Source organism: Labrus bergylta, chromosome 16 (genome assembly GCF_963930695.1).
Source record: "Labrus bergylta chromosome 16, fLabBer1.1, whole genome shotgun sequence".
NCBI classification, from domain to species: domain Eukaryota; kingdom Metazoa; phylum Chordata; class Actinopteri; order Labriformes; family Labridae; genus Labrus; species Labrus bergylta.
Genome location: NC_089210.1, coordinates 23,627,069 through 23,733,974, shown reverse-complemented (window position 1 = coordinate 23,733,974; position 106,906 = coordinate 23,627,069). Strand labels below are relative to the sequence as shown.

General features: G+C 41.0%; 11 protein-coding genes across 15 annotated transcripts; 5 read left to right on the top strand and 6 right to left on the bottom strand.

The window, feature by feature from the left end:
- Positions 1–16,336: 16,336 nt before the first annotated feature.
- On the bottom strand, positions 16,337–22,259 carry LOC109993889 (inward rectifier potassium channel 2). Of its 2 annotated transcripts, XM_065965044.1 has the most exons (3): positions 21,947–22,259; positions 20,256–20,333; positions 16,337–19,705 (listed from the first exon to the last, which is right to left on the bottom strand). In XM_065965044.1, the coding sequence occupies exon 3, from the start codon at positions 19,461–19,463 to the stop codon at positions 18,147–18,149; it is 1,317 nt and encodes a 438-aa protein (XP_065821116.1). In that variant the 5' UTR covers positions 19,464–19,705; positions 20,256–20,333; positions 21,947–22,259; the 3' UTR covers positions 16,337–18,146. The 2 variants fall into 2 exon arrangements, with proteins under 2 accessions (XP_065821116.1, XP_020502670.1); XM_020647014.3 differs by lacking the exon at positions 20,256–20,333.
- A 1,541-nt stretch (positions 22,260–23,800) lies between these two features.
- LOC109994168 (inward rectifier potassium channel 16-like) lies at positions 23,801–29,768 on the bottom strand. Its single transcript, XM_020647376.3, has 2 exons — positions 29,618–29,768; positions 23,801–25,628 (listed from the first exon to the last, which is right to left on the bottom strand). Exon 2 carries the CDS (start codon positions 25,598–25,600, stop codon positions 24,452–24,454), a length of 1,149 nt encoding a protein of 382 aa, XP_020503032.1. The 5' UTR covers positions 25,601–25,628; positions 29,618–29,768; the 3' UTR covers positions 23,801–24,451.
- LOC109994147 (5-hydroxytryptamine receptor 3A) lies at positions 28,524–36,286 on the top strand. Of its 3 annotated transcripts, none has more exons than XM_020647364.3 (9): positions 28,524–28,912; positions 32,576–32,721; positions 32,872–32,916; positions 32,999–33,105; positions 33,206–33,375; positions 34,555–34,679; positions 34,840–35,050; positions 35,137–35,298; positions 35,427–36,286. In XM_020647364.3, exons 2-9 carry the CDS (start codon positions 32,626–32,628, stop codon positions 35,681–35,683), a joined length of 1,173 nt encoding a protein of 390 aa, XP_020503020.1. In that variant the 5' UTR covers positions 28,524–28,912; positions 32,576–32,625; the 3' UTR covers positions 35,684–36,286. The 3 variants fall into 3 exon arrangements, with proteins under 3 accessions (XP_020503020.1, XP_020503003.1, XP_065820652.1); XM_020647347.3 differs by lacking the exon at positions 28,524–28,912 and adding an exon at positions 30,426–32,474; XM_065964580.1 differs by lacking the exons at positions 28,524–28,912; positions 32,872–32,916 and adding an exon at positions 30,426–32,474.
- Positions 36,287–36,665: 379 nt separating this feature from the next.
- Positions 36,666–39,769, bottom strand: zgc:112148 (uncharacterized protein LOC550424 homolog). The gene is made up of 7 exons (XM_020647388.3): positions 39,707–39,769; positions 39,445–39,512; positions 39,180–39,324; positions 38,449–38,538; positions 37,780–37,905; positions 37,520–37,648; positions 36,666–37,422 (listed from the first exon to the last, which is right to left on the bottom strand). Exons 1-7 carry the CDS (start codon positions 39,716–39,718, stop codon positions 37,396–37,398), a joined length of 597 nt encoding a protein of 198 aa, XP_020503044.1. The 5' UTR covers positions 39,719–39,769; the 3' UTR covers positions 36,666–37,395.
- A 377-nt stretch (positions 39,770–40,146) lies between these two features.
- On the bottom strand, positions 40,147–44,222 carry LOC109995060 (proton channel OTOP2-like). The gene is made up of 6 exons (XM_020648657.3): positions 43,334–44,222; positions 43,107–43,243; positions 42,964–43,022; positions 41,774–41,916; positions 40,817–41,667; positions 40,147–40,722 (listed from the first exon to the last, which is right to left on the bottom strand). Exons 1-6 carry the CDS (start codon positions 43,764–43,766, stop codon positions 40,552–40,554), a joined length of 1,794 nt encoding a protein of 597 aa, XP_020504313.1. The 5' UTR covers positions 43,767–44,222; the 3' UTR covers positions 40,147–40,551.
- Positions 44,223–45,951: 1,729 nt separating this feature from the next.
- ush1ga (Usher syndrome 1Ga (autosomal recessive)) lies at positions 45,952–53,545 on the top strand. The gene is made up of 4 exons (XM_020648498.2): positions 45,952–46,250; positions 50,172–50,625; positions 51,758–52,554; positions 52,659–53,545. Exons 1-4 carry the CDS (start codon positions 46,087–46,089, stop codon positions 52,660–52,662), a joined length of 1,419 nt encoding a protein of 472 aa, XP_020504154.1. The 5' UTR covers positions 45,952–46,086; the 3' UTR covers positions 52,663–53,545.
- A 1,781-nt stretch (positions 53,546–55,326) lies between these two features.
- Positions 55,327–62,933, top strand: LOC109993921 (tripartite motif-containing protein 16-like). The gene is made up of 6 exons (XM_020647079.3): positions 55,327–56,121; positions 56,278–56,373; positions 56,481–56,714; positions 56,887–57,058; positions 58,888–58,962; positions 59,057–62,933. The coding sequence occupies exons 1-6, from the start codon at positions 55,708–55,710 to the stop codon at positions 59,590–59,592; spliced, it is 1,527 nt and encodes a 508-aa protein (XP_020502735.1). The 5' UTR covers positions 55,327–55,707; the 3' UTR covers positions 59,593–62,933.
- amn (amnion associated transmembrane protein) lies at positions 59,857–61,507 on the bottom strand. The gene has a single exon (XM_020648016.3). It carries the CDS (start codon positions 61,505–61,507, stop codon positions 60,032–60,034), a length of 1,476 nt encoding a protein of 491 aa, XP_020503672.3. The 3' UTR covers positions 59,857–60,031.
- Positions 62,934–63,306: 373 nt separating the features above from the next.
- On the top strand, positions 63,307–68,259 carry LOC109994818 (proton channel OTOP2-like). Of its 2 annotated transcripts, XM_020648311.2 has the most exons (7): positions 63,307–63,569; positions 65,718–66,118; positions 66,201–66,337; positions 66,435–66,493; positions 66,874–66,998; positions 67,083–67,876; positions 67,978–68,259. In XM_020648311.2, exons 1-7 carry the CDS (start codon positions 63,517–63,519, stop codon positions 68,146–68,148), a joined length of 1,740 nt encoding a protein of 579 aa, XP_020503967.1. In that variant the 5' UTR covers positions 63,307–63,516; the 3' UTR covers positions 68,149–68,259. The 2 variants fall into 2 exon arrangements, with proteins under 2 accessions (XP_020503967.1, XP_020503975.1); XM_020648319.2 differs by lacking the exon at positions 66,435–66,493 and having other exon boundaries at positions 66,201–66,267.
- Positions 68,260–69,207: 948 nt separating this feature from the next.
- hid1a (HID1 domain containing a) lies at positions 69,208–78,545 on the bottom strand. The gene is made up of 19 exons (XM_020648302.3): positions 78,386–78,545; positions 77,566–77,715; positions 76,618–76,788; positions 76,387–76,503; positions 74,831–74,937; positions 74,571–74,687; positions 73,799–74,006; positions 73,660–73,716; positions 73,446–73,586; positions 73,264–73,354; positions 73,025–73,176; positions 72,854–72,932; positions 72,559–72,723; positions 72,226–72,453; positions 70,817–70,968; positions 70,649–70,735; positions 70,453–70,544; positions 69,999–70,157; positions 69,208–69,910 (listed from the first exon to the last, which is right to left on the bottom strand). Exons 1-19 carry the CDS (start codon positions 78,449–78,451, stop codon positions 69,847–69,849), a joined length of 2,403 nt encoding a protein of 800 aa, XP_020503958.1. The 5' UTR covers positions 78,452–78,545; the 3' UTR covers positions 69,208–69,846.
- A 796-nt stretch (positions 78,546–79,341) lies between these two features.
- On the top strand, positions 79,342–83,832 carry LOC136183020 (protein VCF1). The gene is made up of 3 exons (XM_065964640.1): positions 79,342–79,864; positions 80,857–80,974; positions 81,364–83,832. Exons 1-3 carry the CDS (start codon positions 79,848–79,850, stop codon positions 81,583–81,585), a joined length of 357 nt encoding a protein of 118 aa, XP_065820712.1. The 5' UTR covers positions 79,342–79,847; the 3' UTR covers positions 81,586–83,832.
- The last annotated feature ends 23,074 nt before the right edge of the window (positions 83,833–106,906 follow it).

The following is a 106,906-nucleotide window of genomic DNA, read 5'->3' as shown; positions in this document are numbered from 1 at the left end:
TATTCCTGCAACCTAACGCTGTAATCGAGAAACAGGAACCGACTGATCCAGCTGATAAAAGGAAGTCAGGTCTTTGGTTTCAAGCTGCTGTGGTCTCTAACTCTCACTTTTCCCCTCACACACCTTTCAGCAAGCCTACAATACTGTAAGGAAGAGGTGCCGATCAGCTATAACATTATGATAATGGTGAAGTGACTAACATTGACTATTCCTTTTTAATGGCACATGTCAGTGGGTAGGGTATGCTAGGCAGCAAGTGAACATTTTGTCATCAAAGTTGGAAGCAGGAAAACGCTGCAAGGGTAAGGATGTCAGGGACTTTGCCACGGGTCAAATTGTGATTGCTAGAGAACTGGCTCAGAGCGTCTCCAAAACTGCCGCTCTTGTTGGGTGTTCCCCAGTCTGCAGTGGTCCACCAAAAGTGGTCCAAGGAAGGAAAAATGGTGAACCAGTGACTTGCTCATGGGCTGCAAAGGCAGTGTTTGTTATGTAAAGTGGCCATCAGAAGTAACTAACCCCATTTATACATTTATACACCGCTGACGAAGCAGCAGGAGCATCTTGGTGTGCCTCGCTCTAGGACACACCGGACGTGTGGCTGCAGGAGCTTGGGATCGAACCTCCAACCTTCCGACCGACTCTACCAAGTGAGGCATAGTCGCCCGGTCAGATCCAATAGAAGAGCTACCAGAGCTCAACTGTTGAAAACGTGAATGCTGGCTCTGCTAGAAGGGCGTCAGAACACACAGTTCATTAGAGATTGCTGTATGTGAGCTGTGTAGCCACAGACCAGTCAGGGTGCCCATGCTGAACCCTGTCCACCATCTATAGTACAATGGGTACATAAGTATCAGAACTGGACCACTGAGCATTAGGAAAGACAGCCTGGAGGAACAACACAATGAGTTGAAGTTGTTGACCTGGCCTCTGTATTCCCCAGATTTCAATTCAGTTGAGCATCTGTAGGATGTGCTGGGCAACCGAGTCGGATTCATGGCGGACCCACCTTGCAACCAATGGGGACTAAGTCTTGGTGCTAGATGCCGCAGTACGCTTTTAAAGGTCTAGTGGAGTAGATGTCTCTTCAGGCCCCGCTTTTGCCCCTGGCACCGACATAATTTTTGGCATGTGGTCATAATATTATGGCTGATATGTGTATAATGTAATGAAGAGTGATTGAACCAACCAAAGATTGAAATGGTGCACCTGGAGCTACTATTTGCATACAAAGCCTGAACCGTTAGCTTAAACCTGCCTGTATGAGGCTCAACTCAAGTTACCCAAACACAATTAATTCAGAGACAATACTATACCAACTATAATAATTACAGGGCCAAAGGTCTAACATGTTCCAGCACAGTCTTTCTTCTTATACGATTACAGTTGATATGCTTTTGATATCACAGTATGCCTTTTGCTTGTAATCTCACGGTTTCTGTTCGTGTAAACATTCTTACATAAGCACACAGAAGTCCACACACACTACTTGACAAGTCGTGATAGCTCAGGATGTGTGATGAATAGACAGAAGACTCTCATCTCGATGGCTCTTTCTTGAGTGCATGTCCCGTGAATGTTAACAACAGAGGTTAACAAAAGCTCACTTTGAACAGGCTACTCTGCTTGAGTGTGTCCGTCAAAGACTTCATGGCAGGATGAGAAAGCTCAATGCCAGGAGACTGCAGGCAGTGGTCCAGTGTTGTGCCAAACACTCAAGAAACAAATCAAAGACACTCTTTTTAGGAAGGAGGGCCTTTGATGAGGACTTACATAATGCTGCTCAAAAGATTGTCATGTGAGGGCGAAAAATAGAAGAAAAAACATCTAGTTCAGTTACTGTCACCATGCTGGATTCAGCGTGGACTGTGATGCAGAAGTGAATCACCAACCGTCCCGATGATAAATGGACATTTTAGGAAGTCAGCAGAACAACAGTGAAAATTAAATGTAAAGGCTTGTTGGCACCAAATAAGAGATCGTGTAAAAGCAAGCTGTTAGAAGAGCTGTGGAGTGTTTCTGAACAGTCAATTATTGGCATTATTGGAGAGATGTCGTAATGAGACACAGAGGGACTCGTCTGAGCTTTTGGCAATTATGTGCCTTGCTAATGGGCTGGCATCTCTACAGCAACCATACCATTACTTTGGTCCGTACTAGGACTTGTACCAGCAACACTCCTGTTCTCAACCCAGGTCCCTTAGGACTAAGCTACTTCCTCCCCTAAGCACTGAGAGCTTATCACAGTCAGGACAGAACACTCAAATCTTACGTGGCAATTAAAGAAAAGCTTTAAAATCATCACTGTAAGTTACATTATGTGCTGGTACATAACAAGACAATATTATTAAAGCTCCTGTGAGGAGCTTTTGCTTCAGGTTGACTTTGGCGGCCCCTGCAGTAAAAGCTTCACATCTTATCTTTGTGCCTAAGTTGGGTTTATTTAAGCTCCTCAAAGCAGCTTTATATCGTGTAAAAATAAATATAATTGCTGAATATCTGCTACATATCAATGACAACTTCTTTTCCAAAGTTCTATCCATGAAATAAGCCATCTCTTGATGACTGTTTCCAGGAAAGTTATCATTTCATTGGTCGTTATACTTCAGTAATTTATATCATTTGTCAAGAGAGTACAGTGCGATACCAGCTGCTCCTGGTCTTTTTCAACAGGTGCATAAGCGACGGAGAGATGATACTGTGACTAGTCATCACACACTTCTGACTTTTAGCAGCTCCCTTGATTTATAGTAAGCTGCTAGTGAAGCAAGTCGCAGCCCTGTGCTATTTAGTTTCCACTTCCACACTCTGCTCAGCCTAACAAACAAGACCAAGTTATTAAATTCATGCCTATTTTTGCTGTTGCCCCAAGGGGACGTACTGATCGAGGAGCACCCAACTAGACATTGCATACTATGCAAGCTCCTTTTTGGAAGCATTTCCTAAATCTTCTGCCAGATCTCACGATCTCTTGACCCGTCCACGTCCTGGAAATGGAACTCCAGTGGCATAGTTTGCACGCCACCAAACTACTCATACACACACAATGATCTATACAGTCATCCAGCTGCTCACTGGGGCGTGCCAATTTAAGTAATTACGCACTGTGTTTTTTAATGTACAGATTTTGTTGTGGGAGAACTCATCCCTTGTTGACCCTCCATGAATCTGTACCCCCCACCCACCGACCCCACCACCTCTCTCCTTCCTGCCAAGGAAAACGAGGACACAATCGTGCCCTTAGATGGCAGACCTTAAAGCAAAGTTTCTCTTCTCTAGACATGAGGGGTTGGCCTGGGGTCCCTTTTATGAGGAGGGTAAAAGGAGGCTTTATGGAATCAGATCTTCTTAGACTCTGGGCTGACACTTCACAACCTTAAGCAACATGCTCGACGGGCTCCTAGGATGGTGCTCCTATTGCACTGTAAGTCTAGGTCTGAATGGTGGGGAGGGAGGGGTTGTGAGTGTTGACATGGACTTGGAAAGACATGAAAAGTTGAGTAGCCCCGAGTAGTCTCATTACAGTCCAAACTAAAGGGTGTCTGATCTCTGCTCATGCGCGCCAACATGGACTTTTTGTTTGACCAACAAATGCTAACATTTTATCTTAGAATCCTATGTAACACTTTCCATAAATGCAAAAGGACTTCAAAAGAATGACACCACCTGCAATATAATTAGACCCAATTATTCCATTCTACCTTTGAGATAACCCAGAAAATGTTTCTTGGCTAATTAATTTTGTGAATATATTTTTGTCACCGAGAGTAATCAGAGAGCATGACAATAATTTTATAATGCTAATGCTAAAAATAAAGTACATCTGTAATGTTGATAAGTAAACTTCCTTCCTTCTACTGTAAACCTTAAGGGCAGTGCTGTGCTCTCTGGATTCAAAGGATTTGGTGACAAAGCAGGGCCTAGTCCAGGAATACATCTCCTGCAGAAAAGAACATGTCTTAGAAGGACTCAAACTGGATGAGGCAATTACGTAATAACATTTTGTTGATGTCTTGGGAATTTAAAAAAAAAAGGGGCCTAGGGGCTTGGGAATCTACTACTGTACTGTATAACATTAAACTTCCTGAGTTCTTAACCCAGTTGGCAAAGATATGATGACAGCTCTCACATGCCTCTCAGATATCAGATCTGCGTATCAAAAATAAGGCAAAGCTGGATTGAAGATTCAATTAACTTAACCTTGGTAACTTGAGAGGAAGAAGTGCTTCAAATGTGTATCCCAAAACTGGAGCTACCTTTAGTAGTGCTGTGCAGAGTACGAGGAATTCACTGTAAATACAAGGCTGTGAACTTAATGTCCAATACGGCAGCTCAACTTTATTGGTTTGCCCTGAAACAACTCCTCCATTTAAAGTTAGCTATGATGTTGTGTTTTAAAGGTCTTACTGCACAGATTTGTTGAGTCTGAATTAATCCATGACTGCACAGATTTGTTGAGTCTGAATTAATCCATGTCGTGAGAAATCATGAAACTTTGGTGCCAAGTGTCAGCTCAAATAACAACACTAAAGCAAAGCCTATGAGGAGATCGGTCCGATCTTATGCTGTTTCACACCTGCAGACTAGGAAAGTGTGTGTGTGTGTGTGCATGTGCATGTTTGTGTGTGTCAGCAAGCAGATACCACCAAATTAAAGTCAATATTTGTGATAAGCACACATCCAAAAAAGCAGATGATGGAATTAACAAAATGACCACTGGTGACTGATGTTCTGTGCACTAGTTCCTGTCATAGATACAGTACAACTCTTAACAGAGAGGCTTCCTTTCTATCATATTTTAGCCCTGTTTGGTGTATTGTTTCACTTTATGGCACTGGTAAAACAAACCAACTCGCAAGATCCAAATTTAGAGTGAGTAGCAACAGTCTGCACTGCTTAGCATTTAAAACCCTCCTGACTTGTTTTGTCAAGTGATCAAGAAATTACTCAATGTGGGAATAAGATATACTTAAGCCTCCATATACAGTGTGAAACATGAATAGAGACCATTAATAGTTCTCAATAATAGCCTGCAAGATGGCTGCTATGACGGTTTCAACATTCAGGAGATACTGCCGGCTGAACGAGCTGGGTGTGTGTTGTTTACTGCATGATTCGGAACATTTGGACTATTTTAAAACATGGGAAAGCCAAAGAAGGTGAAATGTAATATCTCCAACAGTCAATGCTGCAGAAGAATTGCTGTGGCTCCGTGTCAGTGAGAGCAACAGCTGCAGCCAAATCAGCCTGTCTACTGTCAAACCCCAGCATTGGGGCAGAGGCCTCGCCAACAGTATAGTCTGATATTACCACTGATGAATAAAGTACTCTGGACCAGACAGTTAGTTTGATTCTCACATCCTGGACATAAATGTATTCATTTTATGCTCTTTGTCTTGTTTTAGTTTTTTACTAAATCTAAAGAAGAACAGTGTTGTTTGTTTTTGTTGACCTCACATCTCCCTTGCCTGATTACATAAATGTGTTTCCGTGCTTCCATTCATGACCTCCAGCATTAGCGACAAGCGTCTATTGATCATGCTAGCTTTGTTGTGGTAGACAGCTCTGCAAATGAGCAGACAGAATTATTTAGATTAACGTGCAGAAGTTTTTAGGAGCTTGCAGCTAGACTATAGCTTTTTTTTTTTTTTTTTTACATGTGATGAGTGCAATGGCAGACATAACCAAATTAGTGTTGGTCTTAATGTTGCAATGTGGACATTTAAGATGATCGCACATACACGGTTGCTCTCCCACTATGTTGCCAAACAGAGCGGCCTGAATGGAGTACGGAGGTAACATCTGCTTGACACAACACTCCGACACCCGCTGCCAACGTTGATGGTTTTTTACGAGACCCCGGTCGACTTGAAATGGTCTTTTCAGAGGGATTGCAAGAAAATGTTTGCATGTTTAGGATATCGTTGTTGTCCCTGAGTGAGCTGCTTCGCCCCCACATTGAAGGACATACTGTAATGAGATTGCCTGTAAATGTTGTCACAAAAGTTGTTAGTTAGTTTTTGTGTTTTCATTTGGACATAGTTGTTTAAGTGTGTGGATGGAGGAGGAAAACCTCTGTTTAGAAAAATACCCACCTACATGTGGACTAAGCCTGACTAAAAAGTAATGTCAGTTGTTAGCAGTTGGCTAACTCTGGAACATTCTGCAGAAGCACTTATATTAATTATAGAGAGCATTTCTACACCGTATTATTGACTCTTGAGTGACGTCAGCCGATTAATGTTTTCTTAACTGCCATCACATGACTCCTGGTTTCTCATGGTTGGGAGGGAAGTTTGCAGCAGGGGACAGAAGAAGTAAAGCGAGAAGCCCCCTTAACCAGGTCTGTTTTTCCGAAGTAGAGTCGATGCATTTAGAGCCCAGCTGGTCGAATGGAAACATGCTCATCCCCAGTGAGGCTGAGTGTAGAGAGACACTTCTCATCAAGCCTGTTTCGCTGCAAGTCTGTGCCTGTTAATACAAAACAACCTGGCCTGAAAAAAGAACCAGACCACAGAGACTTCATTTTAAATATAATCCTCTTCTCGTCTTCTAACTGTGATGAAGCCTGATCTGGTCATGAAGCTATCCCGGCGGTGTCCCCCTGTGGATTGTGTCTTTTTATATAGCCACTATTACCATACCTTTGCATCATACTGTGGCAGAAGATGCTGAAAAGATCCTGTCAGGTCATATGGTCAACTACTTTGTTTTCAAAAACAAGAAAAGTTCAGCTTTTTAAAGCTTTGGGAAACTTTTTAAATTGGCCAGGAAGCAGGTGTTGCTGTAGGTGTACAGTTTGTTGAAGTGCCCAACTGTGAAAGTGGAAGGTCTTTCTTTCCAATCACAAGAATTCACTTGCAGGGAGAAAAAGCCAACCAAATATGTCTGCTCCCAAGGTCTTACAACATCCACTGGGGAATAATCAGTCTCCATATCCACCAACCAGCCCCATTCACTTCTTTTGAATTAGTGATGGAAAGTAATCATCCCTCATGAATGGGATGATGTATGTTTCCTAAAAAAGACTTGGCAAATCGTTTGTCTTTTTTGTCAGGATTATTTCCAAGTCCACCAATACTTAAATATCACAAATAATCCGGCTTCCGGGAAAGGGCTGATGTCATATGTTGCGTTTCAGAGCACGGGTTAAACTGGGATATTGGCTCTACACCAACTTACATCAGCGCAATCCGACCCATCTTGACGTTTTAATTGTGAAGTCCACACACCGCTTGTTTGGATTGTAAGTATTAAAGAAAGTCAACAGATTGGAACACAACATTGATTACCTGAGCTGACAGGTGTAACATTGAGCCCTCTCTTTGGCCCAAAGACGTCTTTGAGTGGCGCACAGCTCCTCTCCTGTTACCTGTTCCTCTCATTGGACATGTAAAACTTGCCCTCTTTTCAATGCTCCGCTAGCGTAGAGGTGGCTTCCATTACACTTGCGGTTCTTGTACATTGCATTAATTAAAACACTCAAGAAACCAGAACTTCCTCTGGCACCACGCTTTTGGTTTTCCAAAAGTGTACAAAAATGAGTCTGTAGACTTGTTTTACAATATTTGCTATAGTTTATGCAGATATTAAGTAGTGCATTGAAAAGCAATTTGGTTGACTCTAGTTTTTAGTTAATCAGGAGTGTCATCTTCTGCAGGGTTTCTGCTGCATTGTCTCCTTACTTTGGACCTGTTTAAGCCGAGCATAAATCACCTCTGTAATCTCAGGACAGACGGGTCAGAAAAGAAAATTGTGTTGTGACGTAAGGAATAATCTTCCTGTTGGGGGAAAATGCAATCCAAGCAGAATTGTTATTTTTAGAACAGAGTTGCTGATTGCTTGATAGCAATTAAATAGAGTCATTTGATAGAAATTTGCCCTTAAAATTTAGGGGTTTTTTAACAAAAAGTACGATGATAGTATGATATTCTATTATGAAATATAATATAATGTATCTGGTTAGTTTGCATCATGTAGTCAGCGTTCCTGTAAATTGGGTCATATACTCAGCACAGGGCATGATGTTATGTTCATTGCACCAAAATAAGGCGTCATTTGCCTGTATGTTTTGGGGTTCAGGTAGCTTGACACCATGTGAAACTCAGCATCAGCATCCTGCAGCCGGATGGCAGAAAGGCCACTGCCACCGTGCCAAAGAGATAATCTCAACCAGAAAAGGGAGAAGTTGATATCGACCATCTGCTTCGTCTGGAGGGGATTTGATTGGCTTGCCACAGCAGAGTGGAGCAGTGGGGATGATTAGGCCTCCCTGGTGTCCTATTCAACTGGGTGCCCGGCTCAATGTCACCACTGATTGGATCCTCTAATCTTGTTCTGGGTGAATTAAATCTGAAGTGAGGAGGAGGTTGATCGCATTCACTTTGCCTTGTGCTCAGATTCTGTGTGTGAGTGAGTGAGTGAGTGAGTGAGTGAGTGTGTATTGCTGTAAGTCTTACTTCTCTTATAATTAACGGTTACAGTAGGAGATAGTTCTCCTGGCTCTTGACAGGGATCTGTATCTTACACCATTCGAACCTGACGTTAATCATCATCAATTAAAATAAATTTAACACATTTGCAAGAAGATAAATACTAAAAAAAAAGTGCATGAATTCATGTATTACTACATTCTGGCAAGCATACACACAAACATACATGGCATCACATTTTACAAATCATGTTTTTAGCAATACAGAGATAGGCAAGAGTGGTTATTTCTTTAGGACATTCCTTTACATACTTTCCCAATATTATAATATGCAATATTTTGTACGCAACATAATATTTACAATACTTTTTAATCCTCTAATTTGATTTGGTGAACAGTAAGATCACATTGGAATCACATTTGTTTTCATTGTAGAAAGTTGTTAGCCATCCCTGCTCTAAAATCATCTTGCCATTTAGCCAAGGTAGTGGGACCAATCTGGTTATTGGGTTGAATCAAGAAATAAAAGTGAATCTGCCTAACATCGACATAAGATATTGTGATTCTTAAATGTTTTTCCTGGTCTAGAAGCATGTTAGATAAGAATGGGCCCAAGGACTGAGCCTTGAGGGACACCGGTGAGATATACAGGTATGTGCAGGTTGAGGGTGAATTGTTAACATTTAAAGAGTCCTGTGAGTAATACAAAAGTGGGGCCAGTCCGGAGCCAAAGAGAACCTCCAATCCAAAGACACACGTGATGAACAAGTATTGCATGACATCATTTACTGTTTCAAAAACAACTCCAAGCTAAAATAACTAATACTTAGAGACCACTATCATCTGCAGCAAGGATATCATTTGTAACCCTTAAAAGTGTGGGCTGTGGTGTACATCAGGATTGTATGTTTGGAAAAGTTGCTGTGCTTAAATTAAAATAAATCAATAGTTTTGTATTGCAAATATATAGCATTTATTTTTACCCCTTGCAATTTCTTTAAAAAATTGCCTAAAACTCCAAAGAATGGAATACCAAAAAAACCCTCCAACAGTCCAGGCCATCAGAACTGAACTGAAAAACCGGAACCAAAAAAACTGAATTACGCATTGAATTGCGGGCTGACTGTATTGATGCATCTCTAATATCAAGCAAAAAAATGATTTCCCATAACTCATTCATCTTCCTAATCTGTCATCAAGCACTGACAAAACAACCACAGTTAGATTCCAAGTTTCTTTCTCTCTCTGCCTATCCTCTTGAGGGATCCTCACTAGAGCTGGTGTTGCTAGTTGCCAAGATATTGTCATAGTAACCTTGGCTGAAGGCCTTTCTTGGCTCTTTTAGGTGCGGAAGCTGCTGCATCCTGTGGGGGCTGTTGTGCCACACACTTAGTGGAAAGACGTCAGTTCCATTCACAAAAACAGGTTAAGAACAACAAGAGAGAAGTTTTGTTTGTTCAATGTGAAGCAAGGCCTGAGAAATTGGGAAGCAGGTGTGTTTCTCCTCCCACCTGTCAAAACTATTGCAGACATTGCAACAGGCATTATGATGATCTATTTCAAATAACCATTATCCAGAAGGTCTCCATTTATTTTCTCCTTTCAAATCCAAATGATTGCTAGGCAAATCTTGATATTACTTAAGGTTAATTGCTTTTCTAGTTCTATGCTAACACCCACCTCCATAACTTTTAATATGGTCTTTTTTTTTTTTTTTAAAGAAAAACCATTTTAGCATTGCTAAGCCAGCTGATTTCAAGCTAATAAAATAATACAGAGTGACCAATTTAGGGCTAACCAAAGCATACCTAATCTGATATATTTGCTGTCTATAAGTTTAATTAAGCTAGCGAGCCACTTATTAGAAGGTAAGTGAAAAATTGCATTACAGCTGCTAGCAACTGAGCTTTATATTTCAGCTAAAAACAAATAGTAAGTTACAAAGACATCCATTTCGTCCTGCTGAGAAGACATGGCAGTTAGCAGTTTATTTTTCAAAATGAATTTCACATGCCAGTTTGAGATCTTGAAGGACAAGATTTGGTTGTGGGTTTTCACTTTTTTAACACCAACCAACACATTATTAAAAAAACAAATATGTGGTTGGTAATAGGCTAGCTTAAAAACCAACAGCATAGGCCCACAGTTCATCAGAATAAAGTTTGACTAAAGAATGTGTCGCATGGCATGTTTCTAACATTGAATGGTACCATGTTATGCCTATTGTGTTTTATATCCAAGTAATGAAACGTCAGGGACTTGCAGTGGCAGCTGCTGTTCCCTGGTGTATGTACTAGGGGGAAGATCTGTTGGGTGGTAATCTTTATCGCTGAAGGATTGGACACAGTTCAGAAGTATTCAGCTCCCCCCGAGCTGCCCTCATAAACAAGCCCTTCTTGTCCCCTTAACCTTCAATTCTCCATTCTGGAAATCGTTCATGCTTAATAAAATGCATTATTACTTTTTGGGCTGTACTCACTAGTTCGAAAAGAGGACCAAGCAGGATAAGAATGGAAAAAAAGGTAAAATTACAAAACTCAGAAACAAATTGAGAAGTGAAAAAAGAAGAGACAGAAAGAGTCTTCCGTATGTTATATGATTAGATATGTCACTTTCACTCATCATAAATTCTAATGGTTTTCTGCAGGTGGATCCACATTGCCAACAGGGCTTGTTATGATGGAAGCAGGCATCATAAATGGTGGTTGGTGTTTATTTTTTTGGCTCATCCGCTTATACGACTCCTTTATAGGCAACATACTGCGACACCACACAGAGCCAAGTCCTCTTAGCACAAGGGGCTACTGGTCAAGAGCCAACATTCAGCATAGAATAGGTATCACTTTTGTTTCCTGGCTCTGGATGTGCTTGTCAAGGTCAGAAGAGCGTTAGCCAGAAGAATAAAGGTCAGCAGCATGAATAGAAAGGCACTTTACTAACATACATACAGCAGTTGTAGGAACGTAGTGTGTTCTGCCTGAAACAATGTTCTCAAAGAATGACACAAGCAGAGATACATTTTGCATGAAAACAGAAATAAACACATTAAAGTGTAAGTGTGCAGACTCTTACATGCTGCTGCATTAGGAATCATTTTGTGTTGGTACTCGTTGGTCCAGACACACCCTCAGTAATAAATATACATATTGTCTTTCAGCATGTTGGAGGAATTGAAAATGTCTGAATCTCATCCAACATATTGTACCTGTCAGATACTCCTATTCCTCCCCTGAGTGTCATGAGACACTCAGCTGTCGGAGATAGAGCCAAAATGAGTGTTAGCAGGTGTGTGTTAGAGAGTGTGTATTTGTTTTTGTGCATGTGTTAGGTTATTCAAGTTCAGACATCGGAAATAATTAATACGTTTTAGAAGGGTGAAAAGTGTAAATATGTAACAACGTTTAAAAGAGGTTAAAACTGGGATCAGATATGGGATGAAAAATCTGTGTTACCTTCAGCCATCAAATGTATTACTATTCAAAGTAAGCCCATTGACGGATACTACTACTAAATAGCAACAGTTTAAAAATAGAAAGTGCCATATGACGCTAAAAAGAGTCAGAATAAAAGCGATGAGAGGAGACAGATCGCAGGGGTTTCACTGTCGCTAGTCAGGAATCCCATTTACACACACTTACTCACAAACAGCAGCAGCAGAAGGTTCTGGCAACTGTGTCAGCTGTTGGCTGTTTGGTTAAACCCATTCATCTGTGATCTGACACTTCAGTCCTGTTTAGAGTTGACTGTAAACCTTTATAGGTCTGACCCAAATGTCTGGGTGTATTCTAATATCTCACATCAGTCTCCATCTGCTCATTTAAATGAGTTGATTTTATCAATCAGGCAGCTTTAAAACAAATTAAAGCTCACTGTAACTCTCAAATGCTTATGCTAATCCGTTACTTGAACATACCCTGATCACTACTGTACTAAAGCTATGTATGCTAACATCATACCACTAGCTACTTGAAGCACTTCTTTGCTTATTGGGTCACTTTGTTTGCAGATAGATAGCACCTGACCATCATTGTTGCTAGCTAGCTTAGTTAGCAAGGTGCATCCATCATTCTTGTTAGCTGTGAGGCTAGTTGGGATGCTTGCACAAAAACATAGAATATACTGTATATATTTTAATTAAAAGGAAGGAGTCTTTGGGCGCTGGTGGCGCAGTGGCTAGTGCGCACGCCCCATGTATGGGGGCTCCTTCGGGCGGGCGGACTCAGTTCGAAGCCGTCCTGTGGCTCCTTTCCAACATGTCATTCCCCATTCTCTCTCCCTGGGCCCAATCTGTTGTACTCCAAGTAGGACAATGATGCTTGAGACCAAACATTTATTAGGTAACTGTTTTCTGAATGAAATGTGTTGTGTTTGTTTTGTATGTTTTTTTAAACTCTTCTATTCAATCTAACTTCTTTTTCAACTTGCTGAGTTACCCGAAGCTCCGGTTCAGAACATTTGTGCTTTGCTCTCTTTTTAAACCTAAAGGCTACATTCACTTTTTTTTTTATGCAGTCCATGCAGTCAACACACTGCCACCATTGACTGACCAGCTGGCTGCATGAGACAGCTATTCTCTGCTGCACCAGCAGACCCACCACAGCCCTTACGCAATTGCCATGTCATCAGAATTATATAATTGCCCAAATGAATCCAATTGTACTCTATGCGTCATGGTGATTTTTTTTTTTTCATTGTGTTCGGGGGCAAGGGTTGAAATAAGGCTCGGGATGCCACCAACGAAATTCTGTAACAACCAACGATGGCGTTAAAGGTTTATTTTTATGCCTTCATTTTAGAGACAGGACAGTGGATAGAGTCAGAAATCAGGAGGAGAGAGAGAGTAGGGAATGATGTGTGAAGAAGCCACAGGTTTGATTCAAACATATACAGTATTTGTATAGCATCACTATTTCTGTATTTCTTTAAGTCTAATGCCTCTGTTTTTCCATGGGCCGTTAATTACTACCCAGCTCTGAAGAGAACATGTTGCACGACTTATTTGATTGTGGAAAGCAGGGTAAGCACACACTCGTATTAGCTTTCATGCTCTGAGAAAAGTTTGCCGTCTGCAGTACCTGTCCCACTTCCTAGCTTGTTGAGGCAATAATTCATTTTGACTGAATGGTAACAAGTTGTGAATATCACTACCTGGTCTGCTTCTTTGCTCGGCGCCACACACACACTCACACTTATCACAGCTTGACTTATCTGTCAGTATAAGCGTACAGCCTTCTCGGAAATTGCTCAAAAAAATGGAGTGGCCGAGTGGGAGAGAGACGTCACGATCTGTCGGATGGAAACAAAATGTGTTATGATGGGCTGGACCTGCTCGTGCTGAAGTTAAGCCATGTACCAACGTTGTATTCCTTCTTGTTTTTCAAACTTTGCACTGCAGATAGAACATTGCCATCATCTGCAAAGTTTTGCTTACCTTGCTTTATCCACAAATTAGAGTCACCATGACTGACTAAAACTCATGAGTGGAATGTACCAGTATACAGTATATACTCAAATACTGTATTGTATTTCACTACCCTATGGCCACTATTTAAATGTTCTTATTTTCTTGTAGCTGAGGTTTTTTTTCAGGGACAGCTTCTTTCAATCTTTTAAAGGACATAAGTAAGTAATTTTGGATTTAACTTTCTTTTGTCTGATATATGTTGTTTTTGAAAGAATGGCGTGGTGTAGTACTCCAGCCCAGAACTTGGACTCAAATCTGACTCGACTGTTTGTCTGAAGCCCTCTATCTATCTATTTATCTATCTATCTATCTATCTATCTATCTATCTATCTATCTATCTATCTGTCCATCTGTCTATCCATCCATCCATCTCTATTCTTACTTTCTGTCTTTCTTTCTATCTATCTTTTTCTCTTTCTTTGAGATGGACATTAATCTTAGTTGCAACATCCAGGATTCGCCGAATGGGCATTAGTTTATGTGAAACCATAAGACAGGATTTACGACGTGCAAACCTAATTAAATGAGATCAGGTTTTTGTTATCTTTACAGAACATACATTTTTGGGATTTTGACACTTTTTCTTTACGAAACGTAAAAAAGAAACGTCTCTCTCCTTTTCAAATACGATTTTAAGTCAGTAATGCCGATGACCTCAGCAGCTCTGATGAAAAGCTCATTTAGGCCAGACACATACAGTTATGCAGCTATTTATAAAATTGCAGCAGTGTCCTACATAAGTTCAGAGTCAGATGATTTTTTCCTGATATACCGTTATATCCTCTCTTAATATGTTCAGGACAGACTGTATCCACTGCACACACTTCCTCCTGGGTGATAAATATGCCTGTGATTGTAACACTCTCAAAAGTTATGTCTCTAAGTGACAGTCGCTGAGATAAAGCAGAAAGGTTTCTGAGCTTTTTACGAGAGAACAAATGCCACATTTCAACTGGTCATAGTTTTTATGTTTTATCGGTTCGTGCTGAGGTCCGGAGCGTTGTCTCCTGGCCTATAAGTGATTTTCCATCCAAATGCTGGAACTATCACCTTATTAGGCTCAAAACAGATAAATCAGGTGCTTAACTCTGCACATGAATAACTCCTGTTTATATTCTACCATCTAATCTGAAGGTCAGTCTGATCAGCCTGTTGTTAATAAGCCAGCTCAGGGGAGTCAGCGACGAGAGACGTCATCAGCACCATCGATAGGCGCTCTCTGGCCAACAATGGCTGTCGATTTCTCTCAGTCCAGCCCCACGGATTGAACAGCCACCAATTTTACCCAGTTAAACGTCATCTCAGAGTTGTCAGGAGTTAAGGTATGACATCACTGAGATGATCACTTTGGAAAGAAAGCTGGAACTAAATGAGCCAAACAGTTCATACAGCAAACCACCGAGCAGAACTCAGAGAAAGTTCATCTTGTTATGTAATTCATGCTTTGATAAACTGATTTAATGAGTATTAATTCAAATGTAGTTTCTGGGAGGACAAGTGACAGTACCCATTTTTAGTCCAAGCCTGAGCTTTGTGGCAGTTTCATTGGCTAATGTGGAAAAAGCCCCGCGGCAGCAGCCACTTCCTATGTAGAACCCAATCAAACCGGCTCACTGCCTTCCTCTGGACGTGTCGGATCAATAGATCCCCGACTACGTCTCATGCTGTCAGAATGCAGCTCTGGATGGAAACTAACTCTGTTTATGACAGATGTATCATACTGCAAACCTTGATTCACCTCAGATACAACAGTATTGATCCCATCTGATGCATAATGGGGCTGTATTTATGTTTTGGCTGGATAAGAGTAGTTGGTCGGCGATCTCACTACCCTGGCTCCGTCCTCCGTAGAGTATCGGTGTGTTATGTAATCTGTGTGTCAAGAGATCACACTGACAGAATTGAGTTTTTTCTATTTAAAAATCTCTGAAAAAAAGTGAAAAAGATATCAGCCAATCACACTCAAATTCAAACTGTGTGACCTTTGGGTAATAGGAAGTTTAAAAGTAGTCCCCCTGTGTATTCTACACAAGTTGCTCTGTATGCACTTATTGTCAGTTTCATAATAGAGACCAGGAAAAGTGGATGGCATGTTCTTTCCACCGCTGTCATTGGAAATGACTTCCAGCAGAGCCGGCTGATATATGGCATGGGGTCTCTTTGGACCTTCGCAGCACTGGAGTGAGTGACTTTAGTGGGTTAGAGTAATTGATGTTTTGAGCTCTGACAGCTAGCAGCCTGAAATTTGGGCCACAGCTCCAGAAACAGGAGCAGCATGTCCAGATGTTCCACAGTATGGGTCAAAATGCAAATTAAAAAAAAATCTTGCACAGTACGCTGCAGAAGCACGGCTGAGCTCACGTGACCACAGAAAGGTGGCTAACAGTCCAAAGCTAATATAGACGCAGTATCACTTGTTCACAATCATTGTGTCAACCTCATAATGATTTTGTTGCATTTTTATTGAAAAAAAAAAGACATAAACAGTTTTCAACAACTGCAATATCAATATACAGTATTTGCCTTATAATTTACAAAAGATAAAAAAAAATCTGTACAGTCTGTGGTTTGTGCAGGAAGGTGGGAAGACCCTGGTAGAAAAATAAAGACCTAAGACAGGAGAGTTGTCAATGAATGATCAGATAAAGCATTTTTTATGAAGTTTTTCTTAACCAGAGATGCAGAGAAGAGTTCTGGTTCCCACTGACAAAATGTGAATGTGCCACAATAAAACCTTCTAAAAAAAAAATAAAAAAATAAAAATTAAAGCTCAATCTTCCATAAGACTGGAGTCAAGAAATCGTACTCAACAAACCTGCTCTTTATAAAGACAAAGCGAGGGCCCATTCAGAAACGACAAATTAACTTCACAAGACCTGCAGTGGTGAAGTGTGAGGGTTACCTGGGATGTTTCCGAATTCTGCACGTCAACACTGATGTTAATATTAAGCAGACTAAGTCAAAAGCAAATGATTGAACGTTTCAAGAGCCAACCTGTGCTAGATGAGGACAAGTTCAAACCAACATAAACTCACAGATAGTTGAGTCTTATATTTACACATTTGGCTTTTGTGGGGGGCAGGGTTGGGGGGCTTTTTGGTGAGGAAAAAGTGCACTAAAGCTTTGGAAAACACACTGACAGAATCATGCTCGTCTACATCTACAAATCACATCGTAGGCTGCAACTGCAATCTTCAAAACGGATACTTGTAAAGACAAATAATACATTTTGGCTCCTAGATTTCCCTCTAAACATACAATATGTAACTTAGCAGCACTTTATCGTCAACATTCAGAACCTCGGCTCAGGGGCTGAACTTCCTGTCACATTCTCCCATCGACCTGTATTGCACATTAGAACATGAAGACCTTCAAGAAAGGGCATGAGCATACTGCACAGAGAATCACCTTTTAATGTTTGTTTCTATTTGTTTTTCTGCGACAACTATTGCAGTGTGTGCTTACTGGAAGCCAAACCTTCCCACCAGGACTGACTCTTTTTTTTAAGGCACACACATTGCAAAAAGAGGCCGTACTTAGACAAGATGATAGTTTGATGAGCATAGAGTACTTGAGCTCGCCATTTGTGAAAGATATCTTTGTCCTGCGTTGCATCATGAGAACACAAAGACCACCACAATGAACAGAACCATCAACGCTATTTGCTATGAGACCAGCTCATTAACAAACCTTTACACCGCAGGTGTTGTGACATTTTACGTACCTTTTGAATACGAGTTTTGAATTAAAAATAAATCACATATAGGTTGGCATTTAAATAAAATCTCTTACTATTTAAATGAGATATACTGAAGTCATTTTAGGAGTCACAACCTTTAGTGACATTAAGGCCAAAAATCAGCTAATGTACCGAAGATGCTTGTTGACAAATTTCAAGTTGGGAACTTGCAATTCAATAAATAATACATCACAGTTTTTTTAGCAAACATTTTGTTTTGCTTCTTTTTCCAATTTGGATATCTTTCTAATATTTAAAGACAGACTTCACAGTGTGTAAGGGATGGCATGTAACCCATCTCATACCTCAAGCTTCATGCAACCCTTTAATGTATTACCCACTTTCACCATAAACAACCAGTATGTCAGGTTTTCCCATGGTGTCTTATGGCTAATCTTTTGCATAGAGGACTTCATACTCAAATCACAGTCTTGCATTAAACAGCATTCAGGACCAAATTCAAGCTAGTTTTAACACACCCTGCAGTATTGTTTAACTCTTCTTTATCTCAGTAGTCATATCTCTGATTCTGCCGTTAAAGGCCTTGTTTCCAAAGGCAAAGAGTCTGGATTGCTTTCAGAGTCCGACACCACATCTGTGTTGGTGTCCTCAAGTGCAAAGACCTCAACACCCTTCATCTCCTTGTTGTCCTCCTCCTCAAACTCCTCCTCCAACTCCACTTTTTCCAGAGCCACCTCATTCTCGTAACAAAAGGAGTTCCTCTGACTGGAGGCATTGGAATTCCTCTCGGCTAGTTCCCTGGCACTGCAGTCAGGTGTGCTGGGCACCTCGTATGTGTTTTCAAAGCGTGAGTAGTCCACTTTGTAGTAGTTCTTCTCCTCAAAGAGCACGGGCTCGAAGCGGTGGCCCCAGAGGATCTCACTGGCCACGTAGGAGCTCCGACATTGCGTTGTCATTGCTGTAGCCTCGACCATGCCCTCCAGGATCACGACGATCTCAAACTCTGATGTCTCCAACTCCTGTTTGCTCATCTCATAGAACGGGCTGTCCTCATCAATCTCATGAACGATGGTGATTGGTGACACCAGGAAGATTCTGTCAATGCCACTGTCGAAGCCCACGTCAATGTCCACCTGATCCAGAGGGATGTACTCGCCCTCAGCGGTGGTGCGGGACTTGAGTAGCTGGGCCCTGACGTGGGCTTCCACCAGGTGACTCTTCCTCAGGTTCCCCACGCGCCACATGAGGCAAAGTTTACCGTCCCTCATGGCCACAGTAGCATAATGGCTGAACACCAGGGTCTCGTTCCTCTTTTTGGGCTTGGCCATCTTGGCCATGACTGCACCGATGATGAAAGCATCGATGATGCAGCCCACAATGCTTTGGAAGACAACCATGAAGACCGCAACAGGGCATTCCTCTGTTACATATCTATAGCCGTAGCCAATAGTGGTTTGGGTCTCCACGGAGAACAAAAAGGCAGCCGTGAAGCTGTCCACGTTGGAAACGCACATTTGAGTCTCGTTGTCTAAGTCCCCGTAAGAGAGGGCCACTAACCAGAAGACAAAGCCAAAAAACAACCAAGAAAGCAGGAAAGAAAGGCAGAACACGAGCAGCATCCATCGCCAGCGGATGTCCACACAGGTGGTGAAGATATCTGCCAGGTACCGCTGGCCTTTCTCGCTCATATTGATAAACTGCACGTTGCAGTGGCCATCCTTCCTGACAAAGCGGCTCTGATGTTGGTGCTCCGTGTGCACCTTGTTGACATTGCCATTTCCGTAGCCATTTGGGACGGCAATGGCGGCCAGCTTCATGCCATCTTCCTCAGAGGACACAATGCTGTAACGGTGGCTTCGCACACTCCCCATTGCTGCCGCCTGGGGGGGCTGGGCCGAATCTGCTTTGGAAAACAGTCTAAGTTTTTGGTAGAAGCGTTGGAGAAACAGTTTTGAATGATCCAAGGGCCAAACTCAGCTGGAAATAGGGAACTAGATCCTGCGGGGAAACGAGGGCGGCTTGGGCCTGTGCTTCTGCAGGCGTGCTGTGCACCTTTGATGAGGACGGGTCACTCCTCACTGACGGCTGCTTTGAACCTCATCAGTGAAGTGAGCTGTGGAAATAACGGGCAGAGAGAAAAACAGGTTTAAAGTAATTGGCAGGAACCAGAGCATAGATCAGTGTGTGTGGGTGTGTGGTTCCCTTCTGTCTAAATAATGCATTGCACACTCAAAGTTAGCTGCGCACTGCCAGCATCCACAGATAATGTTTAAGCGATGTATGCAGTGTGGTTTTAAAAGCATAGGAAATATATTGTTGAGCATTAAGAGTAGTAGATAAGACATATAATTCAAGCACTAAGAAAGCTGACAAAGTGGGAGAGGATGTTTACCCTGCTTAATGCAAGTATTAATTAGGCATGTTAGTCACTGGGGAGCTGAGTCGAATTAAAGATCGTGTTCATGTGAATCCAGCGAGCTGCTAGTACAAAGTAGCAGCTTTGTAGGAGTGTACCCACACGCTGCACACACATAAGTGAGACGGCAATGCATTACATGTTGCTTGTGTTTAAAAGCTTGTTTAAAAACTCTCAGATGTTATTAAATTCCATGCTATTGAGAGTAAAGTCAGGTCGCACATGCATGACCAAAACTAATTCTCACCACCAGCGGGGTTGCATGAGGGTTTCCAGCTTTTCCTAGAGGATGGCTGTCTTTCTCTGAAAACGGTAACCTTGCACCCTATGTAACAGAGTCACAAGGACAGCTAAATTAGAAAAGCTATCGACTCGGTGTGTGGCCTGAAAGGTCCAATAAAATGCAGCACCACAGGCTACAACAGGCCACGGTCAGCCGGGCATGTTCTGTTCTTGCCAAAATAACTCCCCACCTCCAGGTTTGACATCTCTCACATCTGAAACTCAAATAATCCAAAAAGAGACAAACTATGACATGAAGTCGAATGGCCTACTTTTGTTTTTAGAAAGTATTCAAATTTCACTTTTGAAAGCACTTTGCAATATCAGAACATTTTTCATATTCCATCATGCTGTTGCGTTTAAATGAAACTGAACTGAAAGTGATTGAATTTCATGTGGGTTGAGTTGTGCAGGACACGATCCTAAATCCCCCCACATCTTCTTTGTTTTTCTAAACTCATGATGTCACTGCTGGGTCGACTACAAATAGCAACCTGTCACGCATACTATTGGGAATATGGGGCCCAGTCCATTCACAGATCAATGCGTGCCAAATCATTTGCTTTATGGCATTCCAGTGATTTTACATCATGTTTAAAACAGTGAATTCATCTTCAACACATTTTTTGCATCAAGCAAATTACATTAATACACAAATATTAAATGAGAAATTCACAGGGTTTAGACCAGGTCAACTACCTTATTTCAAGCAAATAATCCAGTTTTTCATTCTTTCACAAGTTTTGTTTTTTGACTGCACTGAAGCATAGAATGTACATATGTATAATGCATGATGAGAGAAGTGAAGTTGAAGAGGGCTGCTAAATGGACATTTGTGTGGTACTTTCTAACTTTAGCAGCCTACACTTCACAGACCATACAGTGAGAATCAAATCTCAGACTTTTTTTTATGGTGTTGATGCTCTGACACTGAGCACATTTCAAACAGAGGTCTCTCCCTCTCGCTGCCTCACGATGGATCTGTCACACAGTTTTATTGAGTTTCTCCTCGCTGGAGTTTCATCTGCTCACTATATCACAGCTCTCATTGTTGCTGGATGGTAAAAAAAAAAATGGTGACAGAGGGCTGCACAAACTGTGATTGTTTGTTTTGCATGTGTTCTCCTTTAGAGCCGACAGCTGAGGCAGATGGAAACTGGTTACATAAAGCTGCTCTATTTATTATTACACAAATCAATAACTTTGGCCAATCACCCCGCAGATTGTTGTAAGCTTCTGCAGATTGTATTCGTGATTTCAAATTATTAACTTCAGTTATTTCCATTTCATCAGTTTCATTCTACAGGATCGTTGAAGTATTTGAGAGTTCAGATGCACTGAGCTTCATGAGCTAAATAGTTATGACGTAATAGTGTTTAAAACGAGCACAGATTTGGACCGGATACGAGCTGAAACATCAATTAGCAGGTGTATAAAATACGCAGCCAATAATATAATTAATTATAATTATAATAAATTTAAAGATGATGTTCTTATTACAGATCATCAGTATGGACATGAGATCACATCAGTTATTGCAGACAGCATGTAGTCTATATTACTGACTCATATCTATCTACCATTTGATAAAAGTCTTTCTCCCGAGCTACATCACAGTCGTAACAGGTATTATTATGTCCAGCTTATTACACCTACCTGTTGGTCCTCTCTGTGCATATCTGCCGTCTTCTTGTCGTGATAATTCCCATATGTGCCAGTTTTGCACACTGCACTCTCCCTTTTCTTCGTACTGCTCTTTTGTTATGTTCACTAAGCTTCACGTCTGGCGCGGAAAATCCTGCCATAACCCTCTCCAGTAATACTGAGGAAGATGTTTGAGGATGCAAAGACAGACTTTTTAAACACGTGTGCCTATCCCCGCCTCCATCCGGCCAGCGGCCAATAGGATGCTGCAGCGCCTGTTCGAGGGAGTACAGGCCTACTTTGATGGTGAAATCGGTGATCACCATCACTGATGAGTGATATTAAGTGTGTTGAGTGAACACAAGGTGGCAGTGTAGAGCCACACAAGCTAATTCACCTGGAACATGCGTCACATCAAGTCATGTCGTGTTTTAGAGTTGTACAAGGAAAACCTTTACTTAATTTGAATGTGGACATGAGTTTTAACTTTATAAACTGCGAAGAACGCCATATTGCTTGTTGTATATTTTGATGAAAAAAAGGCTGAGCACAGTGGATCCCACATGGGGGTCTTGAGATTCCTATATTAATAATACAATTTTAAAATTAAAATAGCATATTTTACACATTAATGTCAAAATATAAAAAAAGTAGTTTCCTTTTTGTAATAAAACCACTGTCATGAAGTGAGATTTAAGCTTGAATGAAAGTAATGTGTATAAAATAAATCCTTAAAATTTAAGTTTGCACATGACTGCAACAATTCAGTCGATTTAAATATTTATTGCAGCAGAATATATTGTAGTTTGTGTTTGGCTCCGACCTAATCACTCCTCACAGCTTGCATTTACATGCAGAAATTTGAGAAGTTATATAGAAAGTATATCTTCACCCCCACCACAGTCGGAGTCTACAGGTGGATGCTGAGCAAGAGTGCAGTAACTGGTGCAGGGCAGAGCTGGCAATGGAAGAGCAGAGGGAGAGACTGGAAATATTGCAGCTTAAATAGACCGCTAATTGGAAGGAGGTGGTGTCAGGTGATTGTTGATACTGTCGCATGTCAAGTGTGAAATCAGAGCAGCTCGAGTTTACTGCCTGAACCAGCTGTCAGGCGTCGCCTCATTGTAGGTGTCTGCTGCTCTTTACACAAAATATGCACACATGTATTCTTTAAAGAATTAGGCTCATCCACTGACAAATATAAAACCTCTACCACTACACACAAATAATGACATTTTAACATACATGGGTCTGATATGCTTTATGTGAAACAGGTGATGGTTTCTGATGATGATGCAGATACCACAGGTTAACAGGTAAGAACAGGAAATGCCAGTAATGAGTCCAGTCTGACACTCACTCTCTTTGAGATGCCACTCATTTATTGAACTTTAGCTCTATGTGTATGTATATGGGTGTGTGTGGCTAAAATTATAAACAAGCAGTCCAGAGAACTGAGGCACAGGGTATTGTTTGATTGACAGGATGGACAAGGGTCTCAGGTCAGTGATAGGTACAGGAGGGGGTCGTTGTTAATGTGCATATGGTTTAAGTGAATAAGGAGTTATGCAAAGGGGGTGTGCACACTTTAAAAAACAAAAATGACAAAAAAAAACATCTGTATTTGATGAGTACTTTGAGTTTTTTATTCAGCCCAAATGTTTACATGGCAGGTGTAACATTCAAGACCTTTACAGTGCCTATACAGAAACTTGCCACCAGGTGGTGATCAAAATGTTTTGGCTTCAGTTTGTGTATAACTTTGAATTTGGGTTAGAACCCCTTGAAAATGAGACGCTGTACCCCAGAGGGCTATCTTTTAAAAACTTCACATTCAGTATAACTGACAGGAATAATATGGTGAGCTCACTTTTACCAAAACAGATTTTTATTAAAACACAGTGCTGCATAAAAAGTGTTAAAAAAAATATTCAAGTATAATACTCTAACCTTCCCAACAGTATCAGTGCTTGATGCTCTTTGTTTGCCTGTTTACATCTGTTGAGAAACTCCAACATCTATGACAAAATAAGCAAAACTTCCCACATTTTGGGTGCTAACAAATATTAAAATTACAAAAGGTTTACATGCCAAAAAAAGGTCATTTCACATATAGTCATTTTTCTTCAGTGATTATTGAATGGGAATTTGAAAGGATGCGCGGCACTACAATGCAACATAAACCTAAAGGCTTCACACTAAAAACATACTTGCCCTTCTGAATTTCATTTAAGCCAACCAGTAGGCTACTTATATCAAGCAATTTATTTTATGCTGCTTATGATTTAGGCTAAGGCTTGCCTGTTCTTATATGAAAGCTTCTGCTGCGTCATGCTAGCCGGTAGCCTGCTGCCTTACTAATGTTAAGCAAAGAATTGCTGCTTATGCATAAAAAAGCTGTAAAGACACATAAATATATTTACAGGAGTACATTGTATCACATTGTTACATTCATAAAACCTGTAGGAGTCCACTGGTTATTACAATTTAGAAAAAGTATATTTCTGGTTGTTTAAGCTACAAACTAGTTTGGTGCATCACCTCCTCAGTGATGTCATTATTCACATGGTAAGTGTGTCCATTTGTCTTTTCTGATGTAAAGAGAGGGCGGTGGTACTGATTCCCCACTGCAGGACGTCTCCCCCTGTGAAACTCTTCCGCGCTAACCTGAGGAACCTGGACCCACGTGGTCTCATTGAAGCGAGCGTAGTCCACCGTGTAATGCTTCTTCCCTACTTTAAGCATGTCCTGGAAGCGCTGACTCCAGCGGATGTCGGTGGGTTTGTAGCAGGTTCTCGTCTGGTGGAGCATTCCTGTAGTGTCCCCGGTGTAGGTGAAAGACACCACCAGCTCAAAGTCCTCCTCCTGCAGGGCATCAGGGCCCAGACTGTAGAAAGGACTCTCAGGCTCCAGCTTGTGGATAATGGTGGCCGGTGTGGCGAGGACAATGTCTCGATTCTGGATGTCCAGGTCCTGGTATGACATCACAATGGACCCCTGTGACTTTTTCACATATCGGACTACCATAGCCCGGGCGACACCGTCCAGGATGTGATTCCCTCTGAAGTCTCCAAGTCGCCATGACAGACACATAACCCCGTCTCGCAGGTTGACCACGGCACAGCTGCTAAAACCCACCGTCTGAGCTCTCTTGCGAGCAGATGCCATTTTAGCAACAGCAATACCAATGATAATGGTGTCAAGGAGGCAGCTGAACACATCCTGAACCGTCACAACGATAATGGCCACGATACAGTTCTCAGTCATCCCCCTGAAGCCGTAGCCAATAGTCGCCTGCGTCTCCATGGAGAACAGAAAGGCTCCGGTGAAGCCCCGCACGTTTTCCACGCACGGTGCATTATCCAGATCATCTACATCTCCGTGTATGTATGCAATGAGCCAATAGCAGAGGCCGAAAAAGATCCAAGAGAGGATGTAAGAGAGGGAGAAGATGAGGAACATCACCCTCCAGCGGATTTCAACAAGCGTTGTGAAGATGTCCATAAAGTACGGGCTCCAGTCTCCAGGGGCCTTCTGGAAAACGACCGGGAAGCGGCCGTCTTTCTGCATGTAGCGGAGCCGCTTGCCGTCATTTTCCTTGCCAAGTGTGTGGACTGTGGTGTAGTAGGTATCGACGACAACCTGCTCGCCTCTTTCTGAGCTCATTTTGACCAGGCTTTAACCTTTCAGGCTCCTGCAGAAAGACAGAAATGAATCAGAATCAGAATCAGATTTATTGTCCAGGTATGCTTACACAACACAAGGAATTTAACTTTGGTGAACTGTGCTCTCTTATGTGCAGGTACAACATTAAATATCAACAATAAACATAATAAGAAAGGACTAATATTTACAAGACTAAACATGAAACAGTGCAGTGGTGAATAGTGCAAAAGATGCTGAAGTAACATGATGAGTAAAATGCAGTTATGTGACAGATGGTCAATTAAGATGTCAATTACAGTATTTACATAAATAAGTGTGTGTATATTGATCATTTAAATTAAATAATATATATATACATATATGTATATTCACAGTGACGGTTGATGATATAATGACATTGACATGAGAATAGTTAAACAGGTCATTCAGGGAATTGCAAAACCACTAACGCACATCTGTAACTTATCATTTAAAACTGGTAAATTCCCAAGAAAAATGAAAATTGCTTAAGTTATACCGCCGTACAAAACTGGAGACAAACACCACTTCACAAACTACAGGCCTGTTTCACTGCTTCCTCAATTTTCAAAAATCTTTGAAAAACTCTTTGCTGACAGACTAAACAAATTTATCAAAAAACACAACTTACTAACTGACAGCCAATATGGATTCAGACCCAACAGATCCACTTCTCTACTGTTCAATGATCTTACCTTATTTAAATTACTGTGTGGCGGTCTGGGGGACCACTTACAAAAGCTCACTGCTACTACTAGTCACACTTTGTATATAAATATAAACAAATTGTATATAGATAGATTGTATATAGAGAGAGATTATAAGGAACATAGGAATTTAATTTAATAAATATTAATTGTTGAGCTGTGGAAAAGGGGTAAGATTAAATAAGTTTTATACTTCTTCCTATTCCTTTTCAGGCATATCAATTGAATATATGTAATTTGCTTTTTCTTTTTTTTTTTTGTGAAATAATTTGAACATAGTTTTTTGTTTATTGTATTTTCATGCTTTTCATTTTGTTTTGTATTTTTGATATGTTTGATTTTATTTGATATGTCTAAAATAAATTTAATCAATCAAAAAAAAAGTGTAATCAATCAATCAATGATTAGTTATATTGTCAAGTTTATGTCGAAAAAGTGGACTCATGCATAGGCGAAAAGGACAGCATCTTCCTCATTACATGTGGCTAAAGTGTAAAAGGCCCCCGGACTTGTTTGTAAAGCTGAACCCTTCATGTTTGAGCAAGCAGCGTAGGTCACTTTGTGCCTCAGGCTATCAGCAGTGAATGACTTGAGCAATGTCTGCTGCTCAGGGTGTGAAAAATGTAGGCGACTTCAAGAGCACAAGTTTCTAACCTGTTGATAATTTACCAGACGTTCACTTAGTCTGGACACGGTGCAAAACAGTTTTTCTACTAAGCTTACCATTAACACTTTAATGCATACAATATAGCTGTGTAAAGAGACAGACGTTTTTTAATTAAGCTAAGTAAAAAAAAAAAAAAAAAATTGCAGCTTTTAAAAAAAACGCAGCGTCTGGAAAGTATTAAGACAAGCAGAATCTATGTTGTAGAATATAGTTCTTCGGTTTAACTCACTTTTATTCCTCGTCTAAAACCAGAAGTGATTAAATTTTACTGCCAAACATACCAGACATATAAAGGCGCTATGATCCTTGTGACCTGTTGAAGGAAAACCGGTGAAAATTGGCGTATCAAACTGTTACACATCGACAACCTGACCTGTTAAACTGGCTGTTTTGTTCTAAAACCTATAAAATCTTGTTGATGAAAATCCAGGTCTAGGATGTGAAGGTGGCTCCCCAGGCTGGACTATGTCCTCAATCCAAGCCTTAGTGTTGGCTAATGTGTGTTTCTTTTACTGTTTACTTTTATTACTATAGGTTTAGATAATTAAGACATTATCAAGAAACATGGAGGAAAGGTTGATCCTTGGTGACATCACAAGTTGAGCAAATTTGAAAATGAGCATTTTTCTCTGTGTTTCTAAGACTTATGCAGACTACAAACAAAGGACTGGATTGATTTATTTCATATTTTGTGGGTTGGTAGACACTCAGGTTACCCAAATATATGTTAAAAAAACAAAAATTAAAATGTGACCCACGACAACACAATGGCACTCCTAAACTGACTTGTTAGAGAGAAACGAGAAATGAAAGTGTGCCTCTTTTTTAGATGCTCATAAACAATCTACCCTATGATCTGAAAGTGTCTCATGGTTAATTAAGCAAAACCTGAATTTATGTTTGTCCTCATGAGGGTTAATGATTACCCTCTAACCACCTCTAACAGTTTTCACCTCCAAATTTTTCCTCAAATGTCAAACTTTAACCACATCCCCTTCTATCCAGTGAAACAATCCAGAGTCAGGACATTTTGTTATCTGTGTGTTATACAGCACTTCATTATTCTGACGGCTCCTTGTGACTGATAAAAGGCACCTTATCAAGTTCTTGTTTGAGTGTTGAGTAAGCACAGTCACTGATCGATACATTTCTTACGCCGTGTACTTCCTTGCAATGTGTCAATCAGGCTTTTATAGAGTTTTTATTGCTTAAATAAATCCCCAGACAGCACGTAACTGATGTTAATCTGAGTTTATGACAATCAGCTTCACAAAAGTTTAATTTCACACCTCCTGTGGTGTGACTGTGGAGCCAAACAATCTTATCCATAAACTTGTTGTTTGTGCAAAAGTGCCGGACAAAATACAGTGTTCCCGTCAGTGAGGTCAATGTCAATCAAAATAAGATTTTATTGTAGCTTGGCTTCTATTGTCTGGTACAAAGTCAATCAACACATGGCACCCATGCATGAGACCTTCAACTGAAGCTCAGACTCTTGTTGTGCAAGTTTTGTGGGTCAATTGCGGCTGAAAGAGTCATAAAACTGACATTTTCAGTGATGCCAAAAAACGAGAAAGCAGTTAAAATTCCAGCATAACATGTTGTCCCATCTCTTATCACTATTTATTCTGCATTGATTCAGAATGTTTCCTTAGATAGAATCGAAGAGAGCGTGCAAGGATAGCAAGTTATCAAGTAACCATGCATTTATAAGTAGGCAAATGCTTGACTCGTAAGCTGCAGTGTCCCAGGTTTCAGACTGCTGCAGCTTGATTTTTTATACAGCAGGCAGTGAGTGCATGGACAGGGAACAGGCTAAAGGACTGTAGATGATCTTAAAAAATGTCACTGGGGCCTATCTGCCCACCCTCCAGTACTCTTTGCACAGGGAGCCAGCAAGGAAAACTACCAAAACTTGAGGTACGTGGCTGACATATCATGGCAACTTTGCATGTGTGGTAAATTCGTCCTGTTTCGACCTATATGCACTTCCTTCTCTTGACTTCATGTCCACCTTTAAGACACACTGTTAATCCTCTGAGATCTTCTGACATAGCAGTCTTTGCTTTATACTGCAGTTTGGATCAATATTCCTCAGATAGAATTGTAAAATAGATGTTTTGACTTTTTTCTTGCAACACCTTTTTTTTTGTTGGACTCTTTGACATGCTCAAAATATCTTAATCATGATTTTCTAATGCAAAATAAATGCACTTTCTGTGCTAAATCATAGCAATGATTTCCCATATTCTATATAAATGCACAACAAAGCACATTATGGAAACATTAGACATAAAGGAAATGAAAAAGTTCTTTGTTTTGATGGCGTATTGTCATCTTTAATGAGGTCTCTTCTGTTCATGGTGATAATTCAGAAGCGCTGTTACGTTCTTTAATAAGCAGAAGATTTAGAATATTTCATTGTTACATCTCATGGTCAGTTTATTCCCCCCTTGCTCGCTGAACCCTTTTACTTTCTTAAGAGTTGGGCTGAATAGATATTTGTACCTACTCAGCTGTTTTTGGATTAATTTAGCTACTTAAGATGTCTTGAAAAATGTTTGACACACTCTTCTTACCTCAAACATTCTGAATATTTTGTGTGTATTTAAGTATTCAACTTACTTGCAGAGTAGGATTTAAAGTTGTCAGGTGTCACATCAGCCCATCAGAACCTGCCAAGCATTGAGCGATATATGTTGCCACAGTTCAAGTCACCTCTGTGTTCAGCCTGCTGCAGAGTGTTGGGGGGGCCGGCCTGGTCCTGAGGCAAAGTCTCAGTTTCTTCTAATATCGCACTTCCCACTGTAATCTTATTGGACAATGTGGAAGAATTTATGACCCATGGAATATTTTCCTTTCATGCACAAACCTTGAAGGTCCTCATTACGTGGTAACTTTTTCTGGATGATGAAATAAAACGTGTGTAATCTGAACAGTCATTAATGATAAGGGCAGATAAATACTGATGATTTGTAGGTTGTTAAGCTATTTAGCAGCGTATATAAAAGTCATTTGTCTTTGTATTTTCTGTGAGTCATTAGACAAAAAAGTTAACCTTTACTCCATCAGGTAGAGATCCCAGCCATTGGCACAGGGACTTTCTTTGTCTCGCTCGTCCTCAACTTGATTCTGATAAGACCGCAGAGATCACTGAGGAACCGCCGGTACACGCTGACTTTTAAAGCACATTTACGGCAGTCATAAGAGCACCACTGGCTGTAAGGAAGAGGATCGACAACATCAAAACAGTCTTGTGGTGTTTTTTTAAAAATAGAACAGGACCCTCTGACGTCTACCTGAATCATCCTGTATTGGGTTTCTTCAGGATGATGTGTGAAGACACAGATAAGAGACATTCCTCTGAGAGATAACCTAGAAATAACAGGCCTGTCATTTACAGGCAGAAGCTGAAAAAATGAATGAGTGCAAGCGTCGGCTGGAAGAAAATAGTGTCACTTCCTTTACAACAGTACATAATAAAACCTATAAACTGCATAACTACATGACTATTTATTGATTTATTGATTGGAGTGTCATGCACCACGTGAGGCCAGCACTTCAGGCTAACAAGACAACAACATCTGTAATCTGAAATATAAAGGAAACATGCCGAAGCTACCATCCTTTCTTTTGATCTGAGTAAAGCAGCCATGAATTTAATGGCACATAATATGTGACAAGCACAGAGACATACATGGACATTAACAGGCTCTGTTCATTGGAGAAAGACTTAGCTGAGTGAATTTTATTTAGGTGATGTTTCTGTAGTTGCTTTTTGGCTCTTTGGGTTTTTTTGGTCTCATTTTGGTTTTTGTGTTCTTCTATATGGAGTCGTTTTTAATGGCTTTATTATATTTGTTTTATTGTATTGTTTAGTACCTCATCCTCAATATTTCTTTGTTTTTCCCCTTTCACTATCTATCGCTTGATATTTTTGTGGTAATTTAAGATACCCATGGGTTTGCACCTGCAGCCACTCCCCCCGCTTTCCTGACACGCTCTTTGCTTGTCATAATAATGATATCAAATAGGTGTGATCATATATTAGGGGGGGAAAGACTTGGGGAGTTTTATTCATAGTGGGCTTTATTAGGAGTGATTTTTAATTGAGGATATGAGACAAGGTTGTAGATATTACAGGTACTCAATGGGAAAACAGTTCCCATCTGTTTTCCCAGTGAGTAAAAGAAAGAAATCAAGGAAGACGGGAAGCAGGTCGAGGGACCGGCATAAGAGACAGCCTGAACAACCTCGAGAGCAGTGAAGTGTGCTGTTTGTCTGACATATTTTAGACCACATGGTGATAACCTCTGCTCTGACAGACAAAGGTCAATCAGGTATGAAACACATTTCAGATAAAAGAACCAGTTACGCAATGGTCCAGTAGTCCGGAAAAAGCCCATTTATGTAGCTGAAAAGTATGTAGCACACACTATCACGGGGTATGAAGGGTTCAAAATAATTTTGCTACCCCTAAAAAATGGAAATGAGACGTAAAGTGCTATCATGGTGACTATGTTTCCATTCCAAATTGGTTTCCTAGTCTTTTTGTGACATATGAATAAAGTTATGGTTATACCAATAAAACATGTTCATTCATTCAAGGACAATAAAGAAAAGATGTACAACATATTAATTTGAACCGTAAATAAATTACTTTTGTTCAAGATTACAACCCCAGACTGTGTCATTCTGTGAGTTATTCTTATAATTTAGTACAAGTAGCCTATGTCAAATGTTAAAGCTCACACCTCCACCAGGCTGTAATAACTCTAAAATATAAACATAAATGCAGTGGCAGTGCAGCCCAAGTTATATCACAGCTCTAGTTTGCTTTATATAACTTAATCACCATTTGAGTCATAAAGTCTGATGATAATATGAAATGATCCTTCAGCTTTCAGAACAACAGAGTGTTTTTAATGGCCATACTGTAAGAAGACACGCAGACTTTACTCTGAAGCCACAACACAAATACAAGTCTTTGTCTTTGAGACGAACTCCTGCCGACCATTGTTGGCAGCTTAAGGTCACTGTCCCGTCTTACAACCACAGTGTCATTGTAATGTAGAGCAGCATGGCCGGCTGTAATGAAAAATGACAGGTGGAGCCACCTGTACCTGCTCAAAGGTACACAGAGATTAAGAGTAATTGCATTTCTATCTGGACTGTTTACACAGGATCAATGACGGGTAAGCTGCAAAAAACTTAGCGTGATTAATAAAACAATGTCTTCTTACACACAATTGTGGACCGGTGGTATTGTCTTGCGATGTTCCTGAATGGACTATGTGTGATTAAACGTCACAGACAGGACTATTTAAGTATCAAGTCTGGCCGATACCTAGAGAAAGCGGATGATAAAAAAAGCTAGCACTGTGATAGCCTCATTCCTGCAAGGAAGCAGTCAAAAAAATGTTGAGTTTTTGCACCAGCAGCGTGTGGAAGGCAGTACTCTTACTGATTCTTCAAACAACAGGTAAGTGTCTCTCACTTACTGTATATCTGTGAAAAATAGAGAAAAGAGCATTCTAGTGAAACTGTTCAGATCTTTAGCTCACATTTGATCTCTTATTTCAGGGTGTTGGCATGCTGAATCTACCTGCAAAACCCGCAGATGTCTGGCTGAAATGTTGATGAAGAGAGGCTACTTATCTCAACCACAGAGTGAAAACTGCTCCCTTGTTATTGAAGTGCCTTTCCTTGAGTACCAAACTCTGTCCGTTGTAAGTATTGTGCTTGTAGATGCTTTTGTGGTAAAGTTGTTAACCCTTTTCACCAGTGCAATCATTTGAAGCCCAACTTGAATGTGATAAGATTTCCATCTGAACTTTAATAGTTTTCGTACTAACAACATGTGCTGTCTCTTTTAATAGAACACTAAGGAACTCATGCTGATAAGTCAAATTCGAGCTGATCTCGTAAGCATCAAAGTTTTTCCAAATTGACTGAAATACATTTAGAGTCTGTTTCATAAACATTCATTTTGATCTTGAACCACAGCTGTGGAGGGATGAAGAGTTGGCGTGGAACCGATCTGATTACCTGTTTGATAAAGTCACCCTTCCAGTAAAAAATGTCTGGACTCCAGAGATCCTTGTAACAAATGGGTCAGTCAGTTACAGAGCATAAAATCATCAAACTCTAAATAAAGAATTCATGATTGTTTTTTTGATGTTAGTCTGACTCATCTGTGTCTCACCTGTGTAGAATATCATCCACCATGAAGCACAGCTCCAGTGATCTGTTGTTATTCTGGAACGGCACAGTGGTGCACTCTGTCATTATAAATGCCAAGATCAACTGCGAAATCAACTTGTTCAACTTCCCCTTCGCTGGTGATAGTTGCCCTGTTGCCATCCAAACCTGGAGCGATGGCGGTGAGCCAAGATACTTCATTATACTTTTTAAAAAATGTTTTTACAATTGTATTATTAAACTTACTCAGTGGTACAATTTAATTAAAGGGGACATATTATGAAAAATCCACTTTTACAGTGTTTTTGAACATATGAGTGTCTATACTGACCCACAAAATGTGAACTAAATCCATCCAGTCTTTTGTTTGTAGTCTGCATAAGTCTTACAACACAGAGAAAAGTGCTCCGTTTCAAATTTTCTCAGTTTGTTATGTCACAAGCTGGATATCTCCACCCATGGACTCCATCCCCAGCCTAGAACAAACCTTTTGCGCATAGAGTAGAAGGATGTCTACTGGGAAAACTCAGGGGGGATCATTGCATCTAAAGAGACACACACACCAAAACGGAATGTTCTGAGAGAGCTGGTTTATACAGGGTCACAAACCTCCTCTGGTGCTTGATTCATGTTATATTTTGACCAAAGCACACCACAGATGTTTTATTTAGACCCCAGGGGACTGTTTGAAAATAGAGCTTCACCTGGTGTCGTTTCGTCTTGCAGCCGTCTGTGTCAGAGCTCGTGCTGCCAAGGACTTCACATTTTTTGCTGGTTTCTCCTCTGTCCTCCAAATTAACATTTTCCGGTCGCCCACAGATCTATCGATGCCCCTTTAACACGAACACATCCACTGGTTCAAAGTCAGTTATGGGATTTAGAAACGAAGTCATAGCATCCTGGCAAACAGCTACAATGCGCCCACCTAATAGTCAAATCAGCCACGCCCCCAATTATGCCAAATTATGCATAACTCTTAGCCTTAATATAACTGAAAATGGATGAGTCATTTGGCAAAAGTAACCTATCGTACATTTAATCTCTAGAATCAACATGTTTATTTCTGCTGACAAATTGGCATTTTGATCCAGACTCTGATGGGGATTCTGCAGCTTGGTTGATACACAGCCTCAGTAGTTGATTTTGCAGTCCCAGTTCTGACAAGGCAAATAGCTAATCACAGTTTAGGATTTGGGGGGTTGCACCTGGGGTGGCCAATAAGATCCAATTGAGGGGGGCCCGTGATACCCATGACCACCCCTGTGAATCTGCCCCTGCCCATTATGAGTCTGTCATATTTGAGAGAGGGCTATGAGTAATTCTGTGAAGAGCCCTACTAAAGAAGACTTTTCTTCTTCCAGAATGTGGTACAAAACTGAACTTCCACTCAAACCAGGTGATGATTGATGGTAGCCATGGAGATTGGCAAACAGATGGCATATCCCTCCTACAACAAGAACATAGAGATGACCGCAATTACATCTTGGTAAGATGGTTAACATACAGGATTTATTTATGCAGTATGTATTAAAAGTATTGGTATCATAATGGAAACACCATTACATGTTTAAATAGTAAATATTTACCACTTTCTTCAACCACAGTCTAGTTCTGCAAATTGAATTTGTGTCTGTTTTTCTCCTCAGGTTGAGTTATCAGTCAAATATCTCAACCCATTCATAACTTTAATGCTGCCTAGTATTCTCCTCGTCTTGGCTGATGTGGTCAGCTTCGCTCTGCCGCTGGGAGGCGGAGAACGCTGTTCTTTCAAGGTCACTCTGGTCCTCAGCTTCACCATGTTCCTTATCATCCTCAACGATGAGCTCCCTGGAGACAGCACGTGCGGCCCAATCATCAGTCAGTCAGACACAAATCAACTCATTCACTTACTAAATTAACGAACAACATAATACCAACCGTCTGTCTCTCTGTCTGTGCCGCAGGAACCCACTTCTGTATTTGTCTAGTCCTCTTGGTGTTGAGCATGTTGGTGTCTATGATGCTGACAGGGTTGGCCAACAATGGTAGTCTTATTTTTTCCTGCTGGTCCAAAAAAGGTTCAAGGCAAGAAAACACAGGAAACAAGGCAGAAACCGAGGATGAAGGTGAGAAAGAGTCTTGCATTACTTGGGGAAAAGCTTTTGACATAGAGCATTTCTGGACTTGACCAAGTCTTGCATTTATGCTTAAACCATTGCGTTACCTGCTCTGACTGCTTCTTCATTCCTTGCAGAAGTCAAAGCTGACATTAGCGTGATCAAGCTGAATGCCTCTGAGGGAGACAGTGGAATGCTCAAGACGTTGGTCGACTTCGTGGAAGATCTCAAAGCACAGAAGGCGGAGAGTGAGCAGTATCAGAAGATTGCCCAAAAAGCGGACAAGATATTTTTCTGGTTCTATTTGTTTTTTGGCACCGCGTATTTTATTGCCATGTTTTGTGTGATGACTTTGTACAAATGTACTGTCAATCACTTTGAATTCTGGTACTGATAGAACAAGCTGAATGTGAATTAATGCATGCCAAAACTTGCTTGAAATACTATAATAATACTTTCATTAGACTTCACATATTTGAAATTCCAATGCAAATATAAGAAGACTGATACACATTACAGCATACACTTTTTACATTTGATTGACTTCAAATTAATTTGTATATGCCTAATATAGTGTGCCAATTTGTACCTGAAGTTTGTCTCTGATGTCAGATTGTGTTAGCCTTTCTCTGGTAAAACAAATAAAATAAATGTAGTTTTCACTCTTAATTTAATTTTATCCCTAATTGAATCATATCAACCTAAATTAAACCTCTGAGTCAAAATGTTTGGCAGTGATTATCATAATCAATTTGTAATTTCATATTCAAGAAAAGCAATGAATGGTACGCAGAAACTGCCTAGCACTGACTGTCCTTTGGTGCCCTCTAGTGGTTAACCCGCTGCACTTGTTTCTCCACTGACTCCAAGGTGATGATGTTGAAGGCAGTTATTTTGAGCTACATGTTTCAAAATACTGTTTACTTTATGTCCACTATTCATTCAAAGTTAATAAAAGGTAATTAATTAAACATTAAAAGTGATCTTTAAAACGTAATTGTGTGTGTTGGATGATCTGCATGGATTGTGTTGGTTTTCTTGGTTGCCATTGTTGCCTTTATGAGGTAGGACAGCTGTATAGAGACATAAAATGCTGGGGGGAGAGTATGGGGGACGACATGCGACAAAGGGCCGAGGTCGGATTCAAACCCACGGCAGCTGCTATAAGGACTAGACTATGTACTGTACATGGGGCGCAAAACATTACCGATATAGGCTATTGGCACCCTGTGGTGGAATTCTTTGACATTCATTCGAGTCCAGCAGCACATCTCTGGTTCATAAGTAATGTAAAGTTCAAAGTTTATTTTACAGGAAGTGTATCTCTGTAATTAGCTCGTAATATGTTGTCAAGAGAAATAAACACACATTTGTAATTCACTGTTTTCTTTTTTATTCATAGAATACAATTCCAAAGAGTTGGAGGTAACCGGCCAAAAATGACCTTCATGTAGATCTGATCTCCAACATCGTAAGCCTGATTAATTAGCACCTCTCCCTTACCTATACACATCATTTTCATCAACCAAAAGAAGTTTGATTCAAACAACATTCATGAACTTGTGTAAAATGTAAAGTCCACAGTCCAGGATTGTAAAGTAGGCATACAATTTATGGGGCCAAATGTATCCACCCAACAAATGATTTCCCATTACCTAATTATAAAAGTACATATAGATGCTTAGTGCAGGTCGCAAAGTGTCCTTTAAACGTCAGCTAGATAGATTTGATTTGTCAATTTTAGAGAAATTCTTCCCTTATTCAAGGCACTGTATTTCACCCGAATCCCCCTCCTTGAAAACAAATTAAAGCTTATCGACCACTATAACTGTATTTACAGCGACACTCTCCACTTACCAATAAGTGCTTGGTCACTGCCAAAAGGTGAAATATATTCTAAAATCCAACTACACTGAATTTAAATTGATTTATTTGAACAATTTGAAATTACTTCTTTAATCATTTGACAAGAAATAAGCAGGAATCAACACGCACAAAACCAATTAAACCAGAGATGTAAATGAATTTCAAACACCAATATCCCCTCAGAAAAGAGCCGCCTGCTCCCAAAAAAAAATCTATGAAATATAATGAACTCCATCAACTTCAAGGTTCCTCTGTTTTTGTCATTGCCTTTAGTGGAAAAGAACGGAAAGGGAGAAGTTAATATATCCTGTCATTGAGAGAAAAAAAACATAATGGAAGGGGGCATGATCGTTGTCCTTTATACCTGTTTAAAAACCTGGGCACTCAGATAGTTCTTTGCCATGTTTCCCAGATTGGACTTCCCGCCCACCTTGCACCTGACATATCCATAGAGGTTGGCCCATTGCAAAACCAAGCCCATCATCACTACAGCCTGTGGGGGGGTGGAAAGGGGGGGGGGGGGGGGGAGGGGGACACCAGAATAAAAGAGAGATAAACCATCAATTACAAGATAATTAGACAGAAAATGTAACTTCAAGTTCATCTTATAACCACTCAACTGACCAGCCATTTGAGCTTGAAAGAGAAGATGGTGCTGAAAACAAAAATGAGCCAGAAGATGGGGCACACGATGAGTCCGAGCCAAAAGATCCGGGACTCCGCACTGGATGTTGCGTTTACACTTTGTGTCTGTTTAGAAAAGAAAACAAGGTTTCATTTCATTTTATTCAATAATAATCCAAGAAAAAAAACCAATATCGTTTATGGAAACTCATATCCAATGTCCCCATTGTGTCAAATGTTATGTGTCAGAGAGGACAATGCAGCTTTCACACTCCATCCAACTGTCCAATAAGGTCATGCAGCTATATTATACTCTACAAATTTGAGGTAAATGTAAAGTTGGCATTTGCAAAATTGCTGCAAGCTCTACTTTGTCTGAGAAATTGTAGATGCATGTTTTTCTGGAATGCAGTCGCCTCATGCTGCTTTGAATATTCCTGTTTTTACAAAGATCTCTATCACTCTCCCGTGAGCCAGCAGCTTGCTGCCAAGGTCACGTTTATTTGCAAAGAGGAAACATGATGAGGCTGTTTAGCCTAGAAACCATGTTGCATTCTATCTTGTTTTTCCTCCACGTGAGACCCTTCCTTTGTTCCTTTTCTTAGAGCGACCTTTTGTAAATACCGCCAGCTAGAGATTTTTGGATGCACCTTTTTAAATTCTGCTTACCTTCTTTGACTCAAATACCCAGTGGCTGTTTCCATTTTCATCCACCTGATTCCACCACCGAAGACCCACTAACAGTCTGCCAGATACATTCTGGAGGGAAACAAAGTTATTGAAGGTCTGCTGCATTCATTGGTTTTCATTTAGGGCTGCACAATTCAAATTTCACAACTGCACCATAGGCAAGTGTGATATACGGATTAAAGGGGCAGACATTTTTAAATGAAAGTAAAATGAAACATTGTTATGTGCTATACAAATGCCTGGACCTACAAAGTTGTGGAGCAAAAGGAATCATTCCCACTAATCATGAATCTAATTGCAATTGTTATAAATGTCAAATAATTGCAATGGGATTTTTTTTCCCATATTGTGCACACAGACTAGATTGTACATGTTCAGATCTTATGTAAGCAAAGCAAACCAATCGGTTTAACAAAGACCAGATCAATTCAAGTGACAAAAATTGATATAAAAAGGGGAAGTAATGGTTTCTTAACAAATTAGAAAATAAACTAAATGTCATGAAACATGGTTAAGAATACCTCAATTGTTTTCTTTCTTTGTTGTGTACAGTTTTGTATCCGCTTATTCAATTTGAGCATTTATATGCACCAGTTAAACTTTGCTGTTTTTTTGGCAATTCAAAATTAAATGTTAAGCACGAAGTGGCATAAAGTGGGATTTATTTCCATATTTGTTTCTTGTGGTCAACCGTTCCCTGACCTGCTCACCTTGACAGTCCAGAAGTCACAGGACAGCAGGAGGATGATGGTGACCATACAGGCGATGAAACGACCACTGAGGATGTCACACAGGAGGTACACCACGATGGCACTTGCTCGGAAGAAGAGGTGGAAGAATGAGGCCAGTGGGTGCCTGAAACATAGATTGTCGTCTTAAGTTTCATAGGATAATAATAAATAGCCTACATATTTGCTCTGAAGAAGAAGAAGAAAAAAGCCCATTTAACCAGAATCAAAAATAAGACACTTGCACCTTAGTTTGGACTTTGTTTGACCGATGTTATCGTCCTCCTCACCGAAAAGGAGAGCATCTTGGGAATCCTTTAAAGAAAAAATATGAGCAGGGTTACGTTAATTCTGCAGACGCGCTTTGTGCAATTTCGTTTTTTAACTCGTAATTTCATCTGAAAAGACATCGAAACGCATCACAAACGTTGATCTGGACGAATTAAACTATTATTAAATAACAAGCAGTGGGTTAATTTATTCACAAAACCAAGTTTAGGATGGTTTACCTGTCCTTGCATTTTGACACTCCGGGATGCATTTCCGGGTGACGTGGTTGTAAACAAACCCGTGTGCTAAGGACCCCAGCCAGGTGTAGCCCCGACGGTGCCTGACGCAGGTAAGTTTTACCAAAGTGTTTAACACAACTGTTGTCCTTTCTTGATGAATGCTTTTGTTATAATTTTTTTGAAGCGTTTTACTCAGGGGTCAAACGATGAAAGAATAAATTAAAATACTTTAATTTTCTGTAAAGCTTCTGCTTCTTTCCACAATAAAATGTAGGCCTATTGATAAATGCTTATCATAAAACAAATGCTTACAGGACGTGTCTCTGATGCTCAAATTACAGTAGGCTAACAAAAGAGAAAACTAAATCAGAATTTTAGCTCAGCCTTCTAAATAAGTGTATTTAATGTTGTGTTTGCATTAGTCCAAGTACTACATCCACTGAGGCGACATTCTTTTAATAATTGTATAATAACAATGATCATAACAATTAGTGACACAATCAACAGTTCATTTGTGCAGAGTAATGCATTGCTTTCATTTCTTATGTGCATAGAGAGGCTAAACCGTGAACTAGTTATTCAAGGTTAGCCTCAGACTTATTTATATATGAAATTAACATTTTGAATATGTTTTATATTTTCACATTTACAGGCTATATTGAGAGAGGTGATCAAATAGTCAGTCAATATCTACTTCACAAAATGTATAGTATACAACAAAGCATCATCAAACAGACTAATAATTTATACAAAACAGCTAAATAATATTGAAAAAGTTGGCTGTACACAACATTTGGATCGGGGAGCAAGGATTTCTTCGTTGCTCTTGTTGTTTTCACGAGGAGCTATGAGGTTTGGAAAACCTCAAACAGGCTGGCGACTGAATGCATCCGGTAAAAGATGCCAAAAGGTAGTCCAACGTTCACAATCACAGACCACATGTTGAACTGGTAGAATTCTGTTTCAGTGTCATGGTCAAACTGGGGGCGAGCTCCGAATGCTGGCATGATCCACAGCTGCGGAAAGGAATAAACAGGAGAGGATTGAGTGTTTGGAGATTTTTTTTTGAAGCAGTGAATTGGAGAGTTTAAGGGAGAATGGTATACTTACTATGACGTTTCCCAGCAGCAGAAACACACAGACCTCCTTCAGCACTCGTCTCTTCCATAACAGTTTGGGTCGGTGTTCATCTGCGTGGTTGTGCAGGCTGTGCGATATGGGTATTGGGCTCAGTTTTGATTCCATTTTTGATGCCTCGAGGCAGTTCAGCTCTTTGCCTATTTGCAGCACATACGGATTTTCAACCACAGTGACCACTGGCTGCACCTCATGGAAGGGCTCCCGGTGTAGACCCTCAATGATGAAAAAGTTCTGCAGGGCGAGTTGGATCACCATCAGGATAGCCCAGGTTAGGTTGAGCCTGTTTAGGTAGCCTTTGGCTCCAGTTGCAGCCATGGCAACGATAGTAAAGTAGCTGATGACGAACTGCCCCAGTGACGCCCCAACCAGTAGCCCCACATCCAGGCTGCGTGTGGGGTTTTTATCTGACACGTGCTCCCTGTGGTCCACTTTGTAGACGGCAAGGCCGATCACACTGCTCAAAGACATCATGGTCACTATAACTATATTCATAACAAAGTGAATCATCACTGCTTCTTCTTTGCCCTCATCATCAATGTCATCTTGCTGTATTTGCATCTCGTACGCGATGAAGGTTGCCAGGCCTGCAACCACTAAGAGAATTCCTATCAGAGGACCAAAGAACACGCCCCTCAGAGTGAACTTGATCTTGTGGTGGCTGTGATCGTCTATGACTCGACCCACATTTTTCCACAAGACGTAGGCCATGGCGGACGCAAAGAGGCAGTACTCGATGTTGAAGGGGTACAAGTAGTAATATGCTTCTTTGAAGACGCTGCATGAGGAGTGGCTGCATTTGCACTTATCGTCTCCATAACCAGCTGTAAAACATGACAGGGCACAAGAAGACAACAGTATTATATTCTGATGTTTTTTTTTTTTTTGTATTCTAACATCATCTTTTGGTTTCTTTATATGTTTAATTACCTCTATTAATGTACATCTTTCGTCCGGAGTCTTTCGTAGTGTTACTTGGATATTCTGGCAATTCGGTGTGGTGAAGAGACTCCTCAGTGACCGCAGTCATCCATAAAACTAGATTTGTGGAGAGGGTGAGCATCAACCCACAACTGAATAAGGAGAAAAGAGAGAAGCACAAGGAAATCATGATCAGAGACCGAAACAGGAGCAAAAGATTGAGTATGATATGCTTCAGGTGAGTCACCAAGTCAAGGAAGTATCACAGTTTATAGCTACCACAGCTAGCAGGAGAAATAACAGTGATATTTAGCAGGTATCAATTACACTGTTTTGATGAATATAATGTAAACATTTGAGTCATCCTTTCTTTAAACTGATAAATGTTATGTTTTTGGACTGTTAAACCACAAATTATGATTAGCATTTTGCCCTAGTGCTGATTCATACAAACCAAACAATGAATTGTCTGATCAAGAAAATAAGCTCTAGGGGGCACGCCCCATGTACAGAGTAGGGCAGGGAATCTTTTGGTGTCTCAAGATTCAACTCGATTACAATTCAATTGAGAATGGTTTTTGGATTCAAACAGATTCTGGGTTCATTGATCCATGGATTCAAAGTCTATTTATGAATTAATACATACTCCAGGATTTACTCCAGTCATCTGTGAGACTGGCTGAATTTCTTGTTGCTCAATTTGGCATTCTACTGAGTTAAAGAGCTAGCCTTAGCAGGGAGTGACTGATTAGCTCAAAAACAACAAATTTTTTTTTTCAATTTTCAATCAATTTTAAAACTTAGAAGACAAGAATCTTGATTATCACATAATTACATTTTTCCCCCACCCCTAATCCGACTTGTGGCTCCTTTCGCACATGATATTCTCCACTCTCTCTGTCCCTGTTTTCTGACTCTGTCTCTCCAATAAATGCCCCAAAAGCCCCAAAATAAATCTTAAAAGAAAATATTTGATGGTGGCTGCTTAATGACAGTTTAAAGAAATGGAATTATAAACTAAAACTAAAACCTATTAAACCTTAAAGGGTTGCAAGTGTAGAAGCAATTCTAAATTTTCCATTAAATCAGAACTGTGTCAGCAGCTCAGGTATAAAAATATCCCCGGTAATATCAGGTTTCGAAATAAATACCCTCAGGGTAAGCATGCTCACAAAGACTAAAATCCAGTAATCACCTACCGTGTAATGTTCCTGTGTAACTGCACACAGTCCTTGGCGTGGATCCACAAAAAGTAAGTCTGCAAAGAGAGCCTTTATGTCAATACTTTCCAATAATACAGAGTTGATTCAATGTTGAATTTTTTTGTAGTTGGCTTTTTTACCTGCACAATAATGAAGACAAGTTGCACTACAGGGAAGACAACCTTTACAGCAGAATCGCAGTGGAGGTAGCCCACATAGCCGGCTATCTTGAAAATGTCCATGATGATACTGAGAATTCCAAAAAGCACAAGACCTCCTGAAAGATAGAACAATTGGGACACAATTATTTAACTCAAATATGGAGAAAAGACGACAAAGACAATTCTAAAGCAGGTCATCAACCTACCCCTGAGCCATACAGGTCCGGCGTGTCCATCCTTGTAAACTACAGCGTTTTCTTTCCTGGCAGTGTAGACGACGTAATAAATCATCCAGATGGTGGTGAGGAGAAGCAGGATGATGAGGAAAATCTGCAGGTCAGGCATGCTGATGTTTACACTGCTGAAGGCAGTGCCGCTGACCAGGGCACAGCCTAGGATCAGAATGTTCACACAGATGATCCCAGACAGCATCCATCCCCAGTTTCGACCCCGCTCCTTCACAACGCCATCGGAGGAGTCACTCAGGTCTGGTTCACATGTGCTCCCCGCTGCGCCCGCTACATTGAAGTTGGAGAGGTGGGTCTCCTCTGTCTGCCTGTCTTTGGCCGTCATCCTGCATGGTTCACATGGGTTTCCATCGGTCAGACAGTTGCACGGATAGCCAGTGTTCAGGCACATGATTCCTCTAGCTCAGACCTATTCACAAATGAGCTCTTAGTTGCATCTGGTCCCATGTGAGACATTACAGGTTTAACAGCTACACCCACTCATTGGCTCACTGTAAAGACAGTTCCCGCCCGCCCAATTGAAACCTTACCATTGGCACAAAATCCGCATAATTGTCACCCTGTTAGATCTACACAAAAGAACAGTTTCATATCATCAAATGGGATTTAATTTTTTTTTTTTTTTTTTTTTTTAGCTCTCACATGCTAACAGTATTGAGTGAGAATCCACAAACAGGTTTATATGAGAGTTATCTACACTATCCCAGATAAAATCAGGAATAACATAAAGACAGGTGAAACAGCCCATAAGCATGTTGGAAAATAAAAAAGCTCTTCATTACCAAAATTGAGCTCTTATGACAATTAAACAAAGCAGTGACCTTTGAGAAATGAAAGAAAAAGGTTTCAGGATACCGGTAAGCCTACCTGATGCGTAGTGTGAAGCGAGAAGCGGTCTGAGCCGTCGAGGCTTTTATAAGCCATCAGAAAGACGGTGGGTTGACTACAAAGAGTCATAAATGTCAATAAATCTGTCATGAACAACACCATATTATTACCAAACACAGCATGTTTTGCACAAAATATTCATGCAAAGTTCAAAAGGTGTTTCCAGGAAAAAAATGTTTTCGTCTCACTTACTAAATAGAAGAAACCGGTTCCATTTTTGATTAGCAGCAAAACTTTTGATATCACATCAGTCAGAGAATAAAACGTGTACAACATGCACACAAAAACATCAGAGCAGGGGGAAAGAAAATTGCAAATGGCAAGAATTACTAAATCATAAAATTTTTTTTTTTTTTTTTTTTTTTTACTATTTAGTGGCTTTATGAATTGTGCTTTCATTGTCTGTTTCAACTTGATCCCCCCCTTTCTGCTGCAGCTGACCAAATGCAGCCTCACAATCTAAATGTGATCTAAATTCCCCAAACAGGCGTAGCATGCTTACTTCGACCTTTGATTTAGTGCTGGAAGGGAATACTTTCACGACTTCAATGCTTTTCATGGCTCAGTAAAGAGATGTGCCTCTGTTTCTTGTCTCTGCAGAGCGCCCGGGGTGCATTACATGAATAACCTGGCCACTAATTCCGGCCATTGTTATGGAAGTTTAAAATTGGGTAGTGTGTCGGAGAATTCAAGTCTGAGTCGTCATCACAACTATGTTCGGTTGAAATCAGTAATTAAGCTCATTAATATGCTTTTCATCAGGGTGTGGCTGAGAGCAGAGGTACTTTTTTTTATTGCAACACTCCATCTTTGTGTCACACAATGTTTCTGTTCAACCCTGTAAGGGGAAGTTAAGTGAGAACAATGGTTTATTGAAAGTAACATGGAAAAACAGTGAGAGCTGAGTCTTTCCAGTGTATGCCAGGCACAAAGTGACATCTGCAGAGAAATACTTCTACATTCTCAAAGTCTGCAAGTCATTTCCTGTTTGTACAACATATTTGTTGTAAGCAATGATTTCTTTGACCTTTATTTACAAGTAATGCACCAGTTTAAAAGGGTTATTTAAAGTTTTAGTAATGTTTTGCTACTGTAAGTATTCTGCCAGAAAACAATTACAAAGTATCAGTTTTCTCATAAATTTAAGTGTACAATAACTAAATACCTAAAATATTTGAGTTTGATTCATCTGAGAGTATATCAGAGCAAGTCCACCAGCGCCTGCAGACGATTTTGAATATGCTTGCCTTGCAAAAATCTAATCCAGCTAAACAGCAGTCCTGCAATAAATAATGACCTACTTCCATGAAAGAGTTTTTCAGAAGTTTTTGATTAATATCAAAAGCAACAAGACTTTATTTTTTACAGAGCTAACTGTATTATTTTTGTTTGTATTTATCAAATTATAATGCACCTTTAAAAAAGGATAAGGGATTCCCTGACTCGTTGATTGTGCACAAAAAATTCTGAAATCCCATTATTTTTGCAGGAATAGGAACAAGTGGGCTAAATGGTCAGTTTTCAATAGCGTGGATTTTAACTGTCTATTTTCGGGGGACTGCTTTAGTTAGCCTCGGCCACCGGGAGCACTATTACCCACAGGGTGAGCATCTTGGCGTCCCTGGATACCACGGTCGCGCTCTGCCTGCTGCTCCTCTCAGGGGCGACCGTTTGAGAAGGGGGGGGGGGGGGGAGAGAGAGAGAGACAGCGGGACAAATTGTCTCTTCATCCGGTCTTTCTCCCGCTGCATTGACAATGACGATGGTGGTGTTTTCGTTGATGAATCGGAATGGAGTCGCGCAGGGTGGATTAATTGTGCATCATGAATGACAGGTACCACAAGGCGGCCCGGGACGGCTACCTGGACCTGCTAAAGGAGGCGACTCGGAAGGATCTGAACGCGCCGGATGAGGATGGCATGACACCGACGTTATGGGCTGCTTATCACGGAAACCTGGAGGCTCTGCGGCTGATCGTGGCGAGGGGGTGGGTATTGTACATGACTTAACAGGGCGTGTGCGTAAATGCGCGTGTGCTACATGTCCATCTTCAGGTAGTGCACTAAACAGCGTAAGGGAACTATTTGACCTTTTTGCATTGTTTTCCTCTCATCAAGTTGACCAATACTACAATTATAAATAATGAAAAAAGTGAAAAGAATATCTCAATCTTTAAACAGGCTAATTCCGTAGAACGTTTTGCAGTTTGACCATACTGTGACCAAGATACAATAGCCTACACCACAAAAATGTAGGTCAGTCTTTGCAAGGTGCATTAGCCTAATTATTAGGCAGTAGCCTACCTATCTAGTAGACCCTGCTCCAGGCTAAGAAGAGCACTTTTAACAATACAACTAGTTTGGTAGCTAATTAAGGTTGGACTTGCATGTTGGGAAATTCCAAATATGTACTGAAAATATGTAATAAAGCTGCACACAAATGAAATCCATATAAAAGCAGACAGTTCATCCCCCTTGTTACTGACAGTGTTTAGTTTATCGTGATATATGCTACATTTCAGAGGCGGGTGGAGACTGCTGAGTGAAAATCATAGTGTAAGCTTTTAAATGAATGACACATTTTTTACCCAGCATTCTCATGACTGTGTGGCTTCATAGTTGTTCTCAGAAAACCCAACTATGGTAATACCAAACATGGGATATGTGACTTATTCAAACAAGCTGACTGTTGAAATGCCGTTCAACAATGACTGAATTGTATGAGGCCCGTCTATGGAAATAGAGCTTCTACAAGGGGATAGAAGAGAGTAATCAAGGGGGGAATGGGGGGACAAAAGGGGGATAGGGCAATTAAATAAAAACAATTAAATAAAATCTAAAACCTTTGGGGCGGATCTCGCTTCCTAGATCTACTGCTCAGTGTATCATGTAACCGTTGACTGTTTGTCTGTAGTGTGCCTTAGTGCCTCTCTTTCATTGTCTTTACTTTTTCTCCTGTCATATCATCACCAAATAACAAAAAGAGGAAAAGTAATCAAATAACACTTTTGTTCTGCAGTCTTGAGAAGCATCTATCTTAGGCCATAAAAAGACTCTCAAGGCATGAAGTATAAATCATTCCTAAATCATTGTTTATATGGTCAAATGGAACCTTTCATTATCCTGTGTTGATAGTTTTGACGAATAGGCTCCACAGCCTAGTATTACATAATCAACCAGCCGGTTACATCACAAATATTTGATAGTCAACTTTACAGTTAAGAACATTGTGAAAGCGGTCTGCATCGTGGTGTCAATGCTGGCTTTCTTCAGTAAAGAGAGCAAATGTGTGATTGTTACTCAGGGGTAGTTGGGGGGCAGGGGGGGGGGGGGACACACACACAACAGCCCATTCCTCATCTTCTCTGCCTGACCTGGTTTGCATGTCAGGCAGAAAAATGGGCCCATTATGAAGCTGCTTAATCGAGTTTAGTTTGTGAGAGACTTACTGTCTTACTGTAAAGAATGACACGGCATCATTCATCCGTGTGCCCAATTGCAGGCCAAAGTTAAGGACGTCTGATTTTTAAAGTTTTGCTAAAACACACAGCAAGGATGGCTTCCAGTCCTACGAGATAAACTCCTTATTTCCCACGAAGCAAATGCAAACAGGGCTCAGCTGCCCAGGACAAAGTATTCCCCCTAGCAATAGCAGAAAACATCAACTCCTGATTGACATCTGGTGGTGGTGCTGACATTTGAAATTAATAGCTGCCATAATGTTTCACAGTAGGCACACAAACTTATGAGAGCAGAGGACATTATAATGAAGATAAGATATCGCTCGAAGATTTCATGGGAAAGATGCCCCGCAGCGCTATGTTTGGCAGGTATATTGCACAGGGCAGCCTGCAGTAACATCAAGCTGTCATAGGAAGTGAAGGAGCAAACAGCCCATAATGTGGTAATGAACAGGGGAGGGACAAGTGGGCAGACCTATCACCGCTGCGGTCAGCCTTTTACTAGGACAGACGTAAATTACGACACATAAAGCTATCACGTCTCTATCTGTTACAAGCGTATTATGTAATGTGAGTTCATCTGGTTGTAAATATTTCATCTCAAAATATAAATGAAACCAATCTAATTGCTGTTTATCTTATTTGACAGCATTATATTATTTAATATCTGTATAGGGTGATGTCTTTGTTTGAACATTTTATTGTCGTCATAAAGTGTCCAACAATAAGAGCCAAATCCCTCCATTTGAGCTCAAAGAATACCTGAACTCCTAAACCCCTCGTTGTGAATCGACGTGAACCTGAACAGACTGAAAAAGCGGGGGGGGGGGGGGGTCGAAATCAGTAAGAGACTTTGCTAAAACTGCCGCCTTAGGTTGGATTTGGCAGATCAGACCCAGCATTCCCTGTGAAAACATCACAATGCAATCCATCAATAATACATTCGCAGTTTGACAGTAGCTTCATGTCCATCGTATCAAATATTCAGCAGTCTGTACGTGGCCACACTTTCAGACGGGCAATAGACACAAGACGGCTGAGTGAATGATGTGAAGTCAACTGCAAAGCTAAAGAATGAAAATAAATTAAATGCTGAAATTGCAACCAATATTTTGTTAAAGAGACGACTAGGGTTGTGACAATACCAGAATTTTAAACTTCAATACAAGTTGGGAAAAGGTCAAACATGAATGACACCTGTTTCAATACACGGCAGCAAATATAGTCGAAGTCACCCGATTATAATGTCTTTACTTTTAGATTACCAAAACTTACAAGCAGACCCCTGCACACTGCATATGCACAAAAACATATGCAATGTTTTGGTACCGAAATGTTGCCAATGTGTTTGTGCAATTTAGACATTGACCTCCTCTTTTCTGAGTATGTGTCAGAGACATGGAAGTATCTAATTGAAATAGCTGAGACTGAGACTTGTCAGTATTTGAGTATTTTCCACCCTTTAAATATGTCGACCTGTCGCTACTTTCTTCTTCTTGCTGCGACTTTAAGTAAAAAATATGACCAATGATCTGCAGGTATTTTTTACAGCTTCATTTGTGGATTGATCATTCAAATATCAGAGAATGTATCACTTTAAAACTTTGAAAAGTGTACCAAGTATCAAATATTTTGTCAAACTTAGCGACCAAGATCAAGCCCCTTTCTTTGTTTGGAATAAGTTCTGTTTTTTTGTTAATGTTAGAGATGATGAGAGTGATTCTTATTGAAATAAATTGTTGGAACCAAAGTTTAATAGTAAAAAAACTAATTTGCTTCCACATATGAGGTGAAAAGAAGAGAAATAAAGCTCCAAAGACATCTGTCCTTCCCATCAACAGCTGGATGATAGTGTACTGTATGTCTGGCCCTGAGGAATTAAGCATGACATCACCAGCCAAGCACAACTGTGCTTTTTCGAGTCGGGCACAACCTAGTCGGCTCTCCCCTGAAACTGGATACAGGTAGTGAAGCAGTGGTGCTGGCAAGCCTGTGGTCATATTACAGACAGACAGCAACAGTGCAGCACAGGTAGAGGTAACATTGAGGTCGAGGATCGCCCTCCGAGACTAAATGTTGCTTTTATCGTTAGTTGTGCTCTAACTGCATGAGTGTCGACATAATTTGGTGGATCATTTTATAAGAACATTCTGTTTTCACATTTGGTAACCGCATTTAAAAACATATAATATGCTAACACAAGATATATGTTTGTTTTCTGTAAGGGTAATGGGGTGTTTCAACTATAAATTATAAATAGAGGCCTCATTAAATACCCACGCATGGCAGGTCAGTGCTAAAAACACGATCAAAATATCAGCTGCTTACTCATGAGTGAGTCATCTCAACAAGTGTCTAAGGAGGCGACCTGTATGATCGCAGTAGTCAAAACAAGAAATGTAAATATCAGAGTTGGGTTGTTTCTTACATGTTTTTCATGTCCCACAGAGGAGACCCTGACAAATGTGACATATGGGGGAACACACCACTCCACCTGGCATCTGCCAACGGTCACCACAACTGCCTTTTCTTCCTGGTGTCTTTCGGTGCCAACATATGGTGCCTGGACAACGACTACCACACGCCGTTGGACATGGCTGCCACCAAGAATCACATGGATTGCGTACGCTACCTGGACTCCGTCGCCGTCAAGCAGACAGGCCTCAACACCAAACTGGTCAGCAAGCTGAAGGACCGGGCATTTCGCGAGGCCGAGCGGCGGATCAAAGAGTGCGTGAAGATGCAGAAGAAACACCACAAGCGCATGGAGCGCAAGTTTCACAAGGACACTTCTGAGGCTTCTGCGTCAGACGCCATGAGCTTTTCTAGTTACACCAGCAGCTCTCTAAGCCACAAGCTGCGCAACTTGAACGCAGCCACTGTCAGTGTGCCATATTCTCAGGTCAGTATTTTGTATAGTCGTCTATTATTGAAAGCATAGTTTGGGTGTTTACACAAGTACAGTAAACAGTTGAAAATATCCTGAAATTTTTTGGGGTGAGCTGCATGAGTGAACCAGATTCTTGGTAAAGTCAGTTTTTCTGCTAGCCCCCCAAGTTAGATTAACGTATATAAAAGTCAAGATTTGTTTTTCTAATTAAAATTAAAACATTTTTTTTAGTATTCTGGAGAAGTCTCTGCAAGCAAGCGTGCAGGGGTGATGACGTTTATATCACATACAGTGAGCGACCGGTGCAATCGTAGTGCTTCTAGTGAAGCTGCTTTATTTCTGCTTGCAAGTCAGTTCTTTACCACTCATTCGTTGATGCTGTAAATGCATCCAATCACACTGATATAAAATGAAAAACTGTTGTAGCATCAGACTCTGTAGCTTCATCCTCTTTTTAAGTTTTTCCCATAAACTGTACATTTTATGGACAAAGCCTGAGTGACGTCACACATCTGTTACTGCAGGGGGCTCCGGAGGCTCATCAGCCACCTCCATGCTGTAAATCCCGTCTCAGCTTGATTTTCATTCAGCCTAACGACAGGCTGAGAGCTGGAGCTGGGGCAGGTTTTGAGCCTCCTGACAAATGGTTACATTGTGCCCACCTGTCAATCAGGTCAGCTACGTGCCTAACTATGGATAACACGTATTGGTCATAAAATGAATGGGATGTGTTGGGAGAAAAAATATCCCACCTGTACAGTGTATGCCATTGATGGCAATAACTAATCGGACCAATATTGTTTTTTTGTACCAGGCTGTAAACATGTTATTTTCTGTTGTAAAACTGTCTTTTTTGAATGGGGTGTTAATGTGACTTCCGGGGCTCCTAGAGTCAGCCTCAATCAGACCTTGGTTGCAAGATTTTGCACTTCCACACTGGCTTCATTTTTCAACACAGAAGGTTGCTTCTTAGTGTTTCTGTGTCAACCTTTCCACATCATATCCCGCCTCCTGAGAGTTTACAAAACCAAACATAAGCAGAAACCAGTGGGCCTGTGAACGATATCAAAAGGAATGTTGTGTAAATCTAATCTGTTGATTTTGTGATTTTTGGCCTCATGCCATGTTATTCCTGTCCTGTTAGGCTACTCTTCATGCCACGAACCGAGGGAAGACGAAGATTCAGAAGAAGCTGGAGAAGAAGAAACAGGGAGACGGGACTTTCAAGATATACGAGGACGGGAGGAAGAGTGTGCGCTCCCTCTCTGGACTTCAGCTTGGGAACGATGTCATGTTTGTCAAACAGGGGACGTATGTCAACCCCAAAGACAGAGGCCGCCGCAACGTCCGCGACATGTTCCCAAGAGACAATTACGATGCCATATCACGTGCCATGAGCGAGCCGGACCTTCACGGGCCCGACGTGGACTACTCTGAGATCAGCACTGACTCAGGACATGACTCGCTGTTCAACCGGCCTGGTCTGGGCACTATGGTCTTCAGGAGGAACTATGTGAGTGGGGGGATGTTTGACCTGGGCAGTCGAGAGGAGGCCAGCATGGACCGCCCGGGGAACAACGTGCAAATGCGCAGTCGGCTGCAGCAGTACCCAGGTCTTGATGCAGACAGCATCGGCAGTGCACACAGCCTGCAGGAGAGGAACGTGGAGGAGCTACCCTGGGAAGACATCGAGCTAGGGCTGGACGACGACGATGAAGCTGACACAAGCCCTTTGGAGGTCTTCCTCGCCGCACAGAGCATGAGCGAGTTCTTCTCCATCTTCAGGAGGGAGAAGATTGACCTTGAAGCGCTGTTGCTGTGTTCGGACCACGACCTTAAGAGTATCCACATCCCCTTAGGGCCGCGGAAAAAGATCTTAGACGCCTGTAAGACACGCCTGGAGACCATAGACGAGCCGGACTGTATCGAGGACACAGAACTGTAAGTGTTCACACAGATTTCAGCGTGTTTTTGTTTTTTTTCATGTTATATTCTGTACTCCAGCTACAAACAGTTTCCTCTCTTGTCTCCATTCTGACGTGCAGATAATAAAAAGTTGTTGAGGACGGACCTCCTGCTGTGTGCTCAGCCAGCCTTTAAGGTCAGTGCATCATTGTGGAGTGAATGTCACGTACGGACCGAGAGGACGGGATGATTTACCTCTCCTGGTACCTCAGCGTTAACAAAGCAGAAAGGACACTGTCAAGATGAATATGTCGAGCAAGAAGAGACGAGTGTGACATGAATTCTTAACAGGATTCTGTTACAGTGTATTGTAAGCCTCGGGAGGATCACTGAAAACATCTCTATATGCCGCTTGGTTGGACTCCCCTGCACTGCATGGTTAAACAAACTGAAAGACAATCAGTGCTGCATCAGTATTATGCCATGTGGCATAGTCAACAGAGACTTGAGTGTAGGGTCTGTGTCCCCTGAAATGTGTTTGCCCCTGTGGGGTAACTCCTAACACTACATGTGCCTGTATTGCATGTGCCTGTGCATCTGCTTAAAGTTGAATTAAACTCACAAATCTTTGAAATCCACCTTATCAGAGCTGTATTACTAACTGTTTGAATTACAGCATTTTAGTAACATTTTCACCCGGAGCCACTCAAATGTTTCCCTGCTCATATTTTATGTCTACATGTTTACATACAGCAAGCCATGTCAGTCCAAGTGTCGCTCGCTGGTAATGTGGGCCAACTGTTCCTTAAGATTGCTGTAGAGTTGTAAACTATCTTTATATTTCATAGCACACAGCGTAACATTGTTCATATAAGTGTGTTATGTTGCAAGTTCAGACCACACACCAGGAAGTGTGTAACTCTTTGTATATCACTTGTGTTTCCTTGTATCTTGAGTAGTTTTGCACAGGGATATTTAATTGTGTCCACATTTTAGCTGGATTAAATAAAGATACTAATGTTTTCAATGTTGTTAATTACTGACCCGACTTATCACACTTGTCATATTTCATTGTTAGAATCGCTAAAGGTGTTTTCACACAAGCACAAAACTCCCCAATTTTGGGAATGAGCTGCATCTGTGAACGCAACAAGAAACATTTTTAGAAAATTCACAGTAAGCAAATGGGAGGGGGTGATGACAGTTATATAACGCGACTGGCACGTGAACGGTGTGTTCACCATGCATGTAATGAAGCTGCTTCTCACTCTTTCCTGCTCGCCAGTTTGTTATTTTCCACTGGTTCACTGATGCTGTCAATATGTCCAGTCGCATGCATGAATGACATAAAAGCAACAAAAAAATGTCATTAGAGTTTTGGACTCTTTGCTTCTTCTGCCACCTTGGATTTCAACCATGCATGTCCTTAACCACAATCTCCTATCTAACCGGAAAAACTTCATGCTGAGGGACGTGTGTGAACAAGAAACACAGGACAATTTCATGGGCAGGCTGTTCTGAAATTTTCAAGACATTTTCAAGAGTTCTTAAAGGCTTTATTTGTGATTTTCCACACTTAAATATAATAGAAATCAAGTATATCCTCTGAAAATAACTCTGTGAGTCATGACTGTCTACAATGGGTGTAACACCCGAGTCCCACTGTCTGTGATGTTTCCATAGTTTTCCGAGTCCTATCTTCAGTTTGTTTACATCGCCCGGACAGCCGGCTGACTCCTCCCCTCATGTATAAAAGTTGTTTAATTGAGGGACTAGAGAAAAGAAGAATAACATACTGTACTCACTGCTTAACTGTGTTTCTAGATCACGCTCATTTCAGGTAAATTTAGCATGCTAACACAACAATGCACCGCGAGTTGTTTTGGTTTCATGCTGGTGCTCAAGGGCGACATCTGCTGGATCAGAAAAATCACATATAAAGCCTTTAAGTGACACAGCCTGAGATTTAAGATGTGCCCTTTAAAAAGTAATCCCATAACTACCATTTAATTCATGGCTTCAGTCATATTTCTGGTATTATAAGAATAACCACTTACTGGCAAGTTAAGTGCACACATTCATTTTAATGTAATTATTTTTCATGGAAGATTTTGATATTCTACAATAAAGTATTTAAATGAATTTTGTTAAATTCAAATAAAAGGGGATTCATTAATTTCCACTAAAATCACAACCATGCTTCAGAACAGTTGGGACTGATCTATTTTATATGAAATTAAATTAAAAATGTGATAGTTTGGATTCCACTGGGGAAATGTAGCCTCAGTGTAAAGTAAATGAATGCTTGGTGCATTACATATCAGCTGAGGTCCTACTGAGGTTGAGTGTTACTAGTTGTATAGTATTTATAAGTGGATTTTACAGGTCAATGAAACTCCTGTCTTATTTCTTGTTTACACAGACATCATCTGTTCCCTCTGCCAATACTTTGACGCGTGTGCATCTGTCTGTTAGAGAAACTAACGCACAGTGGAAAATACTTGTTTTGGCATTACGATAATCCTCGCAGGTTGCTTGCACACAAAAGACGAGCGTCACTCCTTCCTCTGCACTGCCTGGCATGAAGTCAGGAAGTTGTGTTTCAGATAAATGCTGCTGTCTTATGCAACACTGTTATCAGAAGGAAGCGCTTACTGACTCTCCCACGAAGTTCCTGTAGCTCCACTAAAGTGTCCGCATGCTCTCATGATGACACAGTACAGCCTCTGTAATGTTTGTAGTCATGCATTGGCCTTGGTGGAAAAACAACAACTTTTATTGTTAAAATAAACCTCTTAGCCAGACTTTTCCCTGAGATTATCAAATCAGTAAACAAGGCAGGCCATTTATAAGACGGATTGGGAATGGGGATGTTCTTTGGCTTGTTCCACTTGTTACACTCGTCATTTCCTCCTCACTTCCGTGTGATCTGCTGCGTGTGAAGCCCTCCGAGGCCCAGCACAGAGAAGGCAAACAAGAGAAGGGCTGAACAGGGGTGTGGTGAAAATGCTTTAGCTGGCTGAGTACAAAATACCTTGGGCGTGGCTTTTTTAATTCTTTCCTTATGCTCCCAAAGGATCACAGAAAAAGCAGGAAAAGGCAGCGGTAAGAGAGGAGCAGGCTTTGTTACAGTCAAGAATCTCCACCGTCTCATGTGTAGAAGGCACAAGAAGGTGGACACTCTCAGACATGGCGACTCTCAGCAGTACTAATGAGGAGACTTTGAAGGAGGGTCAGCACAGTGCAGATGTAGAGGAGGAACCGAGGGATCCTACCATTGAAGTGTCTGAGACCCTGCAACCCCAAGATGTGTTGTGTGACTCCTGCATGGACAGCCCCAGCAAGGCCTTCAAATCCTGCCTGACATGTCTGGTGTCGTACTGCGAGGCACATCTGAGGCCACATCTGGAGAATGCCAAATTTCAAAACCATCGTCTGGTTGACCCCCTCCACGACATCGACTGCAGGACATGCGAGGTTCATCATCTTCCGGTCGAACGCTTTTGTCTGACGGACGGCTGCTGTGTGTGTCCAGATTGCGAGACACAGGAGCATCAGGGTCACACGGCTGCATCTGTAGGGGAGGCACGCACGCAGATTGAGGTCTTTTAGTTACTTATTTTACGGCTTTAACTGTGTCATATTTTTCAATTTTCACAACACAAAATATGCATGTAAGAAATGTCCCTGATGGTTTTTGCATCTTTGCAAGTTTGAGACAGCAACTTTTGCAGTGTGTTTGTGTTGATTGTTTTGCAGGCGGAGTTGCAGAAGAAGCAAGAAGAGATCACTCAGGGTGCTGAAGCAGCTGAGAAAGCCATTGAAAAGCTGCAAAGCAACAACGACCTGATTAAAGTATGTTCCAGTATGTTGATGCAAAGTATGGTGCGTTTATTAAAGCAACAACTGTCTCCTTTAATTGTGTATGTCCTCGTTTTTCTCTGTCCTGTTTGGCCCGTCAGTCTTCAGTGCAGGAGGTTTGTGTTATTGTTGAGGAGCAGTTCAAAAAGCTGCAGACGACCGTGGATGAGGCCAGAAAGGGGGCGGTGGAGGTGCTGGACGGAGAGAAGAGAAAGGCACTCAAGCAGGCGGAGGGCATCCAGGCACATCTGGAGCAGAGGAGAACAGAGCTGATGAAAACTGTCGCTCAAATGAACAAACTGTCCAAGTGCAAGTCTGATGTTGACTTCCTGCAGGTAATACTGAGATTAACACAAGATGTTCTCTGAGACGGTTTATTTTTGGACGCCATGTCTGTTGATGATGTACACAAAGCAAGAGTTAAGGTATTCAGGACACCACAGGAAGAGAAATGCATGGATCAGAGAAGAAGAGTTGCATGTTTTGTTTGTGATCTGCTTGTTCTAGGAGTACTCGGAGTGGAAGAAAGGAGTGGCAGATGTATGTCTTCCAACGACATACATCAACCGCATGGACCATTTGACCACTTATACTCAAGTAGTGACTGATGTAACACAGGAGTTATGTGACCTGATTCTGTCGTCCTACAAGGAAAAACTGAACCTGGTGTGGAAAAGTTGTAAGTGTAAATTTAATCGTGTTAACCTTATCCGACACCTTCCTGCTCGTGTAGAATTTTGCTTCCTTCAGTGACATTTGCTCTTTTAGTCCATATCTACTAATCTGACAGATTGGTAGATATGGACTGATCAGATGATTCACACTTCAGCAAAGAAAATGTAAAAACTATACAATAGATAGCCTTAAAATTCTGTACAGACATGGGCCCCAGAAGAAGAAGAAAATGTAATGACGTTTGTTGATCTTACTCACACCAACTCTTAAAAACGACTAAACTCAGTGAAGTCATCTCCAAAGGGGGTCCGAGGTTATGACGGAGGAATGCGGCAAGGCTATAAATAAAAACAATGCACACTATTTTGCACTGCCAACAAAGCAAGTCACATCTTCTCAGAGGACTGCAGGTAAACGTAAAGCTAACAATGAACCTACACCAGATGTCACATCTACAAAAACAAAGACAAGAAAATATGTCATATCTTACCCTCGGCTTCACCTCTACAGTGGGTAATGTATAGAGCCACAAGCCTCCCTTTTTGCCACATCGTACCGGTGTGTTAGGTTTTTTTTGCAGTTTCCTCAATCAACACAAAATACAGATAAAGTTGGACATTGACAATGAAGAGTGGCAGTCTCACAGCTGCAACCAAGAATTCAGAACATATGTAGCACAAGACACATCCACAGTAGTCAATGAATTTATTGCAGGACAGAAAGTATCAATTTTAGGATTTTCATGATTTTTTTTTTTACTTTTAGGGAGCTGTTAGTCTGCAGATGGTCAGGTTTTAAAAAATAGAGCTATAATTGTTGTTACATCTTAATAATTGTGAAATTTCATGTCGCAGTATCGCTTGTATTTTTCACTTTGTTGTCAGAAACTGAAGTTGCATTTTTGTAGTTTTGATTGAGATAAATTCTTAAAATATAGGATTTCAATAGCAAAGGGCATGACTGACAGTGTGTTTAGTGAATGTCGATATACAGTATGTTTATGAGACGATGTGTATGGTCAGCCCAGAGGCGCTGCTTGTCAACAGGCAAGGAAGGCAACTGCTTGGGGCCCCAGGCCAGTAGGGGGGGCCCTCAACGGCTGACAAACTTTGAAACCTAAGCATTGCCTCAAATTGTACAAATTTAGCAACGACAGTGGGGAGTGCTGTCAGATGCCTTGCAAAGCGTCACACCATGATTCCTGTGAAAACTAAAATTTGTCAATGAAGGACAATAAAGAGGAGTTATCCATCTGGGGGTGGAAAAAGAAAGAGGAAAATTAATTGGAAGGGGCCCCCATTGAACCTTTGCCTAGGGCCCCAACAGACCCTAGAATCGCCCCTGGATCAGCCTTTGATGGGGGCCTTGAAAATATTTTCACGGTGCCAAAAAAGAACCTTCTTTTTACTGATGGGTAAAACATTATGAACATTGATTGTTCCCATACATGATTTTCTATTGACTCTGATGTTCCCCTTATATTTCCTTTAGCACCACTACAAGATTCACATTTGTGATTTTGATATGGCCGAGATGTCTGTGTAGGTTCTCAGTCATCCAGGTCATGGTAAATCAAAGCTTCATCCAAAGGCAACTGGACTTAAGTCAATTCCTTTTGGAATAAGTTCCATAAATTGTCATTAAATCTTGTTTATTTCAGCATGGCCATTAAGAACATGTTGGCACCTCGGTCCCTTTGTGGAGCCAATCAGAACTGTTGGCAGAGACTTTTAAAAAAAAAAATTCAATCTATTTGCCCTTCTCCATTATTTTCAGTACAATGTGGAAATGTCTAACTGAAATATGAAATATTCTCTCTCCAAAATGAACTAGGTGCTAAATCCCAGATGCCAGAACCTCCAGCTTCATCCCTGCCCGATCCTGAGACACGTGATGACTTTTTAAAATGTTGGTACTAATGTTTTTTCCTTTATGGCAAATCCTACCTGCTCATCCGACAACATCCACATTTTCCAAAAATCATATTTCCCTTTCATTTTAGACACAAGGAGTTTGACCTTTGATCCAGACACCACTCATAACTTCCTTCGCGTAAAGGAAGACAACAGGAAGCTGACCAACTCCAGCCCCTGGCAGCACAGCTACCCTGATCACCCTTCTCGCTTCGAGTACTGGCGACAGGCGATGACTGTGGAGAGCCTTTACCTGGGGAGGCACTACATCGAAGCAGAGCTGAGCGGGGAAGGCGCACACCTAGGGGTCACATATAAGAGCATCGATCGTAAGGGAGAGCAAAGCACGAGCTGCATCACCGGGAATTACTTTTCCTGGTGTGTTGGAAGGAACAGCAGAGGTTTCTTCGCCTGGCATGATGGCGTGGAGACTGGCTTGAAAGTCTCTAATCTCACCAAAGTTGGTTTATACATTGATTTTCCCAAAGGCACCATGTCTTTCTATGATGTCACTGGTCCTATGAGGCTTCTCCACAAGTGCGTGGCTAACTTCATCGAGCCTTTATATGTCGTCACCTGGCTGTCAAAAAAAGACAACGTGGTTTCTCTGCTTGATGCAAAATGATACCTTTGTTACATTTTTCTTACATATCCGTAATACAATCTGTTCTCTCTGGTGATCTTGTAAAAAAAATGGTTATAGTTAAATAATAAGGTAGAAAAGTAAAGGCACATATGCAGAATTTTTTTAACATGCATGTTAAATGTACTACCATCGAGTGGTAACTCTGCAGTATAAACCATGTGTAGCTGCAGGTGTTTACTGCAGCTTTATTGCAACTTTATAGTTCTTGAATGGGATGTGAATGAGGAAAAAGGTACACAAATGTCAGCTGGTAATACTTTTATTTGTCTAAAGTCCATTAGGTTGTAAAGGTTTATTTGCATTGCTGAACTATTATACAACTACAGGAGGAGGGCTTGTTGTTTTACAGGGTCCATAGAATCTTTGAGTTGAAATTTTAGGAATCATTTTTAAAAAAAACATTAAAATCACATTCATTTCAGGCATTAAAATCAGTTTCATTATCATCATAAACTGGATTCACAAAGTGCACACCTGTCTGGCTCATCGAGATTGAAGAATTGGTTTCATTGCCATACAGAGCAGGGATATCAGGCATCATGTTAGGCCTGTCAAACATGGGATTGTCATAGCCATGGTCAAGAGTCCTGCCAAGGTCCCCAATGTCACTGTGTCTTTTAAATCTGCTCAGAGATGGCAGTGAAGGCATTGAAGGCATCGAAGGCATTGAAGGCATTGAAGGCATTGAAGGCATTGATGGCATTTGAACAAAACCTTTACGAACAAGGACTACCAATGTACCAACCAGGGAGATCAAAATTAAAACTCCAATCACAGCTCCAACAATAACCCCAGCATTGCTTCCAGACTGATCACTGCTGCCCCCAGAGGAGGCTTGAAATTCAGCCTCAGTGATTCCCAAGTTAGAACCATGAGAACGAGCATCTTTCACTATGTCCCAGGCCAAATTTTCTGCCTGTGTTCCCTTCTCTCCATCCAGGATAACTACCTGGATCTCAGGGGTGGTACCAAAAGGGACAATCCCCATCAATCGCTGTGGTTTGGCGACTTTAGACATGCCCAGCTGGATGGATTTGTATTTTGGCAGCATAAGAAAAAGGTGATGGATCCGTTGCCTGTAGGTCTGCAGGTTAAAATCAGCGGAGAACTTGATTGTGACAATAGCACCACAAACTTTACAGCAGTGTCCGACAGGGGAAAGAGGCGTCTTACAAGTCAAAGAGTCACATGTGACAGTGCCACAGATCCGCTTATGGTTTACAGAATTTCCACAGTCACAGCCGGAAGGATCCCCACAAGCTGGTTTTCCAACAGTGACAGCAGAAGATCCGTGGAACTGCAGCCTCCCTGAGCGCGTGCTCAGATATTGGGAGAACTCTGAACCCGTTTCAAACATCTTCCCAAGCACGGACACAGATTTGACAGGAATGCTTGACTGACTAGAGCTGGTGTCTACCCTGAAAGAGGAGCGGGCTTTGAAAACCACATCATCATACTCGCATGGGACGCTCTCCTCGTGTACTGAGAACAGGACGTTTCCATGCTGCAGGTCGTCCAGAGTTGCCGCCGCCTGCCACAGAGCTGGGTTGAACCACTGTAGACCCTCTGAATCTTTGAACTTCGTTGTGACACCCGCCCCACAGCCTGGCTCTTCTCCGCTAACAACAAAAAATCCAGCTCCAGAATTCAGGATGAACTCCCCATCCAATGGGAGCCTCATCTCCCGCACAGCGTGTGTTGTCTCCACGAACACAGACACTTTTCTCTGAGCTGGAAACTGAACTGTGTCACTGCCACATGGGACAGCATCTTTGTCCCAGTTGGTCTTATTCTCATAGTTGGTATCTGGAATCCACTGTTTGTACAGGGCACTCCCTGCCCCGACGAGACAGAAGAGAAGGAGCAGGTGCAATGTTTTCAGCATCTTGAACATTTCTGACGAACTGGGAGAGAATTTGGTGACCTTTGTTTTCAACCATGTGACTAACACATGAGTGCACACAGCTAGTAAAAATTGCTGGACAACAACAACCTGCTCGAGCGCATGACTTGTAAAATATTTACATGTTCTTAATAAGAAACCTGAAAGTTCTATTCTCTTAATGCTTTTCCACCTTTTAATTTATCATCAAAATATCTAGAGCATCTAAAGTGATTCTTCTAAATGTTCTTCTCACTTTCTCCCATTCTTCTAGTCATAGATATTTTACAGACATAACTGACCTAAACAAAGGGCAAAATGCTGAAGGTTTTGTAGATGATTCTAAGCTAAGGATCAGGAACTTTGATTCTTGACATTTGCAGAGACAACATATTTGAAAAGCACTATTGTGGACACTTTACAGTCAGTCTAGAGACTGGGAAGTTTCTACCATGACCTTTTATCTAAGACATTACATAAGGTTAACTGTTACTGTGTGATGGTTGGGGTTAAATGTTTTAGTACAATGACATGGAGGTGTGCGTGTACAGGAAGAAATTTAATACTTCAGCTCTTTCCTTCTTAGAAACATATTACTATCAATTGCAGATGTAAAAAATAATTAAATGTGGAAAAATTATAGAGGTTAAAAATGTATACAGCATAGTATCGCAATATTTTGTGTGGTGATATTATATCATCTCATGGCTGCATATATGGATATTTGTATTATATTAACAGTAAATGTGCTTTTTTAATTGCTGAAGGGGTTGCAGAGTTCATTTTGAACAAGTTGCATTGTTAAAAACGTATGTTGAAGTTCAACTAGACTGAAACACTAACAGTTCCACTTGTGAGGTGCATGCAGCCTTTTACAGGGTTTGACTTGTATCACAGTGTCAGTCAGTCTGTGGGCTGGACTCCCCTTGTGTAGAAATAAAAAGACTGAAGTGTGATGAATAGAGTTTTTTCTTATTTGACAAAACACTTCTTGATTTTTAATTTTGTGATCTTAATATGCAGTTGAAAAAGTTAAATTGCAATATATTGTCTTGCAATTCTCAGCATATCCCAAAATGTTTAAAATCGTAATAATATCATATCATGGCTCAAGTATCGTGATAATATCGTATCGTGGGGTTTCACTTCTATAGGACCAGAGAGCTCTCCGTTTTGACCAGTCGGCACTCCCCACACACACTCAAAGAGAAGTGCATTAAAGAGCATGCAAAGAAATACTCTTCTGCATGGTACTCCCACACCTTACTGTCATTAAATGATCCTTTATGTCTTCTTGAAGTTTATTCTGTAGACCTAATGTAATTAACATTTTCATCATTTATCATCATTCAAGTTTCTTTTTACTGCTATTTTTATCCAGCTTGGATGAAGTCCAAAATGCGTCTGTCTAATTTGTTAATAAAGTTGATCTAAGTACTTCAAGTGTTGCAGGACTAATTTGACCTCTTCTTTTTTTTTACAGCCTACTTGGCAAGAAAATAGCTTGCAGTTGAATTAGTCAAAGGTCAGCAGAAACAAGTTTCTTTCTGAGTAATGGTGGTTATCCTGCTCCATGACACAGATAAGAAGGATATGCATAACAAAGAAACCCCCATGCCTCAACTGAAGCTCACTTTCCCCCTGAGGCAGTCTGTCGCCTGCATGTTTGCATGCTTTAAGAGATAACTTTGTTGTTGACATGGAATCACAAGTCACGAGGAAGTGCGGGTCGAGGCTGCCCCCTTAAGCTATTACAATAGAGAGAGGGGAGGAGTGAAGGGCGAGACATCAGCAGAACTGATCAGCTGAAACTCATTAACACCTGATTAGGCTTCCTCAGGTGCGCCAGCGTCCTAAGCAGTCCGACCGGCAGAATGAGGGATGCTGGTCCGCTCTCTTGTATCTCTTTGCATCAAATACACATCTGATAGAGTAATAGCCTAAAAAGTTCCACTACGTCCTGCGCAATTTTCTTTTCTGACGTTCAGTAGGCATCCCGTTTGGTCGGAGGGAGGGGCACCATGAGAACTGTAGCTCAAAAGATGCTCCGGACCTGCAACAAACTTTTCAATAGGTAAATTTGTGGTGCGACATTTTCACTCTTCAAAATGGAATTGTTTATAAAACTGTCACTCTCTTACTCAACTGTGCCGAGCTTTTTTGCTATGTAGGGGCTGAATTAGGGTCACTGGAGATCTGGGGCTTAGCCCAGAATCCTGATATGCTCAATATGAATATGTGCAACGTGAATAATGACGTCAGCCAGCCCTTTAAAACTTCAGTGGACTCCCCCGACACTTATGGTAACCCCTGGGATGATAGGTGTGAAAAGGCAAGCTCCCTTTTTTTTATTTTTTTTTACAGATTCATTTTTGGGCTTTTCACCTGATCTGATATGACAGTGGAGAGAGAGTGGGAAATGACATGCGGAAAATAAGCAACTGGCCAGACTTGAACCTGGGCTGCCCGCTCAGAGGACCAAAGCCTCCTACATGGGGCGTGACCTTACCTCTAGGCGATTTGGGCCTTACCCTCCCTTTCTTACAATAAAGGCGGTTTCTTCAAATACCTTGGACAACAATGTATTGTTTAAATTTTTAGTGGTACCTGTAGAAGCAACTGAACTAAAGAGTTTCAAGAACACACTTGAGATCTCTAAATTGGCACATTTTTAACATCCTGAGCATTGTAGCATCCTCTTCATTCACTTCAGATGTATAAATTCCACAGCATGCTCCTTTGACTTGCTCATCATTAGAGCTAAATCAACCAATGGGCCACCCTCGTTTGACCGATGATGCAACAGTAGTGCTAGACTGTAGAGATGCTAAGAGACTAAATTAGTGTTTCTTAACTTAGGAAACAGTATTTTACTTCACATTGTTAAGAAAAGTGTAACATTGTTGAGCAAGGACAATGTTGTGAGTGAAGCCCTTCAATGGCAATTTCCATAATGTGTTAGCATCAAACTTAAACTGAATCAATGCCAACTGCCTCCAGTATTTAATCCAGTACAACAAATGTGTCCCAAATCCTGTGGGTATAATTATCATTGAGCTTAACCATTGTAGAGCAATTATTCAGATACATTCTTATAATTGGGTCTTGGTAGAAATTTGCGATTACATTATGTTTCTCATATTTATTCAAACGCTGCTTATAAGTAAATCCTGAATTATAACCATTGTTAGCCTCTGACACGGTCAATACAAGTCTTAACATCTGTGTAAAGGTTTGTTTATGGTTGAGCTGTTTATTTGACTTCCATTAGCCTACATGTTAAATGCATACTAAATAATGATAGCATTTCTTTAATGAAAGGCATGTGTCATGCATGATTCTCTGTTTTGAGCTTGTATATGTGAAGTTGTACTTACATTTACAAGACTCGGTTTTTGGCATCACAACTAAGGTGGAGTTCACACAGCAAGCCTCAATGCTCAATTCTGATTTCTTTTGCTAAGATCTGATTTTCATTTTATTAACAGGGGACATTGCTTAATATGTAGAATACAAAATAAATGCCATGCATACAGGTTTCTAGGTTTCATGGCTAATTTGCAACCCCCATCCCTGGCTAGGCTTTAAGGGTTAAAACCAAAGCATTAGACTTAATACGGACTAAATACATACCTAGTGTATACTAGTACACATAAACTCAATACATTAAGAGACTAAATAAGGACAAACAGTAACATGGGGATTATAAAAGTAAACAGTCAGTCACAGACTTGTTCATGTTTCAGCCACTGTTTTACTCGTGTCTTTAAAACCTTGAACTGTCAAGTTTTTAATTTCAGATGGTAATTCATTCCAGAGGTGTGTTCCTCTTACTTTGGACATTTATCTATTCACACTGCTTTTTAAATGTGACCCTGATCAGACTCCTTTGGGAATCCACATATGAAAGTGGCCCAAATCTGATTTGAAAAACTCCAAACTCCATGTGACTTATGCTGTTCACACTGTCGTAAAAAAAGGTCAGATTCAGGTCGTTTTGGCCTGCAGTGAGAGCGCTGCCTATGGCCAGGCCTGGTCTCTTATACAATCTCAACGTATGCAAGTCTTTTTGTGAAAGTAAGACATATGTGGTTTGGTGATATTTGCATATTTGTAGATTCAGGATTTTACAACAAGAAATAAATATTCTAGCGTGTGTGTTAATAAATAATTGGTGATGTGATTTTCAAAGACAAACCTTTTTGAATTGTGTTCTCTGCAGAAAAACACGTAACGATGTCGTGGAGGGACATCTGTCTAACATTGAGACTGCAGCACATATGGACAACATCCAACATTTGGCCAGTCCTTCACATCAACCCAATCTGGAGGCAGCTAGAGAGGACGTTCACCATGTGGAGGCAGTATTGGAGAGGGCGCATCATGGGGGTGGATGGCTTCTGTCTGGCATCATCTGCATCAACATCCTGATCCTGGGCTGTGCTCTGGTCAGCGGCAGTGCCTTCAACAGTGTGGCCATTACTGCTGTGCACAGGCAAATCTTCCTCATCGTTCTCCTCGTCCTCACAATGCTGTGGATGCTGTTTTACACGGCCGTCACCTCTCGGATGGACCAAGCCATCGTGTTCAAAGATAGCCATGCTGGCCCCGTGTGGCTCCGAGGTGAGAACTCTAACTTGTTGTTTCTTTGTTTAGGACAATTTTCATTTATTTTATCCACTTTTTTTAATGTTTTCTGTTGCAGGTGGATTTTTGGTGTTTGGGCTTCTCAGTCTCCTAATGGACATCTTCAAGATTGCCACCTATGCGGGGTACCTTCACTGTGACTCTGCTGTGAAAGTGGCCTTCCCTGTTGTGCAAGCAGTGTTTTTGATTGTGCAGGTTGTTGCAGTTAAAAGCATGTCATTGCAAGAAAATGCAGTCTTTGGATTATTTAGAAAACCATTTAAAAAAAACAAAAAAAACATGTATTTTTTAGACCTTCTTCTTGTGGACTCATGCAAAGGACTGTGTACAGCTGCACACCAATTTCACGAGGTAATTGATTCTATTTCCACTCATGGGCCACTCATTCATCGGTTGGAAAATTATGTTTGTCAGGTCCTTTAGCCATCTCACAAAGATGCAACAGCCACGTTCGTTTCTTAGTTGCTCATTTAAAGAACAGAAGAAGAAAAATATTTGCTACATCTTTTTATGTAACATGGCAAGCAAACTCCTGCACACTGTCTGAATAGCACAACTACATTGGCAGTGTTTCCAATACTGAAATGTATTTTTGCAATTTTGAAAGTTAACCTGCATCCGATATTGTGCGAGTAGGACTACTATTTTTGTTGCTGTGGTATTGAAAAGGTTCTTTTTACAAGTATATATCTAAGATCAAAAACCTGTTATCTCGACAATCCTACTTGCAGGTGTGGACTCACTCTTACACTTTCAACAAACCTGGTGGTGTGGATGGCAGCCGTGACGGAGGAATCACTTCACCAAACAGAGATTCCTGACCTGTATGTAAATGTCTCACACAAGATGTACAGAGGTATTTAATGATTGAATGTTTCTAATTCTAATCCCATTCATTCATGGATGGAAGAGTAACTCAAACTGTTCTTTCTTTAAATAGCCAACTATGGTGACAAGTGTAAATGCAGCCACTCTGCGTGTGACACCTTCAAAGAGGCCTTCTACTACCTGTACCCCTTCAACATAGAGTACAGCCTCTTTGCTTCGGCGTTGGCCTACGTCATGTGGAAAAACGTCGGCCGACTTGTTGAGGACCACAGCCACCCTCATGTCAAATTTCGTCCCAAGGAGGTGTGTTTCGGGCCTTTGACGGGAATCCTCCTGGTGGTCGCAGGACTTGCAACATTCATAATGTATGAGGTGGACATCTTAACAGAGGATGAGGAGAAAAGAAACTTGGCTCTTCTCATTCATTTTGTCATGAATATAGTGATAGTGAGTCTGATGTCCCTCGCCACCGTGATCGGCTGCATCGTCTACAGGCTGGACCACAGGGAGCACGTGTCGGAGAAGAACCCCACTCGCAGTCTGGACGTGGGGCTGCTGGTCGGGTCCTCTATCGGCCAGTTCATCATCAGCTACTTCAGCATCGTGGCCCTTTTGGCGACGGGGGCCAGAGGCTACCTGAACGCCCTCAACCTGTCCTGGGCGCTGCTCACGGTGCTCCAGCTCGGCCTGCAGAACTACTTCATCATCGAAGGCCTCAATCGGGAGCCCTTTCACGTGATGCAGGAAGCAGCTCTGCACACCAATGCCCACGCCTACACAGAGATGAGCACCGTTATAGAGAGTAACAGATCCACCTACCAACTGACTTCAACTAAAAATAAGCTAAACTGGAAGAGGAGAATACTGAAGGAGGTCTCTGCCTTCCTGCTGCTCGCTAACATCATTGTAAGTTGTATTTATGCTTTTTATCTTTGGTTGTAACAAACCAATGATCCATGAGTTTTACTCCACAAATGACTGTTTATTCACTCATCCTGTTTTGACAGCTGTGGATCATGCCTGCCTTCGGTGCCCGTCCCCAGTTTGATCATCCCACCGAGATAAAGTTCTACAAATTCACCATGTGGGCTGCTATCGTCAATATTGGACTTCCTTTTGGAATCTTCTACCGCATGCACTCTGTCGCCAGTCTCTTTGAGGTGTACTTGTTTTCTTAGATGGACTTCAATTGTTAGATTTTAGCATACAGATCAATCCAGTACAGAGTTATTTTTGTATTAAATTTTGTAATTTAACTTGTTCTATTAAAAAGAAAATCATGTTGTGTATGTTTTTGTTGTTGCTTTGGCTCTCCTCACACTGAAATTTCGAGGTCATGCAACACAACCATGCAGTTCCAGTGGTCATTGAAATACTTGATGTCAACCATAAAACTTTTTTCCATTACAACTTTCTTTTAAAATAGGAGTAAAAAAAAAGAAGGCTTGTGTTTGAACAAATGGTTTAAAGCATTGCATTTCAAACCTTTGCCACATGACCCCTTAAACCGAAGCCATATACTTCATGCTTGTGACCCACTAAATAGTATTTAATTACAGTGTGGATTAACACATTTTCCTTGCCAAATCTATTAGTTTTAATGAGTTTGAAGTGTTAAAAAGGTACACACTCTTGCCTATAATAAATTTGTAGTTGAATCTTTTATATCTTTGTCTGTTAACCATCTTGAGGGTCTTGTATAGATGGACTTTAGACAATCACTGGACGATTGTTCAGACAGACCTGTACCTGATCGCTGGAGTGACACAGTGACATCTAGTGACCATGGTGCATAACAACAGCTTTTACTTGGCATAGCATGTTGTGGCTGGGTTATAGATTGGGAAGTGTTAAACCATTATAAAAGCTATTTCAAATCATTCAGTGCTGATTTAATTTGACTCTTGTGTTTTTTTTTTAATCTGGAGCTCCACTTTGTTTACTTAAGGTGACCTGGTAGTCGCCTGCTCTATGGGGTTTGGTGTGGAGCAAAAGGTTTGAGTCCATGTTGGACCAGTTTGTATGGAGTGATGGAGGTGTCCTTTGAAGCAGCTCGACCATCTCTCCATATATTATGCATGTTATTAAGTCCTGCTTCTGCATTTGTGTGTATTTCAGACTTGTGGTTGTGCTTAAAATAACTGGAAAGTTGGGGTAAGAAAACTGTTGGCTTTTTCTATGTATAATTCATGAAAGAGTTTCACAGGATTTTTTTTTTAGTAACTTGACAAACAGAATTCACAGATACATATCAATATATTTTTCAGGATAATTTAAGGAAAATACACTTTTTAACATTTAGCATTGAAAGCAAAAGCCAGTCAGGACAAAACTTTCACCTGGCCTGATGCATTAAAAACATACAATCTGTATTATTGTCTCCAAAATCCAGTAGAGTTACATCGCCACAAACTACAACCATAATAACAGACGACTCAAGAAAGAGTGCAAGTTCACTTTAAAGCATGGCAAGTATACGACTAATAACGTGAAACACCGAAACGTGCCGTCCAAGATACGTCACAAGCCTCTGCTGGAAAGCATCGCATCATCTTTGATAATTCCCACTGATAAGTTGAACAATATTTCCCTTCTTTGCTGCCAAGTCGAGAGCCTCAGCCTTCAGGAGATGCTCATCTCAGTGCACCGACGAACATTCTATGGTCTTGAGGTGAAAATAAATGTACAAACATAGTTGTGTACGGACAGTGTTGATAATTCAGTCATCTTCCATCCTATCTCATTTCACTTATATAATTCAAAGGTGATGATAACGGGGGCAAGTCAAACACAGTGAAGTGTACTGGACAACCCAGCAGACACTGAAGAGAAAGAGGAACTTTGGAGTTGACCATTCCCAGTTTCAGTCGTCTGTTTTACATCCTCTGAATCTCGAAAAGGCGGACGTCAGTGTCGTACCAGATAGGAGGGTCCACATTGCTAGACAATCAGGAAAAAAAAGGTAAGTCTTTGGTAAATTTAGAAAGACAGCTGTGTGCAAAATACTCAGCTTTTATTGCTGACTCACCGCAAATACACAACACCCCACATGTAGGTACGGAACCACATGGCAGTGCCTGCGTTGGCTTGATACTTTCTGATGAGGATGGGGTGAGGAACTGGCAGCAGGCCCACTAATGTGCCGTGCTGCAGAAACTTCAGGATCTCTGATTCATCCGTCAGACCCCTGTGGAGAAACAAAACATATTCAGAGTTTAAAAAAAAAATCGGAATTAATATTTCACAGCCGTGGCTCAGTTGGTAGAGTCAGTCCTCTCCTAACCGGAAGGCCGGGGGGTCGATCCCACATGTATGATGTGTCCTTGGCAAGACCCTTAACCCCAAGTTTCTCCTACTGCTTCGTCGGTGGTGTATGAATGTTTACCAGTGAGTAGTCAGAAGGATAGAAAAGCGCTATACAAGCTCAAGTCCATTAACCGTTTTACATGCAGACGAAAATGGGATCAGGCATGTTTACATACTTGTCGATGCAGATCTTCTCCACCTGGGGGACTAGCACTTGCAGAAGTCGCATGATAGTCTGCAGGGGGAGTTTACACTTCCAGGAGTGGACCTGGGACAAAAAAATGGAAAATCAAAATCAGTTAAAAAGGTTGTCCAAATGTTCAATATGTTTGAAAGCTGAAGGACAAACTGAGGGTAAAAGAAGTTGCTGACCCATTCTGGTGTGGGAGCCCAAAACGATGTTGAAGACGCACTTGACAAACGTCTTCTCTCCATTTCTGCTTCAGTGTAGAAAACGTCCTGAGAATGTCAAGAAATAGATTGAAAAATGTGAATATTTTGAGAAAAAACATGTGCACACATCATCACACGGACACTCACTTCATTGTCTCTGCCTGAGTTTGACTCGGTGTCACTGGTCCCAGCAGCTGCACTCTGGTCTGGGTGGGCTGCCTGTAGGGAGTCTATCTTTGGAACTGACACCATGGTGCCATCTTCTGATACCTGGGACTTCTCAGTCAGTTTGTCTATAGCTGAAAAAAACAAAATCAAGAACCAACTATTTCATTTCAACCATAAAAATGCCAAACCCACGAGTGAGTTGATTGTATTTCTCTAAATCTGACAAAGCTTATTCCTCAAAGGCAACAGTGAAAACCTATTTAAAAGACATCAGTGTGCACTATCCAATATGGCTGCTCTTTGCCATAAATGTAGTGACTGTAGTTTATTTCGATTTAATTCTAGCTGCCACTGATTGGCACTTCCCAATCGAATCTGCCACAGAAGTTTTGGCATTGTGTCATACATACATTAACATGCCCTGCCTGCATGGGCTTACATTCAAACATGAATTTAAACTGTCCAGGATCAGAGTGCATAGCAGGTCTATTCATTGTCATGGATCAGAAGACAAAAATGACAACAGAGTAAACACTAATTAAACAAACTACCTCGTCTTCTTCTCCAGGCTTTTGAGACAAATGAGCAAGATTAAACATGTCAAATTTAAACAGACGTTCCACTTTTGGCTCATTTGACCACCACAATATTTCAGTTTTTTTTGTCAACATGCTGTTTCGTGAAACAGTTACTCGCTCAGGTTATTATATTTTACACAGTGCAAAATAGTCCCAAAACAAAGTACTCGATTTATATCTGTAGCAGAAATATTCAAATAAACCTTATCAATCCCAGGGTATAGTCTTGACCTGACTTTTAATAATATATTCTTATGTGGTTCTATTTCTGCCTTTTGTAGAATTTGAAGACAGAAAATAGAAAAGCAAGTTAGAAAATATTAAGAGATGAAGTCTGAGATTTTTCTACAATTTTCTACCTCCATTCACTCGGGTTCTTTCAACAGACTTTCTTAAATAAATGCCACTGTTAAATAAATAACAGTGGTTAGTGCGTGCGCCCCATGTATGGAGGCTGTCGTCCTCCAAAGGGGGCAGCCCAGGTTCAAATCCGACCTGTGGCTCCTTTCCCACATGTCATTCCCTACTCTCTCTCTCTCCCTGATTTCCAATTCTATCCACTCTCCTTTCTCTCCAATAAAGGCCCAAAACGCCCAAAAAGAAATCTTAAAAAAAAATAAAAAAAAATCCATCTTATGGTTCACTACCTTTTTCAACCCATCTCATATTCCAATATAATGAATAAAGCAAATATGCCAGCTGTGAATTGTACAAGTTAATCTTTAAAGTTAAACAGTCAAGTATTGAATATGAAGAGCACAGTAAGTTGACAAGCGAGCCTCTACACAGTACATATACCGGAGCCAGTACCTGGTATAGCGACCAGACTGGTCTTCAGTGTCCCAGGCTCTGCCGGCACAGCAGGGTGAGAACCCTCCATGGACACGGTCTCCTGGGAGCTGGTGCGAGAAATCACATCTGGAGACTTCCTCTTTCTCTGTAAGGCCTTCTGGATGGAACCCGGATCGGACGGCAGGTTTGCCAACTGGTGGAAAACGTTGCGTTTGCGGATGATGGCATACACTAAGTTGCAGTTTCCTTGAAGTGAGAGAATGAGAAGCAGATTTAGTTGTTACACCTAGACAGCAACACAAACAGAGAAAGCTTTCTGATTGACTCTGTTAGGAATCAGCTGTGTCTTACCGTCAAACTGGTACTGGATAATATTGTTGAACGCTTCAAGAAGGAAGAATACAAGGTGATGATTCTGGGCTGCAGAGAACAGGAACCAGCTGGTGGAGAAGGCTTCCAGCAGGTGGAGCAGTTTATTGGCTGCCACCATGGAGAGGCTCTTTAAATATGGAGAGACTGCAGAAGGTAGAGGATATATTTAGAAAAAGAAAACTGGCTTTGTTCTTCGATTAAGTGGCATATATTTCTGAAGCGAAAACGTATTCCATGTAGGATACAGACAGGCAGGTAGCATAAAGATATTCACCATTTACAATGATTGTGAGCAGGCAGTCAAACAGAGGCTGCAGCCGCTGGTGGCCTGTGGTGACGATCTTGTGAAACACCTGGAAAACAAATACAAGCGACTGCTATGAGAATTATATGCGTGGAAGCAATACAGGACTTTTCAAATAACATGATGCGGTGGAGATCTCACCACTATAAGCAGGTCAGCATGAGTGCCTGTGAACACTGGGATGTCCATGGGCACATGGACGGAGTAGGGTTTATTCAAACGGACGCCAAAGTTCCTCTCGCCGCTCAGCAGCAGCAAAATAAACACACCGATATGCATGAGTCCTACACGGGCTGCAACCAAGGATAAAGCACGTCATAAGTCAGGGGATGCATTTGCCTCAAGGAAGCATATTTAGAGCGAGGAAGCGAGAGACTCACACTGATCAGCTCTGGCATCATTCAGGTAGAAGAGTATAGGAACCAGAATATCCAGCACATCGCTACTTTTCAGGACAAAAAATAGGAACTTCTGTCATGGGAACACAAATAGGATCTTGTTGAGTCACAGCACGCACTCTTAAATCTACATCCTGAATTTTTTTTTAGTCCTTCCTTCCAACCTTGTTGAAGTCACAAAGCTTCCAGAAGAGCACCAACAGCTCTTGGTGAAACTGGATCTTCTTGGTAGAGTTGGGCAGGTAGGTCTGGGTCAGAGGGTTGGTCAGCAGACGAGCAAGGCCTTTCAATATGAAGTCAAAGTCCTGGCAAAGGAAGAGATGAAGTCAGGCTTTGGACATCCGATAGTGAAGATCTTCATAGAAATAAGAAGCTTACCTCCTCCCTGTGAATCCTTGACAAGTAATTCACAAATAGGTTTTCAGGGCCTGTAGACTGCACAAAGATAGAAACATTTATATGATTGACACTAATAACATCCTCTATAGTCAACATACAAATAATCATTGTGTTGTACCTCTTGTTCCTCCATGCTGGACGGGGATGGAGGGCGGTGGGGAACCCCTCCGTCGTGCTCCAGCGTCACAATGAGGATCTGTACAGCCTGCTCCACCAGCTGCTCCCGGTAGTCTGAGAAGAGCAGGTGGTTGTACGGGATGCCGTAGCCCACCGGATCATAGGCACACACCACATTGAGCAGTGAGGTAAACAGAGGCAGAGCATGTCTAGAGAGAAAGACATGAAGACTATGTTAGTTTATCATCTGCACATGTGTCGCCTTTTCAACTCTTGTATTCATTTCATGGAAAGATGATATTTATAACCCTTGTACGCGATTGTTGACCCACTTCATTACAGAAATTATAACTGGAGTACACAAGGAGGAATCAAATGCATTCATGCGTTCTATCGATAAACAATAAAAGTGAAGAGAATTGTTGACTCTGGACATTGTAGTTTGACAAAAAGAAGAAAAGTAAGATCCACCTACATGCTTTACCTCCGAAAAACACATCCCACTAACAGCTAAGCCATAACCCATCTCCATGACAACTGAGCAAACACCCTCTGTGATGGAGACTATGAAATGGCAGAGAGCTTATCAGGTGGTGGTTGGAACAGATCTTTTCTGTTTTGTTTGTGAACGAATAACTCCATGTGTCCCTTGGTGTGCTCCTGTTATCCTATTATTCATTTAATTTACAAGCTTATTGTGAGTTTACAGTTCTATTGGTGATTGCATTTGTTTCGACAATACATTTATGAGTGTGTCTACGTTTACACATTACCTATTCTCTGTGGAGCAGAAGAATGTCACCCAAGGGTTGAGGACGCCTGTGTCCGTTGTAGGGGGCAGGTACATGGCCTCAGAGAAGCAGGTTAGTAACAACCTCAGCAACTCTGTCCTGCAGAGCACCAATGGGAAAAAGATGAGGAAGATGATGATGTGGTGGATTGACAGAAAAGTAAGTCCAATGTAAGAAAAAAAAAGAGCAAGAACAGAAAGCATCGTTTGTGATACAGATCTTGAAGAGCATGGCGGCCTCACCTATTCAGATCATGGATGTAGTTTAGAGGTGGAGACTGTGCAAAGCCTACACCTGCCTCCCAGATGTACTCACAGCTGTCTATAGACTGCATGTTCTCCACTGAGTCCTAGAAGTATCCACAAAAACATCCAATAATAATGCAATCATTATATTTAAAGTACAAAAACAAGATTTCTCTAAATGTTTTAGAAAGATATAACAACTCATATTTCTTTCCTGTCTCTATTATCATCTTCGTAATTGTAAATGCTGATCTGTCTATTATCAATACTTCCTGCTACTTGCTGTTATTGCTCATGTGACGCATACTTTCGTCATTATTATTGGCATTATAGCTTTAAGTCTGTATTAGTTGTTGTTGCTGCTCTGTTGGTTTGTTTGTTTGATCCGATCTATCTTTGTCTTCCTGCGTCTCTCTCTCTGTTTCACTTTTTAAGGTCAGCACAGTCGCAGCAGACGGCTGTTCAACATGAGTCTGGTTCTGCTCGAAGTTTCTGCCTGGTAAAAAGAAGTCTTGCTTTGCCACTGTAACTTTGCTTAATGTTTTTCAGTGTTTTGCTCGTGCTGGATTAATGTGAGGTCCATGTAAATAATATAACAGAGTATCGCCTACATCGGCTCTTTTTAGAAATAGAATAGAATAGAATACTTGTATTCAAAAAGTTACAGATAGAGGTGGATAAAAAAAGAAAAGTATATATTTTCTTTTAATCTGGTGCATTCAGTGCATTCAGTGTTGCCAGATGTATGATAACTATCATAATTGTGCCATACTTTTTGCCCTCTGTACGATCAGTAATTGCAGAAAAGGCCAAATGTATGATAATTATAATGTCCCCTCAACTAAACATTCTTTGTGATTTCAGAGCAACCAATCACGTCAGCAGGACTGAGATGGCCATCACATCAGCAGCACCACTCAGCACCTGACCGGCATCGCTCTGCTGCCAGCCTCAACCTGCCAATGAAATCATCACCTGATGATGCCCTGCTCACGCCTGTCATTCGTTATGCCAGACAGACTGTAGGAAAACACATGTCTCAAAAACGCTCTCCTTACACACTTCTTCCTGCTCGGTCACTGTCGTTAATAATACTTTACTTTGAGCATCAATTTTCAGAAGATAACACTCTCACCTTTTCTGAACCTTCCTTTGGAGGAACTCATTTTCCATAATGTTCTCAAATGAAATTATGAAGAAGGACTGAAGTTAAAACCTGTTCAGAACACTGCCTGAAAGCTGAAAAGTTAGATTCTGTAATGCAGCATTCCTTTCTAGCTCATAGGAGACAAGGAATTCTTCCTGGTGAGACTGACAGTGTCATCAATCATGATCTCTTACTAGGCTCTTTCACAAAAAACTTGACAGGTAAGTTAGGCAACTTTAGACCAGGAAGAAGGAAACCATGCCCTAAAAAAAATGCCTTTAAAACAACCATAACAGATTTATGTAAGTATGCTTCAGCTATTGTCGTAATGTGTCAGCAGTTATCTTTTGTTCTGTGTGGTAATAAGGTGACAAAGATGCACATTTATGGGACACGGGGTACTTACAGGGCCTCTCCTATGACTGTGCACTGTGAAGTCAGGGCAGAAGAACAGGTCAGCGATAGCCAGAAGCAGCGACTCAGCCAGCGGACGAGCTCCATCGTCGTCGTCCATCTCATCTGTCTGGAATGGACGGATCATGATAGTTGATAAGAAAATGATGAAATGGATAAAGTGGTTATTGCTGTTTTATATGGATCCGTCTTGATGCTTTTTATGTCCCGTTCCAAAACTCACCCCAGCCCGCCCAGCTCCAGGCACAGTGGACCAGAAGAATCCCCTCCAGTCCTGGTCCTCAAAGATGTAAGGAAGGATGCGGGTAAGGATACGAGTGCTGTTCAGGATCACCTGCTTCTCCCTCTCGGTTGGGCAACCGGACTCTGCACCCTGTACAAGCTTCTCGACAGCCTATAGGGAGACGAGAAATTTGATTTGGAAGTACACAAGAGTGAGGAAATCACACTGTGAATGCAAATCTTGTTGTTTTTTTTTTTTTAAATAATTTTTGATAGCCCAGTCTGTTTCACAAGTGGTTCTTTATTCTTACCATTTTTTCTCAGTCATTTAATAAGGCATAAGTCAAACATCTTGCTTTGAAACACTTATTGTTCGACTACAATTATGCTAAAACTCTCTTTGAGTCTATGACTAGACAGTAAGGATTTTGTTTTTGGAAAATGAAAATCCAACAGTAATCACTGATGTGAATGTACTCCTCATTGTTTTATTTGACAATCAGTATATTTTGACAATGACAACCAGAGAGCTGTATTTGATTTACTGTGTCTAAAATGGTTACCCCCCCCCACCCTTCTGAATCTGCTCAGCTTAAAGGGCTCTTGTCTCTCCCTCTTTATTTGATTATGCCGTAAGTACACAGCATGTCTGTTTTTTTTCTGATAGGCAGCTTCAAACGGAAGCTGGGACCAAGAGAAGGGAAGTGAAGGGAAAGGAAGGGGTGTTGACTCACTTATTCCCTCATCTGCGAGCATGGAGCAATGCCATGCTAATAACAGACAGACACTTGTGCTGGGCTCTAGCTGTCAATCTAAAATCTAAATAATGCAGCATTTTAAAAAAACATGTCCTTCTAATGCAATCACAAAACAATATGTTCCCATGTAAAATCTTCTTATAAACATAAAGTTTGTGTTGCATGATTGCACCGACCGTTCAAACATGTACCTTATAGCAGAGGGTTGCTAAATTTGAGGGAGACTCCTCTCGAACAGCTCTTATCTCTGCAGCTGGCACCAATGCAAAAACATCCTGGACCGTAGTGGTGGTGTCTGCCCAGAACTGGTCCCAGAAGGCATCGTCTGTGGCTTCCACTGGCTGGAGAAAACATGTTTTCTTGTCATTTCTCATCTATCTGAGGCCAATTGGAGCAATTAACATCAGGGGAACTTGAGATACAAAAGCCTTATTGATCTTGCAGAGCATTAAAATATCATTTTACACCTGACATCATACTATAGGCTATCCATGATTGTTTATTCCAGGTCTGCCCTAATGCCAATGTAAACACAAGCTCTATTCTAGCATCAGTGAGGAAGCATTATCTGGCACAATGATCTGAGCACAGTGCACCTGCCGCATCTGCAAATGTGGTCATTTTCAGACCTACGTCATCAGTTTTTGATTTAACAACGCCGTAATTTTTCTTCAACACGTCAACACTATTACCAAATGCGGTTGACTAAATGTTTTTGGTAATCTGTATTACGAAATCCGTCATCTTTTAATCCAGCAGTTTAAATGACAAATACGACACGCAGCCATACGGTGCATGCAGTCATCTTTATTCTACCTTAAACATTTCCATCATGCAAAATAAATACATTTGTATTATAATCCCCCCCCATGCAACAAGAAACAGATTGTTTTTCTTCTACCACATCATACACGTAGTCACATCTCGGTGATGCTCTCCAGTGCGCTCGTTATCATTACTATCTTTCTATGCACTCCCATAATAACCCGTTTATTTAAACACATAGGCTACCTGTGTTTTGGTTGTCAGTTGAATCACTGCTTTCCTGAAGTTCAGTTTTGAGTCGGTGCTGCCCATTGTGGATATTTCCCTTTATCCCAACAGGACCGCTGCTGCTGCTCAGAATCCCTGTTAATCTCACCTCCTTCCTTCGCTTGAGTCATTGGCGGAGGCGTTTTTTTCACTATTGGCTGGCTGGAAATACTGCACTACAGGGTGTAACTTCCGGGTTGTGAACATGTCAACAATTCGGTCGGATTGGACGCTTCACATAGGCCTTTATATTTTCCTCTGCTGTATAAATAACATTTATTGCACGTATGGTCCTGGAAATTATGTTGTAGCCTACTTTGTTCTTAAATAGCTACAATCGTCTCTAAATGAAACGACCTGCACCCACTACTGGTTAAAATATAAATGTGTTATACTGAAGGCAAAGTTCGGTATTTTAAATCCTTGGATCAATAACATCTAGTTAAAATATGTCGAATAAAACGTTGCAAAGTGAACAGCAACATATTTTGGTGTAATTAAAATCATAACTAAAAGACAATATCTGCCCATAAGGACCCAGACATGTTTTGAAGCACAAACTACAAAATAAAGGTAATGTTGATGTGCAACCATCCAACAAATGAGTTACTGAATTGCTTTCTTTTATTACATAAACGTAGAATGTGCGCCTGTGCTGTTATATATGTTGCCTTTAAGTGTTACTCGTACACCCTAGCTTTCACTCTCAAACTAGCTATATATTTATACAACAGACTTGATGTAGCCTGCATAAAAGTAGGTTCTCACTTCAGTCATTAACACGTGTCACTATGAAAATGACTACTATCTATGAGTTGCATATAAAGTGCAACATAAAAGTACTCCAAATCTCTAACGAGCATAAAGGTCTAACACTTTTTCCGAAGGCCATTAAACGCACCGTAGGAGGTCTTCGCGCAGTCGCAGAGCCATGTAAACATAACTGCCGCGGATGCTCGCTGTGTGAAGCTTTTACAGAGATAGCTAGCTAAGATAAACCAAACAGGTGTAATTTCGCTCAGCGTCTAGCTCGGAGGCTTTCAGATTTTTATCAGAGAAACTAAGCATGATATGATATGTTCTGTTGACAAATCCTTCAGATAATTAGCCGGAAGGTTATCTGGCATGACGTTAGCTTGTAACTTAGCCTGTTCACTGACTGATAGCTAGCGTTAGCTCGTCGACGCCCAGTCTGTAAGCAGTTTAAAAGCCAATTACACAGACTGCCTTTGTAGCTAATTATATCAGGTTGTTATGTTAGCATTGCCTGGATGAATATAGGTATCATACAAATGTTTAGCATAATGAGCTAGTAAGCATAGCCGGTTTGCAGTGATAGGCCGTCGAGTGACAGGAGAGAATCAACTTTGACAAGTCAAGACCTCCAGTCCGGTTCAACAAATACAACATTTACCCATCGAGATCGATTAACTGTCATCATATGTTGACTGAAAACAGGTAAGCAAGGCCTGCAATAGATGATGTATTAAATTGCCGGCGTGTAAATCCAGCGACGTTAGTGTGGCCTTTGTTGACTGTCTGCAGCCTGCAGTACAGAATAGAATATAGACTAGAATAGAATAGAATTACTTTATTGATCCCAAACTGGGAAATTGTGGCGCTACAGCAGCAGGTTATCCATCACACAATATGAGTAAAAAACACAATATTAGCAATCTATACACAATATAATATTAAATACAAAGTAAATAAGTACTAAAAATATCAAACCTGAGAATGTGAATATATACAACCAGGATTTAACTTAGCATTACTAGTCTTAAATAGAAAGATTAAATGTAAATCTGCAAAAAACAGTAGTAAATGGACAGTATTGACATAAGTTAAAGTGCATGAGTGTAGACATGTTATCAGCAGAAACTATACAATATAACGGCGAGTAGACAGCCAAATGAAGTGAACATGAGTGCAGGGATAATTTGTAAATGTAACATGTGCAGAACAGATTACAGTATGGAGAGACAGATATTATCATGATGACAGGTCTCTGCTCGCATGAGGTGAGCTGTTGTACAGAGTTATGGCCTTCAGTAAGAAAGATTTCTTGTATCTGTCCTTGTGACAGCGGAGTTGGATCAGTCTGTTGGAGAATCTGCTCCGCTGTTTGTCCAGTAGGATGTGCAGAGGGTGATCAGGATTATCCATAATGGATAAATCAGTTTGTTCAGAGTCCTCCTCTCTGTCACCACTACAAAAGAGTCCAGCTTGCAGCCTATCACAGAGCAGGCCTTCTTAATCAGTTTGTCCAGTCTCTTTGTGTCAGTCTCTTTGTACAGACGTAACACAGACCATTGTTGGATTATACAAAGGCAAGCAACAGGTGGTCAAGTTAGGATGGCATCTATGTGTGATAGACATATGTGGCAGATAGAATATTTGTGTGTTTTTTTTTTTTTTTAATATCTGTGGATGTGCTTGCACCCCAACAGGAAACGGCAGCGCAGTGGCGGTGATGAGGAGACGGGCCACCTGGTGCCACAAGCCAAAAGGCAGAGCAGAGGTCACCCTCTGTCCCCTGAGCCAGGCCGGGATGCCTGGGACTCTGAGGTACAAACAGTTGTCAAGGGGAACAGCATACTTCTGCAGCAGAACACCAGAGATTTTGGAAAAACAGTGGTTGTACACTAACATTGTTGGGGCACTTTACTTAAAAATTACAAAACAGGGCATTACAAAAAAAAAATATTTTACAGACATCTTCTTACAGATTGATTTTTATTTCAGATATCAAGTCATGCAACACTCTTACATGCTTATCTGTTCACACAAAAATAAACTGGTCATTTTCAGCGTAATTAGTGAACATGGCAACCGTTGTCGGATGTCAAGTAGATTACTTTAATACATAGATACCTTCGGAGAACATTTTCATATGAGATGATGTTGATGGTCGTATCTAGCTAGCTCACTGCTCATTTCAAATGTCTGTATTTCAGTCATCCAACAGTGAGAGCAGCAGCAGCATAAGCAGTCCAGAACATGCGGCTGGGAGCTGTAGCAGTCGCTGCGCTGTTGGCCCCTGCAGTCCCCTCAGCGCCAGCGACCCCTCAGAACTGTCCCGCTCCACAAACCCGGTGTCCTACCAACAGATCAACCGCATCCTGAAGCACGCCCACTTCCAGAGCCTGCATAGCAGAGGTCACGTCAGAGACACATGACGACTCCCTGTTGCCCGCCAGAGGACCCGCTTCAGAGCATCACATGCTGATTCACTTCACTCAGCTCTTACCATCCATCTCCAGTTACTGTGATATCTCACAGCTCTACATATCTGCAGATGGAGGCCAGCTCCTGGTCAGGTATCTCCAGGGGGTTCAGCATTCAAATAAATCCAAATGATAACCGTTTTAGCAATAATAAATGTGTGATCAGCTTCAACATTTTTTGTGATCCACTTGGGGTTCAACCAGTCTGGTTTACATGCTGCTCTTAGAGCTGTTTTGGGACTGACTGACTGACTGATGATGATGATGATGATGATGATGATGATGAATTCCTGTGTTTTTTGTCTTAAATGTTGTCTGAGAACAGTGCTACTGCAGCTGCTGGTATTGCACCAAATACATTTCTAGGCCGGTCCGTGTGACTCGTTTAGTCTCCTAGTAGGGTACTTGGGCTGTATAATGCTGAATCTGATGTCTGTGTAAGTACATGGACTCAGTCTCAGGGAGGATTTGCACTTGTCTTTGACTGCTCATTTGCTTTCATTCTCAGACAGGGACTCCTTCATTCGGGACACATAGAAGCCATGAGTGTAAACATATGCTTTCTGTCCTGTTTTTTTGTTAGTGAACAGAATGTTTGAAAATCTTTTACAATAGATTTTTAGCTCATTAGTAGTGGAGGGTGAGGCTGTAGATTTGGTTTTAGCGTGGATCGCATTTTTTCTTAAATAGACTTCACAAAAGTTAAATAGAGTTTAGAACAGGTTTGCTTATTTTTCCATTGAAACAGGGGGTCATTTATCCTGTGTTTAACAGTCAGCGAGGTTGTTTATTAGGGCTTGGAATCTTTGGTGTCACAATTTGATTGGATTGGATTCATGATTCAAAGTCTATTTTTGAATTAGTACGAACTTCAGAATCTACTCCAGTCATCTGTGAGACTGGCTGAATTTCTTGCTGCTCCATTTGGCATTCTTCTGAGTTAAAGAGCTAGCCTTAGCACTTATCAGGGAGTGACTGATTAGCAAGTTCTGAATCTATTTAAAATCTCACAAGATAACGATCTCGATCTATTTTTTTTTACATAAATCGTTTTGTTAATTGTTTCTGGTACAGGTTACAATTGAATACACCCACATAGTCGATTGATTGTGTGACCTATGCATCAGTGTTGCTTTTAGCTAACAGTTCTATGTTTTAATTCCTCTCAAACATGGAGCCCTCAGAATCTCTTTTTTATTTGTAACCTTAAAACAACCGAAACGTTCCTCCCATCATGAACGAATAAAAACACTAGACGGTGACATGACAACAAGTCATCTCTTGTCTCTAATCAACCATCAAACTTCAACCAGAGTAATGAAACAATAAGATGATCCCCCCTTTAAGAAGTGATGGTGTACCTGTAGGTACCTCTAGTTATTTAATATCATATTGACTTTAGACATGAAGCAGTATCAGGTCCATATTTTCCTTGATGACATCTGGCGTGTATTTTTCTGCAGGTGAATTTGATTCATGTTACTATCAATTATGAGAGAACAAAGTCGTGATCATTGGGGAATTATATAGAATACATAGCTAAACTAGTGGAAGTTAAAGAAAAATGAGTCTTATTATTGAATACAAAAGAGGAGTGACAACATAACCAGCTTGTCATGGCCACAAAAAGGAAACAAAATAAAAAAGCCCCCCCCCCATGAGGTCCCTAACCTTTCAAACCCCTTAGATTGACCAATCTTCCTTTTATTATATAGACAGCTGCTCGACGTTGCATTTGAGTAAGTAGGAAAAGTCATTTCTGTCCAAAAACCAAGGCTTTCTTTTGTTTCTTCTTTTTTTTCTTTTTTTCTGATGCTACCAACTGCAGGCAAGCTTTCTGCCTTTGCACTTACCACTCAAAGGGTTGCTGTACATGTGTGTCCCCCCGTGCACTGAACATCCAGGTACAAACACTGACTATGAGGCCGTTGCGTCTCTCCTTTTCTTAACGTAGGATCAGTGTCATTGCAGCGCCCTCATTCAGGACTGAGATCAGCTGTTTTATCTTTTTTTTTTTTTTTTTTTTTTTTTTTCTGACTGGTGTGTCAAATATGAAAGCATTTTTGAAGATGTGCTTTATTTTTTTTCAGTGATATATTTTTTTTGTATTGAGTGATGATTTCATGACATGAACCTGCCATTGATTTTTTTTTCTTGTAAATACTCTTTCATTTAATAAATAGAAATTACTGTTTTTGAAGAAAGGCAGTCTTCACTCTTTTTTTAATGAAGTGTAATGTTTCATCTTGTCACTCTGAAGTGAACAGTGAAGTACTCATATCATTCTGCATTTAGCCCTCTTCTCTATAGTTCTCTATATATCCCTAACATGTTAATGATCTAATTTAACTCACACCGTTTTCCTCTCAGGAAATACCTCATGGTTTTACTGTACATGCAAATAGGAGTTCCCTCCATCCCCACATCCTCCCTTTTGCCTCCAAATGGCCAGTAATGAATGACTCCCCATGCACTGAGACCATCATTAATGAGATATGACCTGTGTCTGAGTGAGGAGCACTGAAAGGTTTCTTTAATTAGCACGCTACATGTCCTTGTCTTGTCACAGACAGTAACAGATTAGATACATTAATGCACCACATGTAACCACGGTTACCTTGCCGTCCACTCTGGGTCCTCCTCATTACTTTCCTCCCTTTGATTCCTTTGCTCCACTTCCACCAAGTTAGAGATGACGAATGTGCCAATGATCATTCAGGATTAGAAATCCTCCAGTGCCGTGGCAACGTGGCTCTTTCTTCTCTCACATGCCCCGCCTTCTTGTTATCTTTAAAAGGCAGCTACAAACAAATACAGCAAGTACAGCATCATACAGAGAGGGACAATTAGCGAGACGGAAGTACATCTTTAATCTAGGGCCTGGCACTTTTGAGCGGCCTTTTGTATCTTGAAGCCAAAACATCACATTAGAGCCGGGCGAGCGCCACGTAATTAAGGTGGCGAGGATGCAATTAAGCAGCAGCTTTGGGTAAATATTTTCCAAGTGATATTTCAGGTTTTCTGTTTCAAGCAAAACATTGATGCTCATTAAAGAAATAATTAACCAGGAAAATGTGAACTCCGAGAGGCCCTCCAAAGAATCTTTTTAAAACTCTTGATGTTTATGTAATAATACTCTGGTAAAGTAAAAGCTTATCAGCAGAGATCAATGTTTAGAACAAGGCAGCGTCAGCATGGAATATATTGGAAGAGACAATTACACATGCTGTTCCTCTGACTACAGTTTTAGAGGTGTTTAAAGAAACAAAACTGTGAAAACATGCCTCACTATTGATTACATGTAGATCAGAAAGGATTGTCTGATGAGTAGGTGTGTAAATTTTTTTTTACTAAATAGCTAAAGATATAAGCACAGTGTTACAGTGTTAGCGTCAAACTTCCATTGTGTATTTTCTGTTCAGCAGATGTTCAGTGTCCAGATGTTCATTGTCAGGGCAGTAGATGGCAGCACACTCTGACTGTTAGCCGGACACAAACTCCTCGCCGTCTGAATCTAATAAATGCTGGAGGATTTCCACAATGGGATCAAAACGTGTGGGCTACGTAGAAGATATTTATCTTTAATCTGTTTTCACACACACACACACACACGCACACACACACACACACACACACACACACACACACACACACACACACATATAAGCACACACTCGTACTCACACTGTCCTTTCTCTGCGGCACACAGATATGAAAGGTGGGTGGTGATGAATGGCTCATATCAGTCGAGTGGAGAGGCAGGAGAGAGTTAAATGAACTGCCCTTGTTCTGGGGTCTATGTATGCGCATACATTGTTATATTTTTACAGTGGCCAGCGAAAAAATCTGGGTTAGTCTCCGGCTCCTTTTACTCTGTGTCCTCTTTGATTCCAATCTTTTCTCAAAGGCAAAAAAAAAAAAGTACAGTGAACATCAGCTGCACATTCCAAATACAGACAAGCAGACAAACTACTGTAGGTTTTATATGAATCAGTGTTCATCTTTTGAATTCCAGACCTGTGAATTAAATCAAATCTCCATAAATAATTGGACTAGTCCAAGATTATGGATAACAAAAAGGCAAACTTCACCATTCAGTCCTGGAGTTATGGTGGTACGTTCAGATCATTCATGTCCGGGGCAAAAGCGAGCTGAAGTTGATCTGGTCACCCTTTCCTCTCTTTGCTATAGACTTTGGCTGAAATGTATTTGGGCAGCTGCTGCCTAGCATGAGATGGTGATTGGGTTGGCAATCAAGTGTACCGCTTTCCCCTCGCCAGCCAACACAAACATCTGCTTTGCCTCCCCACCACCAATTCGCCCAACATCAAACAACAGAGCTCGTCCGCGCCGCTGCCCCCGTGGCCATCCGAAGAATTAATGACCCACCAAGCACATTAGCGGTGCCCTATTGCCCCCTTCCTGGCTGGAGCGGGGAATAGGGGAAAGCCGTGGCAGGCAGAAGAGGTTAGTGGGTCAGAATGATAAAGTACTTCACAGGTCACGAATTAAGATGGGTGGTGTTTTTATGCAAATTCTGGATTTCATGCAGTAATATATATATATATTTTTTTGAAATTCAGCATTCATGAAAGTACGGTATGACTTTCTGCGCTTGCTCTGTTGGAAGAGCTAGCCAGCTGAGTCAAGTGGAGGACAGAGGTTATAAAACAACAAAATGTATGGCTATGAGGGCGCAGCACTCAGAAGGAAACGACCTGCCCTTGAGTTAAAAAACAAGAACTGAGGAGGATCTTCCTCTCATCCTCTCTGAGGCGGCCGACCCCGCTCCCGTTAGCGCTCACTCTTTCCCCCAACTGTTGCTGTCAGGGTGTGGAGAGGAGGGCTGGGTTATCTCACTGACTGTAGCCTAAACATGCTGCCCTAATGTAGCTGAGAGAGAGTCGTCATTTCCCTAAACAAAGGAGAGTTACCACTCTCTATAGAGCTGTCTTCACGTTTTAATGGTTTAAAAGGACTGAAAAAGAAAAGACGAAGATAAGGGACAGACTTGGCATGCTTAGGTCAGTGTCTCTGGTTCCACTTTACAGCCCCCCTATTCAATTTCACACAATGTGCCCCAGAGACGATGTACAGTAGATTTTTTCATTGCACAGAGAAGTTACAGTCAAGGCCCAGATCAATCATAATAAATGTTCAACCCAGATCACAGAAAGAAAGGCTGAGTGTCTCCTTGTTTCTAGTACCAACCATCTCTCCTTTTATGGTCACCTGATAGAAAGAGCATGTGCAAATATCCATACAGTAGTTCAGTATTATTAATACTGTATCAGAAACACACCTTGTTTTTATTATTTTGCAGGCACATTTTTTGGAAGAGCTTTAGTTAGTTAGCTTTAGCTTTAGCTCTTTTTTGGAAGAGCTTTAGTAACAATATAAATGAGACACAAAGAAATATCACTAGTGTGAACTCAATCATGGAACCAATCAGCTATTATTTGACGAAGATATAGCCTCCGAGAGCCACGGCCATCTTTTCTGCACTTTCAGTTTAGCTAACTGTAAGCAATACAGGAATTCGAAATCCAAGCCTTCCTTTTCTGTGTGTTGCCACCATTTACACCCACCTTTAAGTCGTGTTACAATATCTAAGAGTTGTTAGCTGCGACGTCATGCAGCTACCTCTTTTTTTTTTACATGAATTCCAGCTAACTCAATTGGGGATTACATACTGCCTTTTCAAAGTGGTATATTTAAACCCCAGTCATTGAATGTAGCCCTAGGCCTAATTGAGGGGTGAAGTTGTTCCGCCCCTGGTCTTCCAATCAGAGGTAGTAACAGAGGCGTAATGGGGGGAAGACAGTGTGGGAGAGTGGTTGCATGCCTGAGTGTCGCCATGTCTCTTCTGCACGGCCATAACGCAATATGGACCCCCGCACTGGGACACCATTCTTATGTTACTGCAGCTGCAATGTAGGAGTACAAGGGCATAAGGACATGGAGCCATACGTTATAGCTCTGTGTAAAGGGATAACTTAAGGTGATAGCCGTTGGGGGGGTATTACGACTGAATGCTATCCACCCCTTCACAGAACTCTTTTCCTTTCTCCATATGAGTGGACAACTATGCAGGGATGACAATCAGTAATCAAAATGTGTCTAATACCCCAAATTGCCTTCAGATTATTAATTTATATGCCTAATCTGGGAATACAATTTAGTACAAAGAATCATAAAGCAAAAGAGCTGGCCTTTCTTACAATGTCATAATATATTACATTATATTGACCTGTAACCCTGGCGTCATGATTTGAATTGTATCCAAAAATCCTACAACCCTACTTTTGAGAATTTTCACTCACAATGCCTTACATTTGTAAAACAACACGTGTAATTGTTCAGTGTTTCCCCCTTCAGCTGTCAACACTCAACTGGCTTTCAACCCTGAGAGTGCCAGGGAGAAGAAGTGCAATAGTTTAGAGAGAGTTGTGCTAAGTGGGACTGTTTAGGCTTGGCTGGGTAGAGCATGCACTCAGCGCACCACCATATAGACCGCTGTTTTCTAAATGGCCCTTATTAGCTGAATGGGAAAGGTCTGCACTCAGGCCCGTGTTGTTGGCTCGGGGAGAGCGGGCTGCATGGCTCACACAGCCTGGTGTCGTCTCCACACGGCTGACCTGCCACACAGGCATGTTTCATCTCTGCAGGACTGATACGGCGCCGCTCAGAGCCACCAAGGTGCAATTTGTTGCATTTGGACTATAACTGTCAGGAAGAGATATACCCTCACTTAAATAGCCGCCCATAATCTGCCCCTCTCCCTGTATTATCCTAATTGAACCCATGGGCGGCCAACGCCATCAATAGCTGAGCTCATCTGCAAATTAATAAAACATGGCCCTCACCAAATATATGCTTGTGATAGAGCTTGGAGCTACTTAGCCACACTAAAGGACTGAGTGTTTGTGATTGTTATTTTCAAAAGGAATGGGAGTACAATAAAATTGTTCTCATTTTGTTTTTCAGCAGTGATGAGTGTTGGTTCTTATTGCCCTCGCAGCCCTCTGAGTATTCCCAATGAGCTCTTCTTGCTCCTTCCTTTTCGTAATGGAAAAGCTTATTAAAGCCATCAAATGCCATTTACCTGAACATGATTCTGCAAACCACCCTGTAACGTGCTGATTTTAGATCAGTGTCCTGCAGGGCTCTGAGCTGCAGATTCACACTGATTCAACAGGTGATCGCCGAAGCAGGATGTTTTTTTTTTTCTCCTCACTGCTGACTATTGTAAAGCGTCACACTCCTCGGTCTGAACCGAGACATGCTGGCACCATCAACAAGTGCCACATCAGCACACGTAGAGGGGGGCTTTTGACTCTGTGTTTATTTTGACTGTCTGGACTGCCGCCCAGCCCGATGTGGGAGACGATGAAAGAGGTGGTCATCATAATAAGACCTGGATCTTATTAACAACAAATCCTGGAGGGCGCTAAAAAAAAAAAAAAAAAAAAAGCAGCCAGAGGTTATTAAAGACATCTATCATGTCTGTTGGGCTTGTAGTCACTAAGTCACCATCCCTCTCTCCTCCTCTCAGTGCAGATGATCGCTCCTCTGTTGAACGTGAAATCAAGGCTGAGCTAAGAAAAATGTTTTTCTTCTTTTTGCTTCTCCTTTTCTCTCCCACAAAGCTTTGTATCCTTTTTTTATAACACACACACACAACACGACACTGGAAGGCAGACCTTCAAAGGAGGCATTTTTTGCCCAAAGTGGCATCACACGCTGAAGAGGTTCAGAACTTGTCCAGTACCAAAACAACATACCTGGTCTTGAACGCACCTCAACGCGTTCGGTTGACTCCTGGGCTTATTTTACAGCTCAGTCAGACGGCACTGATGGAAACAAATGCCTCTTGGGACATAAAGAAAGGAATGTTGTAAAAGCTGGAAGGCCATGACAACTTGATGAGCCATCAAGTCTGACTGTGAACATGGGCAGAAACATAGAGAGAGAAGGCTGACATCACAAACGCTCGGGTATATGGAGTCATGGATATATAAGGACAAAAAAAGGAAAAAAACAAACTGACTCTCCAAAGCTAACACTGAGTAATCCTTGGACAGAGTATTGTTTGGGCATGCATATGATTGTTAAAACACATCGATGCCACGGTGAACGATGGTGCACACTTGTAAATGCTAAGCCCGCTAAGAAAGTGGAGGGAGTAAAAACACGAGGAATCATCAAACCAGAAAGGAAACAAGTTCCCATGAACAGAATACACAAAGATTTCCATCCACAAAGCCTTAATGTCTAAACCTTAATAACCCACACAGAAAGACATGAATTTCCAACTGTTTTGGAGCAAGTCTCAACTTTGCAGTTGATTGACAGGACTATTATACTGCGTCTGTATGAGGCCCAAAAGATGATGTAAGCTTTGTAAAAAGTACAGAGCACACTTGGAATAAGTGCATTTATATTTAATATTGCATTTTATTATTTCTGTGGTTAAAGTCCAGAATTAGAATGACTGGACACTTGAGTCTTTGTAGCTAGGTCCATACTTGGAATTAAGACGTTGGGATATTTAAGCCTATCCTATTCACCTTTAGAATTCAAAGTCCTAAGCTTCCATAATTGTATGGAAGTGCAATATTTAATAACTTTAATAGCACTTTAAAGTAATGGTAACTATCAGCAGAGAAAGTTTGATTAGCAACTAATACCATCGTCAGCTTTGTCTTTTTAAACTAATAGTTTGCCTAGCTTAGAATACTGAAAACAAGAAGAAACAGACTTACCCAACAGTGCAAAATCTTCCCTCCAAAAGCCTTTAAACATTCAAAGATTTTCCAAACATGGCTGTCATGTTCATGTTTTATGGTCAGGTCGCTGCTCAGAGCCAAGAATTAATAATTCAATAATTTGCTTATCAGAAGGTGGTAAAGTGTTGAACTGACTGTTTAGCATGTCATGTTTTTCATTATTAGTTAAAACAATTCATCATAAAGAGGTACTGTAGATGGATTTTGTTACAATTGCTAAGAGCCAGGCTAACCTGTCTGCAGTTTTTAAGCTATGCCAGTCATTCCCAATTTTTTTTCTGCCAGGCTCCCCTTTGGCAGAGGAAATTATTTAGAACACCTAAAGCTGACATAGCGATGGGACAACCATAACGCCTCTGTGTCATTCATATTGAGGGCGAAGCGTAATAGGGGCGTAAATACCATGTCTTGAACCGGCAATATGAAAAGAGCTTTAGTCTACACCAGCAACTAAAGCCACTTGAAATTTGGAATGTTTCCATTCAGCTCACTAATTTGATCAAACTAGCATGTAATAACTGTGGTTGAAAAATATATAAAAACATTGTTGGAAATGAGACTTCAGAAAAGTGTATGCATTGCTTTAAACATCTTTATTGAACTAAACAACCTTGAAAGGGAACAATCCTGAAAAAGAGTGCTGCCACTTGTAACCCAGATAAAACTTCTCGTGTCATGTCTTAACCTGCATTATCACTGCGATGTCTAGAAATCAAGCCAAAAAGAAACCTATCCCAACTGAGTGTGGCCTTCCTCGCCGCACAGTTTTTGTATGTATTGGGATCGTCTGCCTCCCATGAAATGATTTACTCTTTCCAAACATCGGTGGAAACGTAATGTTTTACATCCCTTTGAATGTCTTGTGCAGTGCAACAGAGCGTGATGTCGGCTTTCATTACTGGAATGGCTTCTTTTTTCTTTTTTTTTTACTTTAAAGTGAGCTTTGGAGTTTATCCAGACAGCCTTGTTGAAATGTTCTGTGTTGATTAACATTTTTTTTTGTAAAGGACTCACTCACTGTCATTGTCACCACTCCCCATAAAAAAGTGGAGCCCATAGGACATTAAGTGGAGGATTTATGACCCCCATATATTTGAGTGGAGGGCTGCTAAACCTTACCAAGTCTCTCTTGGCACTGTGAGGTTTTGCTTTCCTTGTCTCGCTCTGTTGGTTTTTTCCCTGTTGCTTCAGAGTGCCTACAATTTCCCTCTCTTTATTTTCATTGGCATTTTAAGAGCTCCGTGCTCTGTTGAATGTACTCATTCAATAGTGCGCTTTTTCAACACGCACACACACACACACACACACGAACACATTAGAACACACACGAATGCGCACACACAATGAAAGCAGCGGCGAACATGCAGAGAGTAGACCCTGACTCTCCTGCTCAATGCCACAGGATGCTGGAACCCAGCAAGTTTCAGACGTACACCAGGTCTGAAAGCATTTCTCCCCGTCCATGCTTGTCATTGTTGGGGGTGGGGGGTGGGGGGGATATAATTGATTGGCTTAGTTTCTATTCCCTTTTGTGGAGTGGCTTTAGTCCTGGCTTTATGAAGGTTGCTGAAATCCATTCAGACCATTCTCTTTGCCTGGTGGAGCAGAGCACAGCGGTGGAGCAGCCGCTGTCTCCACCTTTATTGGCGGAAATCGCCCTTGCACATTTTAATCTACCATCTCCTGGGGTCTCATAACACTTTATGGCTTTATATGTCTCATCAGGTTTTATATTCTAGGATCACACCAAAAAATGACGGTTTTTTTTGGGCTCTTTCAATCTTCCTTTTGGCTTTCAGTCACCATCTTAGTCCTTAGATGTATTCAGCCGAAGAAACGGACCTGTGTGCCTTGAGAACAGTCAAGAAAAGTAAAGCTCACGTTTAATGGTGTATTAGAAATAGAGAAAAATATTGTCAGCATTCTAAATTCCCCGAACACAAATGCTGCTTGTGTGTTGTACTTATGAACAGAGGCAGTCTTTGGGATATAATTGACCACACACGAGATCAAAGTGTGTTTGTGCAGGAACATTTTATGATCTGCTTTTTAATGCAGAAATGTGACAAGATGCTGAAAGTGTATGAACTCACTCCAAACTCCGTTCCAGTAATTAAATGTGGGGTTGTTTTTTTTCTCTCATAAAAGTGTCAACATTCTTCTTGAGGGTAGCAGAATCTAATCTGGACAGGGAGGTAATTGGAGAAGTAGGTGTCAGAATCTAATCATCAAAAATAGCGACATTACTCAATTTGACTCATGTAGGCTGCAGCTTTCAGTGCCTGCTTTCTTTAAACGCGCGCACACACACACACACACACACACACACACACACACACTCATGCAGATGGCCTTGCATCCACATCTGGTAACAGCTGGAGTAGTGCGCACATCTGTTCCATCCAAGGTGGAAACAGAGCGCGTTGCTGCTGGGTGAATACTGACCTTCTCTTAAATATTTTCACTTTTTCTGTGCGCTGACGAGTGCCACAGCAGCCAAAATCCAACACCAGCGGGGTTCTCTTGTGTTCCCCCGATTTTCAGACTGAATGGCCTATCAAGCTCACCCAAGGGGAACAAATGTCTGCCCAAATCACATCGTTTACACTCTCATACACATCGTTTCCCCCGCCTTCTTTTGTGTTCTTGCGTCTGTGACTACCCTGACTTTCATCCTTTGTTCTTGCACTTCTTTTCCCCTCCTTTTAATGCTTTCCTTCTCATTATCACATGTTGTTAAGGTAGCTCATTGCTACTTTTAAGGCAGCTTAATGTATGTAACATTGGAGTCAAAGAAAAATGGATTGCCCTGTGGGAATGATGAAGTGTAAATGTGTCTTATGTTATCACATCACATCGTATCAAATCGTATTGCATCACTTCGTATCCTATTGTATGGCACAGCACGGTATGGTATGGTATGCTATGCTATGCTATGCTATGGTATGCTAACCTTACATATTGTATTGTACCTTATTGAATCACATCGTATCCTATCCTATGGTATGGTGTCATATTGTAATGTATCTTATTGTATCATTTTTACTGTCCTGTTCTCTGCATGTAGTGCCTCCTGCAGACTGCGATTTTTGCAATCTTAGAAGTTTATTGCAAGCCACCTCGTACAACACAGATCTTGCATGAACACTGTGCAATGAAGTACCTGTGAACTGTATAGGCTGCCAGGCAAGTCAACACACAGCATCATTGACATCATCAGTGTGCATCATCCTAATTGAGCTCAGGTTGTGCATTGAAAAAAAAAAAGACAAAGAGGAGGAATAGAAAAATGTGGACATGTCGTTGCTATAGGGAAAAGAGGCCAAATTGGGAAGCCAGTGTTGCAAAGTGTGCTTGAGAAAAGTTAAGTGATTGTAAGCATACCTTATGGCTGCTCTGGTTCCTGTGTGGTCGCACTGATTAGTGTGTCGTTTCATGCTGCATTTCTATTGGTTGGTAGTTGAGGTACAGTTAAGCATTCACATTGTGTGATGAACATCCTTAACTTCTGACACTGTCAAGTTATTTGTTGCAGCTCATCTTTGGTCAAAAGACCAGGAGATCGGTTATATCTGAGCCTCTCTCAGGATGTGTCTCAGGAACACTGTTTTGGAGCCACGAGCACAGATATCGCCATGAACAATCATCTTATTGTCTGGGACAGCCCGAAATCGTACAGTCTGTACTCGGCATAACAGACAGCTAAGATTCAGCATCTGTTTAGTCGAGACACAAGCCAAGCCAGTTGTGATTTCCATACCCTTTTGATGCCATCAAAAATCATGCCAAAAACCTTCATAATCTTTTTAAAATAGATCTGTAAGGCCTGTGTAGGTGGGGAAATCGATTTTTCATAATTTTTGGAAAAAAAAATCAGAATTTGAAATACAGCTCTGAGACACATGGCCTGTCTCTAACTGGTTTAATTTCACTCTCCCATTCTTCTTCTATCTGGAGATCCATGAGACCTATTTCCTTTCTCCTCCATCACCTTCTACATCTCTACATCTTACTTTTTACTTGCCCCATTTTGCAATCAATCTGCTGTTCATCTTATCTAATGAGCTCATTAGGGTGTCTTAAGCAATGGTGATTGATAATAATGGCTTAGAAATGTCCCATTGATTCACTTCTATATCAGGCCCGTAAAGCCAAGGCTCTCTGCATTAAAACCATTGGTCAACTCGCTCTTATCCTTCACCTATATCAAACGCTTTGAGTTCAACTCAACTGACCCTTCCCTGCTTCAATTCTCCATGAGTGAAACTGTTATTAAGTCAACACATCTGCTTGTTCGGGTAATAAAATTCTGTAAAGCGTCCTTATCAAATTAAGTGAAAATGTGTTACAGCTCAGACTTTTTATTTATGAAAGACTCCTTTGCGGTGATTTTTTCCCCCTTCAACAGGCTTAAATTCCACCATATTTTACATGTTTACAGAGACCTGTGATTGAAACCGAATGTTAACAGTAGACTTCATATTATTCCAGCCAATCAAAACAAAGGAGACGTGTTACAGTTGGTCAGTTTGCTGGAAGTCTTTAATTTTTATGGCTGGGCTTCTTAACAGCCATGACTGATGGAGCCATTTGCCTTTAAAGCTGAGAGAGCTACTGTGTGTAACACACCAGCGTGTTCGCGAGGCCAGTGGCAATATGTCTGAGGGTATACTACGGCTTTTGTGTATGCCATTTGTGTGTTTGCATTTGCATGTGTGTGTACATGGAGAGAAAGAGACGGAAAAGGAAAAGGGGGTGGGGGGTGCTAATGATGATTTGGGAGTGTGTGTGTGTGTGACAGAATTTGCGCCCACATGAATAGCGCGCAGTCAGCATGCAAGCATCAAATCACTTCAATAGTTTCACATCAACCAATTTAATGGCACAATCCCGGCCAGTGAAGTTTTTATTCCAAATCCTGTCCATAATCTAATGGCCTTTGAAAGTCGGCCACTTCCCCCTGGCTGACAGGTTGTGCATTTGGATCTAATTGAATCCATTTACATCCTGCACAAATGGAAAGCACATGGAGGCCGACCCACCTGGTTCTGATCAGCTACCGAGTTGGGAGAAGCACACTCTTCGGAGTACGCCCAGCGCCAGCAGGGGATACACTTCACAGCGATGTGGGGAGAGAGAGAGAGAGAGAGGCAGAGAGGGGAGAGAGAAAACACCTTTTGATATTACTCTTGGCTCTAATTGAATTCAGTTCGAGTTCAGTTACCCCCTTCACATCTCGGTGTATTCCTATCTGTCTGGCAGACTGGGGTCTCTTACGGTTGTGTAAAATTTTACCACAAGGGGGAGTCCATCAGCACACACTCATGAAGTAACACTGTGGCTGCTAATGTGAGCATTTAGCTACGGCACAACAGAGAGGAGGCGAGATAGGATTTTAAAATTGACAACGAGCAAAACACTTAAAGGTACAGTGACAAATGGGCAAAGGAGTTTTACAGGGGACATTTTACAAAGCTTTAGCAAAATACTGTCACTATAAACCAACCAACTGAATGACTCTTGATTACATTAACATTAACATGATTCTACAATGGTGCTGATTAGCCTTCTTCTAAGGCTAATAAGCAGCTTGTCAGTGATATTTTAACATTTGAACGTCATAACTGACAGTAAACACATCTCCAAAGAGGCCAACTCATCTGGACCCAAAGTGCATTTTAGTGAAAATATTGAATATATTGAAATGTTCAACAACTGACAACCTGCATCATCAAAAAGGACCAGAGAAGTAAAAACTACAAAAAGATTGAACAAAATATGAATGTGCAGAAATATAAGCAGTGATGACTTTTTATTTTATCTAACCGCTGATGGTAATATTCATATTTTAAAATAAAATAATTGAACACATTATATGTCTGTAAAGGAGCAGGGAGAAGAGACATATTAATTAGCCCGCCTCATTATTAAAAAAAACAAGTAAACAATTATAGATGGTCTGTCAGAATACAATTACTTAGCAACCGATATTACAACAACATGAAGGGAAAAACACAAATAAATGATTTGACTTCACTTTCATTTTAAAATTACACACTACCTGCCATTTTCATAGAGTCTAATAACTTCTCTTTATACATTTTCTTGAACTGCCATCTATTCTTACAGTCTTTCAAATGGTTCTGTAGAGGATTCCTCAGTTTGACTCCAACAACACAAAATACCCATCTGCTTTAAAGTCGTCCCTGATGATGCTTAAAATTAAACGTCCTCCCATGGTCTTCATCCTTTAAGCTAAAAACAAATAACTTGTGCAGATTGTTTTTGGGGTAATATCCTGCTTTTGATGATGAGGATGGTGACAATTTTGCTGTTATAATTATTCAAAATGTCAATGTTTTAAGTCGTTTCTTTAGTTAATTGAATGTGTAAGTCCCTTTCACTTAAACACAATAGTTTGACTTTATGGTAAGGGCTGTTTCTGTTGCAATAAAAAAGCTCAATGCTCACGTCTGTAAAAATAAATACGAGACAACAGCAAACATCTGTGTAGCTTTAGCTCGACTTGAAGAGTGGAAAGTTTGAAACCACAACTAAATCATCCGTTTCTGTATGAGATAAAGAGAGAAGATATAATGTTGGGTGAGCTTAAAGGTGCTGACAGGAAGATTTATTACCTTTCCACCCTGAGGGGCTTGCTTGTTTCCACTGTTTTTGTGCTAAACTAAGCTAATCCACTATCCTTAAATTTGCCATATGTACATTAGGAAGGTTTAAATCTTTTCACATAACAACCAGCAGTGTACAAACCAACAGATTTCTTATTTTGACATTTTTGAAATGTCACTGTTGTGTATGTTATTTGTGCTTTAGTTGCAGTGCGATGCAGTTCCAAAAACAATGGTTCATTGTTTCTGAATATTGATTGGTAATGACATGTGACATTTTTGAGGATTTATTTAATTATGTAGCAAAAATACACAGTCCAGGCCGTACACATGACCTACATTCATGTGTCTGCAAATGGATTACAGCTAATGGGGGAAAACGGGTAACACTATGACCTTCATCGGGTCCCCCTCGTAGCCCCACCTCACATCACATCTGGTTTGACCATCCACACCCCAAGCCCCTGCTAGCCAGCCCCGCCTGCACCTCATCAATCCTCAGTGTCATCATTGCCACACTTCTGGCTATAGCCAAAGTAAGCCATGACACCGAGACGTGAAAATGATGAATGAACTTTTCCGGACAGGAAACGTGGACGGTTGAATAGACACCCCGCCCTCGCTCATCTTTCCCATCTATTTTTCACTTTCTTTCCTCTGCCACGTCTCCTCTCTTGTCAACCCCTTCTTCTTGAGTCAATAGGAAACCAAACGATCATATTCTACAAACATAGCCATCAAAAATATGTGGTCGCATTTTTTTTTTTTTTTTTTGAGAAAGTTGAGTCACCACAATGACGACGCCTAGAAGAGCTGAGGACCTGAAGAAAATCACAAGTTCCATTTCATTTGTTTTTTAAAACGTTTCTTTCTTCAAATACATTGAACTCACATGCATGTATTGTATCCGTGTGTCCCGACTCTTTCAGGTGGACAATCAAAAACATTGTAGTTTTCTCTGTTTTCTCTGTGCTTACACAATTCGATCCGCGGCGAGTTGAGTCCTCACATCCACGACCACAAGAGTAACAGTAAACCTTGGGACGTCTGTATGCTATCCATTGTTGTTTCTGCTTACCCATAACATGTCCTTTCATTGCTGGACAATACTGTCCATTAACTGTTATATGAGTTGCTGTAGTTTTATTGGTTGCTGATGTGAATAGAAGCCCCACTGTGTTCCAGGAAAGACATCATCCTAGATCACCATAACTATCGGCTTGGACTTGTTTTGTCCCTGAATGCTATAGAGGTTCTCATGCCTGAGATATTCATCCTAAACTTTGGTCAGACGTGGTTATTACCGTTATAAATTGTAGTAATTTTCTCTGTCAAATGTCATATGATTTTAATGTTTGTGTCAGGGCGGGTTTTAAAGCTTTAGGGGCATGTTTTCGAACAGAGCCAGATCTTAGAATCCTTCCATAGTCATCGCCTGCATTTTGCCTTTCTGAACCTTAGCTTCCAATATCAGACCAAAGAAACACTCCCTTGTTTCTGTGCTCCCTCAGGGCGTAGTGGCACTGGTAGATATTTAAGAGATTTAAGCCTCCTTTGTTTAGGAGACTGAAGCCACTCCTTCCCTATAGCCCGCCTAAAGCACAGTATAGCAGCAAGATCACTGAGCTTCATAACATCTTCATCATTCAAACATCTCATTTAAAAACAGCCAAGGAGTTTTATTTCCATCAAACACGTGATGAATAAAACATCCACTGAAGTTAAATACAACTTTTCTTGAGATCATTTGTTTTCCAGGCCTTCCAAAAACATAATTCTCCCTGGATTTGCACAGTTTGTTTGACATCAATTATTTTGAATATGACAAACTGCTCTCGTTAAAGCCGCTGTACACAGCAGGACAGATGTGAATATTCAATAAAAGGCATTAAACCGCAGGTTCAAAACTCCCAAAAGAAGTTTGGGTTATATATTAAAGAAATATATAGACATTTGTTCCTCAACAGTATTTCTAAGAGATTCTCTGAACCTGTGATTTGATTAGTGGGCCAGGATTACAGCCAGCCCCTCCCTCATTTACTATTATTGAGGAGAAAACAATTAAGCTATACATGCTAGCTATCAAGGAGACAACGCACCCATGCTCAGGCACACCAATGGATAAAACATACACACACTCTCACAAAAGAACGCACGCGCACAATTCTCATTTAATCCTTTATGATGCGCCTGGAATTTGTAATGATTTTAATTAGGAAAGGTGCAATAGGAGTCTACTCCGTGGCAATGCTGACACTCCAGGGTGCCCGGAGCCAATTAAAAATATGTGCTGATCAAACAGCCTGCCCTCGCCATGCACGACTATCCCCGGAGCCAGTGCTGCTGCTGAGGGACGGCCAAGCTCAGGGCCTCTAGCTCCCACCGAGCAGGCTGTGGACAAGCCGGCAGAGCTCTATACGCCGGGCACCCTCCACCCTGAGATCTGGTTCAAGGCTCTCTGCTACTCCCATTAGCTGCACACACTGCGCTGCGCGAATGACGGCAAAGCAGCCCCATAAGAGGAATTCTTCAGTTCACAATCAAACGTCTGTGAGAAAATGTCACACACCCCATTTGATCCCCTACAGAGACCTTTTTTTTTTTTTTTTTTTTCCCCCACAAGGGAACTGGCTCAGCCCAATTTTCCCCTCTCACTCGGAGTGAGAACACCACATTAAATTAGAATTATATGACGATTTAGAGTGACAATTAAGCCTGGTATTAATTACACTGTTCCGTTTTGTTTCCAGCAGTCCCTGCGATGTTGTCAGTCCCAGGAGAGAACAAAAATAGATCCATTTAAATGAATCTAGAAAGCAACTTTTATTTTCCAAATGTTAATATTCTTGAGGAATCCTTCATCTCTGTCATATCATCCCCCCCCGCCCCCCCCCCCCCCGCCCTCCTTCCTCTGCAAAGACCCTCCTCCCTCTATCATTAGGCATCTCTGTCCCCGGTGATTAATGATACTAATGAGCATGTGCAGCCATTCACTCTGCCACACATTATTCTATCCTCTGGCCGAGGCCATGTGTCACGTCCTCCTGAGAGCAGAGAACATGGCTCCCTGGTCATACTCAGCCAAAACAATAATATTAACTTCTATCTTCTGCAATATGTGTGTCAGAGGGGCAGTGGCGTGTTGGCACACGTGTACAGTGTGTGTGCAGAAACATGACCACAGCTTCATTTTAAACAACTGCAGAGATATTACATTTCTGACTAAATAAAAAAGGACACAGGAAAGGATATTTGCATGCACGGGAGACACACTTTTCCACAGTATATCTATTACATTTCAATGCATTCATAGGGCTTGAATCAAATGTGACAACCTGCTGCTGACTTGCTAAAACATTTTGTATTTATGGTCCGCCATCAGAATGATGATCATCTTTGGCTATAACTCAGGAATTTCTTATCTCTAGTGTTTCTTTAAGGCAAATCAGAAATCAGAGGTATATTTGGTATTTTGGAGCACATACACATACATCTAGTGGAAGTGACCGTTCAGGCAGCTGTTTCTTCCACTCCAGCATTGTAGTGATGGTCTTGCAGTGTCAAACTTTCACCTTCTGCAGGTGTTGCAGGCCTTGTCAGCCAGGCAGCAAGATGCATGATAACTGCATATTTAAAGATCAATAAAAAAAAGGCCCACCACATCTTTTGGAGTCACATCAGCTGGGACACTGAAATACAGCTCATCACTTTTATGTCTGAACCACAATCAGCTATTGGGATGTGAAATTAATATGACAGAGGGGCCATCTGCTATAGAGGGTGGTGCGCAATGGGAACCAGGAATGCTGGTTTGGGCGTTGCAGAGGACACTTTTAATTGGCCGCTTGATGCGGAAAAGCATATACATGTCATATAAACCTATTTGTTGGTATGATGGCCGCGCTGGATTTATATCGGCTTGCAAGGAGAATAAAGGAGAGAGAGATGCTTAGGAGAAAAGAGTAGTGAATGGAGGCAGACAGCTGTACATTTGAGTTGTTTTTTCACAATCAATGCACCGAACGACTGTGAAGGAATGCTTTCGTTCCACTTTGATTGTTCAAAAGTTGCCTGTTTTTATCAGGAGCCATGGTGTTTTAACGTGCACTGACTTCAGTGCACGCTTGTTATTGTTGTTGTTGTTAGCATAGATAAGCATCAACACATAAGGCCTTTAACTACCTTTTGACTGAGCCTTGAATACCTTAGTTAGAGCTGCAGCCTGCTGTGCAGCAAGGCCTGAACCACTGAACTGCTATTGATCATTTTTCAGCAACTGGTCTTCTTAGCACCTTCTTGATTTAGCAACAGTTTACAGAGAGGTGGGTGATGGGAGGGTGCTGCCACTGTTAGGGTTTTTTTTCCATTCTGAGATGCACATTGGTACATTTTAGACTTCTGGGTAAAGACCCTAAACAATAACCCTGCATGATGGATGTGAGATAAATCTTCCATAGCGACTCCACTGTCCAATAATCACAATTATGGTATGAAGTGCAATTAGTAAACCAATATTAAAGCATGCATTGAAGCAATAATACACCCTTTCTTTGTCTGTCTGCGTTGCTGTGTTTTACACAGTACCTGTGCTTGCAACACGCCCCTCCTGAAACCAAAATAATTTCAAAAAGCAGATATTTTTCTCCTACAAATCAACAACAATTCATCTGCGTCTGAAGGCTGTCTGGGGCTGATTGGCAAAATGCTTTGCAAGCATGGCAAGTATACGCTCAGCTCAATCTTAGAGGTCACTTTCATGCACACTGAGTGAGGAAGCATGCTTTGTATACATTAAAATCATTTTTTTTTAATCTTCTGTGGTGTGCTTATTGTGCCATGCTCATATTGAGATAGTTTTAAGACTGGGATGCAGCCTTAATTTACACAAAGTTTTTAAGTTGTTGTTTTTTTGCAAGAATGTACGTCTATCTTATTTAGTCAGCTGTATTGATATGTATTTTCTTTTCTATAACAATGTTCTTCATATACAATAATCTGCCAAAACAACATGATCACTTAAATCTCTGAAGTTAAAACCTAAAGGACTTGACATTTCATGAAATGTTCTCCCTTAATTCCGCTGTCTTCTGCATGCAGAGGAATTTAGCAACCTGTTCCCAGCCAACTTAAAGCGTACTCTGCTGCATGACACACTTACCTTTTTTTTATATCACTTTTATATCAAATAAAATGAAAAATACAGACTTCATTTGCATGCACCATGTCCCTGTCACCACCAGTGAAATCAGAGTTTCCTAATAACTCGGCCCTCACGTGTTTAGGAAGTTGAAAGAGGATAATGTATGATTTGTGTAAAATGAATGTAAGGTGTATGTTAATGAAAGGCAGCCCAGAGAACTGGACTAACTTACCGATGGACAGACCGGGGTCTGCCGAGGTGCCCGGCCTTCAACTGAGACCCTGAACTGGTCTGCATTATCTCTGCCCAGTTCAGCCATGTGATGCTTATGTAATAGTCCTCCACCAACCTACAGCTGGGGGAGAAATCAATCCCACCACAAACCCCCTTTTCTTCTCTCAAACAAGAGCTTTTTAGTGACAACAGCCATCTTGGTCACCATGGGAGCATCATGCGCCCCCCCCCCCCCCCTCCCCCCAGCGGTCCCCAAGGACTCCACGCTGCAGATGTTGGGTACCAACATGGCTGATGAGTTTAACACAGACACAGTGTTACTCTTGTGTTGTAAAACCTTCAACAGCTGTGTCCGACATTCACCATCACAAGACTTGGTCAAGTGAGATAATGACTTCATGTGTGTTACATGCAGTCTGAGGCGATGATCAGTAAGGCCTATTTCAATTAAACTATTAATTAATCGAATATTAATTGCATGTACTGCATTATAACAACAGTATTTGAATGATTAATAGAATAAATGCTGATGTCTCATTCTTTCATGGGTGAACCAAAAGGGTTAAATAAGACCTTTTTTTTATTTGATCCCTCAGAATCTTTCAGTAAGTATCACTCTGGGTCACAACACTGAGTTATGAGTTCAATGAAAAACACATGGCCATAAAAACACATGGTTCAGTTTTGAAAACTTTCATTCATTTCTATTAGCGATACATTTTTCCTAACACTGGCGATGAACTTTGTCATGTTCAGATGTTGTCATCTCTATTCTGGGCCCGCAGAGGAAACCGTCCTGGCTTTCTGTGATCTCCAGTGAGGCGATGAAGGGGTTAAAAAGCGATGTCAGGCCCCCATGGTTGTGTATGTGTGTATATTAAAGTACCTGAGGAAGGTTCTTAATTACATTTACATTATATAGAAAAAATCTCCTGCACAATCCAGAGCCAATGTCTTTGACTGTCACATTTGAAGTGAGAAAATTGTTGTGAATTTAATTTATTTGATTGATTTTTAGCGGTTAATGAGTGTTTGTTTGTTTATTGATTATTTGTTGGATTCCATTTTTTATTTATCTCCCAGCACTCTTCATTCTTGTGTCCACCGTCTTCTGCTGGCGTTTCATATTTCCTCAATAATCATCTGTTTTCAGTCAGAGAAGGTATGATGCAAATTAACGAGACCTGCTTTGGAACAGACTGTTGCTAAAACTGAAATGTGTTTGAGCTGCCCTTTAGCCAGAGTTACATCGCGGCGGGAATCATCTAAAAATAAAATGAAACCGTTTTTATTAGAGTAGTAAGATCAGGGTTCTCCCCTTGAAGTGAAGACAGATCCATGAAACCGAGCCAGCCTTCAGTAGGCTTCTGGTTATGCCATATGCCACTACAATTCAGGCTGTTCTTACAAAGCACCCCCCCTTACACACGCGCACACTCAAACACACATTTTCACCTTAATTGCCAATCCATGCATTACACACACACACACACACACATTAAAAACCATGTTTATATATATCAGGAATATGTGAAAAATGCACGGCGGTTTAATGTGCTTCCTGAATGTTATGTTTTTTTTATTTATGCATTATGAATATACCTGTCAATAAGTGATTCATTAGGGTTTAATTAGTATATTGACAAATATTCAATCAGATCATGCAAGCATGCACCAATGCACATACACACACACACAAACACACACAAGGACAAGGGTCAAAGGCCAACAGTTGTCAACTCAATTCAACTGAACCAGACTGCAGTTTCATGATTGCACTAAAATAAACATAAAAACCCAACACGCCTGCATGGTCTTATTTGTGAATATTCTTTATTTAAATTATCTAAATTTAATTGCAGTGACATTTAAAGCATCCAAGTGACTAAATAATGAAGGACTTGTTTTGTATAGTGCCTAGTCTCGAATACAAAGCGTTTTTGTTTTATGCCTAAAACAACGTTGTGATTTCTACGTCACACTGGGATGTGTCAGGTGATCAGCCAGGCTTATGGTGTTCTTGGGTATTTTATGTGTGGAAATAAAAGCATATACACAATGAGGTTGTGTATCCTTGCTATCCAAAGGCCCTTTCACCGTGTGTGGATGTGGGTGGGAAGCACGGGCTGTCAATCATCGACGCTTCATTGATCAAGGACAATCCTCGTCGTAAAACTGGTCTTTTTCTTCTTTAAGAAATCACTCACTCCGCATTAATTATCACTCCGCCTGTTTGGTGTGTGTATACGTGTGCGTGTGTAGGCCCTATACGTGTACACTACGCACGTATTACTGTGCGTGATCTTGTGTGCAAGCAGCTCTTTCACGTTGCATGCACTCGCTCAAGAAGCCCATGATGAGATGAAATTCCAACACCCTCTGCTAAAATACACGTTAGTATTCAAGCAAAGCAGCCGACCTTTAGTAAGATCTCACACAGGGAGGTGCACAAATAAAATAGCGTCATTATGGCCACAGTCTATATGGATGCAGAAAAAATAAAATCCATTAAATTCAGCTATGCAAATGCAGATAATGTCACAGCATTACGTGTGTTTATTAATACTGATGGGCTTAATTCGGTTGATCTAAGATATCAGGCTGTTATTGTTGTGCTTGTGATTTTAACAAAAAACACAGAGCTAGTGAATTGTCTTCCCAAGACCCACAAATAAACAAATAAATAAAGATAAATAAAATAGTATGCAGAGCCTTTTAATTATGGCCATCTTGATAGCTTTAAACATTTTTAATGGTCAGAGGTTACTATAAACACAAAAAAAACGTGGCAACAGTTTGACGTGAATTATTTGTCATCAATATGAATAAGCTTCATGTATTTAGTCTTCTCTTCAAATCTCGTAGTTCAAAGATTTATCAAGCCCAAGAGTAAATTAGATCTTCATTTTAATTCATATTTTAGAAAAAGGCTCAACAAATAAAATCAAATAAAAGTAATTTTCTTTTTTATTTGAAAATAAATAAAGAAGTAAACACAAAATGCAGGCTAACAGAACGTTGAGGTTGTTTTTATTCACCCCAAATGAAAGAGGCTTTTAGTATTATGCAAATCTTTTTAGAAATAAATGTCATAGCCTAACTACGTCACCAAGTGGCTATCTTAACATTATTGTAGTGTTGTAGTCAAAAATTGGCTGCAATATATTTTTGATTATATATCCATCCGCCACAGAATTTAACAGCAGGCCTATTTGAATTTACAAATAAATAAATAAATGAAAAAAAAAAAAATAACAAAGATCACAACTACACCAAACAGCATGCCACGCTATCATAGCAACATTTTACTTCAGATTACACTGTTTTTATTTATATATTCACAGCTCTAACTCCCACTACGACAAACCTCCTGCAGCCACACTTTAAAATGGTGAAAGACTCCACGCAGATTTTCTCCATTAAACCGGACCTCGGCAGGACGATCCTCCGCCGGAGCGGACCTCTTTTTTTTTTTGCCCCTCACGTGCAGCATGCAACCTGAATTGTTTCGAGTTTCACTTGTTTTCATAACTTTTCATAATGATTAGGCATCGCTTAGTCCGCATTATTCCGAAAACTAACCTCGATTATTCTGAATATCCAACATATAATTTCCCCCTGTCTGCAGTATTCCCTTTGATTCACGCTTGACTCATATGGCTTCAGGGCCAATGGGGGTCCGCCTTTGAGGCGCCTTGAAACCGTCTCTTCTTATCCCCTTTCATCATCTAACCCGGGAAGCCTTGAAACCGCAGGGCCAGTTATTGCCTTTTTTTTCAGACAGCCCATTGCGGACTGGCCAACAGCCAATCAGAGTCTTGTTTACATTCTGTGAGTGACAATGCTCTGGCGCCGTGCTGGCCAATCAAAGCCTCGCACACAGGAGGGGATTCATTTGTAAACATTTAACATAATGTAATAACCAAAGTCCATTGTAATAACATGAGGGAAATGTAGGAATTACTGTCTTGTCTGCACCGTTCAGTGTAGAGTTTCAAGAAATTGGATTTGAAACCATTTGTCAGAAAGCCTCGTGTGTCTCTTAAGCAGTAAAAATATAGACACAAGCACAGTGAGTGTTTGATGTGCAGGCCAGTAAAAGTGTCCTGAATAGTTAGCCACATTTTTAAAAAGAGATCTGTGCTGAAAGTTGAAAGATACGTATTCAGCTGGATTTTTTCCCCCCTGCAGACCAAAATCAGTCCATCTTTATTTGTGTTATAATCGGTTCTAATTCCAATTTTTTTTTCAGGCTACAAAAAAATGTCATGGGTTGTTCTTTATATTTTATTTGTGACAAGTTGAATCTCCAGGTCATGGCAGAGGCGGAGATGATGGCTATTCATTTTAACAAACTTTTCAAAATGAAGCTTTATCAATATAACAAGGGGTCAAATCAAAGTCGTCATTAAATTAAATATCAAAAATATTTTATTTTTCCATACGGCCTAATATGATTTTATTTTTTGTGACACTGTCTA

Coding starts and splice junctions, on each gene's coding strand:
- LOC109993889 (XM_065965044.1), bottom strand. CDS start 19,463: ATGGGGAGTGTGCGAAGCCACCGTTACAGCATTGTGTCCTCTGAGGAA.
- LOC109994168 (XM_020647376.3), bottom strand. CDS start 25,600: ATGAGCTCAGAAAGAGGCGAGCAGGTTGTCGTCGATACCTACTACACC.
- LOC109994147 (XM_020647347.3), top strand. CDS start 32,411: ATGTTGAGTTTTTGCACCAGCAGCGTGTGGAAGGCAGTACTCTTACTG. Junction 32,917..32,998: donor GTCAAATTCGAGCTGATCTC/GTAAGCATCAAA, acceptor CTTGAACCACAG/CTGTGGAGGGATGAAGAGTT. Junction 35,051..35,136: donor CACGTGCGGCCCAATCATCA/GTCAGTCAGACA, acceptor TCTGTGCCGCAG/GAACCCACTTCTGTATTTGT.
- zgc:112148 (XM_020647388.3), bottom strand. Junction 39,325..39,444: donor CAAACAAAGTCCAAACTAAG/GTGCAAGTGTCT, acceptor TCTATGTTTCAG/GCACCCACTGGCCTCATTCT. Junction 38,539..39,179: donor GTGACTTCTGGACTGTCAAG/GTGAGCAGGTCA, acceptor GTTTCCCTCCAG/AATGTATCTGGCAGACTGTT.
- LOC109995060 (XM_020648657.3), bottom strand. CDS start 43,766: ATGTGCCTGAACACTGGCTATCCGTGCAACTGTCTGACCGATGGAAAC. Junction 43,023..43,106: donor TTGTCTTCATTATTGTGCAG/GTAAAAAAGCCA, acceptor CTCTCTTTGCAG/ACTTACTTTTTGTGGATCCA. Junction 41,917..42,963: donor TTACACAGGAACATTACACG/GTAGGTGATTAC, acceptor CTCCTTATTCAG/TTGTGGGTTGATGCTCACCC.
- ush1ga (XM_020648498.2), top strand. CDS start 46,087: ATGAATGACAGGTACCACAAGGCGGCCCGGGACGGCTACCTGGACCTG. Junction 46,251..50,171: donor CGGCTGATCGTGGCGAGGGG/GTGGGTATTGTA, acceptor CATGTCCCACAG/AGGAGACCCTGACAAATGTG. Junction 50,626..51,757: donor TCAGTGTGCCATATTCTCAG/GTCAGTATTTTG, acceptor CTGTCCTGTTAG/GCTACTCTTCATGCCACGAA.
- LOC109993921 (XM_020647079.3), top strand. CDS start 55,708: ATGGCGACTCTCAGCAGTACTAATGAGGAGACTTTGAAGGAGGGTCAG. Junction 56,715..56,886: donor CTGATGTTGACTTCCTGCAG/GTAATACTGAGA, acceptor TGCTTGTTCTAG/GAGTACTCGGAGTGGAAGAA. Junction 57,059..58,887: donor GAACCTGGTGTGGAAAAGTT/GTAAGTGTAAAT, acceptor AAAATGAACTAG/GTGCTAAATCCCAGATGCCA.
- amn (XM_020648016.3), bottom strand. CDS start 61,507: ATGTTCAAGATGCTGAAAACATTGCACCTGCTCCTTCTCTTCTGTCTC.
- LOC109994818 (XM_020648311.2), top strand. CDS start 63,517: ATGAGAACTGTAGCTCAAAAGATGCTCCGGACCTGCAACAAACTTTTC. Junction 66,119..66,200: donor TGGCCCCGTGTGGCTCCGAG/GTGAGAACTCTA, acceptor TTTCTGTTGCAG/GTGGATTTTTGGTGTTTGGG. Junction 66,999..67,082: donor CTCACACAAGATGTACAGAG/GTATTTAATGAT, acceptor TTCTTTAAATAG/CCAACTATGGTGACAAGTGT.
- hid1a (XM_020648302.3), bottom strand. CDS start 78,451: ATGGGCAGCACCGACTCAAAACTGAACTTCAGGAAAGCAGTGATTCAA. Junction 77,716..78,385: donor AACTGACAACCAAAACACAG/GTAGCCTATGTG, acceptor TGTTTTCTCCAG/CCAGTGGAAGCCACAGACGA. Junction 70,545..70,648: donor GGGCTCCCACACCAGAATGG/GTCAGCAACTTC, acceptor TTTTTGTCCCAG/GTCCACTCCTGGAAGTGTAA.
- LOC136183020 (XM_065964640.1), top strand. Junction 80,975..81,363: donor GGGATGCCTGGGACTCTGAG/GTACAAACAGTT, acceptor TCTGTATTTCAG/TCATCCAACAGTGAGAGCAG.